Source organism: Falco rusticolus, chromosome 6 (genome assembly GCF_015220075.1).
Source record: "Falco rusticolus isolate bFalRus1 chromosome 6, bFalRus1.pri, whole genome shotgun sequence".
In the NCBI taxonomy this organism is placed as follows: domain Eukaryota; kingdom Metazoa; phylum Chordata; class Aves; order Falconiformes; family Falconidae; genus Falco; species Falco rusticolus.
The window spans coordinates 78162871-78282138 of NC_051192.1; the positions used below are offsets into that span (position 1 = coordinate 78162871).

Consider the following 119268-nt stretch of genomic DNA (forward strand, 5'->3'; position numbering starts at 1 on the left):
TTGTATTTGAACGTCGGGGGGGGTTTGCTTCTTTTGATTCATTACGTTTATGCATTACCTATGGAAAATAATATTTTCATTCTGTTATCAGGGTTTTTTTCTTTTTAACACTTTTACACACTTTATAGTCAAAATAAAAGTTTGCTGGTGAAACTACACTTTGTCATTACCACTAACTTTTTGTTTGCTGTCAGTAAACTAACTGACCTAATTCTAAAACTTTAGAGATCAGCTTTATATATATATATTATGTGAACAAGCTAATCACCTTGTATGCAGTTGTCTGGATTTGTTTGAGTGAAATCCTTTGCACTCATCTATTCTGATGGCTTCTTGTAATATTAACGTAGGGGATGTCGGTTACAAGAGTTCAGCCAAACTGGAGGTGCAGAAAAACCATTCTGTCTCGAGCTGTGCCCAGCATCTCTGGGCAGGATGGCACATTTCTTTATGCCTGTTTTATTCCTCCATCTTTTCCCTGATATCTCACCCAGTGCTGCTTCTGTGGAACCAATCAAGAGAGCGGTAGGCACCTGTAAGATAAAACTTAATTTGTAAAGATTCCACCTTTTGTATTTTATCATTTAAAATACTGGACTGTGCAAGGGGTATAAAAAGATTACCAAGATTAATCCATTTAACTCATTCTCAAAAGTTTCTAATAAATGTGCAAATATACTTTCTTTTAGCAGGCAGCTTTATCAGACATTTTTCTCCCAAGTGATCTCTATTTAGGCATTTTCTGTCAACACAGGAGGTGCTAGAGAAGTAGCTCTTTGGGTGCAGGTAGAGCATCAGGTTTAGTTTCAGGAAGGCTTATCTATTACTTCTTTCGATAATTCCTTTTAAAGCATGTATTATACCAGTACCTTTCCCTTTAGTGTTGTCTTGTACATTACATGTAAAATGCATAGCTCAACTAATCCTGTTATTTCTTTTATATTCTCACATGGCATGCAAGTCAACTATTTTGAACATAAGCAGACAACTGAGGGCTAGGGGAAAACTCGATGCTTAAAGCAGGCGTGCCAAAGTTTGTGTTTGAAAACTTGGATGACTAATAGCAAAATGAAAGGAAACATCACAGGATGGTTTCATTGTTGTCTTAGAGAGAGAATACACTTCAGAGAAGGTAAAGTCAAAACCACAAATAGTTTAATTTATACAGAGAGAAACAAAATATCCACATTGCACATTTTCCTCTAAAAATTGACTTTATCTATAAAAGACAACTTGGGATGTCTAATGGCTGTCTTCTAGCTGTTCTGTTTTACTGGTATTGAATGTAACCATACATACAAAAGCATATAGGGAGTTAAAACATTTATTGGGTTTTGTATAACCACAGACATTACTTCAAGATCTGTAATCTCTACTATAAAACTTCTGTATTTCTGGGACTTAAAATTCCCTTGACAGTGGCTACTAGCCTTTTATTTTAATTTCACATAGAAGGAGGCAAGCTGGAATAGGCTTTGTACGAAACTATGAATGCAACACAAATTGGAGTGGAAGGTGAAGAGGTTATTCCACATGGCTTATTCATTAGAACCCGGGGATCATACCTGTACAGAGATTTACAGCATAAAAGGCATCAGGGGTGGCAGGTTTTCATAAGAACAGCCTCCCAACTGTGGTTCTGCAACTGAAGAGCTGAAGGAGGCATAGCATATCCTGTACAGGACGTACATACAATGAAAAGACTGTGTATGAAGTGTGATTTGCTCAGGAGTGCCCTGGAATTTACTTTACAAGCGTAAAAGAATAGCTACAACTGACGTAAATAAACTCTTCCTTTTTTATTTGATGGCTGAAGACACGTTATTTCACTGTACATCATACGTAGGAATTAAGCAGGGGAGGAGGAGAAATCACAGAGACTCTTTATTAAAAAAAAGTAAACATAAAAATAGACAAGTGCCTTCCCCCGCCCCCCGCCCCCTTCCTCAAAAAGGAGAAAGAGCCAGAAGGCATCACCTGTGTATTTCTGTAAGCACCATTGTTCCAGCTTGTGTTGCTAAGTACATCTTTAGAAAGCATGTACAACACTGTGTTAAAAACGCTTTACCAAAACCTTGGTTGAAAGGTGTCTCCTTGTTTGTATTTCTTTTTCCTCAGCTGTCTGTGCAGGAAGTAAATTGATGCTGACACTTCGTGGCACTTGTGGTGCCCATTCACGGCCCTTTCATGTTCTTCCCAGCTCTCTGTCCAGCCTGCACTCTGCAAGATGAGGGCTCGCAGTACCCAGGAGGGCCAGGAGGCCCAGGAGGGCCAGGAACCCCAGGCTGACCAGCCATCCCAGGGGGACCTCGTTCACCATCGCGGCCTTCCCTGCCGTAACTGGCTTTGCCTGGTTCACCTGAAAAAGTGGATGCAGATCTAAAAATTGGCAGCGTGTGACTTGTTTAGTATACACGTAGCTTTACTGAACATCCTGTTCTTAAAAGCTGTGTGAAGGTGGCTTTTTACTGCTCTCAGTGGCTTCCCCAGAAACGTGCCTACTTAGAGGGGCAGTTCTTCTCTCCTAGACAACCAGGCTGTGTTTACACATCTACAGCAATGAAATTTCAATCCCAGTCCTGTCCAGCTGTACTGGTGCAGATCTGCTGCTATAAAAAGCTATGCAGTATAACTGGTTGCAGTACTGCAGACAACCCTGTTGGTGATGCATATGAAGGTGTAGATGCTACTTACTACTTCAGAGTTATGTTAGCGCTCTGGAAAGAGACATATCAATAATTTATTTTTATTCTCCATTCAGATGTGTTGAGGAAATAGATGTATAAAATGGAACTCCTGAGCACTAAAGGTTCTTTTTACTTCTAAATCTTCAACAAAGTGATGAAATATAGTGACTTTAGTAAGCCCCTTGCATTGATAAATTTCCAAAGACGACAGCTCTTGAGTTTCACAGACATCCTAGGTATCAGTATATACTACACTGATTTTTTTTTCTTTTTTACAAAGAGAACAAATTTTGGTGGTTTAATAGTTTCTGTATATATATATTTATACACACACACACAGAAACATGCATGTATGAGATAGCGATGGAAAGAACATGTTTATTTTCATTCACTGGCCACTAGAGGCCAGTTTTGCTGCATTTATCAGAATCTGTCCTGGACCCCTATGACATAACACTACAATTAACTACCATGAAAATAAAGAAGAATTGTATTTTGAACGTCCTAAATTATGAAGGCATTTTGAAGCCTTTTTTTTGTTTATTTTTAAATATATATAAACTCCCAAGGGTACTGATGGAGCTGGGGGAAGTGCTTACCAAGCCACTCTTCATCGTTTATCAGCAGCCCTGGCTAACCGGGGAGGTCCCCATTGCCTGGAAGTTGGCAAATATTTCACCCATCTACAACAAGGGCTGGAACAAGAACAAAGATCCCGGGAACTACAGGCCTGTCAGCCTGACCTTGGTGCCAGGAAAGGTTATGGAACAGGTCATGCTGAGCATCATCACACAGCACATGCAGCAGAACTGGCGGTTCAGGTGCAGTAAGCATGGGTTTATGAAAGGCAAGTCCTGCTTGACTCACCTGATCTGCTTCTATGACAAGGTAACCCGCCTAATAGATAAGTTAAGGCTGTGGATGTTGTCTACCTGGGCCTTAGTAAAGCCTTTTTACTTTTTATTGTCTCCCACAGCATTCTCCTGGAGAAACTGGCTGCTCATGGCTTGGATGGGTGTGCTCTTTGCTGGGTAAGAAGCTGGCTGGCTGAGCCCACAGAATGGTGGTGAATGGGGTTACATCCAGATGGCCCGGTGACAAGTGGCGTTCCACAGGGCTCAGTGTGGGGCCCAGCTCTGTCCAGTATCTTTATCAATGATGTGGATGAGGAGATCAAGTGCACCCCCAGTAAGTCTGCAGACACCACCAAGTTGCAGGGGAGAATGATCCCTGCAGGGGGGGCTGGGTCAATGGGCCAAGGCCAGCTGTATGAGGTTCAGTGAGGCTCAGGGCCGGCTCCTGCACTGGGGTCACAGCAACCCCACGCAACGCTACAGGCTTGGGGCAGAGTGGCTGGAAAGCTGCCTCGTGGAAAAGGACCTGGGGGTGCTGGTTGATGGCTGGCTGAGCGTGAGCCAGCAGTGTGCCCAGGTGGCCAAGGCCAACAGCATCCTGGCTCGTATCTGAAACGGTGAGGCCAGCAGGACTAGGGAAGCAATCATCCCCCTATACTCAGCACTGGAGAAGCTGCACCTCAAATCCTATATTCAGTTTTGGGCTGCTCGCTACAGGAGGGACACTGAGGTGCTGGAGCGTGTCTTATGAGACAAGTCTTATGAGGAGCAGTTTGTGGGAAGTGTGGTTGTGTAGCCTGGGGAAAAGGAGACTCGGGGGGCGGGGGGGAGGTCTCTTCTCCCACATAACTAGCAACAGGATAAGAGGAAACAGCCACAACTTGTGCCAGGGGAGGTTTAGATTGGATATTAGGAAAAATTTCTTCACAGAAAGGGTGGTCAAGCATTGGAACAGGCTGCCCAGGGAGCTGGTGGAATCATCATCCCTGAAGGTATTTAAAAAAATACATAGACATGGTGCTTGGTGACATGGTGCTTGGTGACATGGTTTAGTGGTGGACTTGGCAGTCCTGGGTTAACAGTTGGACTTGATGATCTCAAAGGTCTTTGCCAACCTAAATGATTCTAGAATTCTATGATTTATATGTATAAATATATATATTTATATAAAAAGAAGTCATTTATTTATATATGTGTTTGTGTGATTACCTCTTTTCTTTTTTAATTCTTTCTATAATTTTTTCCTAATCTTTCCACACTGAGATAAATAGGGTGGTAGCTCTGTAGTAAAAGAGCTTTTAATCATGATTTATGACTGTGTCATTATATATGAAGTAAGAATTATGAAGTACTGTTATTTGAAATTTTATTGCTTGATGAACACCTTTTATCTTTTCAAGGCTACCTGAGGTATCGGTTCTGAATAAATTTTTACTACATTTCTTCTTTATCCTCACCCTCTCATATTTACCTGGAAGACCTCTTGGTCCAGGGTAACCCTTCAGTCCTCTGCCTGGAAATCCTCTTTCTCCTCTTTCTCCTGGTTCACCTATAGCAAATTCACAAAACATTAGTTACAGGCTGCTTGGAGTATGTTTCAGTAAGCTCCCTCTCAGAGTTGAATGGTTAATAAGCAGAGAATTCGGGTGGCTGTATATATTCTTAGCATCTTTGAATGATGTCCTGACACATGTCCTTGTAAGATGTTTGGGATTTGTTTGGTTTTTTCCCTACATTTGAGTTATATTCAGAAATAAACATGCTGGAGGGTAAAAAAACCAAAACAAACAAAAAACCCCACCTGGAGCTGGACAGTAAGTGCCACATGAAATATGTCATAGCCTATATAACAGAAATAAACCAAACTCACAGAACTATACAGGCTTTTTTGGAATACAGACAGGTTACTGACCAAGGGCTTTTGCAAGACCATGTGAACTCAGCTAAGAAGTAAAACTTCTCAAGTGCTGGTCCTTGAGACAACTAGTGCAGAGAACAAAAGAGAAGCTGGCTTGCACAGATCACAGTATTCTGTTGACACCCATATTCATAAAAGTAAAAGGAAGAACTTTGTTCTTATATATTGGTATTATGGACACTTTTCTTCGGTGGGCATCCAGCTTTAATTCAAATTCGTATGTTGCTCCAACCAAGAAATATCTTACTAAGAGGAAGCTTTTTTTGTTGTTTTGGTTGTAAAGTTCAGATTCTGTTCACTGTACATATTCCATAAGAGTACGTATATTTACCACTTGTGAATGCCATACGTAAACTCTTGATCGTTTGGTTTTTTTTTTTTCCTGAAAGTCAAAAGTCAGAAGTATATGCCTAATAATATTTGAGTTAACTTTACTTTATACTTCCATACTTTCTTGTACTGCAGTGAGGAAGTTTAGAATAGACTGGTAGAATTTGTGGCTTGCCTGGAAATGGCACAGCAGGAAACAAGGAAGCTATGTAAAGGAGCACAAGAGTCAGTACAAAAGTCCAAATTTCAATAAAAGATAGATGCACACAGGGTACTAGAGGAGGAGTCTTATCTCTATGCTTCAGACTGCCTAGTTGACATGGAGATTCAGCCTGTCTTTTAAATACAGCTACTGGAGGCACTGATGTCAGGTTACCCATATATACTTCCAATATTGCCATCTACTGAACATTTTGGAATAGTGCTTACTGCTGGTTACTCCAAACTTCAACCGATTTCTGTTTCTGCCCTCCTTCACTATCCCAGATTGTTCATTAAAGTCGCTGTAATCTTCCTTGAGCCACCCCTTTTTGACTCTGCTGTTGTTGATGCTGTTAAATCACTGTACCTTTGTAACTTCTGCTTTCTCTCATGGTAACACGTTGTGTTTCTCTCTCTTTACCGTGACCTTCTAAACCATTCTCAACATCCTCCTCCTTTTCCCCTCTTATCATTTGTCCTAGGTACCCTTTTCCTCTTGCTCTGATATCAGACAGCTCCCAAATGGATGGAGAAAGTAAGTTCATCTCTGTGACCTCTGTGGAACTCTGGTAACTACCAGGTAACTCAGAGTGAAGCACTGAGATTGTTTTCAGGTTGCCTGCCATGTACCATCATGATCGCTCTTGCACGTGAAAGCATTTACCACTTCTCTTGTATCTGTAATTGTATTTCAAGGTTTACTGTAAGATAACTTGGAACTTGATGACAATTATGATAGGAAACAAAGCATCTTGTTTGTTGGGGTTTTCTTATGCTCTGTATATTTTTTTATTAATTTTTTTTAATATTAACACAGTGCAGTCTGCTGTGTGCTGAATCAAATTCAGAGTATCTGATCACCTTTGTATCTCCATTTTTTGTTGCTTCTGTGAATACAGATGACATTACATTAAGTGAAAACAGTAACAGAGCTCTAGCAACAATGCTGTTAAGGTTTGCTTTGTATTCTATTTCTTCTCTCAATGGTTTCCCCAATTTTACTTTCAAATAAAGCTTGAGACAAAAGTAAACACTCTAATCCAGCGACAGACCAGCTTTGTGCAGAAATACAATTTTAAAATAAAGCCTTCCTTCAAGAAAACAAATCGAAATCACTGCTGAATAGAAACTAATACATACATAGTGGTCATAAGACTTTGCAGAAAATTCTACTGTATAATCCTTTGGAGGAGTATAAAGCCTCTCAGGAACAAAAGAGATTATTTTAGATCAAAGATTTTTTGTAAAGTATAAGGTAAGTCCATTTTATTATGGATTTGTCCTTCCAAAGAATCAACAGATTGTGGTACATGGTCTAGTGATGTTAATGGGCTCTAGTGATGTTAACGGGCTCAAGTATTATAGTCAAGTAAGAGGCAAATTCTTTTCAGTCACTTGTGGATAGACTTTAGAAAAGTAGGCTAGAGATTAGTGAATGAATCTGTTTACATTGCCTTTTGGGACTGCTTGTCTTGCAGAAGTGAGGTCCACAACCAGATGGAGTGGAGGAAAGAGAATCACTGCTGGAACTTTTCATCATATGAAAAACAGAAACCTTGAAAGTCCATGAGAGGAAGAATTAATACTAGGAATCTGACTCAGCTGCTTGCTTCTAGTTGAAGGTAGACGCCTGTCCTTTCTCATATTGTGTAAGTGGTTTGATGACAAAAAAGATTTATAAACAAGTCTTGCTGAGGCCAGGCCAACGTGCCCTTTAATCACTGGGACAACCAAGGCAACAGTTAAAGGAAACAGCATAGGTTCCTAATTCCAGATCTTTTTGGATTTCACTATGTACAATGTATATCCACAACCTGTAATCCAAAGGAGGGGGAAAGTGGGCAGGGGTCACACACCACAAAAAACTGGGGCAGTCAACAACTGAAAAGTAGTTACAGAATTTCTTACCTTTAGGACCTTTACGACCAATCTCACCGGGGGGGCCTTTAAGGCCAGGCAAGCCACGGGGCCCAAGCTGTCCTGGGAAGCCATTTTCACCAGCAGGGCCTGGAGCACCTGGTGGCCCCGGTCGGCCAGGAAGACCTGGAGCACCAAATTCTGGCCTCCTAAGACTGGCTGCCAGCTGAGCCAGTTGTTCTGCAATGAACAGGGCAGAATTAAGCAGTAAGTGGACCTGAATGGAGAGATTCCTGTGTTCAGTGAAGAAGAACGTGTATTCTCTGCTAGAAATTGACAGCTTACAGTTCAGTGCCTTCTTTATGTGCAGTACTCTTTAGTCTGGTACATATATAAGACCACCTTAGTACTACCAGTGGCTAACTGCATAGGCACACTGTGAAGCTGGTCACTCTGAAGCCTGTATCTTAAAAATTTCATGTTTGCAGGCTGAAATGACTCAAATGTATAAGGCTTGTTTAGAAATTTTATATTATATATTATAATTTTCTATATAACTTAAATTTCAACCATCTAGTAAGAAAGCTTACTCATGCAATTGCCGCCTCTTAAAAGAGAAAATATCTCTTTTCATTACTACTTGTTAATCCCGTCAAGACCTGTCTTTGCAAGAAGAAACAGCAAAAAGCACGAGGGCAGTCATCTATGTTGGCCTGGTAAGTGCAAGCCTTCTTTTTGAGGAAAGAAACCCTCAAATTCGTGGTTGTGATCTCAAGTTTGATAAATAATTGAACACTTTATGTTGATCTCTTAAGCAGGAGCTTTGCTCTTTATTAGGCATAGGATCAGCTTGCCTTCCTTGGAATTATCAAAGCTAGCTATTCCCTTTTTCTTCTCCCCCTTTCAGGCCACTGCTGTAATAGCACGAGAGCAGTCCTCTCTATTTTTCTTTTCTAGACCTTAAATGCATCTTCTAAGCGTGTCTTAGAAATAACTTTCTCTGGATACAGCCACATACAGCTCCATATGACATTTGTTATGAAGTCTGCATGACTTGGCAAGACATAGTTATTTCGTGTCCACAACCAAGAAATATTAGAGGAGATGGGGGAAAGGGGAGGTGGAGCAGGATCCAAAATAAAATAGTAGCTATAGTGGGCAGGTATATAAGGAAGACTGGGGATAGCGCTCTGCAGGTCAAGCCTACTGAGGAGCTTCAGTTAGAATTGTCTTTAAGCTGACAAGATCCCAGGGACCCACTGGGACTGATTTTTTTTTAACATGACAGCGTTGACAATTTCAGGGCCTCTCAAGAAGGATGCAATGAAGACAGTCTACTTTTCCTATACCGTTCTCTTCATTGCTAATTCTGATGGTTATGCATAAATTCAAACACCATATCTGATTTCACCATAATCCTCCTCACTGCTGTCTTTCAAAAGGCCACTTTAAGAGGCCTTTAGGACTTTTTATCCTATTTATAGAAAGGTTTTTTAAAAAAAATAACCTGTTGGGCAGTATCAAGAAGAGTGATGACTACAGAGAATTTTTAGATTAAATCATGAGCAGCAATTTCATTCTGGTAAACTCTAAACATTACAAAGGCACCATATCCCAAAGGACATCTTTAATAGCAAGTACTGAAAAGTCTTGTGCTTACAGGGTAGCATAAATTTTTAAACTCAGTAAATCCCATGCACCCAACTGTCTTAGAAAAGCTCCACATCTCTGTGTGTGTTAAGAAGAACTAAGCAACTATAATTAGGGTTTAGAACATCTGCCTATTGCTTTCATTTTGTGATATGTTATCTCCAGGAAGCCTCTCTCTGCACCCTTCCTTTTTTTTTTTTTTTTTTTTTACCCATTTTGCACATAGTTTGTTGTAATCTCATAGTGTATGAATACAAATGGCAAAACAAGCTTTCAGTGAAGCCCTGTGCTTTTATATATGTAAACATAACAAGTGGTTTGTACATAAAATATATGTATTTCATAAAAGCACTTTGGTCTATGGCCTGGTTACTACAGTAATAGTGTGGAATCAACAGGTCAATGAGGCTGCAAAGTAAATATGAATAAGGGACTTCTTTCTCATATTCTCTCATATTGCGTCCACATTCACATGTGGAAAGACTTTCTGCCAGGTCCACTGCTGAGGTCACGCTATTTGTTCTTGATAAGACTTGGGGAATCTTTGTTGCTTCCACAGCAGCAGATAATTTTGATTTAAATGCACAAAAAACATCAAATACTTTTTAGCATATTTACCTTGCATAACTCTCATGCAAACCTGCTTAATGTGCTGATCAGTTGGTTCTTTTCCCTAGAATTAAAAAAACAATAGTTAAAAAAACAGTTAATAACACAGTGCATTTTAATAACACATTTATAAGTGTGCCTGATGCAAAAAATGCTGCCCAGTTGTGTCATGGTTTGACCCCAGTCGGTAACTAAGCACCACTCAGCCGCTCACTCACTCACCCCCCGGTGGGATGAGGGAGAGAATTAGAAGGGTAAAAGTGAGAAAACTAACGGGTTGAGATAAAAACAGTTTAATAAATTGAAACTAAGAAGAAGAAGAAGAAGAAATTGTAAGGAAAAGAGGGGGGAAAATAACAAAAAAAGTAAACCCCAAGGCAGATAAGTGATGAAAATTAAAGCAATTGCTCAGCACCAACCGACCAATGCCCAGTCAGGCCCCTAAGCAGTGGCCCCCTGCCAACCTCCCCCCTGGTTTTATTGCTGAGCACGATGTCATATGGTAGGGAATATTCCTTTGGTCACTTGGAGTCAGCTGTCCCAGCTGTGTCCCCTCCCAACTTTTTGTGCACTTCCAACCTACTCACTGTCAGTGAGAAAAGCAGAAAGGGCCTTGATGCTGCGTAAGCACTGTTTAGCAGTAAGCAAAACAGCAGTGTGTTAGCACACGGTTTCCAGGACAAATCCAAAACTTAGCCCCATACAAGCTACTATGAAGAAAATGAACTCTATCCCAGCCAAAACCAGTGCAGCAGTCAATAAAAGGTGTTCCAGTCCCTGCAAGCTGAAGTCAACTAGCAAGGCAAATACCATGTGTGATACACCAATATGTCAAACATGGTTTCATGTGCACTGCAGGAGTGGGGTGGGTGTAAGAAAAGGGAACTGAACTGAAAGCTGAGGGCCCAAGGACCTAATTGCACACAGCCCTGAGAAATCATTTCTCTGGTGTACAAATGTGTCTGTTGTGAGGTGCAGTGTATTTCAAACTCTACTGTGGCACGTGGGTATTGCATGTGTACGCATCTCCTGATGCAAAAAAAAAAAAAAAAAAAAAAAAAAAAGGAGTGGCGTGACAGCTAAGCATTCAAAAGATACCAATTACAGGAAAACAGTACTTACAGCTGGACCTTGGCTGCCAGGCAGACCTGGGGCACCCTGTTCACCCTGCAAGCCTCGTGGTCCAGGTGAGCCTCGTGGCCCTTCCATGCCCGGCAGTCCCCGACTTCCCTCAGGCCCACGGGAACCAGGGTCTCCAGGATTACCAACCTGATAATGAAAGAGAGGCATTTCAATGGACTGATGTACTAGAGTTAGACTCATTCTGGCATATCAGAATGGTGACAGGAGCTATTCATAAATGCAAAGTGATGAATGCTGGGATGTAGAGTTGAAAAGCTTATTTTTAAATAAGTGACTGGAGTCAGCCATTGTGTGAGTTATAAACTTAAAAAGAGGTCTGTATTCCTCACTTAAAGGGGAGAAGTGGAAAAATAAGGTATTCTGTCAAAAGAGGCAAACTGGTGTCCATAGTGACATGTGCAAAACATTGGTTTTTTGTCGACGAACAGATCTCCTATACTTGGTTTCTACATCTGCCCTCATGCATGTCACATGCAACTTTTCTAGACGTTTAAGTGCTGCTTAAGTTACAAAAATTCCAGCTTCCTGCTTGCTGCAAATGCCATTCATGCTCTTTCATAGAAAGTACCACAGTATGAGCCTGTATCATCTAGCCCCAGGCTGCTTGGGAACAGACAGTTTTGCTTTGTTTAATCTGTCAGAGTCAGAGCTCACTGCACGGAAGTTCTAGTTCCTTTGCCTGAGTGTGCCAGCATAAGGGAGGCAACGTCCTCACACAAGCTGATGTTGACAAACTGCCTGAACAGATCCAATGCCAGCTTATTTTACCTAGGAAAGTGGTAGAAGGAGCTATTTTACTGTTATAAGCATCCTGAGCCCTAGGGAGTTAAAGGATTGGCATGGCTACATCAGTATGTCCCCTTAAATACATTTAGTAAATAAAGCTATAGCTTCTGCTCCAGTAAATTTTCTAAAAGTGATTAAATACCATGCAGAGTGAGACCTACGTCAATAGACACCTCCGAGTTACTTTCAATACGATTTATTTTACTGCTATTAATCGGCAGTAGTACTAACAAAGAAAAAGAACACCCCAAAACCAAAGAAACCCCAAAAAACACAACTAAACCCAAAAGAAGCGGAAAAGAAAATCCTACGTACTTATGGCTTCCCCAGTCTATGGGGGGGGGGCAGGTGAGAAGGGAAGAACACCTGCCAAAAGAGATGCTCAAGAAATTACTCAACTGTGACATCAGTTAAAGCCAAAGATGGAGCCGTTTCAGTTCCATCTATGCTGCATCTCAGACAGCTTATTGCTGTCCCTGTCAGGAGAAAACCCAAAGAACATGCTTCAATAGATGAATTAAGAAGACAGCGAAACTCCCTTCATGGACTATACAGCCAGGAAGCCATCATTGCTTTCTTGCCCAGCCTGGTGAGATACCAGGTTCCCTGATGGATTACTCATCCCTGCATATGTACTCACTCACATGACAAGCACTCTAGGGTCCCACCAAGAGAAGATTTTAAAAATCAAGGGGGATAAAAACTATGGACTTCTCCTCTATTTCTTCCTCATGTCCTTCTTGTATGATCTTGATCGGCAGTAAACACTCTCTAGCTTGCATTTGCTTGGCCCCATGTCACACAGGGCACTGAGAACACAAGCATAATTTTTTCATTACGGTCAGCCTTGGTTCCCTGTAGGCAGAACTGTTGATATATTAGTATTGCAGCCCAAACTGTCAGCTGCTGTAACAATCCCACTCTTTAGTGGGAAATGAAAGAATGTGTTCAACTTTCAAATTCATTTTCTTATGTCACATACAAGCTTCTGCTCGCCTTCCACATCAAAGCTATCACTTTGTTATTTCTAAAAAATAAAGAAAACAACAAAAAAGGAATCTGGGCCATAAATACTTCTGCTTCCACAGATGTCACAGTCCTGCTTTTTCCATGTAAAGATTAAAGGCTGCATGCAGCCACTGTACTAAGCCCCCTTTCTATACAACACACTGTACAAAGAGTGTGTTCATGTCCTCCAAAAAAAAGTATATATAAAAAAAAATCAGTTGGCAAGAAAACTGCTGCTTAATGATGCTTCTCTTATGTAGCTTAGAATTCAGGACATTAATTCATTTCCAAAACTAATCCATTTTAATATTAAATGTATTCAAAATTTAAACAGAAGAAATGTTGTTGGAACTCATTCAATTTAACTGTGACAAAGAGATCAGCTCATTATTTGTATTTTCTTTCTTAAATCGGAAAGCCATCTATCTGATCTACTAGATGTCTGTATTTCTGCAACAGTACCGTTCATTATACTTACAGCTCCCTTTGCTCCTGGTAGTCCCATATCACCCTAAGCAAAAAAAAGACAAACTGTATTAGAAGAGAGTATCTGTTGTCACAGATTTTACAAATGCAGTAAACGACATTTTTTTCCACTATAAATAATAAAGTTTGCATATTTAGTTGATTTATGCAAAATTGCACCTTGATTTACAATTCATTTGGGAACAAAACTTAAATTTCAGATTCTTTTTTTAAAATTTCTTTCTCAAAAATATTTCTGTAAGGTACAAATAAGAAAGCATATTTATAATTTGTTTTGTATTGGTTATCTTAGAATTAGGCTCTAACCTCTCAAATCACAGTTACAGCAAAGGACAATCTTAGCAGATTGCTTGGAAACCTCTAAAGGAAGTATTATTTAATCAGGATTTCCTAGTTTGACAGAATTTATTGGTATTTATTTTACAGTGTTGTGTTAGCCCTGACAGAACTGCAGCAGAAACCAGGCAAGTGCCTAACCAATGTGCTGTGCAGAAGCCAAACCTCTAGAAGTTCCTGTTCCCAGCAACCTGGCTCCTGGCTTGAACAACTCCAAGACCCCTCTGTCAGTTGACTGAGAATACCAGTCCCACTATTCAGAAGTTTTTACTTTTCTCCTCTGAATTGGAAAAAATAAAGTTTCAAAGTCTTGTAACCACCTATGAAATAGATTAACTCCTCTTTGGCGTTTTCATATTACTCTTGGAGAGATTTCTGAAAATTGTATTTTCCCAGTTCCTAAATGTCATTGGTGAAATAATTGGTTTCTAAAGGTCAGAAAGGCCACTTCGTCTGTTAATGAATATGCCGTAAGTGAAATAGCAATAACAACTGTTATCAGTTTAAAAACAGACTAACTGGCAGCACACTTAAACCCGTATATTGCTTCCTGGGAATGTGTATATTGATGGTAAAGCTGAATTACTGGACCTCTAGCTCACTAGGGCTGTTAATTAACTTTAAAAACCTTTCAGAATTGCAGAGTGTAGGGAAAATAGTGCTCATTTCCAGCACACAACCTTTTATTTTTTTAGGGAGTACTTTATTTCCTTTTGAAAGATCAAGTCTGGCTTTGCTGGATGGGGTTCCATAGGAGCCACTGGACTAGTAGTGCATTTCTCTTTCTGTAGGAAAACAAATCCTCTTTACCCAAGGGCGCATGACCCAGGAATTACCCATGTGAGTTCACATCACACTCCTGCAGAATATACATATATATATTCCCCCAGCAATAGCACAGTGCCACAGCCTCTTCCCAGGCCATTCTCCCTCTCCCTAACAGCCAGTTGCTACAACTTACTTCCAAATACAAAGGCAATACAAAATATTTCCATCATATCTGATTTCTAAGGATATTTATTGTCAGTGTTCCTGTTTCACCTGAATTAAACTGCCCTCTCAGCCTCACTGCCTCAAACACCAAGAATTTATATGTGTGTATGCATATATATATTTAAACGCTTAGTGTATGCCTACATATGTATCTATATACACATACACACGCACACCCTTCAAGGCAGCCCATACTGTATTAAACACCTAAGAGAACAGGAGTATTTCAGAGTGCTTTCAAAACAGCAGGAATGACATGAACTAATGACATGAGCTAATAGAACTTCTGTGCTTTGCAATACCTAGTTAGTATAAAACTGAAATGTGACTTTCAATGATCAAAACGTATGCTTGAAGCACTCCAACAATACTTTAAAGTTTTAATTTATGACAACAAAATATTAGATCAGGTAAAGAGAAAATAATGTCTTACTAAGTCACCCTTTTCTCCTCCATCTCCTTCTGCTCCAGGTGCACCCTACATCAAAAAAAGACATACTGTCAGCCTTCAGATTTGGTCAACGTAATGTACTGCAGCATTTGGTAGTGTGACTTGAAAGTACCATGATCTCTAACAAAACTTACTTGTTCACCCTTAGGTCCCGGTTCACCCACCGAACCCTATAAGGTTAAAGAATAATAAAAAAATAATAAATAAATATTAAAAAATCAGGATTTGAATCTGCAGGTTCCAAAGCATACTAAGTTATTTTCAATCCTCCCTACCATCTAGCAGTAATGCAAGAGACCTTTAAAGCTGAAAATTTTTAAGAATGACAATGAAAGCACTTAAATCTCACTATATAATTAAGGTGACTGACTGAAGGCAAGTAATAGCATGGAACGTAAAATCCACTGCAATACACAGATTCTGACTATCAAACAGTCTATCTCCCCTTTACACGGCAGATGCTCTTGCAGCTGTCACAAGACTGCTCTGCAAATTGGTTAGGAGTTATCAGTAAAAAATCCAGTATCACTTTTTCTAGCTCTATTAAGTATTCTGTATGGCTGTAGGCCATACCAGACTTGTGAACGTGGGATAAGCTCAGAGACATCCACAGATTCAGTCACAATTTTGTCTTGCTTGCTCTTTTAATTCTCAACATTTTTTGTTTAGAATTTCGACCACTACAGTCAAACCTGAATGGCTTATGTCTTAAACTTGATTTTTTTTTTTAAACAAAACAATATTACCATGTTTAATCTTAGAATCCTGTAACTAAACGTACCTGTGTAGACAGGCAGGAACCAGAGGAATAAATTAATGACCTGATTCATTTCAAACATACATAATTTGTTTCTACAGTAAAAAGTATTTAATTTGTAGAACAGCATATTATTTAAGAAAATCTTGGTATTTTTGCTCTGTTAGAAAACAAATTGCACCATCCTTAAATGTTCTTTGTAGTCTGTGCATATTCAATCATATACATTCCAAAAGAACTAAAACCGTACATTTAAAAAAATTTCTAAAACAGAAATACAGCATTTTCTCTTCCATTTCAGAGATCCATTTAATTCACATAAGATAGAGGCACAAAAACTGGTGTAACATCTACAATTTAATGAATTCAGTTTTGTTGTCATGTTCATTAGAATCATTATTCATCATAGAATCATTCAATGAATGATCAATTATTCATCATTCATCATAGAATCATTATTCTATCCTCTGCAATAAGCAATAGAGCAAACCTTGCCATCAAACTTTGTTCAGCCTCACTTTAACAACATCGTTTTTCAATAAAACCACTTCTGCTGATACCTTTGGTGGTGGTTCTTTAAGCTCTCTAAATCTCCCCTGCAACAACTTGGCATAGTCAGCAGGATGGCAAGTATTATCAGTGATTACTTACAGAGGCATGGAGTAAGTCCAAGTCCCAAACTCTCACAGGAATGGACTTGCAAACATAGGCATGACTGGGGTGGCATTGAAGGACAATTAAAATTAGTGAGAGGAAATGCTAAAGATGGTAAAAGAAAGGGAATTATTTGTGAGATGTTAGGCACCTGCCAGTATAGGAAACATAATAACAGAGAGAAATAAGATCTAAGAGATTAAATAGAAGGCAGGAAGGCAGTTGAGATATTACTGTCCTTACAAATTGAGCAGCTACAGAAAGTTACAGGAAGAAAAGGAGAAAAGCAGAATTTGGAAGAAAAGGTTGATATGGTGCTCATGAAGGCTCTGCATCCTCCCATGCAAATGAGGAAACTAACAGTGTCCCCAGAGGACTAGGATGGTGGTATGTGGCATGATCCTGATAATTACAATGAGGGAAACTATGCCCCTCCCCATTCCCCTCAGAACCCCCTGAACGTGAGGCTAGACCCATCACTAAAACAGAACACTCTGAAAGACCTCGGGGTGGTGCTCCACGATATACTACACGAACCACTCCCTGGGATCCATTGCAATTAGCAAACTTAGAAGAGAAAACCGGCAGAAAGCCAGGTGAAACAAACTGAATATTCATGGCATGTCTGCTTGAGCAGTGGCAACCAAATAATGTTCAGTGGAGACAAAGCAAATGGTTATTGAGGTCCAGGAGTCTTCTTAAACCTAGGACCCGACCAAGCAAAGGAATCCCATTCTATCACCTATAGGATAGCTCATTGGGCAGGGGGAGTAATTGTCTTGGAATGAGATGAACCTTCTATAATTCCCATTTGTTCCCTAAGCAAGCTTTCCACTGCTGTCACAAAAGCTGCTCGCATGCAAACTATGCACAGACAGGGAGAGAAGCTGGTGATACCTCAGTATCTGCCACATTAGATTATGCAATATTAAAGCCACTAAATGAAGGAGGCACTTGTATTTTGATTCCAGTTGGTCCTTGACAACAACTGGTGAAATTCCCGTTAGATATGGGAGCACAAATTTCAATACTAACACAATAGGATGCCAAGAAGCTGGGCTGGCAAAGAATTAAAGTCACCACAGTGAACAGAGCATTGCAAAATTTAATTTATGGCTCCAGTCCGATCCCTATGTGGTTTAAAAGCACAGTCAAAATATTCTGGGTTTCAGTGTTTTGACCAGACAAAACTGGCACTTGCCAGATGGCAGTGTGTGGTCCTTTGGTTCAAGTACTGACCCCAAACCTGGCAGAAATAGGGAGGGTACAGTATGTGTATTCCACACAGCTCCTGCACTCCCCAATTCAAAAATATACCAGCATCCAATTTCTGCTGTGGCATGAAATGGAATTTCTGACATAATAGCAGACTTGGAAAAAAGGCATGTTATTTCCAGAACCCACTCCACATACAGTTCACCTGTCTGGCCACTCCGAAAGCCCGATGGGAGACGGCACCTGACAACAGATCATGCCAGCACGGCTTCACTAACGGCTGCAGCGCCCAGTATTGCAAGTTTAACAGCCATGCTACAAGCAACCACACGCCCATGGGTAGCGGTACAAGACATGAAAGGTATGTTCTTTATGGTCCCTTTACAGGAGAAGGACAAGGAGAAATTTGATTTCACTTGGGAAGGTATACAATATACCTTTAACAGACTCCCACAGGAGTATAAATATTCACTTATGATTGCTCATGCTGCATTTGCTGAACTTCTACAGTCAGTCTCACCTCCTTCAGGATGTAAAACTGTACCAATATATAGATGATACTCTGATCAGAGACACCTCCCCTCAAAGAGTGGGGGAGCAGCAGCAGCAAGGTAGCAAGCACTATATAAAGCAAAAGTTGAGATTTTACCTGAAAAATGTCAAGGACCAAGTAGAGAAGTAAAATGTGTAGGTACCTGGTAGATTGCAGATAGTACAGCAATTCCACTGGACACCCTAAGTAAAACGGAAAAATTGCAGATACCCCAATCTAGGAAAGAAGTGCAACAGCTTATGGATACTTTAGGGTACTGGAGGAAACACGTACCTGGATTTCCTATCATCGCTCACCCACAGCACTCACTCTTACAAAAAGGAAAACCATGGAAATGGAAGCCAGAACACGAAGAGGCAGCTTAATACAGGAATTAAAGACATATTAGTCACTGGGGCCAGTACACCCCCATGACCCTATTATAGCAGAATGGGGTTTTGCAGAACATGACACTTACTGCAATCTACTCTAAACTGGCTGAACAGGCCAAAAAGGCTTTTAATGTTTAGCTCAATCACATTTAAAGAGACAGAACAAAGAGATTCTGAGTGGGACAAAGAGACTTTTGTCCTTAGTCTGAGCAGTTCAACAAGTAGAGAGAATACACCAGGGACAACATTTCCAGACTAGAGGGCCGTTTAGTTTGCTACAAACACTTCTGAAAGGATCTGCTCCCCCAGAAGGAATTGCACAGAAACCCACCACCAGGAAATGGTATGCTACCTGATAGGAATAGCAGACAAAATACAATTGACTTAAGGACATACAAAATTACCCCCATTACAAATGCCTGTAAACACCAGCCTATAAGCACTAAACCAGCCATTCAAACCTTCTCTAATTCTAAATGCATCTCCCCTCACTGAGACAACATTGACTGAAGGCATTTGGTTTACCAGTACAGAAAATAAATGGTAGACAGTGGTCTAAGGCCACTGCATTAGAGATTACCACCAGCAAACAAGTTAATAGAAGAAAGTGAAGGTAGTGCACAAGTAAGAAAATTAAGGGCAGTTGTTTTAGCAGCACAAAATGGATCAAAAGTCATTTATGTCGACTCCTATGCCTTGTGGGCAGGCACTACACCATGACTTTGTCAATGGGAAGCATTAAATCGGGAAGTAAATAGATCTCCAGTTTGGAGAACTGAAGATTGGCAATTATTAGACACAGCTAGACAAGCTCCATTTAAACTAGGATGGGTAAAAGCCCATATTAAAAAATGACCAGGCAGCTACAAAATGGAATCAACAAGCAGATGAATTAGGGGAATGAAAACAGGAGACATGCCAGAAACCGAATGGTACCAGCTGGGAGAATGGTTGCATCAGAAATTAGGCCATTCAGGCTGAGAAGCACTTTGTTTTGCTGCTTAAAGCCGAGGTTGGCCTCTAGACAGGAAAACACATCAAATCATCAGTACAGAATGCCCCCAGTGTAAACTGAAATTGCAAATGGATCACCCTGTTAAAGCACCAACCCTACATCTCAATAAAGGAGTAAATAAATAAATAAACTGTCAACGAGGCAAACTGATTACACTGGACCCTTTAAACCCTCCTCAGGATATCAGTACATCCTCATGGGAATAGAAGTTGGCTTGGACTTAATTATGGCAACTAAGTGTTGGAAAGCTAATGGTCAGAACACCATCAGGGGATTATCCTCTTGGTTTTCAAGTCTACCACCCCCTGATGTCATCCAAAGTGACAACGGCTCACATTTTTCCAGCGAAGTAGTGCAGCAATGGACAAAGCAGGAAGACATTACATGGCTATTCCATACCTTCCACTATATCCTATCAAACAGGATAGTAGAAAGAGCAACTGGTCTATTAAAAAGGAGTCTTAAACCACACAAGCCCCACTGGGATACTTGATTGCCTGAAGTGATTCACCAATGGAATAACCAATACAGACTAACAGGGAGCCCATGCATTTTTTCTGTCAGCACCTTATGGAGCACTTCCATTGGATGTAATCCCATTGTGCTTCAGCTGGGGCAACCCATTATGGTAGACTTTCCACAAATTGGCACTGTCCCAGTGATGCTAACAAAACCCTGTGGACCTCTGGTCTGGGAAGCAGAAGACAGCAGTGGAGCTAAGCGTCCTATCCACTAACAAGAAGAGGTCCAGAAAAATCTTGCTGAGACTTGTATTGTGTTTTCTTTTCAGGAACAATACCATGAATGATACCAGCACCCCTCCCCTGGAGATCAGGTTAACTATCAGAGGATTGCTTGCCCTTCTCACAGGATTAATGTAGAGAAATGGATGAAATTCCATACCTACACCAACAAGCCCGGTGCACAGGATGGAAACCTCCAATTCTTTTGTTTATGTTAATCAATACTGTAACTACAGTATTCTTTACCATAGATGTTTAAAGTTGATGGGAATACAGGAATATCGGGAAAACCAAGACAAAACCTAACAATGACAATCACGGGTAATAACACCATGGTAAAAGCAAATGAAAGTCACCTTATTTTTGCTACACCAGGTGACAAAATCTCTATTGAATGTAACAAATTATTCAAAGGGAAGCACCCACATGGTCAGCAAAAGGACAAATCAAACTTCATCAAATGGTAAAGCAAACTGTTTCCCCCACCCCAACTGTATAGTTTCCTCTTTAATGACACCACTATTGAAGCAGTATGCCCGTGGACAAATACAGGGAAAGATAACAGAAATGGACTATCCTTAAAGGTCATGCTAACACCTACTCCCAGCCCTCACAGTACACCAACAGCTACCCCTACTACCTATTAAGCCACTCGCTATTTTATTACTCTCGTAACTGACCAAACTACATATTCACTGATTTCTGAAATTGGACCCTCTGCTATTAAATATACAGGCCAGCAACATGGGCTATTTAATCCATAATGGTCCCTCAAATGAGTGGAACTATCAAGGCAGGTTAATATCTCGGTGGTTAAACCTAACTGACCAGCGGTCCTAAGTTGCATGGGCAAACCTCTGTCTCCCCAAAACAAAAAGATGTGACTGGCATCCAGGGAAAAGAATTAGGAGTATTAAACAGCATAGACGCTGAAGTTTCAGCAAACAAATTAAGCTCAGCAACAAGTGAGTTGCATAAACTTGAACATCCATTTTATCTTCTTTGCTGGCACCGGGAACTAGTCAATGGCTCTTACCTGATATATTGCCTAAAGGGAAAAGAGTTAATGATAAGGACCACCAACTAATTGTATGCACTTAGCATTGTCCAGAATCATGTCTTTCTAGCTCTCAGCTGCATCCAAGCTCACTTAGGGGTGCAATGATGTTACCTCGCCCACTGAGACTCAAAAGGTGATTTGGGAAAATGCAACTCAATTCAAAAAGCATTTCTAGTCTTGGTGGTATCTAGTCAATCTCATTTACAACCCCACTGATAGTAAAGCCACAGCTTTTGTTTTAACAATACACAATGCTTCGGTATATGTCATATACCTAATCATTGCACTGGGATGAAATCACGATGGAACTGTCCTCTACCTGTTAGAACATAAAGTATGTGCCCAACAAAATGGGAAAAAGTGTCAAACTATGGATGTGATGTGTTGTATGGGAACAACAAGGATTCATTTGTGAAAGTAATACCATTAAGGCTCAAGACATTTGCCTTGACACTGAACAAAATGTCATTCATATTCAGCCCCTGTCACATCCCACTAATTGTTACAATCTAGCTACACATTATCCAAATTTATTACCTAACCCCAGTGGAGTAAATCTCATATTGGTAAGAAAACTGTTGCAACATGATTACTTGTGACAATTGCTAAAACTAATTCAAAACAACTGCCAAAGAATCCAAATTACTATCTATCATGATGCAGAGAAGATATACTACATCCTAGAAAGAGTGAAGAAAGACAGAGAACATTACTGGTGGGAAACTTTTCTTGGACGTTCACCAACAGCAACTGGAGCTTTGAATTTGATGTTATATATAGGTGTAGTTTTGTTAGTTCTGACTTTATTGTGTTTATTGCTTATAAGCACTCTATACAGCAAAGTTTGGCAAATAATGAAACAAATTGTGTTAATCCAATATGTAAAATATATGCAATCAACTGATTCTGTATGTGCAGTGTTAGATAATTTGCATTAATAGTAACACATAAACTAAGCAACTCATCACATAATTGTACCCTTACCACTGATCTGCAATATGCCACGTATTTATGACATAGAGACAAGAGGTAACTGCACTACCACCCTATGAGCTGATAGACTGGATTGACTGTAGTCACAGGGTGGAGTGTGACAGATGCATTTGACTCCTTGACCAAACTAGTTGCAGTGTGGTTCAGGCTGCAAAGGAGGTAAAGACCTAGGCCATAAACAGGCTAAGAACTTCTCCAGTTCCAACCTGTTCTCTGAAAATCCACACAGAAATAGGGTGACACGGTGACCATTGATGCATATGGGCTTGGGAACAGGAATACTGACCACGGGGTTAGCACATGACTAGCAGGTGATTCTTCTGAGACTCATTTGTCAGGGAACAAGGAAAGCTGTGGGTCCAAGGAGTCACATGCCTACCTTTTCCATCACATGTAATTTGACTGCTAGCCAGCCACTTTTTTCCATAAATATGACAGCCTGAGTGAGCCTTTTTTTCAGCTCTCCCTGCCAGGCAGTTGGCTGCATGGCAGTGACCTCCCCTTGAGATGGGACACATCTGAAGGTTCTGCCTCAAGGCTGAGAGACCCCTTGCTGACTGCAGATCTTCAGTAAGTGACCGATATCACGCATAAGCTTGCATTATAGTGCACTAAAACTTTGTATTGGTAACTTTGATTTTGTGTCAGTAAGTATGAATCATTATTATATCCTCTGCAATAAGCAACAGACTGAACTGTGCCATCAAACTGTTAAGTCGCACTTTTACAACATCTTACTTCAGTAAAACCACTTCTGCCAATATCTTTGGTGGTGGTTCTCTAAGCAGTCAAAATTGCCCACAAGTGTCTAGGTGCCAGCAGAGAGCACCTAATATCTAGCAGCTGTGGGATCAAGAATGGCTACTCAAATACGTTTTTTTGTAAATTCCACTTGGCTTCTGGTTGCTATTTGCATCAACACTTATCATGCATATATGGGCTTCACAACAGAACTTTATAGGATCCCTGCACACAAAACAATGAAGTTTTGAAATCAGGAAGGGAAGAAAGATTAATTCAGTCTGGAACTTATTGACAGCAGTAGTTGATCCAAAGACTAGGGTTAACAGGCTACAGAGATACCTGTTTCTAAACCCTGACAAGAATGCTTGGCTCTGCATAAGAAAGACGTAGTTGCAAGTTGAATATGGAAGAGAAAGGATAAAGCAGCTCCAGGCTTGTGACTTGGAATACATACTGCAAATCAGTGCTACTGGCAAAGCTGCAGCCATGTTAAGCCAGCCTCTATGCAACTAAAGAGAAAAAAAAAATGAATCAAGGGTACAGGCAGACATTTCAAACAGAAAAGCTAAAAAGCAATCACAGGATGAGGTAATTGCTAGCATAGCTCTTTGGACTTCAATATATTTGCACAGAGCATTAAACTGACCGTAGTATTTAAAAAAAACCTCCAGGCATAAGATACTGTCATCTGCCAGTTACATAAGCAGAGAACTCCTGGCTGTAACCTGAAACTCACTGGGTCTATTTACAGCATCTACATTCTGCTCTTACCCTAGAGGTCTAGACCCTTTATGCAGTAAATGAGGAAAATCAGGCACCTTCAGAGGGAGACTGTCAGCACTGCAACAAGTACTAGTTATTTTCCTTCCAGATTTGCTTCCTCAGGTACCTTCAGTCTCCTTCTGGAGAATTCTAAAGTATGAATCATTACCAATCTAACAAAAAGAGACCACTTTATGTCAGTACTTATATTTGACTGGAAACATACGATCCTGACCTATGCATTAAAAAAAACAAAACCCAAACATGTGAAAAAATACCTCAACGAAGACTTAGACACTTGTTTTTTGATACCTGAGCAGCTTTTAAAAATTGCCAAAAACAACTGCAAGCCCTGTCTAGCTAGCCTAAAATGTATACTAGGAGCACACCAGGGGTTGTTCAACTCCTCTGTTCAACTAAAGGCATCTACAGCAGCAGCATCCATGTCTGACTAACAGTCCTATACTTCCTTGATTGTCAATGGAAAGTAAGAGGCACTTCACAAGTGCAATTCATTTAATACTGAAGCAGACAGCTTAAGTAAGAAGGATGAAGCACAGTGCAGAACTGACTATTTCTATAACAAAGATATCTGACGTTTGGCAAGTGAATTCCATCCTCTGTAGCCTCTTCTAAGCAAGAGAAAATAATGTATAAAATCAAAAATGTTCCTTTGTCTTCACTGACATTTATTCAGCAAAGCAAGATATTTTCTGCAGGTATGCAAGATCCCCAGTGCACAGTTCTTCCCTCCTAACAAAATACTAGAAGAGGTATTTATATCCTGCAATTGTGTGTACATGCATAGGTGTCTCAATAACTGTATTAGCCTATGCATTTCCATAGCAGGTCCTAAGATGTATGCAAAAGGCATTATATCTACTGTAGACTAGGGCTGAAGTTCCAAAGCTTCCAGGCTGAAGTTCCAAAGTGACCAGAGACCCTGATTCACAGTTTTAGATCTAGTCACGTCAATGATTTGCAATATGATTTAGGCCTTTAAATGATTCAGACTCCAAAAAAAAGTTATTTACACCATTGATCTTCTTTCAGTCCCTTAAATAACAGAGTCAAGATTTTTCCTGTATTTTACATATATATGTATATCTTGTATATAAATATTTTATGACCTACAAGTAGTTAATGGGCACCTAGAGCACCGCTTTCAAGCAGCTAACAGATCTACACACAAAACAAGAAACCAGACATTAATTCATGTAAAAACTGAAAACAGTGCTCAAATTTTTGTATTTACTTCTGACAACTGACATATTTACTTCTGACATCAAACTGCAGTCTGCATGTATAAGTGCATTTCTTACCCGGTCACCCTTACTACCAGGTAGGCCTGGAGGACCTGGCAGTCCAGGAAGTCCAATATCACCCTGGGGACCCTGTGAAAATAAGTCAAGGATGTAAAGTTACCCAATTTGCTTTAGAATTAATGGCTAAGGGTCATACCCTGACAAGCAGATGGCACAGAATCTTATTCCCAGAACAGTCCTAACTTGCTGAAAGAGGATTATCTCATGAAAAGAGAGCTGATCCAAGATACAGCCCTTTAAACAGTGTCTTATTATGATTGACAAACACAACAGAAATGGCCTACAGGGCTTTACACCCTCCAGTCCCTCAACAGTCTGGTTCTCTTAAAAATACTTCTTGAGATCTTGCTCTCTACGATTTGTACATTCCACTGTAACAGCAGGCTCTTTCAGCCAAAACCTCCCCAGCTATGCTTCCGACTGTTACTGTGTAAATACTGCTGGAGCACTGGTAAAAGGTGGCATTCATAATCTGCTCCATTCATTAGTTTCACATAGCTGTTAGCAGAAAGCCAGTCTTTCACTGCTCCTGTTCCCCAAGTACACACAGCCCACACAGGAGTCTGGAGCCCAGCTTTGCACATCACAGGATTTATGGGTTTTGAAACAGAAAAAAAGGTCTCACACACTTCCACGTACTTTAAACCAACATTTTCTAACATTAGCACAGTCACAGAGGACTAAAAAAGAAACTCAGCAATCACTCGGTTCACCATTATTTTCAGTTCCCTGCATGGACAAATGAGTAAGTGTAGTTCCAGATGATACCATAGCTCCTTGAAAGTAAACGCAAGCATTGAATATGGAAATAAACTGCTTACCCATTTCCCTGGTAAACCTGGAGGACCTGCAGGACCTGGCTCCCCTCTGCTACCCTTATAGGAAACACAAAGACATCATTACTTCCTGAAATACTTCCTTTGAATAGAGAAAAAGGGTTATTTTCTTAATGTTTAGTGAATTACACTCTAGCAGCTGGTTTAATCAAGACTTCTGTTTATTAGTGCAAAAATATCACATGCATTAAAACCAATAAAACTTCCTGAGAAGTGTAAACATTTTTAGTTAACAATGGCATAAAATATTTAGTTGGCATTAAATGATTCAATTAATTCATTCTGATGAGTGATTATACAATCAAGCCCCCTTCATGGGACTGCACGTGAGTCACCTGTCACAAACACATTTACTTCACTAAGGCAATTCTGACAGGCTTGCTTAGCGGTAGTCTTGTACTTAGTTTCATCAACTCCAACATGACCACATACTTAAAAGCCCATGATCCCACATGAACAATGGACAAATGTGAAAAGCGTGTGCAGAAGTCATACTTAATAAACTCACTTAGGTTAAAAAAAAAAAAGAGAACTCTAGACTGTTATAGGGAAGGGTGACCTTTAAAAATCCCCATTCATAATGGTGATATTTATAAATACGCTTTTCACTGGATTTTTACTTTGTATCTTCACTTCAAATAAGTTTATCCATTCAGACCACCATATTCACATTAGTGGTATAACTCCCTCTCTTAATGCAGCCATTTGAATATATACTTGGGGTAAACCTGACATCAAGTCAAATTTTCAAAGATTTTAAACAATTTGCAAACTGAGGTATCTTTCTCAAAAGGGTTTTGTCTCTTATGACTAAACCTTTCAGAACAGCTCAAGAAGTTTCATACATTTACTCTCACCTGTACAGAGAGATACCTGCACAGTTAAATCACGGTCCTACCACCAGTCTTACTGGAAACACTTTTCTGACTTCCACTGTGTGAATACCTAAGAGGTACTTGCTATAAAAGACTGGTATAGCATTTAACATTGTAATATGTCAAGAATTTGAGTTATTAGGTATATAAGTAGATAACCTGTTATATATAACTTAGAAAATTTTGGATAAAAGCAGATCTAAGCATTCTAATGCTGTATACAACGCATAGTTTTAAATATAGATATTTTCTTCATAATAATAAAAATATTGTGAAATATTGTGACATTCTGAACAATAAAAGGAGATGGCAGACATGGCCTTTTATACCAGGTCATAAATGAATGACAACTTCTCACACAAGCTTAGGAAAACTAACTCTACAATTCAAGAAATAATTAGGTATCCTGGAGAGATCAGAGAACAAAACATAAATAGAGTTTTCCATTCATTTCCTTCAAAATATCCTATGGTGTTAAAATCACTATCCATTAAAAGCACTTTGTATAATTTCTAGAATTTAATGTTAAATAGAAAAAAGCTCCCCAAACCACCTTCATCTTACAACTCAGAAGATACATTAAACTTTTTGAAAAATTGTTAATCACGTAATTCTCTACTAGATGTCTGACCTGGAATGCTACTATATTTCTTTTGCAGGAAAGAGGAGGATTAAAATTATGATGAGTATTAGAAACTTATCTTCTTATATATGTCATAACATTCATGTCTGATCGCTGCACAGCTGTAAAACAATGTCACCTTCCATAGAGTGAAAATCACATCATAAACCTCTTAAGCTTACTGTGGCCAATTATAAAGGACAGAGGCCTTTCATACTGGCTGCATCTAGTGTTAACTGAAGTCTAGGACAGCTTTAGTATACTAACTCCATAACAAGTCCATTTTTGACCCAGGTTACTGCCTACACTGCTTAGGAGAAGCCAACACTGGGATATCTGCTGACATCCAGAGGTCTGGCATGGCCAAAAGTCAAAGGAAGCTGTTGTCAGAGGTGGAGGGGTAAAGAGCGAGGCAGCAGAAAGGAATCTGGCATGCAGTTTGGAAAGACAGGCGTGACTAGTACAAGAACTGGAGAGACTTGGAGATACTGATCAGGTTTGGCTGAGATGTATATTCTGTGAATGAGAGAGAAGAAAGGTTTAGCCTGTACAAACCATGCTGTAGAATTGTGCAAGGTCAGAAAGTTTAGTCATATCCACCTAGAGGCTTAGGTTTACTGGATAAAAAGCATACCTGGCAGGATGGAAATCCATTTTGTTCTTTTGACTCTGCTATAGACTGTGCAATGTTAACCCCTTTAGCTGCATCTTAAACTATGACTCACCATTTGTAGAACACCTTTTGGAGTGATATATACAAAACATATCCACTAATACCTAAATATATAAACCGAGGCAAGGACATTTCATCCTAGCACACCATCAATACCAACTATGGAAAATGACCCACTATTTCAGTTGGAGTCGTGTAAAAAGAACATGATAGAAAAGCTAGGGTTTAGTGATAATTTTTAGGGTAACCAAAGATAGATTTCAAGCTAAGTAAGACAAAAAATATCTTAAAAGACTCAGAAAATTATTTATATGAAAGTAATTTAAGATGCTGAAAACACTACTCATCAAGAGGCTGCCTAACGTTTTAGTACTAAATCCACAGTACTTTCCAGGCTCCCTTTCTATAATGAGTAGAGACACAAAGGCACCTCCAGAAAGCAACTCAGCCCAACCAACCAGGACCCCCCAGAAGTCTCTTAGAGGGGACTACAGCATCAAATCTTAGGCAGCTAGATACATAACCTCTGTTGCTAATGTTAGGAAAACATGTATTACATCCTAAATTCTTAACAACATATATATGCTGGCCTGCATATACAGTCAGGTTTGCTCAATTTGCTAGACAAGTACTGAACTTAAAGGTAAATGGTTATTTAAATGTTCCATGTTCTCTTTTCACTGCAAAACCACAGGGTGGGATACATGTTCTCCAAATGTTACCTATGTAAAGGTTAAATAGCTGAAGAAAAAAAAGGGATGAAAAAAAGCAGGGGCAGGGGTCAGTATTTTCTGCAGGCACAATATGAAAAATTAAATCTTACTAAAATCTCAGGAAATGTGAAAGAAAACAGTTAAGCAGCTTAGGGAGCATGGCTAAATTCCACTGATTAGGAATGACACTACAGTGTTCGAGAATTGCTTCCTTTGGGCCACCTGCCATGATGACTGGCTTAGAAAGGTTTAAATCACAAATGAGTTTGCTAATTAATTGGATTGGCTAGCATAACATGAAGCAAACATAAAGTTAACCAACAAAAAAATTGGAGTGGAATGGAGAATATGTTTGAATTAGAAACAAAAGACAATTTCCATTTTGGTCCAGTTGTTCTTCTGTTTTACTGAACAGATGAATAGTAAACTAAATAAACAAAAGTAAAACTCCCCCTGCCCCTGGCTCAGGTGCTAATTTAAGTTTTCTAAGGAAAAGGAATACTAGACTAGATGGTAATTTTGAAAGTAATTTTCTCCTAGGGATATTTGTCATCAGTGTGGTTAAGTCTCCCAACACATGAGTTTGTCTATTTTTATTTACAGCAAGTTATCTTATCTCATTTTCAACCATTTAATATCTCCCCTGTGAAACTGTAGATGTTTACAGACTCACAAAAGGCCCAAATTTGAATCCGCTGCTTCATAACAATACTGTTCCAACTACATTCCAACAGTTATTAAATAGTGACAATAACATTGAAGTAACATGGCTTACACCAAAGGATACTACAGGCTATTTGGTAAACAGTACAGAAGTATTAATTTGTCCCACAAAGTCACTGATGATTGCTTAATAGTACTCCATTGTGTAACTCCTCAAAAAACTACACACTAGTTGAAGTGAAAATTCTCTTTCAAAACCATGTCTTTCACAAGTAGCTAAAGCTGAAAAGTCAGTCAATTCTTTAATATAACACAATTGTAGGCCTGTTTTTTTTTTCCCTAGCACAGATGTCAGCCTGCTGTCTATATTAGCAGTCAGCCTTGTCATTCCCTCACAGACCTTCACTGGAGGTCCTTTCCTCTACAGTTCTGGCACTCTGGAGCTACCAGCCACACTGTCTTTCCACAGTAGTGATGTGAAGAACAGGGGTAAGTGAAATGAGAAAGTGAAAAGGACCTTTATGTGGGCTGCTGCCATACAGCAATATATTAAGGGACTGAAGTTCTCCATATCCTGCAAAATATCAAGGTTTTTTCCAGCTCCAAGGAAGAAGGCCAGCCCCTATTGACTTCTACCTGAGTCTTCTATAACAAGAGTGAAATGGAACAAAAGCTAAAGGAGAAAAAAAAAGAACTGAGGTGGGTGCTGAAGAAGATAATTTGAAACAGGAAGGAAAAGGACAAGAAAAATACCTGAATAGTAACCATAAAACTCTCAGGCTTTGAAAGTCCTTATAAAACTTGTTAGAAACTATCAAATGTTACAGTTGCAAGAAAATTCCAAATTCTGGAAAAAAATACAAAAATATTCAGAAGAAAAATTATCTTTAGAACAATTATAAAAGCCTTTCTCAACTTGTTTTCAAAATTTCTAGTTTAGAAATAGAGAAATTTGGCAATCATGGCATGTAGAATTATTTAACTAGCAGGTTACTTTTCTTTCCTGGAAATCTAAGGGCAGAGTCCTAAAATCTGAGACTCAACCATATCTACTACATGTAAGTGCTACAGAAGAAAGAGAAAACACTCTTTATTCTACCCTGAAAATAAATACAAATTCAACCTGGACAAAAGCTCACTGAGGTTCAATAATCCAACCGTGTGTTGTTCCTAAACAAAAAGTCCTGATCATTCCAATTTTTTGTGTGGAAGTAATGTTTTTTCCAGTGTTCCCAAGAAGAAAACAGAAAACCATTCCAGTCATACACTGCCTGTAGTCTTGACCAGAAGGAAGCTAAACATAGTTATTATTCAAGGCTCTTTACGGCTTCAAAATAAATAGAGATAAGTAGATTACTGTTTAATGTTCTACATGCAAACTTACTTTATTATCAATAATTTACTTCCTTTCTTCATTTTGTATCAACCAAATTTTTTTTTCTTTCTATGCTTTTGTTCTAATGTTCACATGTTTTCCAGAATGAATGCACTTTGTAAAGACAGAGAAAATAAAGGCAAGATATCCAGATGTCTTGCTGGTCTTTAGAGTGATAAACAGAAAAATCATTGTATTTAATCTTCATTAAGTATTTTTGACCAACTACAGGGTTACTAATAATTAACCTTGCATGTCAACTCGTGTTCTATGGACTGCTGATTTCGTAAATTCATGTTCACATTGAAAGGATTAAAAGCATAGTTTAGCAGATTACAGTGCATTATCAGAGTGGGCAATTACTTTAGTCTGATTCAATTATAATTCTTTTTCCTGTTACAAGTGTACAAAATATCAGCTCAATAAAAAAAAAGCTGAAAACGTTTTCTAGTGCACCCAACACTTTAAACACAACAAAAATAAAGGTTTACAAGTTGAGTATATGGGAGGCTGAAGATACCTGTATTCCATCCTAGTAAGTGTATGCTCATATAACGCCCTTTTTGTATCATTCATAGGCAGCTGTGAACATAGCATTCATACAAAGATTCAGCCTAAAATAAACTTGTTCTTATGAACGAATGCATCTCACACACGATAAAGCAAACGACAGAAGAAAACAAAATCTATTACTTGGCTGACTACTGCTGTATGTTTAAGTGTTAATTCAGAGAAGATATTTCTGACCCATGAAATACCCTTACAAATATATCCTTACCAGTAACTTTCCAAGCCCTGTATGAGGATAAACCTACAAGTGCATGAGTAAGACTGTTACATCATCGTATGGTAGCATAAGCTCAGAAAATTCCCGGAAAGTATCCCTAGTGTATCAGTGGCAAGAGAGAAGCTTGCAAAAGCAATTGGTTACAGAGCCTTGAGCCTTCTCAATGTCATCAGACTGAATTTTGGTATATGAATATTTTCTTCAAACCACTGACCTTCTCAGCCCTCATAGAAGGATTAACAGCAAAGGGAAATTAGATCAGCCTTATGTAACTTCAGTCCATGCCAGGTCTGCTCTAGGGAACCAGAAATCTGTACCCAGCAGAATCCCTAGCAGCCAGTTGTCCTTTGTCTTCAAGACTGAGCCTTAGCAAGTGCCATCAGATCACTTTCCTTAGCACATTTATTTCCTGCAGTGAGCTACCGGCCCAGCAACGTCTCCAGTGTTCCGCATCTTTCTAGCGTCAAGGAAAATCTCCAGTGAAAGAAACTACATCATCGGTGTTTCCAAGTAGAGATAAATGCTATACTTCACATCACTATAGCTACATTCGTAACGCCAAGCAGAACGGGCCAAGGCACAGGCCTGAGCAGCATCCCACCATCATCCATGATAAATGGTTAACATGCTTTTGCTTCAGGCAAACTGGACTTTCCCAGATAATGCCCAAGAACAGTTTAGGAACACCGGCAAGAGACTGTTCCCCATTTGCAACTTGATTGCACCCAGCCTGCTCTTAGACATGAGAGGGTGTTAAGGGAGTTTAGCACTATGAAGACAAATGCCACCATGCTAGTTGACCAAGGGGGCTCCAGATAGTCTCTAGTCATTTTCTGTACTAGGTAGGACAGACAACTACCTTTCCTTCATACCTTGCCTCACTGTTAACACTACGTGCATTATAAATAGGTCTTAGCCAAAAAAAAAAATCACGTTCTGAATACTTAGTCCAAATATGTTGTAATGCTTGTAATATACAGCACATGCTTCTTCAAGAGGCTGAAACAGTTAAAGAGCAAGTGATTTACTGAGAACTAGTAAATTCAAGCCTTTCAACACCAGTGGTGGGAGCTCACTGTTGCAGTGGAAGAACAGGAGTTTGGTTCCAGCTTTTTGTCACAAACCACCCTCATTCCCTCTGGGTTTTGACTCAGCATATTTAAAAACAAAGACCAGACAAACATAAACAAAGGTTTAAAATTTAATTTATTACCAAAGCCAGAAACACTCATAGGACATGTGCTTCTGGATTTGTCTATGCAATGGTGCACATCCACCTGGCACAAAAGGGCGTTAAAGAACACCTAGTATTTACCTTAAAATTTAGCATTTGTGCTGAACGGTTAATTCATGGTTAGCTACAGCAACCGTAACTTGAAACACTGCAATATTACATACACTAAGTTATAAATTTATTCAGTACTTACTGGTGGTCCACGAGGTCCTGTTGGACCCACTTCTCCCTCTGGGCCCCGTTCACCCTGTTTCGGGGATAGGAAGAACACAATAAATCTGAAAAGTGACTTTTTGCACAATGCAAAATTTTTCATTTTTCTAGATCTTTTGCGTAAGATTAACGACCTTACCTGTTTACCAGAATTTCCCATCAAACCTGGCACCCCAGGAGGACCTCTATTTCCCTGTTGGACAAAAAATGAAAAATATTAGCTATGCCAATGGTTTACTGTTTCATTTTAAAATAAAAAGTAAGGAAATTGTAAGGTCTAAAAAAATCCCAACAACTCAGCCTCTATTCATTTTTTAACTTCCACCTTTATCTTGGTTTTCATTTAACTTTCATCTAAGTCTTTCTAATTTTTCAAAAGTCAAATTTCAGTTCTTTTGGTTTTTTACGTACTGACAAATCCAGGCAGACTTGATTTCTGCTCTCAAATCACAGAAGGTAATACCATTCCATGTAATTTCAGAAGAAATTCATGTCTCAATCTAGTTTTCTTTAAAACTAAACTCAAACATTTGCATCTGAAACACTCCATAGCCTCAATCATACAACTTTCTAACTTAATTGGAATTGATGCTGCAATTCAGAGGTATGTAAATAGAGATTACAATCTCTTTGATTCAATCAGCTTAGGGCAGCTTTAAATATTATTCTTATTACAAGATCCCTCATTTCAAACTGTAGTGAGGTACTCATGTCTCATGCCTTCTCTAGCAATGACTTCCACAAGTTTAAAAGGAAATGGCCTTTTTTAGGTATTATCTAATGCCTGGAATCATGAAAACATGTGGCAAAAGAATCATGAAAAAGCACAGGACTAGAGTTGATAAAAGAATATATTTAACTCTTTCAACCAAAGGCTTGTATCTTACCACAACAGAAAGTTAATATAATTTCACTGCATATTTTCAAACCTGATAAACACAGATACAGTATTGTCAGAAAGTCAATTCTCAAGATGATTTACCTTTGGGCCAGGAATGCCTTTCACACCTGGAGAGCCTGGTAAACCCTGAAAGAAATAACATTTACAGTGTTTATTTCTCGTTAAGGGGATTGGAAATGGTGTTCAAAAACATCTTTCTCATGTTAAAGTATTTCTAGTCCTTTTTACTTGATATTGAAGCACTTCTGTCCAACAGTGGACCAAGCTTGAATTCCTTCTATTTACAAAGTAACAGATAAGCTATGAAGTAGGCTTCATAAACTGGCAAAAGGAACAGGAATAGTGAGGAGTTGTGGCTTTTTCTGGCTTAATCTAGAAACAGATTCTCAGTCCCAGTATTCTGAGACTGGAGGTAGAGAGTTTAACAGATACTATTTGTACACATTTCATGCCTCTCCTTACTTCTGTGCAACAGCTCATAGCAAGTTATAATTTTACCAAATTTTATTCCAAACTTAAAGGCTCACTTCATATTACAAATTTACTTCCAAGTTCTATTTTAATACATCTCCTTCAATATATCCTTACAGCAATTACTCCTATAGCATAGTTTCAAAGAACTTTCTATTTAGCTTTTGACAATGGACACAGTTTTCAAACTTATTCACCTAATTTATGAGGATTACCTTCTAAAAGAGTCTATAAAGCACTACTGATTCCCTACTTCACCACAGGTCATGCACTAGAAAACTTGTCCATCCCTGTTCCCACCCCCTGCACCCCACCCCACCCCCCAGAAAGAACCATGAACGTGATGCACTTCAGATGTTCTGAGCCTGCAGAATAACAAAAGGAGATGATTTTTCACCTAAGGTATGTTAAACTGGCAGGTCACCCCTTCCTCCTCACCCTGGGAATCAGTCTGGCCCTAGTCAGTAACAATAAAACCAGCACTAATTGTGGGGTCACACCATAATATCCACAGGGTTTCAAACACGAGAAAACCTAAAAGAATTGCATAGTGGCCACAAACAGTTTGTAAGACCAAGCTCCTCGCTACGGTACCGTGAGGAGATTTAGCCTTTTGTGCAGAAGTTTTGGATACACATAATAGAATTTCCCCTTGCATTACACAAACTCTTTCTGAGCCTTTTGCTTAGGTTTTCACTTCAATTACTCCAACACCAGCAGCAAACTAACCTACATAGGGCCTTTCTGTGGTTTGGACTGAGCCTAACTTTCAAAGGTAAAACACCAGATACTTACTGGCAGTCCCTGAAGCCCTGCATCACCTGGAGCTCCAGGTTTTCCTGGTTCACCCTGAAAAATAATTTAAGTTGTAATTTATGCAAATCAAACAAAAGGGAAAATTTTATTTCTGGAACACAGCTGGAGCACTTTTGGATCTGTAGGATGGGGAAGTTCATTCAATTACCCTAATAATGTGCATAAAGCCACACAGCAGCACAATAAAAAGCCAAAAATGAGTGAACAAATCTAGGGCACTATCAAACTCAGATATATGCCAACTGTGCCTTACTTTTGCTCCAGGCATTCCAGGGATCCCTTCCCGGCCATCGACTCCTGGTAAGCCCTTGAAAGGGGGGGGGGGAAATATTTAATGTATGGTTGGAGAGATTTTGCCAAAGCACTATGATATACAAATTAGCATGACATGAAGAAATGAAATATACATACAGGCTCTCCTTTTGGCCCAGGGAGACCATTTATTCCTCTTGTACCTTGAGGACCCTAAGAATAATTATAATTTTTAAAATTGAAAATAAACACATTGAAATGTCAGATGCAAAGAATGCCAACACATACTCATTCAGATATGCATTACTTTGAGAGTACCAATTATGTTGTATGTTCAGATGCTATAAGTAACCAACATTTGCAAGTCAACATGAGACAAAATTCGCCTGTGCTTACCCTTTCTCCCTTCGGACCTGCCTCTCCTAGTAAACCTCTCTGTCCTTGATCTCCCTATAGGAAAGGAAAAAAAAAAAAAAAAAAAGACTATTTTAATAATAAAACCAGAATAAACTTACTTGTACTTATTAGCTAAAACCTCTAGTAAATCAACAGCAGTACAGTTCACACATGGTTAGAGCAGACAACTCAAAATCATACTATATTTAAAATTGCAAGGTTTTTTAAACGTAACTGTCAGCTACATTTTAAAAAACACAGCTCAAGCTATCCCCTAGGAATCCACAAGTGTCTAAGTAAAAAGGACGCTGCCCTCGCTTCATCAACCCGTACAGATACTGGCTATTCCAAGCACAAATTCCAGCTGGGGGCAGGAAGCAGGGAAGAATTAAAAATAAAAATAAGAATCCACAAACAAAATTACACCAAACGAACAAAAAGGCACAAAAATTTCCCTCTACAGGTTTTGTAAAAATAAATGTTTTCCAGTTCAAAACCTGAAAAATTCCAAGCTACCCTAATGCACAGTAGCACTCAGAATAAAGAGGTAAAAATAACATACTAAGAGGGTACAATGTGTTCATCTACCCCATAATTCCTTGGGGACAGTAAGAGATTCTGGACTTGACATCATGTCATATCATTTATTCACCTGTAGGGAATCAATAGAATTGGGTTAATCAGAGGCTTTTCTGATTCACAGCCACAAAGTTTCAGAACTTAGCGTCTAGCGGGGTAGACTGTGGAAAGTGTTTGGCTAACATGCACTCAACTTACAGGTGCACCAGGAAGACCTTGGGGTCCAGGCTCACCATCAAGCCCACGAGCTCCCTACAAAAAAAGTAGATAACACAAGACATTAAAATGAAGTGCTGAAACACTACCAATGTGATTTAAATTGCTCTAATGAAAAAAAAGGGGAGGGGGGGATTTTGGCAAACTTTATTTATTTATTTATCGTGGTTTTATGTGGAGTTATGAAAGCAAATATTTTTAACTATGTGAAAATGTCATTAAAAAAAACACATTCAGTTCATTCTCTAAAAAAATACCAGACAGCGAGGAGGTAGACTCTTTCACACTACCTCAGAAAACGTGTGTCTTCCTTAATAATATTATATATATAACCTTCACCACATAACAGAATAGCATTAAAATGTGACGAGAAATGAAGTGCAGTGCAGCTCTTTTTATCACATGTGTTTCAAGGAAAGAATGCAATTGCTAACCTGTAAGTAATTTTAAATGGAGAGAACAAAACGTGTTTTGAAAAAGATTTGCAGAGAATAAGAAACTTCTTTGTCAAGCCGATGTAGTAAATATTTCAAACAGACAAACAGCACAAAAGTCCAGGCAAATAACCATGAAGAATTAGAACATACAAAGGCCAGAAAAGCAAAGTAAGATAGTAACAGGCTAGCAAATGTGTCCAAGAGGTTAACAAGAAACACTCACAAGAAGACTCATAAACAGGGTAAATTTAATGTTCTTTCTGAGCATAGATGATCAAAGAATAAGGTTTCCGTGGTTTCACTTCTGGAGAAGGAGACAATGGCATGATCGCTACATTTTAATCCTTCCAGAAATTTTTAACATAGAGAATTAGCTAGATCATAAGAATAGAAATACGTCAATTTTGATACAACAGTTAGAAATACTTTGATGAAAACAGTCAGAAATACTTTGATGAACAGCAGGAACATTACCCCAGCAAGGTCACAGACCATATAAACATGAATCCCACTGACAGCAATTTAAGACACAAAAGGTGCAAGAGACAAAAAGAATGTAAAAAACCCTAACTCTCAATAAGAAATCCTGACAAAAACTGGGACAGTGGAAGCAAAAGGCTTCAGGAAGATGCAATTCACAGGAGGGGTTACTTAATAAATTTTAGCTTTAAATAAAATATGCTGTAGTTTATAACTGTTACACCTTGCTATCTTGCTAACTACATACTTGCACACATGCCGAACTACTATAAATTCAAGGATCAGAGGGGAAAGGTGTGAAAAGTACATGCACTTCATTAAGGAGAAGGACCAGCCTGCCTTTCTTCCTAACCAGAAGTACAGAAGCTATGGAAATACAGCTGGCAGGAAAAAGAAAATGCAGAGGGGGGGAAAGAGAAATTTAAATAAGCTTTAAAAACATTCAGTGGTGTATTTCATTTTTTTTTATCCAGGCCATCTTATGGAAAGAAAGGTTAATACTCACTTTGGTACCTTTAGGTCCCATTATACCAGTTATACCTCGGACACCTAGGATGCCCTGAAAATGAAAAGTATATTCAAATTACCCTTAAATCTTTTCATCAGAACTGCCCTGGTTTTCAGGCAGAAGACTCAGAGTTCTGCATGCTTTCTTTATGTTTATTTTACTATTTTCTTCATATAGAAGGAGAAATCCAGCTACTTCTATATTAGAATATTTAATCTACATTTTCAGATTTCCATAATTTAAGACTTTTTAAAAGAATAACAAAAATACCAAGTTGAATTATACAACCACAAATGTGCCTTAAGAACTGAAAAAAAACCCCACTGATTTCTCCTCTTGGTTACCACAGAGCTGAAGCATCCCCCTTGTGCAGCCTGTGTGACAGGAATACATGAAGGCCAGATTTGCAAAAGTGCTAAATTGTCTTAAGTGGGGTATAGGACAGATGCAGGAGAAAGGTACCATGAAAGTTTATAGAACTGTAGAGGTAGACAAAACTGGGCAAGGTTTTTCAGAATACAAGCAGTAAATCTGTATGCTTGCCACACAGTGAGAGGCTGGACTGAGCAGACCTCCTAGTGCAGCAGGATGTATCATAGCTCTCATCACTTCTCTTCAAAATACAGTTTTGTGGGAAATTGGGCTTCAATTTTTTTTTCCCTTTTCCCGAGAGACCGAAACTACATGACATGCCTGACATGCCTCTTCTCTGCAGAAAGACCAAACCCTCAGCCATAACGTGTTTGTCCTGCAACAAGAACTACAACTGTTAATGAAACAGCCACAGGGACTTCAACACAGGATAGGCAAACCTACTCTCTGACCAGACTCTAGATGTGGTAGCCCTTTTATTTACTCCTAACGAAGTTAGATGGAATCTTGCACAGAACACTTAAAAGATTTGTCAGCCCAAAACATGAGAAAAATCATGATAATGCAACAGTGACTACAGCAGCCCAACAAGGGAGAGAGCCATAGTCTAATCCTTGTTCCAAAATCAGAGACAGAAGTAGGCGCGTGGTACCCCCTTCTTTCTATCAACAGCAACACTTCTCCCAGAGGTGGCTGTCCTTGTCAAGTCTTCTTGTCAATGCATTACGTAAAAGTGTTGCATTGCAGGTGCTGCTGAGAAGACCAGATTCCTAATCCCTTCTATGGACCTGAGCCTTACATTTGTTCATGTAAGAAACATACAAGAAAATACAACAGTCTACAGCCTCTCCATCTGTGCTCTAAAGCATTTTCTGTGCTCTTTTCCATAGGTTGTCTATCTGACATTGCTTTCTGCATATTAGGAATCCTACATTTTAATAAGAAACAATTATTGTAAAGCTTGTTTGTAAGGTCATCAACTGGTGAAACAGTGACGTGAAACGAGTAATGCATTAAAAAAAAAAAAAACCCACAAAACAAAAAGGTAAGTCAGGTTCTTCATTCTACTGTGTTATTTCATAAGAATTAAAGAACTTTGCCATAAACTGAGTTAAACCAATTTGTTCCCACAGGCCCTTCAGATAGCAAAAGCTGCATCTTACACAATTACTTTCTCTGCACCAGGGCACCAAGGATACTTTTATCAGTATCAGACATAAGGATTACACCCTTTCCTTTACTTAGTCTCTGTTCTTTCTTTATCTTTCTCTAGTCCTAATCCAGGGGTTTATGTTGTCTTATGTTCATAGAGAATTCTGTAATTTAGGACTGGGATGTCATGTATCTCAACATAAACCCCTGTATAATATCACATCTGGACACCAACAGCATTAAAGAAACAGGTTCACACCTAGGAAAAAAGCACAAGATCCCATCAAAAAATAAACTATAGAAATTACATGTGTCATGCCTATTTCTCTTACTTAGAATGACGCCTTTATTCTGTTCCCTATTGCCTGTTCAGCTGTGGTAACCGTAAGAGCTCCTCACAAGGAAACAAGCTGAGGAGGTATGTACCAGGACAAAGAAATCAAGAGGAACAGGACAAGAAAATTATTTTAAAATCATAGATGTGATTGAAGGATGCTTCTTTGGCATGCAAAAAGGTGAAAAACTTAAGAAAAAATAAAAATTAAAAAAATATGTTCTTCAGTGGCTGCTACTTCATCTGCAAGTCTTAGCTAAGCCTGAATTTCACAGATAACCATATTTTAAACAAACACTAGCTTTGCAAGGATGAAGTTGGAGTCATCAAAATTATGGAAAGGAAGGCCAAAAAAAAAAAAAGACAGACAAAACCCACCCAATTATTTGCACAATCTAAGCACAACACAAAGTTTAGGACATGAAACACGTTTTAAATTAAGCCTTTCCATATAACTATTTAGAGCTTTGTTCCAAGTGATAATGTAGCTTTTTGGAGGGACTTAAATCATTCTACTTTGACTCAGAGGTGATACAGCAGAGTAAAGAGAAAGGTGTGCGGAGGTTTTATAATATCTGTTTTCTTAAGTAACAAGAAAAAAAAGATATGACCTAATAAAGCAAATGGGTAGCACTATTTAAAAGGAAATGCTTTACTGGAAGGCCTTGAGCTCCCACTTCACCACTGGGTCCTTGGTCCCCTTCTTCACCCTGGGAAAGCAAAAGGAATACATCTGTAGCTAATCCATATCACGCATATTGCTCTGTCATTGTAGGAGGTACATTTACTACTTACTGGGTTTTGTCACTATATCCTGCCTGAAGGAAATCCAAATGAAGTCACACTACTTCCACAGAACAGACAGATACTCGTTTAGGTTCACATTCCGTTCAACTATCAGTCAAAAGGGTAATTTCAAAGCAACCCCAGTACAAAGAAGAATAATGATGATAACCAGTCATTCCTTTTTTCCTTTATGTTAATCTCTTTAGGCTTTCTTGCTCTTTTAGACTGGAAGTGTAATGAAGGTATACTCATATATGTGAATGGACTGGATATACTAGTAGCTCTGCATCACAATATTACACTGGTGGTCAGAATTTTTTGAAAATTAAAGTGATAAAACTCCTTAACTGATCAAACGCCTATTTGATTAGATGATAACCTCTCTCATACAATGACAGTGCACACTAACGGGCCAGTACTTGCTGCCCGTTTAATTTGCAAAAAGGGATGAGACAACGGTTCAACATCCAGGAAAAAATAGGCAAGTTGTTTCTAATAAATTATTTTCAAAATGCTTAGGAATAGAGAGCACGGGGGTTTTTTAGAAAACTTCTCTGATGTTTTTCCTTTAGCATTGAAATATGAACAAAGGCTGTGCAAATCTTCTCAACTTTTCTTACATATATTTCAATATTAACCAAGGTTAATTCAAATGAAACACCTTAAAAGAGTTTACATTTCAGTCTTCAAGCTGAATCAGACTTGGCCTCTTTACTATAGTTATAAATCTTTCTTTGCCTATGAACTTATACTGTGCCCTTTCCCTCACAAATACATTTTTCTTCCTTCTCATTCTTCCTGTTACTACTCATCTGTGCTACAGAACAATTTACTTGGTAAATCCATAGAAATCTGTATTTAAATGTTTGGAAGTTTTCCAATTAATACATTTTACTTCCAAAAAATAAAGTTTGCCACAAGTTCCATAATAATTACATTGAATGAGCAACATAAAAAGCAAGAAGAGTATGACTCCTGCATCATAGTAAATACAGAGCACAGATGACTGAAGAATAGGCATATGCCTTTGGTTACAATTAATCAATTTTTTGGTAATTATAATTAATTATTTGGTATTATTAATTGTTTGGTAAAACAATAGTTCTAACAAAACGTAATACTGTTTTTGAAGAAGAGGTTAAACTACTATTAGCTTGCTAAAAACAACAGCAGGTTTTCCTTTTATTTTTTTTTCTTTTTACCTTATAACCTTGTTTTCCTGGTTCACCAGACTCTCCTTTTGAACCTTTCTGTCCCTAAAATAAATGTAAAACACAAAATAAATAAATAAATATAAATTATTCAAAATTATAAAACTGAGTTTTGCAAAACAGACACAGACTCCTCAGAACTATCTTGCTGTTCCCTCTGCAATCCCCATTCAGCACTGCTTCCTCAGCTATCTAGTTAACACCATATATTAAGTACCATGTTCAAAAAAAACCTGCTCCCAGATCTAACAAGACTGTATTTCTAGGCATTTAGTATTCCTTCTTACGTTACCCTATAACGCTTTCCTCAAGCCAATGGTATTCCTAGAAACCAGCAAAGAACACATTAAAAAAAAAATCTTACCTGAAATGAGACTCAGAAAGTGTTAATTTGCATCTAATATGTTATAGGTCTCCCACGAAGAGAGAAAGAAGGAAAAAAGGCTAAGAATTTGGGGAAATATTTAGTTTCTGGAGTCAGACTACAAACAGTCCAGAAATTAAATGTAGCAATTCTTCACATACTCTAATCCTTTCAGGACCACACATAAATTTTATTCTGAAAATTACAGCAGCAGTAAAAGATTTCAACAACAGGAGGTTATTTTAGCAGTCAAGAGTTGAAATAACCCTAAGCATCGATGCTGATGCAATGTTTTCTTCAAATTAACAATGAACTGCCCTTTTGTCAAGTCTGCAATTACCTTCCCCAGTGCCCTGAGACAGTATCTTTGTAAGGGATGCCTGAACAAACAGATTCTCTTACCTTCATTCCCATTAAGCCAGCATGTCCTGGGCGGCCAGGTGGACATGCATTGGGACACTGGAAAAGCATCAACATCATTACTGTCACATATGGTGAATAAGGTTGTCTAAGACTACTTTAAAGAAATCACGGACAGCTATCTTACCAACAGGTCACCGTCTTGCAGGCCAATTGTTCCCTAAATTAAATGAAATTAATCCAAGTCAGTAAAAAAGAAATAACCAGACTGACTCATTAGTCATTAGATGAAACAGAAAATACTACTATCTAAAGCTGGAATCAGATGTATAATCTCCAACGTAAAAAGAACCTAAAGTATAGGATTTTATTCTAGGTTTGCATATAACTGCAGAATCCTGTCCTTTAACTTAGATCAGCTTTTCTGAAAAACAAAATATTTCGTTTGGATTTTAAGCTACCTAAAATATATTTCCTGTTAAATATAGAGCAAATATATCCAAATCCCGTGGATTTCCAACAGAACCCAAGACAATTTCATTAATAAGGATAATCTTTACTTTTCCAACTTACTACCATTCAGCAAAAGATGATCTATACAAAGAAAATAAACTTCCCACAACACAAGTGTTGGTAGATGAATGAGATATCTGGCAGTTAATGGAATTGCAATAAACTAGAGATCAGTGTACAACAAGATGGACTCAGTGGGGGCAAGGCCATTCCTCATATTAAATGAAATACTTGATGGAAGCTAACGGGATGCTTATGAAGCACAACAGGGAGAAATATGATTTCACAGCAGCAGCTGGCTTCTCTAAAGCCCAGTGGGAGGGAAAACATTGTTTCAGAGAGAAATACAGGGGAGTTTAAGGAATTATACAGAAGGATTATACAGATTATATTTATTATATACATTATATTATATACAGGACTATACAGAAGGATTTTTAAAAATCTGAGAGTATGTTTGGCTGAACAACGTCTTCAACTGGAGTGTGATTGTAGCACTTCAGAAATCTAAAGAGGACAAAACTTTCATGGAATAGAAGCAGCATAGGCCATTATTAAGAATTTGGTTTTACTTGTCTCCTAAATACTCTTCTCCACTTGACCATTCATGTGTTTCACAATGGCTTTGCCAATTCTCTGGCAATTTTCATGAAAACAAGAAACATGGCATAAATAAAGCATATGGATTTAGGATCTGTCCAGCAGAGGAACAGCACAGATTTTAAAAGACATTATGACGACACATATTTTGCAGCAGTTTGCCTTTGACAACACTGAGCCTCCGATATGTCTGCCAAACACTCCTTTTTATCTCTCTGGGCAGGTAAATAGTCACAAAACAAAGGCATAACACACATCCTTCTCCCAAGAGGCTCAAAGAAGATAACCATTCCCCTAGAGAGTCAAAGCACTGATGTAAAGCTTTCTTCTATCCCTTGCAAGTAGTAGGACTGATTGCAAGGGAGACATTAGATCTTAACTCACCTGGGAGTATATATTTCTGGCTCATGAGCCAAATATCATTTTTTTCTGCTCCTAACAGAGAAAAGTGTACCTCTGCTAAAGTACTACTGGTGAGGCCCAACAAAGTCTACAATTACAGTAATACTATGATTCACAGGGAAGTTTAAAACCTATAAAAAGTTACAGTTTAAGACCATTAGCAGAAATGGGAAGACATCATGGCACAAGTTACAGTTTGCATTTCAAACTATATTTTAAAACCATAAAGACTAGAAACTTGTTCACTGAACAGAAGATCGTATGTTGATATGACTAAATGAGTTTTATCTCAGGCTTTGAACACAAGCCTCTAGGTATTATGAATTAATACAGTCTGCTGAAATCCTAGTCAGTATTCACCTGTAGGACTTGAGAAGTTTTGTTCAATCAACAATACATAGTTTAGACATTAGCACATATTAAAGGAAATCACTTACCCGAGGACCTGGTGGTCCTGGTGGCCCTGGTGGCCCCCTTTTTCCTGGATCTCCCTAAAAAAGGGTAAAATAATTTTGTTGATTTAAAGCAATAATGACAACCATCAATTACATACTCATACCACACAACAACAGTGAGAAGTTAAGTAGCTACAGAAGGAAAGGCTAGGTATCCAATTAAAACCCATAACGCGGCTCCTACAGTAGAATGGGAAAACTGATCTTTTAGTAGAATAGAAGTCATGTTGTGGAATAAGACCTACAAAAGAACAACACATTTTCAGCTGCTTTAGACAGCTGAAACATCTGACCACAGGATCACCTATGCACACTTCTTTCTATCTTATAACTGCTAATTAAGTTCTGAATTTTAAAAAATTCTAGTAACTAGCATAAGTGCCCAAAGCACAGAAAGGAAAAAATCCCCTTTTTCAGAGCCCAAGATGAATTTACCAAGACAGAATCTTCAGCTGTTTGTGAAGTTATGACCACCAGTGCTTTCAGAAGTAAAGACAAGACAGAACCTCTGCAAATAATTTTTTCCTGAATGCTGAATAAATCTGATAATCTGACAGGGAGCACGTTTTTACTTAACACTGTCATTTCAAAATCATTTTTGATATCGTATTAAATTATAAATGAAATTAACAAGATTAATACAGAAAAAATATTCATTAATTTTCACAATACATGAGCTATAGAGCCATAAGTTTAGAAACACTAAAAAGGAGTATTTCTTTTCCACAAAGTGTATAATTACATTGTGGGACTCCTTATCACAGTGTGTTGTGGAGCTGTCTGGTATAAATGGATTCAAAAAGGGACCGACTACATTGATGGCGGATAGGCCCATATATAGCTTTTGAAAGACAGCACAAATGTAATTTCTGATTCAGGCAGTCTCTGACCTGCCAACTGCCAGAATGTGAGACAGTATGACCAAAAAAATTGTCATTTTACAAATATTCTGCACGCTTCCCTAGGTATCCATTATAGCCCTTACTACAGACAAGAAATGAGCTAGATGGATCATCTTCTGAAACAGATTGGCAGCTTTCAATGTTCTTTTTTATATTCATTTATATGACTAAACAAAACATATAGGGAGAGGTATGCATCAAAAAGTATGCTTCATTAAACAAAATTTTAAATGTTAGTTCAGATTTCAAGTAAAAAATTAACAATTGGTTTCAATTTGCATTTCAGTGGTAAAGTATGGAGTCAAAATATGACAGTGTGCTGAAACCGAATGCACAGTTTAGCAGTAAGGTCAGTAGATGGAGTCACACAAAATGAGACTAAGAAGAAATATTGAATTGCCATGTTCACTGATACACAAATGCAAAACAGAAATAGTATGTGGTCATGTACCGTAAGTATATGTAAGAAGACAGGAGAAAAACTAAAGGTCTGCATATAATGTTAAGTTTTACATTTCCTGTATTTCTGGCAGGTTTTCTTTTTTATTTTAGCTTTCCTTGAATAAGAGGCAAAGGAGAGTATGGAACGCTACATGAAACATTTAATTCTGATCTAATGGGTGGGCCTTACTTTGTGCCGTTCATTGTTCTTTATTTCTGATGAGCTTCAAACAGGATGTTAACTCTATCAGTGACCACTGTAGCAGAATACAATGTTTTCCAGTGCTGTTATAACCAAAAATGTTTAGATGGCATAATAATTATTCATTTATTTTCTATAATTACCTTGTAGCTATTGAATAAGCCTACATTTTTAGCATAGTAGTACTTACAGGTGGACCAGAACGACCTACTTCTCCAGGAAGTCCTGCTGCCCCAGCTGGACCCTATAACAACCAAGTTAAATAGTATTTTTAAACCATACAATACCTCTATAACAAGCATCCAAGAACAATCTATGCCTTCAGACACCAGTATTCTTGCTTCACATATCACAAACCTAAGCAACCTCATTAGTAGCTGAAGAAATCATACATAACAGACATAGAACATAAGGATTAAAAATCTCTTTTTTCACTTAATTACTTTTTATTACAGTATAATAGCTTTATTGAATATTTAAACAGATTTATTAAACTGTATATTTATGAATCATAAGAATGATACTTACAGGTGGTCCAAGGAGCCCCTTGCCCTGTGAAACATGGAAAAGATTAGAAATATGGGGAGAGTTACACACCTAGTCAAGCTGTTTGCCAAGAACAGAGTATTTGGGATAAAGAGGTACAAAAATCCTCATGTTTGATTCTGCAAAATAATTTTGAAAACTTGGGTTTAACTAATGTTAAATATCTATTTTATTATTAAGTAATCAATATTAGGAGAAAGATTAAATTACTGATTAAGTTGCCTTGCAGTATCATTTATTTCCACATTTTTTCCAACCCATATACTTCCACAAAGGAATGAAAACATTAGCCTTTGGGTTTAGCTAATGATTAATAGCATGATCAACACACCTATTCTATAATAATTTCCTTCTAAAAATGCATTTAAGTGGATAATAAAAGATACTACTTCTTTTTTTTGCCATTGCTTCCCTGAGGTCTAAATCCTTTAAGCTAGCGCATTTTGGTAATCACAAAGAACACCAAACTGCTCCTGTTTACGTTTTTCATCAGTATTGCTCTAAATCATTCTAATGAGAAGTGTCTAAGATACAAATCTGTTTATGCCTACTCAGACAATACACTCCCTCTAAGAAAACTGATCTTCAAGAGATCAGATTTAATAAAGCACCTAGGCTGAGTGGAGTTTCAAAGCCACAGAATATCATACCAGGATTGTATCTACAAGGTTGTCTTTAGAAAACTTGGTTTAACACAGGGAAAATTTCAAGCATTTATCAGAGTCATTCCATTTTGACCATTTAATACTCAGCAGAAAGTAAACTTTTTCACCTTGGATAACCTACATAATTCCTTTGCTACTACTTAAGGTCCCTTGCTGCAATTCATTATATTATACATGTCTATATTTCATTATACAGATCAAACTTTCACTGTATCACATATCTGATATTCTAGTATCACCTGCCTCTGAAAGAAGGAAACTGACTTGCTAACAAGCCCCCAACAGTGGCAGGGCAAGTCACTGATACCGAAAGCAGCAGCTACTGTGTCCAGCCCCTACACAGGGCCAGGAGAAGCCAGCCTCCCTCCTCTGCCCACTTCATTGCACCTCCTTACCCCCCTAATTAGGACTCCAAGAAGCAGGGGCTCTCCCCCAGCAACCCATGCCTCCTCCTCATCCAGCTACTCCACCCTTCTGACCATGAACTCCCTGCAAGCAAAGTTGCGGACTTGACAGCTCCAGAGAAATCAGCCAGGAAGGACCTACACAGAGCAGTTAATGATCCCAACCAGCTGCCCATGTTCCTGCCTCTGTCTGTGTCCTAAAGGGGAAGCCTTTCCAGGCAGCCTGGGACTACAGCCTTACATCCCCAGATGATGTCTGCTGCCAGCTTTGGAGGTGCTTAACCTGACCCACAGAGCACAAGGAATGCATGGACATGGGCAGTAATACACATTCTGTAATCACCTGGTTCAGAGACACTTATCCTATGGATTTGTTAAGTACCTCCCATTATCAGCACAGACCTGCTGCCATCCACCAGAATCACATGCCAGTATTTGTATGTGTACCCCATGGCAGAAGCTGTGCTTTAGTAGACTTTAAAATATTTTTAATTTCTCTGTCACTAAATCCACACAACTCTACTCATATGTCAGCTCTGTAAAACACTAGCAATGTATCAACTATTAGAAAACTTAGAGGAAACTTAACAGGGAGAATGGATTGAAGGGTGCAATACATGCACTGAATGTAGTAGTCCCAGGTCCATTTACCAGGGCCAGATCAGAGACATCAGCATATCTGGTGGTAAATTACTTAATCAGAAGTATTCTACTAATTTTGTAAATCTGCCATTTTAGAGACTATCCACAAAACAGATAAGAAAAGGTGAACAAATTAAAACTGAATAATAGAAGGAAAAAACAGAGGAAAGGGGGGGTAAAAGAACATAAATTAAGATTTCTGGGATACATTCTGGGCAAGAAAGGGAGACAGAAGCAGAAAAGCAAATGCTGCATGTAAAACGTTAGATACGTAATATCCTTTCTTTCAGTTACCCTGAAGTCCCAACCTGGCCAATAAATTCCAGTGGATGAGCTTGAAAAACAGTGATAATAATTTAAAGCTAATTAACATTGTAGCCAAAGCTTCTGACTTTCTATTTACACTGAGCATTTTAACAACTTAAGCAAGGGGTTTTTTTGTGAGAAATTAAGTCTTTGGGTAACCATCCAGAGACTACTCCACATGCAAAAGGTCACTGACTGAATTCAATGCAGTGCATAATTACACCTAAACACTCAATTAATCATGTAACTAGTATGCAGACTCATAAGTGTGCTCACTATGTTTCTAGAAACTAGGTCTCATGGATCAAGCCAAAGACCTGCAAAGGTTAAACAGCCCCATTACTTCACACTTGTTGTAACAACTTCTCAAAAAGTCTTTGAATCTGAGACTTGGAGCCATCATGCTCCAGCATTACCACATCTACCTTTTTTTTTTTTTTACTTTTTTTTTTTTTTAAATTAGGTTTCATTACTCTAAGTTTAATCTCACTAAAGGTGAGATGCCCGATGTTGGCCATTTTGAGAAACTTTAATGAACTGACTTCAGCAGCTTAATGGCATTCATCAAAAGGAAAGCCTGTGTAAATGGAATTTCCCCAAGAGAATTATTCTGAGCATTAATCTTTCCATATGAATTCAGCATGTACGGGTTAACAACCACAGAGCTAACAAATCAAACACTAGGCTTCTTCCTAAAAATGCAAGGTCTGAGGATTAACCTTAACCTTAATAATTACAAGGGTAATGACAGGAGGTGACTAAGTAAATCTACCTTTTCTGTACCTTTAAATAACTAAGAATTCTCATTTCCTCATTATAAATATTCCTGCAGATTCGCCTTTAAATACAAGGTCCAGTTGCTTATTAAGCAGAGGCAGAACAACTCCAAAGGCAATCCCTACTGAGGTTCACTGAAGCGTTACCAGCCTAAGCCTGAGTTAGAGGGCAAACAAAAACCACTGAAGTTTGAACAATGGTCCAAAATCTCATCAGATTTATTGCTTTTACAGTCTCAAAATATGGTCACGAAAGACCTGAATTAGGTAAGTGCTTCTCCAAATGGAATCAGCATTCCACCTTGACAAGTTGGTGTCATAGTAACTTCTCCACTTCTAAGCTGAGATCAACCCTCTTTATGTATATTTTATATACCCACTTTTTCTGAAGGCTTTTAAAACATTCATTCTCACATTAGTCTGTTAATGGTGAGGTGAAATCACGTATATTTTTCCCAGTCAGTTTTTATTTCACTTGACAGGCTGAAACACTACAGTATTTAACCTAGTATTTCAGTAATTCAGTTTTAATTCCCCATTTTTTCCTCTCCTATAGTAGTTCTTTTCATGTATATTTTTTCCATATCATCTAAGTAACATATCTGTCAGAGTTAAGCTAGCTCTTCATTCTAGCTAGCTAGCTACACATTTCAAATGCATTGCAAATTACTCAGAAATTATTTCCTTATCTACTTGAGAGCAAAAAAATGAAAACAAACTCAAACCTCTAACAGAAAAATGCAGAGCTTTCAGTCTACCTAGAAGTTACCTCAGTTCTGCTACTTTCTGTGACTAAATTTACCTCACATATTGAGTCTACAGATTGACAAGCCATTATAAAAGTATCACCTATTTTCCAGATTTTCAGGTAAGAAACAGCATCCATGAAAATTAAATGCAAGTGTTCACATAGAATGATTCATCTTAAGTTTGAACATGTCTATAATGTAATGTCTTCAAGAACAACATTATAAATTCCTCTCTGGCCAAATATCAAAATGATTGTTTAATATAAATTTAATGGAAGTTAATGAGATGGTCAAAAATATGAAGATACAGTTGAAGATGCAGAATTTCATAGCAAAGAGTGCTATTTCAGAATACAATGCCTCTTCTATCTAATTCCAATAATTTCTCCAAAATGAATCTAATTTTTAATTAAACTTTAATTATGTGCAGCCCTATTAAAATTTCATGTGTCATCTTGTTCGATAACTCATTTTCCTTGAGGTTTTTCCTGGTTTCCTATATAATCTTAAGTTTCTACAGACTGACCATCGTTCACTTCTTCAAACATGTAGAATTCCTAAAATTCACAACTATTTTCAGTTCCCAAAGTCAGATGTCAAATCCATCTGCACGCCAACTGCAACAATAGTCTGTACCCTTTCTCATATTTTGTGTTGTTTCCATATTGAACAGCACAGGAACTCCCATACAGCATTTACACTTCAGTGATCTCATTTACACACGTGGCAAGGAGCTGAAACAGGAATAACTGGAGATTAAAATATGCAAATAAAACATGGGCTATCCTGTGTCTACAGCATTTTCACAAAGAGATGGAAAACAACAGCACGCATCCAAAACTTGTGACCACATCACACATGCTCCTTTGTTTTCTACAGCATACAAACCTAATGTCCTTTCAGTAACATCTACCCACCGATATAAAGACAAAAAGATTCCTTAATATACTACTGTAATATTTTGAGTTCTCTGAAATCTCAGAAATAACATCTGGCTTTTCTTCATTACATTTAATGGTAAGAATCCTTCATATTGATACTTAAGGTCTAAAAAGCCTCTTCATATACTAAATATATTACTTACTGGAAGTCCACGAGCACCTGGCAGTCCTGGCTCACCCTTTAAAAGATAAAAATTCAGGTTTTCAAGAGGCATTAGCAGAGTTTTGTGAACAACATACAGTAAGATGCTCTAACCTTTTGGAGGGTATCCTTTAGTGGACATACTCTGCAAGTATTACTCAATTCATTAACGCTATGCTGGTTTCTGTGATACTTGATACAAAGGAATGACTTTCTCAATATTAAAAAGATACAGCCTCAGGCCTTTCCCCCCACCATCAAAAAAAATAATATCAACAGATACTAGTTACTCTGACTTCTGATGTATATTTCATTTGTCTGATTGCTGATGAAGTCAGGATTCACTGTTCCAGTTCCCACTGCATGTTATTACTATGACAAAATTGCAGTACAACAAGATGAAAAAAGCCTCACCTTTACTGAAAATGCTCAGCCTTAATGCCCTCAGTCTAATGCCGCCATTCCTTACTGCTGGCTGGGGGAATAGAACTTGCTTTGTACTGTGTGAAAAGGGCCCAATGTGTCTGTATTCTATAAATGTTTTAATATTGTAAGAAAGGCTACAACATCTCATTAGTTGCATAAAGAAAAACAAAAATCCTGCTAAAAAATAAAATCCCATAATTTTATGCATAACTGTCTTCTTACCTTCTGTCCCTTTGGCCCTGTGGCTCCACGTGAGCCATCAGGTCCTGTGAATCCCTTTGGAAGTAAGGTGTACAACGTTAATACAAAGGTTACATTTTTTTTAATCACAACAGAAAACATTCTAAAACATAGAATAATGAAGCTATTAAATGAGATAAGGAACTCCAGGAGACTTACAATTCAAATACATGTTTACATGTATAGATAGAACTGCCCAAGTTCAAAGTGCTAGCTTCTGGTGACAAACATCAGTGCCGGCGACAGGTGTCCTTCAAAAATTATGCAGTTAAGTCACAATTAAACTAAACACATGATTTCACATGATCTTATTTCTCTCAATGGAAAACTGAAGAATTTAGTTCATGGCTCAGGTTAAAAACAACTGTCAGTATTTTCCATTTCAAATAAACCATTCACTGACAAAAAAAAAAAAAAAAAAAAGAAAAAAAAAAAAATCAACAAAGCTGCCAGGCTGGATTTAAGGTTAGTCTTTGAACCACACTTATCTATCTGGATAAAATTCAAGAGCATGACATAACAACTACAAAGTCTTCTGGAGTTCTTTTATTTCCGATTTTTTAAGCAGCTTCTATTGCTTAGAAATTTCCAGATATCCATAAGAAAAGCCTTGGTTTTACATTTGTCAAATACTTTTCTTTTTGGTAAACTGTCAGCAATAAAATGTTCACCCAAAGGGATGTTTTCTCTGATAATTTGCTTTCAAATGCTTACATGATCACTACAAGCAATTACTGTACAGTATCTTTACTCAATCTATTAAATCTGATTCTGAAATAGTTTGTGAAAGAAAAATAAGATTTAAAAAGTCAGAACTGCTTCATCAATTAAACATGAAAGAAGGCATTATAAATCTAAAGCCCCAATTAAAAGTTGAATGCACAGTGGGTACAACAAGGTCCTGTGTTTTGTCTTCAAATGAAAATAAAAAAGGTTCACCATTTCAGAACACAGTACTCTAGTATTACAGTTTCACTGATCCACTAATATGAGCAATATACAAGTGCAAACAAATATCAACAGCTGTGTGGAATCTAAAACACACTGTTTCACCTGATTGTGTTACCACGACTTCTGGCAAGGAAAACAAAACCATGCCTTAAGTGAAAATTATGAGAGGCAATGATTTTTAAAGAGCTGCTTATGGGGTTTTGACATGTACAAATAGGTTGTGGTCCTGTATTGTTTTCAGGGAAAGATGAAGTGGTATAAGATACCACTCATGGCAAACCCATTTGAAATTTGAACAGTTTAACTGAACATTTCAGATCCACGTCCAATAAAACTCTTTTTAAAAACAAATTAAGAATTAACCTTTAACACTATTGCAATCTTTATAAATATCACGCTTTTTCATTTATATAATCTGCAATATTCTCTGATATACTTGATTGCTGTATATAAACTTTATCTTTGATGTTTTAAATTATAAAAGTATTCTACCACTTACATAAATTAAACATAAGCTTGCCTGCTTCCTGGCATAAGCTCTAAATACTAATGTAATAATCTTGCTTAACAGCAAGGAAAGCTTTCAAACACTGCTCTCAAGAGAAATACAAAGTTTCCCAAAAATGTATGGTGCTTTTATTGCCACTAATTTATTCAAAAGATACAACCTAACAAGCCATCAACACTAGATGATGTTGAAACTTTATTCTTCTGTATTATTTTCCACAGAGAAAGGAAGGTATATCAGCAGGTAGAGGCTCTGGGTGAAGTCTGGCAGGTTGGTTGTGGGTTCTTTTAATAACACTTTTACCGAAACATCAGGCCTACAGGGCTAATCTGTGGGGTCTGTTTTTTCCTTCCTATTGTCTCCGAGTTTTAGGGAACGAGACCTGAAACGACTATAACCAACCCACACACACCGCACCTCCAGGCACTGACCGCCAACCGCCCGCAAGGGGCCGGCCCGCCCCCGGACCCGCGCGGGTGGCCGACCGGGAGCAGCGACAGGCGCCCCCTGCCGGCGGCCCCGCGCCGGCGCAGTGGGCCTCCCCGGCGGTGGGTAGGCCCGGCCTCTCGGGAGCCCCCGGTGTCCTCGGGGCTGCGGACCCTCCTGCCCAGGCACGGATCCCCCTCCTCTTCCCCTTGCTGCCCTTCTCTTTGTCCCGCTAGGCGCGGGGCGTTCGCCTGAGGCTGCTTCCAGAGGGCGCAGCGTGGCCTCCTGCCCCTCCAACACACACTACTGGCACTCACTGGCAGTTGTAAGGAAGCCAGAGACCTCAAAAGGAGGTCATGCTTCCACAGAAATAGACCAAAGCCAAGTATTTTTCTTAAAAAAAAAAAAAAAAAGGAAATTCCAGAAAATCAAGTATACTCACATCAGCTCCTGGCTCTCCAGGCAGGCCAGGGGATCCTGGTTTGCCTGCATCCCCATCTGGACCCTTCAGGATTTAAATGGGACAGTTGAGCATGTTTCAGAGAGGGAAGCAGAAACAAAACTCAGAATCTCTTCTCTCACAGGAGCAAATGCAAAGTAGCTGAAATTACTTACTGGAGGACCGGGGGGGCCGTTCGGACCTCTCTCACCCTAACAAGATATGAAAAGGAAGTTATCAGTCAGAGCTACAGCGATCTTTCATGATCCTTCATGAAAAACATTGATTTACAGATTATCAAGAATAATCTCAAACTGATTCTTATTGTAGGAAATCAATACTAAATTCACGTGATCTCTATTATAAACTAACAGAAACTTCTGACAGGAATTTGTGCAAAATACATAGTAGCTCCTATCAGAAACAATGCCATAAATCCTTATCGTGATTTAGTATGAGTGATGCTATGTAATCCCTTTTGAGATTAGAATTATAAAATCCTTACACCCCGTTTAAAGCAAATAATCAAGCATATGATGCTGATTACACTAAAAAAAAAAATAATCCTGTATTTTCCATATCAGAGATAATCTGAAAGGCCACCTTCCCCCCAAACCCCAGCCCACTACTGAATATGAGACCCATCAATTCCTATGTGTATCTGCAGCCAAATTCAAACTCCTTGGGGTCAAATTGCAGGTACATCTCGAGGCATTTCCTATTTCCTAGGCAGGGCATGGGAAACACTTACATCAATGCCATCAATACCGGGAACTCCTGGCGGCCCGGGCGGACCTGGGGGGCCTGGTGGACCAGGGAGACCTCTCTGACAAGGAGTAAAAAAAAGGATCAATTAGAGCCTGGCAAACCTGCAACAGCCAGTCTGGGTGGATCAGCACAATGAGAGGTGACTTTCTGTGGGTTAGTCAGAGGGTCACAGCCGTGATGAGGAGCTGCATCCTCACTCCATGCATGTCAGGATGCACGGGCCCGATATCCCATGTTAGCTGCCACTGCAGTGACCAACAATGCTCCCTTTGTGGGCGGGAGACAGGTGAGGTGTTTAACCGCCCTCCCCAGGCCCAGCCACCCTCCTGCACCCCGCAACACTGCCAGGGACAGGGCAAGGTGGAGGGGGCTCGACTGCCTGACCCAGCAGGGTCTGAACACCATATGGCAATAACAGGGTGGCAGAAATAAAAAGAGTGATCCTTGCAAATCAAACAATGAAATTCACTAAGCTCCTCTAATTACTCATGCAGCCAACACAAAGGAGACAGTCTTCCTAGGAGTTCGTGCTGGCAAAGAAAATTTAAAACCACCCTTTCCCTACTTCTCTGACTGGCTCAGCATTTTCCCCTGGTTCCTCAAGATTACATTAGCATCTACAGAGGCGCTTTCTCAAAGCACCAGGCTCCCAAGGGGGAGGCGGGAGGCGCCACCAGCCTGTGGAAATCTAGAGAAAGGCTTTTTTACAGGTCTCCGTACCTATAATGGGGGGCTCTGTTCTCCTCAGAGCGAGCTCTGGCTGCAGCCCCACAACGGTGCTCTGTGAGCCAAAGGCTGGCCCGTGCCCTGCTGAGGCCCTGAGCTGGCCCCTTGCTCCACACAGTGCCGCTGCTCCGGACACTGTTCCTCCCCGTACCAGTCTTCACAGAAATATTCCATCCGGTGGTGGTTGTAGATGGAGCTCAAGCCCCACCATGTCACCCGGCGCCTGCCTGATGCCCACCAGGTAGCACCATGTAGGCAGACACACACGGCACCCACCACCCTGTGGTCAACTCGCCTTTGCCAGCACCACGTCAGGGTCGGCTACAGCTGCTGTAGGGAAGAAAAGGATCGAACACCCCGGGCGGGTCGGTGCCAGGGCATGTGGGCGGCCTTCAGCCTCTCTTCAGCGCCCACCCTCGCCCTGAGCTCGGAGCAGGTTCGCTCTCTCACACTTACCTCGATTACCGTCTGGCTTATCTGCGAGGGAGAAAAACAGAGTCAAAGTCAGAATAAAACTTACTTGAGCCAGGCAGAAGCAAAGAACCTGCAGGAAAAGCCCCAGAGGCAGGAGGCCCTGCGGAGCCCGAGCCATGGCGAGGGATGGAGCGGCCTGCGGCTGCCGGGGCGGACGGGCGGGCGAGGTGAGCCCCAGCAGCCCCTCACGGCGGCGGCAAACGCCGTGGGGAGGGTCTCGGGGATTGGAGGAAGGCTGAAGGCTGGGAAGGGGAGGACTGAGCGCCAGCACCGCCTTAACCCTTTGCCCTGCCGCTGTTCCCCTGGGCACCGGCCCGCGCCCTCCCCCGCCCCTGCCGCGGGTCTCCCGCCGTCGGGCTCCCCGGTAAGGCGAGGGCTGCGGGGAGGCGGCTGCCAAAATCCCCCTCGTCTGCAGGGCACAGCTCCCAGAGGTCTCCCACCCAAGCAGCGGGTGAGGAGCGGGGAGGAAAGTAGGTCACGGAAGGGTTAAAACAAGGCTGCGGCTGCTGCTGCTCTGGGGGGTTGGATTTCTAAAGGCACCAAATTCCGGGCAGGTACGGTAAAACCCGGCACCGCGGGGCGGGAAGCGGGGGGAGAAATGGGGCTCCGGCAGGCGGGGGCGGCAGGGCCGGGCCGGGCCAGCAGGGCAGGGCCGGGCCGGGCAGGGCAGCAGGGCCGGGCCAGCAGGGCCGGGCCGGGCAGGGCAGCCGGGCCGGGCAGGGCAGCGCCGGGCCGGGCAGGCCAGCAGGGCAGGGCAGCAGGGCAGGGCAGGGCCGGGCCAGCAGGGCAGGGCCGGGCAGGGCCGGGCAGCAGGGCAGGGCCGGGCAGCAGGGCAGCAGGGCAGGGCCGGGCAGCAGGGCAGGGCCGGGCCGGCAGGGCAGCAGGGCCGGGCAGAGCAGGGCAGGGCACTCACCCGGGCTGGCAGTTCACCACAGCCTTCACGCTGGGGTCGCAGTGGGTCGCAGTGAATCACCATCCACTGGATTTCGAACTGGCAAATGCGGTGAAGATCACGTTAATTTGGGTCAGGGGGTCACCCTGGCTGAGGGTGTAATAGGAGGAACACTGGGCAGCTAAGGGCATGTTTTAAAAGGTAGGTATTTAATGGGAATAGCTACGGGTGTGTCAGAGAGCTCGGTCCAGAGCAGCGCCTCACACTGCACCCACAGAATCACAGAATGGTCAGGGTTGGAAGGTGGAGATCTAGTCCAACCCTGCTGCTAAAGCAGGTTCACCTAGAGCAGGCTGCACAGAGTCACACCCAGGTGAGGTTTGAAGGCCTCCCTAGGAGACCCCACCGCCTCTCTGGGCAGCCTGTTCCAGTGCTCTGCCAACCCTCAAAGTAAAGAGGTTTTCCCCTCATATTTAGAAGGAACTTCCCCTGTTACAGTTTGTGCCCATTGCCCCTTGTCCTGTCACTGGGCACCATGTTCTACATTCCCCCACCTCTAACTGTGAAGGTCTTTTTAAAAGGAGGCATAAACTTGCCAAGGGATTTAAAAGAAGGCAATATTCCTCATGTGTCATTTCTTACATGTTCTCTCTAAGCACAGGCATTTTTCCTGATGCTATGTGACGGTTTTATTCAACACACAAAAGGACTTTCTGTCAGTGGATAGTTGTGCCTGTGAAGAATGGCAGGTCTGAGTACAGAAACATGGTCGAAGCATGCGAAGTTCAAGAAGCAGGAACATATGCACACTGGAAACAGTCTGCAACTGGGTACTATACATCTGTGAAATTTCACATCTTCTTTTAACATTTGTAATTACCACTAGAAAATAACAGAGGATTAAGGCAAACTTCCCCGCTGTTGCAACTGAAACTCTCTTGATGAGCTATATAGGTTAAAAAACATACCCTCTGCTGAGAGTTACCGAATAGCTCAAACATGTAGCTTCAGAGGTGTATCTGTAGATATATAATGCATCACATGGAATTCTAACTACCACAAGCACGTTAAGTTGTGCATATTTATTGTATCTAAGTTTTGAAGTCTTGGGTTGTTTTCTCTTCCCATCCCACATAGTATCAGCTTGACTTATGGACCACTAATGAGTAGTTTATCCAGAGATTTCTCAGTTTGATGATAAAATTTAGAGGCTCCTATTACTTTCTTTTCATTATGGATGGCTGAGGCTCTTTGGGGAAGGAAAGTTTTGGAATTTTTTTCTCGTTACAGCATTGAGCCTTGGTATGGAAAAGATTCTAATTTTTTTTTTTCTGAGAAGCTGAAAATAGAAGAGAATGTCTGGGGGCTTTCACTTCTTATTTCTTTGCTTCTTTGAGCCTTTCTTCTTGTTCTATTGAGCTAAAGTAGTTCCCCACCGTCCCTCCCACAACATAACGTATTGGTGCTTCCTGGCAGCCTTCTGTGCTTCCTCTAGGATACCTCATTCATTGCTCTCTTCAGTCCCAGCCCATAACTGATGTGGAAGGCAGATTGTCATTCTGAGATGCTTTTCTGTCCCATCACCATCCTTACATTGACTTAGTTCATGCTTACTGACAGAGCTAATTAATGCTTTGAGTCTAAAGTCCTTTAGGATCTCTGCAAGCCACCCACAAATCCCACAAGTTGCTTCTCTTTTTTTTGCTTTCACCTTTACCACTTCAGTGCTGCCACTCCTTAAATCCTTGCTATCATATCTCTAATTCTTTTTACTTAGCAGTCATCAGTCTCCAGAGTGCTGAGACTAAAGCACAAAAGAGGCAGTACCCTTGTTTCTTTTACCTGTTATCTGACACCACTATCTGTGAGTCATTTCTCTACCTTCTTTATCAAATTCTCGTTTTAAAACCTTTCCCAGTTCTTAGTAATAGACAACTAAATGTAATATACATGTAAAAGAATTGAATGTATACTGTAATTTAATACTACAAGGCAGCCATACAATAATAAAAACATGTGGGTATCTGGAGTCTGAAGATGAGGATTCATAAAAATGCATAAAAATAGGATCAAATGATACCTATATGATAAATTATTTCATACTGTACAACTAGATTATGAGTTCTGAGTCTCAGCGCTATCCATCTCTGAAGCTCACTTGCACAGGGAAAGAGGTACATAACTGGACCATAGTATTACTAAGGATGAAGTACAGGTACAAAGTTCTAAGAAATGAACCTCAGATAAATCAGGGGTAATCATGAAGCAAAGTTATCAAGATGTAATCTTTTAAGACTCATAGGTCAATATTTCTGTCATCTATTTTTCAAGATTCCTACAGGATTTTCGTGTCATCTTAATTTCTTAGTCTGCACAGATATAATTGGATTAGATGTACCTGTCTGTTCACTGTTTTGTCCTCTTAAGTTCTATGGAAATGCCTGCAAATGCCCACAGCTTTGCACATCAGAGTATCAGCTATGCAATTCAGCTGTCTTACTAGTGCTTTAGATGAGAGAGGTGAAGGTTAAGATGTAAATGAGTCCTAAATATCTATAGTATTTTCAGTATAGCATCAGTCACAGGGAAACATTTAGCAGTACTGTAGGCTTTAAGGAATACCATGACCCTCAGAGCACATTTGTAGGTCCCTTCTGGGAGAAATGGCTCCCTGTACCCCTCTGGGCTATTGCTGCCTTGAGGATGATTCAAGGTAAGACATCCCTTCAGGAGAAGTACAACTCAGCTAAGCAATTTTCGGGTGAAGGTTTTCTACAAATTTTTGTCAATGATACCTACATTTGTCCTAAGGCAAATCTGCTATTGACTTAAGTCATCAAGATTAAGCTACACATATTTAAACATATCTCATTCTAGAGCTATTTTAAACATGTTTTATCCATTTTCCTACATCTATGTAATAGGGGTTTAGAGCTTCACTTGCCTTGCATCTTTTTTCAAAGCCTTAGAGCAGTACAGCAAATTCTGGTGTTATTTGACTTTCCATAGCAAAGGTTCAGCCTTCTGAACGTGAGATTTTACAGGGTGAGGAAAAAAAACTGAGACATGACTTTTTACAGTACACAGACACAATCTGTTCTATGGTGTAGAATAATCCCTGTTCAGCAAATATTCATAAGCAGCTTCCTTTTAGATATTACAAGTGATGTAGCTGCCCTGAACTAGTTAGCATCATTAAATGTCAATTAAATAATGATCAAGGATAACTTCTAGTTAAGTGTTTAGTGTCTATTATGAGAAAATCAGGGTAATGCCTCTGAAATCGCAGAAAGTAAGGCAATTTATATCATCTCAGATCAGTTAATCTTTCAGCAGTAAGAAATGGATGCCTTTACCTTTCTATAATAAACACATAATTGAGGAAGTTCCTTTTCAGTTTTGAAATGATGCTCTATCTTGTATTGCTTAGAGATTATAGTGGATTATTTGAATTACTTTTAGATAAAAAGAGCTATCTTCTTTTTTATCTAAAAAAAAAAAAAAACCAGCTGTAAACCTGTATAAAAATTTGTCCTCCATAAAACATCCCAGAAATCCTGGAATACATCTTTTTAAAGACTCAAAGGCAAGCTGTAGTTTCTAATAGAACTCTATTGCTTTCCTAGGCAATCACAGTAACAACAAGCAATGAAGAATCTCTTTTAAAATGACATGTATTACAGCGCATTTATAAGAAGTTGACCTATTCTGGAAGATAAATAGAGCACTCAGACAATATTGCAAAAAAGAATAGGAAACACATAATTTATGCCCTTTAGAAATTATACCACTGGAAGTAATATACTTTAGCAACGCCTGGAAATAAATTAGAAATTGTGCCTGGGACATATTAAATAACCAAGACTGCTAAGATGTTTAAACCGAGTATAGTCAAGCAGGTTAAAGGATAAGCCTACAATATCCCCGAACTAGATTTATTTACTCTATTTAAAGAGAAACTAAATGTGTGGGCTAAACCAGAAAGTTGTTCAATATAAATAGTAATTTTAAATTATTAGTCCATCAGATTGTGTGATTTCTTTATCATAATTTCAGAGAATATTGTCTTCCTAAACCTACAGTGTTGTAGTATCAGGTTGGACCACTACCATTGTCATTTCAGGCTTCATAGCACAGGCCATGCAATTCGTTCCAGTGCGTTCTATGTCAAACCCACAGTTCTGTCTTAATTAAAGTGTATTTTTAGACATCCAAACTCGGTTTAAAAATGTGATGCGATGCTTATTTTCTTCCCTCATAATTTGTTCCATACTTCCTTATTCTTTTTGTCAAGAAACATGCATCATATTCCTGTTTTAAGACCTACCTTATGCAAAGATATTTTTTTCATAAAATACATTGAATAAGACTGAACCTTCCCAGAAGCATGCTAAAGGTGTAAACAAATATTTTGCATGATAAGTAGCGAATTGTAAAAATTACTTAATTCCATTTTGCCCTTTCATCCCTGAAGAAGGGTGTCCTATATTTAAAGTAAATTCACACTAGTGCCTAATGACGTATGTACTTAAACATAGATGAGACAGAACTTAATGCTAAATACTCTTCCCCTACCAGATGCCTGAAGAGCCTAGGGTAAGCAGTTTTCCTCTTTTGTATACCTTGCTGAAAAGAGCAAGTCGCTGCAAAACACAGGCTGCAGAGGAAGGAGGTTTCCTCTGCTGCTTTTCCCGTCTTCCTAATCCTAGCCAAAGGTCAGCCAGAGCACCAAAAGAGAAGGGGGAGAAGTCTGAGTTCTTGCCAAGGTGATCTTAGTACCACATCTCTCTCCTCATTTGTAGGCTGCCATTTCTAATCATTACTTCAACAGACAAAAGAAACCCTCCTTGTTTTTAAAGGAATGGTTCTGTGCCTAACTTGGGGGTGTATACTAACTGTGGCACTGTATACCAGGTGTTGTAATACTACTGCATTAATGCCTATAGCTCTCTGTGCATTTAATCTAAGTGTCTTTCCAAAAAGGAATACAGTACTAGGGTAGAATTTTTTTCATCATAGTAACATGCAGAGACTACGTAAAGTGTTCATCATCCCATTCGTGCACCAGTATCACTTAGACCAGTTAGCAAAGCTAAGGTATATATGCAGCTAATCATTACATTATCAGCTCCAGCTGACCACTTTTGAATTACATTTTCAAAGACTAACTTGTGTTTTCAACAGAATTAGTATAAATTTTCAGCTATAGGAATTTCCTAATCCACATCTATAGCAACATTAGATAGCCACTTTCAGACACCTGGGGCAGCTTTCTGTAAAACTGATTTCTGTCCAGTGCAATATAGTAACCAATACCTACAGAGGAGATGAAGCATGAGATTTTTCTTGTGTTGTAATGTTTCCCCTTTTCAAGTTTATACAATGCTGGTTATCCTTTGGCCATATTTTTTTGCAAACTGTGAAATATAGTTAAAAGATTATATCTCACTTCACACTGTTTATTTCAAAGTTGATGCAAAACTTCAGTGTAGGGATGTAGTATCTGATTCTCTTTTGCCATTCAACTTGTTCTGAAATAAGTACCTGATATACATATGAGTAACTTACCATTTGTATTATATATTCCTAACACACTTGAAGAGGATCCTTGGAAAAGGAACAGGATGATATTTGGAACTTATCAATGTTTTCTGCAATTTTTTCAACTGTGTTTTTGAAACTATTTCCTTTTAACCTACAAAGTGAATTGAGAAATAACCTTCCCAAAGTCTTAAATGAGATTTAGTGCCACATGGGACAAAATTATCACATTATTCAGCATAAAGTATAGTATAACTCATTAGCTGAGAAAACACTAGCTGAGCAAACGCTTTCATGGATGTCAAAAAGGCCAAATGCAGATGTGACAGCTACCAACTTGTTTCTGTCAGAAATTACAGATATGTCACTTTGTATGTATTTTATATTTATCGCTTGCCTCAGAAACTAAATCAGATAAATAATAAGACCCCTGAGGGATTTTTTATTGTTTTCTTTGTTGAAGGGCACAAAAGCATTCAATATTTACCATATGTCACCCTCGATGTTATATTTTCCAGCAAAAAAACTCTCCTTGCAATGTAGTAGCATGAGAAGGATATTTTCAACATTAAATCTAAACAGGATGCAGAGTAAGTATTTCACTGCCTGTTCTTGCTATACAGAATAAAGAAGCGCTCCATAGTGAGTTTAGGTGTCTACTACAATGCTCCAGGGAAAGTTCAATATCTAACAAAGGGATTCACAGCAGCCATGATATGGTGGTAGGATATCCTGAGTGAGCCAAGAGAAGGCACTGTGGAAAAGGATGGGCTTTATGTCTCAGCCCTGCTGGGCCCTTCGCTTGGATTGGATCTAGTCTCCGATGCTACACTTATCCCTCATAGGATTCATAAACAAGAACCTTTTTTAAGAGTTCAGCCTCTACTCCACGTCAAGTCTTTTTCAAAAAACTCAAACTAATTAAAGAGAAAAAGCAACTGTTACCATGATCATACCAAGTAGCACAATGATTAGAACAGTCTCCTGAGGTATAAGGTACTCATGATAATCTCTGATTTAGCACAGAGTTTTAAATATGGGTCTCATTTCCTGTGTGAACGTCAGAGTAGATCAAAAAAGACCTCCATCAATCTCTTTTACAGGAGATACTCCCTTTACATTAATGATCTAAAATATTTATTCTGCCAGTGACACATTTAATTGTCTCTAGGTGGTGGTCAGTGCATGCATATGAAAGAGGGGTCTCAGTTCTTGCTCGATTAATGTTTTGCTCTCTTTGGTGTGAGGTACAGCCCACAAATCCATGTCCTGAGAATTCCTTCTAGATCAAGCTCCCCATATGAGACAAGCAGAGGAACACCCAACTGATACTACATCCAGGCAGAGCAGAATCCAGTGACAGAATTGTGGATTTCTGAGAAATTTCACTATTGAAACTTAGACATAACCTGAGTCATCTCTTACTTTACACAATATGTGCAAAATTTAAAAAGCAAAGCTATTACTTACCTGCCAAGGAGTTGTTATTTTCTGCCATTTCTGCTTTCAGAAAACATTTGAAGATGCATTTCACAAAAAAGCATTAAGTGTAAAGATCCTATAAAACACTTTTTGCAGTAGGAAAATATTTTGGAACTTACCGGAACAGAAATTTGAGGATTATTTTTAAGTTTTCCAAGCACAGCAACGCCATCAATGCTGATTTTCCCTTTTGGTTTTATGTTTAAGGTTTCTATTTTAATACAGTCAATAAAAAGCGTGACACTGTTTGCTTCCACACTTATCATAAGCTTGTGCCACTGGGAGTCAAACAAGAAAGGCAAATGCAAAAATGACGCAGTTTGGAGATGTCCATCCACTCCTTTATAAGAAAACTCAACACTTTTCATTTGACCATTAAGATTCACTGCCACTTGTTCTTTTCCTGAAGAATCCTGAATTTGCCAAATAGTCCAGTATTTCTGAAGTGTGGCCCCAGTCATCCGAAAAGTAGTTAGAAAGGAATATTCGTCGGGAAGTCCATTGGAATATATGGCACTGTGTAGGATCAAAATACGGTATGTTTGTTGTGTTCTGCAAAGCTCTACATATCACCACAGAGAAATGAGAAACAGTGACTCAGCGGAACCATATTTCAACCATACTTTTATCAGTGCTCTTCTGCATGCAAGTGCCCCAAATGGGATGTCCTTTTGAGTCATTGGTGTTGCTAACAGCAAAAGGAACTGGTTCAGAAACGTGGGTTCTTCTAACATTGTACAATACTTACAACAACCTTTTCTATGTGGATGGGGCAGTGTAGGGAATTGTAAAGGAATGAAGGCAGGTTAATTAACACTGATAACATACAGCTGTGGGCTGGCTTCAGGGGCAGGGGGTTGGCTGACTTAGATAATGTGCAGCTGTGGCTGGTTCCTGCTAAGTGGTTAAATAGCTCTAAGGGGTGTGGAAGGGGAGCATCAGATGAAGAGCAATCTGGAGGAAATAGAGGGAGGGGAGAGAGTGTGCCCTGGATGTAGGAGAGACATGGAGGGGGCCCAGATGAGGAGAGGCTGGCTGGAAGAGGAGCCTGGAGAAGGAAGACTCTGGACACAGTAGAGGCAAGAAGCAGGGTGGACTGGCCTGAAGAGGTTGAAGAAAGGGCACAGACAGTAGATGAACTTTTGAAACCTTGTGGGGGATTTGTGGCTGTGCCGGGGCAAGGTGTGGGAACTACTTATTGATGTTAACCTGGTATGTGAGGGTAAAGGCCTTGTTATAGCTGCCTAGTTTTTGATAGTGCTGTGACAGGGCAGCAACAAACTCCTACTTCAGATTTAGGAAGTATATCCTACAACTATGCTGTTTCCTACTATTAGACTTACAAAATCGGTCAACATAGCGTAACACTATAACTAGGCAGGTAGATACTGCAGATCATTTGGTTTTGAAGACATAAGAATATCTTTTGCAAATGCACTTTCTTGTTCAGCCTGACAATAATAAGTTTGTTAATGTATTAGCTATCACTTCAGCAGAAAGTATTCCACAAATCATTCACTGAAAAATATACACGTAGTAGGAACCCACACTAAAAATGTATTATGTCCTGTGACGTTCAACTACAAGGCCACAAATAGCAGGGAGCAGATTTGCCACATATAAAAAATGTTTCATTGTTCTGTAACTCCCACAACAGGTGAGACTTGAAAGCACAAACAAGTACTGCTGGCTGTGTCACTGTGCAAAAGAGTAATGTCATTTTTTTTATCTTAAATGTGTCAGTTAATCCAGTAGAACATTTAAGATGTATGCCTTTCCATATTCTATGGATCATAAAATTGTAGGTCATAATCATCAATAAATTATTTGCCATCTATCCACCTTTAAGAATAAGTTGTGTTTGAATGAATTTTTTAGGTACAGAGACATGCAGAGCTATTTGTCACCGGCATTCATTAGAATAACGTCTCAGGCAAGTAGGCATTTTGAACAAAGATTATTTTTGAGTTGCATATCAATCCTATCTCAGTAGCAATTTAGCCAGCATTAGTGAACCTCAGGCTTTAGGCTGGGGGGGGGCGGGGACACACTACCAAAAAAAAAAATTAATTCTTATTCTCTGTGCTTGATGACTACTGATTTATTAAGAGAGTACTTCCAGATAAAGACTCTGTGGTTTGTAGTTCGGTGTTAGTGTCTAAAGCTGTAGTGCAATCATATTCCAGCAGGCGACGGCACAGCCTCAGCAAGATTTCCGTATGGACTAAGGCAAACCTGGCAGCCGCAGCAGCAGCTTCACCTTAGTAATAAGGCTGCCCAAAATGCTGGTATTTCTCTTTTTTTTTTTTTTTTTTTTTTTTTTTTCCTCCCCAAGAGCCTTTAAATACATCCAAAAGCTGGTGGGAATGATGAAGGGAAATGTTCATTTGGAAGATTATCTCATTGCACAAGGTGTGGAGATATACAAAGCTGGAAGAGGAGTTCCTTGCCAATATCTTTAAACTGTCTATGATTTGCTAGGACTTGTGTCTCTTTGACTGTGGATGCAGTAGTCTGTCTCAGCTGGCTTTGGCTGATAGGATTTCCTCTAGTTTATCGTGTTGTCTCGTTTTGTTTCGGTTTGTATCTTGCATTCTCAAATGCAAATGTTGCTGTGTGGATACTGTAGCTTTCCTCCTGTTCTGAGCACTTTTGGGTGTTTACTACTATCCCTATGCTTCCTTGTGTTAGGCTTCTAGCTTACACAACATGTTTATATATCCTTTCCTGCTCCAGGAAGATACACCCTCTCACCACCACCGACACACGTTCACTCTTTCTTAGCTCCTGATCCAGTTCAGCATGTCTTTTATGGCCTTCTGTGTCCTTCTTCCACTATAATCTCTTAAACAAGCATTTACATATCTACTGCTAAAAACTTAACTTCTCTGAGCCATTTATCACTTCACTTGCTGAATCCCACTGTTTGAAGAACAAACACGCAGCACAAGAACTGATTTTACTATGACCATACTGAAGGTGTTATTGTTAGGTAATTTTTTAACTAACCTCCTTGTGACATTCCAGTTTCTCTATCAAGTTCAGTGATTCCAGGGGATCTGATATGCTGAGCTCTATAGCTAAAGGAAGCAGTACTAACCCCAGATCCCCTGAGGAGAGGTTTCCATTCCTTCTCTGGACTGGTAAGTTTTGCTGTCATGACAATACTGGTTAAACTATCACATATGTTCTCACCCCACCTCAGCTGACATAACTATACTGGCAAAAAGCCCCCAGAACAAACCACAAACCAACCAACCGAACAAAAAAACCTAGTAAGTAAACATAGTTACACTTTTTGATAAGAAGATTGTTTGTAAAAGATTGGCAAGAGGATTCTTTGCACCATATTTGGCTATAGCATTAGTCTTTTACAAGCCATCATATGGGTCCTCCTTTTTCAAAAATTAAAAGAGAAAATAAAGTGATATACAAAGTGATATACAAAGAAGAGAAATTGGGTAGAGGCTTCTGCCATTGGTAAGAGACAAGTAAATTATAGGAAATGTATACAGAACAGCAAAGATAAAAAGTCAGTGAACAAAAATGGATAAGTATCCACATTTTAAAAAAACTTTTAATAAGCAATGAGAAGAACTGCTGCCTTTAGACTAAAGACTCGGTATCAGTAATGTGACTGAACATAACGAAGCACAGGATGACCCATCACTAAAAAGGTACTCTGCAGGGGACTGTTACTGTGTAAGATTTGTACCTATAATCTGTAAGTAAAGCATAGACTGATTCTCATCTCAGTTACTCCAACAGCAATGAAAAGCAGTTCCACTGGCTTTAGTGGTTTCAGTGTATTTCAATACACAGTTTTCCCCAAAGCCTGTAATCCTTACATAGGCAAAACCCTACTGAAGTCAGTAGATTAAAATGCTAAATATTTGGAAACCATGGCAAATTTATCATGGTATTTAAATAAACAATGGTTGAGAAGCTATTCCTCCATCTCACTGCAAAGTGAATACTGGATTCTGTCATCTTCTTGAATAGCTGATAACTATGTAAGCATTTAAATTATTTCCATAGATTATTTTTAACATACATGTTTCCAATTCCACTGATTTATGGAAGGAAATCAAACAATTTTAAATTTAGCATCAGGCAAATGAGCAAAGGAAGAATTAATATGAAAAAATATTTCAAGGACAAAGGCCAAATTCAGTCCTGACCCATTTCCTAGCCGCTTAAATTTGCCAGGGACATAAGCCATCAGAGCATTTATTTTATTTGGGTTTGTATCTCAACTTTGTAAGATAGCAGCCTGGTCCTGCTTTCCTTGTGTTCTCTGGCTATTATTAACTGCTTTAATTGTGTAATGAGTGCAAGGTCTGGTCAATATTTTATCAGATATTTGAATCCTTGCTTAATTTTTCTAAATACTGGGTGGGGGGGTGGGGAGAGTCTGAAATATTTGTAATGCATCTAAGGGAACTTCTGAAACACTACTGTTTTCTTTTATCTTTTTCATAAAAACTTAAGACTCTTATTAATCCTGTAGCATGAGTGCATACTGGGAAGATTTCTTTGAATTTTCAAGGCTGAGTGCTACTGATGCATCAGCATAACCAAGATAACTCATCTGAATAGGTGGTGGAAGCCCTGAGTAGTCCCACTGACTTCAGGATTCAAAGCAGCAGAGTATGTTAAAAGGTTGACTATGTACCAATTTGAATACTACAAAGCAACTGCTTATTTTATTAAACCTGTTTCTTTAAGAATTCATTTCTTAGGTGAGCTCCCTTGCCCACTGAGATAACTTACTCCTTGCTAAATTAAGATTTTAGAAATGTTAGTACAACCCACTGGAGGTGGGTGTAGAAATTCCTCTGGCCAACCTCGTGATAATGCAGTATCATATACCCAGCGGTGGGGGTTCCTTTGCTCAAGCTGAAGACACTTGTGTCTGCACCTCCTGAAGCCTCCTAGAATCATAGATGACCTGGCAGGCACTATCTGGCAGCCATCAAATAAGCTATAACAATAAAACCTAGCTAAGCATTTTTAAAAGCAATTGTCCAAAGTCATCAGCCAGATGTAATTTGTTAGGATTCATTACCCTCAGCTGATCTTTGTTTTTCAGAAACATCCAGTTCTTCTTAGCTGCATTTTTGTCTTTTTCATTACAGTGTCATCATTGATATCTATGTAAGATATCTTACTTGTAGTGCAGAAGGAAAAACACCTGAAGAACTTTGGTGGCTGGATGTAGAAAAGCCAGACCTTCAGGTATATTCATTTGAAGAGCATTACTTCACAGAAAAGCATTATTCCCAAAGGAAAAGCCAGGAAATCAGCCTATGAAATTCTCTGGATGCTCCAAGCCTACTGATAAAGCTTTATAAACTTCCTATTTTAATTTAATAATTTCTTATCTTAATGTTTGTCATGTCACCTGTTAAGGTGGTCTGCAGTACACTGCTACTCCAAATACAAACACTGTTCAAAAGGCAGCTTCAACCTTTACCTTGCTCTCCTTTCTGCTGAGATGAGGATGCAGCCAAAGAGGTATCACTTCTGGTTTCATAGGCTACCTTCATGCTACAACATGCAGTATGCCCAGGACTGTTCTCTGATACTGAGTTCAGCCGGCATGAAAAATTTTAAATCTGCTTACTTCTGAAATATGATGACTATATGCAAGCTGCACATTGGCGATGGACCATGACCTATGCTAGCTGTCAAGCTGTGCCCAGGAGCTGTTCAAAGAGTGCTAATTAGCCTGGACCTAAACCATGCTAAAGTCTTGTATAATATTTTAACAGTATAGATGATCAAGTGTGAATGCCTTGGAATGTTCCCTAGTGTTAACTTATCCATGTAGACACAAGGGCCTTGTGATGTGATAGGTGCATTTGCAAAGTCAAAGGATGAAGATTTCATCCAGTGCATAAAGATAGCTAGCCTTTTTCCCCCCACATAAAAACATTTAATGAACACGTTCCTTTGAACTAATATATTATTTAAAGCTTGCAATTAAAAATCAATGCAATTATTATCCAAATTACTAGTATTAATTTTGTACTTACTAACTGGTGGACACCTACAGAAGGTACATAGATTAAACTGAAAAATGACAGGTTCGCTATGTTAGAGAAAATGGGTATGAGTCATAGCAGTTTCATGGTCCCTTATTACACAAGGAACATTATATTGATTCTTCAGCAGATGTTATGCTGGAAGAAGCAATGGCCAATGGGAATTTATTTGGATGATGGGAGAAGCTCAAGTCAAGACTTGTGTGCAATCATCTCTGCTCATGTTGGGATATACTTCTGGACATGCCAAGTACACCAAGCAGCAAAAAGACCAAGCTACAATTCAGTAGCATTTTAAGGAAGCAGTGTAAGCTTTGCAAGGCATAAGCTATTGCTACAGCAAAGACTGAATGTATATGCTGAGCCATGCCCATCTAACTGAGCTCTCGTTGCCATGCCATAGCCACTGTAACATGGGCTTGTCTGCCTTGGTATAATAAGCACACGCTACTCTAAAAATTTGTTTTACTATTGCTGGTAAGTACTGACTGGACAGTGACAGTTGGGCAAGCCCTCTGTGCTGACACTAATTGGCTTGCTGCCGTTTCTACGTATGCGCCCACCTCCCCATCCCTTCCTCAAAATCCTTGAAAGTCTTGTGTCAGGGTACGGGCTTTCTTAGAGAGACCCCTCCCTATTTTATAAGGCAAGAGAAGACACTGCCCATGGCTGTCCGGTTACCTGGGGCTAACGTGGCTGCTCATTAACGAAGGTGTGAGAGGAGCTCTCTGCAGCAGGGCAGGCATGGAGCCTGCCGTGTTGATGGAGGGTCCCTCCCCAGTGCTCCAACAGCACTTGTGCCTTCGTGCCCACGCACCCAGCTGGGGAAAACGCTGCTGTGTATTTTTCCCAAGCCCATGCTAGTCCTGGCTGCCCCCTCTCCCGGGCCAGCAGGACTGGGGGCGCCGGGGCAGGTACCGCCGGGTTACACGCTCCGCCTGCGCCCCGCCGTGCCCGCCCTGCGCAGCCCGCGGCGGGGCGGGGTTTCAGCACCGCGGGCGCGGACAGCTCCGGGTGCCCCCGGGAACCGCGCGCTGTCCGTACGTACTGCGCGTGCGAGTGACGGGGCGCGGGGGGAAACGCAGCAGCGGCCCAGGGCTGCTGCAGTGCCTGGGTCTGAGAAAGGCAGAGCTACGCCCACGCCATTAAACACGCTCAGCTTTCCTTGAGGTGCTCTGCTTAACTTGCTAACTCCTGTAACATTCTCAGGCGTTCCGTCACCCCAAATTCATACCAGTAAAACCCACCTACCATGCCACATTATAAATATTATGTGGAGAGGTGTGGGGTTGTTTTTTAAATTATTGGAAATGGCTTAAAGCGTGCCTCTCCTGAGCTGTGAGCCCCAGCTGCTTGCTGCCAGCTTCACTCCCAAGACAGTTTGCTGGGAGGGGCACGCTGTGAAATGACTGGAGCAGAGCAGCCAGGTCAGGCTCAGTAACAGAGCAGCAGCACACCGATGGACTAGAGCACAGTCAGCACCGATTATTCCTAGCTGAAACAGTAGTCTCATTAAAGGTCTTGCCAGTTAATTGTGAAGTAAAGGCATTCTTAATTACATAAGGTGCTGGATGAGAATCAATTTGCCTAAGTTTGGCAAAGACATCTCTGCCTTGCTGTACCGTCTCTTTTCCTTCACTGGCAGCAAGTCTGGCCCATAAAGCACAAACACAATGACATTCCTAAATCCTGGCTCCTATTGTAACTTGTCTGCGACATGCTAAGAGTAGTTTTCATCTTTTATAGACCAAGTGACCATAAATCAGCCAGGAATATGCATGTACCTGTTATCCAAAAAGCAAAAAAAACCAACCCCAAAACAAACAAACAAAAAAAACCCTTACCATACAACCAATCCACTTTTATCCTACCTTGTTAATCCAAAAGATCCCTTTGTGTCAATGTTTTGAGAAAACTTTCCTCTCTCCTGTTATCTTTTCTTTGCTTCCCTATCCCTTTTCCAGTCATCATCAACTTTTGGCTTCACTTCTTAGGGATAATTCCCTTTCTATCAGCAAATCTTGAGGCACCCTGAGCAATATCATTGGTAGAAGAAAGTGGAAGTCCCTGAAACTGCTGTTATAGAATCAGTCTGGTCTTACTGGTGGCAATGGAAAAAAAGTTGAACTCCTCTTTCACCTTCCAAAAGCTTTGCAAATGAGATGATCTAGCTGGGGAGAGGATCTAGTCCTCAGACAACAATATTGCAAAACATGTAGTTTTTAAACCCAAACAACAAGAAGCATTACCTGGTTGGGATCCTGAAGTCTCCATTGGGTCCCAATTTATAAGCCACTTGTAAAGAAGTGGAGCCCACTACTCTCTGTATAATTCCTTGGGAAGCAGCTTTTTCTATTTGGAACTGAGAAATCAGGTCAAAGCCTACAAGAAAAAAATATAAGCGTCCAGTATTTAACTTTCATTTTAATTTAATTAAAAACTTGTGCAGTCACATGAATATAACCTGATAAAGTTTCTGAACAGCAGCTTTTCCTTGAAAAAGTCAGGACACTACTTGCCTGGTAAGTCGTCTTGACCAATCCTGATTGTTGGGCAGAGATCTGTTCTCTGACTGGCACCCAGAATGGCTGGTAGTCCTACAAAAAAGGATGAATTTATAAACCATGCCCCTGCACATTGCCTCAGATCACCTTAAAATAATAAGTGAAGCAACTGTATGAATATTATAAATGAAAGTTAATAATAATAATAATTAGATGTATATAATAATAAATTTAAACTGTACTCAGTGAAATCAGAGCTCTAAGAAAACGCTAATAAGCGTCTGTTTCTAAAGAACTCCAAATTTAAAATTATAACCTGAGTAATTAGTTGATTATTTTTTTTTTCCCCAAGCCTCCAAATGAGAGTGCTATAATAATTCTTCTCTTGCAGAGCTACGGAGAAGCAGTGGTAGCATAAGAAGGCCTGCTGTGTAAGGAGTTTTTTGGTTTGGAACTTTTGGTGGTTTAAGCAAACTTTGGGAAGAATGCCTGTTACCTAAATCAACAGTCTCTCTAGTCCCAAGGAAACTTAAACAAACCTCATGCCAACTAAAGGGACTGTTGAGAAACTGTTGGCATCTTTTCCATCCTTTCTGGTGTTCCAGGTGTTCCCATCTTCCTCTGTGCCACATTTCATCAGAGAATGATTATTCATGAAATATAGGGTGGCAGCAAGAGGAACATATAGGTCTTTTTTGTTGACCCAAACAAGAATGTAGAAGAAATTAATTTCAGGAAACCAAATTTTAAAATCCAATTTTTCAGAATATTATCTGTCAAAAAGCTTTGCAATCAGCATGAAAATCTACCAGATTCCCTTAATTTAAGGAAAGAGGAAGGAAAAATAAAAATTTATTTGAAGAGTTTAAGTGTCATGTGCAAGTCCAGTATCAGGTCAGTCTGGAAAATATTAGTAGAGTCTGGGTGGGGAAGAATGAAGAGTGCAAGTTAGAGGGAGATACATTTCTAACCTACAGAGAGCCTCTTGTGTGCTGCAAAGGCTCAGCCATAAATGTGGGTTTCCTTCTGACAACATAGACTTAAAGGGAACATTCAGGTTGACATGTTACACCTTAGAAATGGCCTCATTCTATATTATTTGATGGCTGACATCCAGCCATTCACATTTTATGCCCAGCAAATAAAGTAGAACCAGTTTGTTGCCACACATAGCAAATAACATCTTAACTAGAAGCAATGAAAGACAGGAGGAGGTTTGTGACCTGTCTACCACCTATAGCCAGATTTTAATCCTTACTTTAACAATACATCTAACAGACATCTAACAGACTTTAACACACAGCTCTTGCTTTTTCCCCTCATTCTTACATGCATGCATACATACATACACATAGACAGTTCTGTCTTTCTGTGATGGCTAGCTAGAGAGTATTTTAATTTTGAATAAGCTCAGAATAATTCTTTTGACAGTCAAAGTTGCAGAAAGATGAAATGCAGATAAATCTGTCTCCTTACTTGATTGTTGCTGGATCGTGGCTGAGATGAAAGACCACAGAAAACTACACATGCAAAAGAAAGCTGTAATTTTCCTGTAAACAGAAAGAAAACTTCAGTATGAATCTATAGTTTTTGACAGATTCTGTTATTGACTTTCTCCTCAGAGCTATGCATATTAAATGTATAAAAACCCCAGTTAAGGATTTACTAACAGATCTGACAAGATAATTTCTTTACGTGAGAACTTTTTATCTTTGCCTTATAATAAAACATGTCAATACAGCTCTTTCTATTACCATTTCCTTCACATAATGATGTCATAAAACCAAGCAACAAAGGCAGCAGCTGGCAAGGACAGCTTTAACTGCTTCTAATCTCTTATTTACAGATGTCTCTAAATCCCAAATGTTCTCTTACCAGTTGCTTTTCATCTTTGCTGCTGGCTCTCCTCACTCCGCTCATGTGAATACGTGGTGCATACAAGTCACACCGCCTGCTTCCCTCTCATTAGCCCTGTAGAAGAGAGAGGCAACGGGTGCAGCTGCCTCCTCCTGCCCCGCGCAGGACCCAGCTGGGAGGAGGGTGCAGGCTGCTGCCTCTGTTTTAATCTTGCAAAGGGAAGGAGGTGGAGGCTGGACAGACATGTGTCCTGGCAGGCTCCGAGGGCGGATCTCTGGAGCCAGTTGAGTATAAAGAATCCAAGAGAGCAAAGAAAAGGCTACTGCTTGTGCCAGCATCAGGGCAGGGAGATTAAGAAAATGCGAGTTCCATGATGCCAGTTACTGAATAGCAGGGTCTGCTGTTCAGCCAGGCAGGTGACAGAGTACTACGTACCAGGAAGTCTGAGGAAGTTGGTGGCCCTGGCGTGGTGTTAAGACTAAAAGCTCTGAGTACAAGGGAGCCCTGGTTCTGTAAGGCAGGCATTTCCATTTCTCACTGATTTGCTCATCAGGTGGACTCAGGTGAAGCCTGTCTGGTTGTGTCCCAGCTGGTTTTTCTGAAAAAAGCCAGTTATGTAAGAAGGTTTTCATTGCTTAAACTCAAACCTTTTCAAGGAATACACATCAGTTTCACTAAGCAGACTTTTGTTTTTCTGTTGCTTATTGATAAAGCACTCTCTTTCCATAGACTATTATACATTTGGACACACAAAGAGACTTAATCATATTTGCTCACATGGACATAAAAAGACAGAGACACACTAAAATCTGTATGCATGAAAAGACCAAGGGAAAGAGGTGAACAGCTGGAAGGTCCCAATAGTTACCACAGTCAAAATTCATGTACGTATGGAAAAGTATGCCAGGTTGTGCTAATACATCACATTTGTAAGGTTTCATCTCCTCTAGATTCTTAGTATTCTAAGGTAGCTTAAATTTCCAGATTTTTTTCCTTTTTAAGTGTGGAATATAGGAAATGCAGTGATCTCTGCTGTCTGCTGAGAGTCTGAAGCGATAACTGAGCAATGAACTACCCCATTTGTCCCAGTTTGCTGTAACTCTCATTCCCAGTATTGGTAATTCCAGTGTTAATGTTGTTCACCATTTTATGTCTGTTGTTAGAACGGCAGGGGCTGGATCATAGACACGAACAGTTTGCTGTGAATAATGTCTCATTTTAATGCCTAAGCAAGCACATCTTGGGTGACACCACATTTTCCCCTTTCAAGAAAGGTACACTCAGGGAGTCTTGCCATCCAGCATCACGATGGTGAACATATATCGGTGCCAGAATTGGCACATGAAACCACTGTCAACAAAGAAAATTAAAAATCATAAAATATTAATATGATTGATCAATATTACTACAATTTCACAATAAGTTTGCCCAAGTCACCACACACCCGAGTCACTCATCCCCCATGCAGATATTACCATTATGTCATGCAGTAATATCTGTAGGGCACAGAATGAATCTGTAAGGAGCAGGAAGGAGAGCGGGACATAGAAGTCACCTGAAGTTATTAAGAAGGGGAAGGGCTTGGGAGTGTGGCATGGGAAGGAAAAAAGTGAGAGCACCCAGGGCTTGGGAGTACCAGAAGGTTTGTGAAGGAGTGGAAAAGAGGCAGATGTCAAACCATCTTTTTTGTCATATATGGGTTGTGGCATTAAGTTTGCCTTTGAGACTGCTTATTATTGTCAAGTTATTTGTGGCAGCATGAAGGAAGATAAAGCCATCCCAGCAGTTAGATATGGAACTAAGTGGTGCCATCTTGAGTAAATTAGCAAGTCTTTTTTGGCACATGGCATGACGATGCCTGCCATTGCTTGTGTCTGGGGTTATTGACACACACCCTGTCCTCTCTGAAGAAGGGCAGCCTTGTTCAGAGAAATTTGGAGAACACGTACTCTGCTTCTGAACAATCTAGAATCTCTTTTCGTTTGCTTTTCATTGCAGCAATTCTCATGGGTGGAATTCTTCTATGCCTAGAGTATTTTCCCAATCCAGGGTCCTCAAAAGCCATGCTTAATGAAATAAAACATTGGAGACACTTTGTAACTAAAGCTTGGAAAACCCACTTAGTATTCTATTTTTGGGAAAAGGAAAAATTCTTTAGAAAACACTAATAGGCTCTGGTTGTACTGCATGAATTTTGATGTCTTCACCTTGAAACAAAACTCACAATCTATGACAGGATTCCTGTTTAGCTGTTCTACTAATAATTACCACATTAACTTAAAAAGCCAGAAAAATATTAGCAGACAAACTAGCGGTAGCTGATTTACTAGCCCCATGATCTAGTCAATGTTATTCCCATTTCATGCAAATGTAAACCGAGTTAGGTGGAGCACATATCTTACTACCTTGCTAAGGGTCACAGAGGTACTCCCCATCCACCTAGTGCTCACATTTAGATGATGTGACTATTTTGATGTGTCTTTATGTCACTTACTATTTTTCTCTTTTTATGAATTGGGCTAATGCAAATTTTTCTGGAAAATCCCAGTGCACAGTGATTGCTGTTTAGTCACTTGCCCAGGGATCCATCATCTAAGCACTGACTGCTCAGCTGTTGAAAGTAGATTAATTAAACAACATAGAACATGATTCTCCAAAAGAACTCTGTTCTTTAGCTAAGGTATGGTGACTTCGTTCACATACCATGTCTTGAAACAAAGCTATGTGAGAATGTCATCACCTCACTAGCGTTTTAAAGTGTGCTTAACCATCTGACTTCACATTCCTCTCCTCAGCTATCTGATTCCATATTCCTGTTCGTCTGTGTGGCTTGGGTTGGAGAACGTGTATTCATACAGCGGCCTGGTGAGACTGTGGCTTGATTGGAGGGAAATAGCAAATAAACCAGGTAGCCCCGGTTTCTCTTGTGAATATAAAGCTTGCTGTCTGTCATGAAAAAGGTTGCAGTGAGATGGCTGTAGTTATACTTTCAGAAGGTGCAATCCAGCACAAACCACAGAAACCAACATTTGGCTCAGAAGGATCTGTTAAATGTGGCAGAGAAGAAGGTTCCTCAGTTCAGGCTTGGGCTGACAGCAATTTAGGATGGCTAAATTAAGCCCTCTCCTGATATTTATTGTTTGACTGGGCTCAGAGAAGCTCAGTGTCACCGGCTGTACTTTCAAGCAGGATTTTTAGGAGAGACTAGGCAAGTTTGTTCTTTCTCTGAAAAGTATTTGCGACATATTTGCTGGCACTGAGGGCTCAAGAGCAGTCTTTGGGACTGGAGTAACAAAAATCCAGTTTGCTCTGCTGAAGTGAGGCCTCTGCTCACGTGAGTGGTGTCCCAGAGGTTGGTGCCCCCAGCCCTGCGCCTCCCTCCCACCCATGGCCAGAGGGGAATGGAGCAGCAGGGAAGACAGGAGGGAGGTCACTACTTATCTCCTATCTCCTGGAAAGTTATTTCTGTCTCACGTGGTTTTCTCTAAATACTGCTTTCAATCTTTGCATTTAACTTCAGCTTCTTATGGCCACATTCTCTGGTCAGTTTACAACCAAAGAAATCTACTTTATACATTTCACCCTCCTCTATTCTTACCGGTAGTACAGCGGTCACTGCTCTCTTTGTAGTTTAGCAGACCTAGGACAAGTGCTTACCGCTCACTTCTGTGTGTTTGGGGTTACACTGTGTTTGGCTCTGATAGCTCAAGTTAAACTGTGTGTGGCTGTGAGTGATGGCATTTCTTTATTAATCACTCAAAGAATTAAGGCAGCTTGGACCTGTGACTGATCTCATTGGCATCAGGGGTAAAAACTGTACTGATTTAAGTGCCTTTTCATTAAACCAGCAACAAATAATTAAACCAGTATCCACAAGTGTAAGGTAATTGAATTTACAGCTAAAATATAATCCTTGTCAGGCTCCAACATATCATGGGAATATAACAAATAATTTATTATCCAATAAATTCTTACCTTCATCATAAAAATGTACTGTTCTGTCCAAAATTTTATGAATTTTGGCATGGGAAGATAAACAGCTTTTCTTTCCAAGCTGTCATATGCCATTTTCTATACAGACCAAATGGCTTCTTTCTAGGAGACATCACTCAAAGAAAGCTGGTAATACATGGGGCCAGATTCTCATCTCCTTAGCACAACCCTCTTTCCAGGTGAACTTCACTGTGATGGCATTGCAGCCAGTTTATGAACAAAAGGCTGTCCCAATGTAGTCTCCAAAATCCAAGAAATCCCTCTGGAGTGTTCTTCAGCACAAACAGAGATGGTCTATACATGGGGCCAGACAAACTTGCACCACAGCTCCACATCCCCTTGCCATAATTCTTTCTGTGGGTGAGGTTTGCAGTTCCCACTGCCTCTGGATGAAAGTCTAGATTGTGGTGTCTTTCATATTTTCATTTCTTTCTACGTCAGAAGATTTGTACTTTGTCTCCAGGGGTGCCAGACAGTGCTTATCCCTGAATGTTACAGTCAGTGATTCCAATTACCTTAAATACAAGAGAAATAATTTTTCAGCAGAATGGCAAAGAAAATCAAAAGAAAACTTCAGCAGACTTCAAGCAGAACTAGGCTAATATTGCAATGAACACAGTTATGTTTCAGCAGAAATTAGGACTCTGATCTCACTTAACTTAGATCTGTGTCCACCTACTAATTGCACTGATTTTAAAGATTCTCAACAACTGAAATAAGTTCAGAAACAGGCTCTGGCTGTTTGTGTTAGTTATTTGTTGAGCATAAAATGTAATGAAGAATTTCTCATTTATAATAACAAATAATATTCCTAAGACCTGAGTCCAAAATTCACAATCACATCTAACTATATATGAAACAATCCCCAAAATTTGGAAGTATTTTCAGTCAAAGTTTAAAAAGTCATGATGATATTCTTTTATATTATTCTTTTTCTATCACGGCATATTGCTTAGATATTATCCAAATCCACTAGCACATCATTTAGATGATGAAAAACATGCTCTTTCATGTTTCAATAGAAGTGGGAAAATGTAATATAACTCTACATACATTCAGATTTTTTTGGAGCCAAAATTAGGTTACCTGAACACAAATTTCAGTTCTTAAAAACAGAACTTTGTAATTGCTGACCTGGTGGAATTTAGTTCCATTGTTATTTATCTCTAAATACTGCAGCAAGCATAATTTATTTTACTGTCATGAAATACCCCTTGAGAGAAATCACATCCTTGCAGACAGCAGTAACAAAACATCCATTGATTTAAATGGGATCAGGATTCCCCTTTCTTACACAAGTATATGTGCACCACAACACTGTTCACAAGTAAAAATACTCATGAGAATAAAATTAGTCTATGGTTACTTTACACAGTGACAGTTTTAAAGGCTGGGCTTTCTCCAGGGCTCCCTGCCTCACTGCCTGCCCTCCAGCCTCCGTCTGGCCCCAACCCAAGGGCAGGGCGGGTTTCCCTTAGTCCAGAGGGCAGAGGGTGAGAGATCCTGACAGGGCAGGGAAGGAAAGAAATATGCATATCTGTTTACTTGTTTCCACAAAAGAGCAAATTCTATGGCACAAATTCTGGTTTCTGTGGCAGCTGGGAAAAAAGCCAGATTTCACACTGCTGAAGACACGAGGTTTCTGTAACAGCTTTTTTTTTTTTTTTTTTTTTCTAAAATGGTGATCTCCAAAGGCCCCAGCTCTCCCCAGAGTCATTTCAGGCTTTCTGCAGACTTAGGGCTTTACTGTATAGACTCACGCCTACTCAAGGACTGCCTGAACAGCTCTGGGATGGGGAGAGTTAGGTGGTCGGTTTGTTTTATAATGAAAACTGGGTTTCAGTGAAGTGTGGCATTAGGGCAGATACCAGGACCACAGAAAGCTGGCACACACAGACCTCTATACAGAATTTATGACATTTAGAATATGTATTTTCATCTGTAAGACATGTTCTGTATTAAAAGAACCATGCCAGAATTTAAAACTTGTTATTTTCTCTCTTATGAGAAATACAAAGGACATAAATACATGAGAATAGAGCAATAATTAAATACTGTGAAGTATAATTCTAGCAGTTTGTAAGTATTGAATTCTTTATAACCAGGCCTACATTTCCATTGCACCGATTTTACACTTCCATTTACACCTGGTTATTGACCTCAGCAGAGCTACTGGGTTGCAAAAAACGTGCTGGCCAGAAGTTCATTCGGACAGAACTAAGGCAACAACATTTTGTTAATATTATTCTTCCCCTTTTCTCTCAGTGAACCCACTCTTACACCACAACCGGCAGCTTGTGAGCAGTGTGCTGCCAAAATGACAACCAAGGAATAGAAAACAAAGGGTAGGTTTAAGGATCATTTTCAAAGCAGAAGGTGGCTTATTAGTGAAGTCCCACACGGATTTGTACAAAGGCCTGTGCCATTCAAAATGTTCATGAATGTGATCTGGAAGGAGTGTGAATAACGGGGAGGTAACATCTGCAGATACGAGGAAGTTACCTGCGCAATAAAAATGAAAGCTGAGGGTGTGAATTGTGGGAAGATCTCAAAATACCTAGTAAGCATTTGATAAAATAGCAGTTGAAATTCTGTATAAATAAAGAGGAAATAATTGGCAATGAAAAAACAATGAACAATAAATTTATCGTAACTTCTACCATTCTAGAAAGGTACCTGTCAGCTATAATAGGAAGAGATATGAGAACATACCTCAGTGCTCAGCAGTGATCAAAAGGCAAACTACATGTTAGGAGCAATTAGGAAAACGATAGTGAACAAAGCAGAAACCATCTAACTGCTGCTGTGTAAACCATGGTCAGCAGGGATGATCAAAGTTTTGGACTGGTTTCAGTATGAAAATCATTAAATAAATGATGATTCTGCACTCCTGGAAAAAATGAGATCTAATGAAGTCTAAGCAGCATGGAAAAAGTGAATAAAGAACCATTGCTGCTCTTCTGCAAAACAAGAACTAGGTTATCAACTGAAGCTGGAAGCCAGAAGATTCAAAATAAGCAACAGACAGCACTTCCCCATACATCTTGTAGGTGAGCAGTGAGATTCTTCTCCACTACTTTTAGCATTCACCATTGTGAACGCTGAAAGTTGTATGGGATCAAAAAGAGAGGTGGCAGATTAATGGAGGAAAACCGCTGAAAGTTGTATGGGATCAAAAAGAGAGGTGGCAGATTAATGGAGGAAAAATCCACCAGGGACCACCTCCAATTCACAAAGTCCCCAGGCCACAATCACGGCAGGCTGGGAAAATACATAGAAGAAATGTTCCTACGTACTTGTTCTATTCCTACACACTTCTCTAGGCATCCACTATTAATACCTTGACCAGAGAAAGTATGCCGTACCAGATGGACCTTTGGTCTGACCTGATACAGCTGTCTTTATTCTAATATTTCAAAGACTTACCATACTGAAAATTCAAAAAGGAAAGACTGCCCTTGTAATACCAGGAGACATTTCAGAGGACAGAGACCTAGCAGCACTCCTAAAAACAAAGCCAGCTGTGATCTGAGAAGGAAGGGAGTTTCTGTCTGATGTTTCCAAATTTTTTTCAAAATACAAGCTACTGGGATGGAAGTTTTGTTCTTGTGTACGGAGAGGATTTTCAAAGATCACCTCTCAGAGACTGTATGTTACAAAAGAATCCAAAAAGCATAGAAGCAAAGGAAAATGTAGACCAGGGGGGACCTGTGAAGGTCCCCTGGTCCAACCTTTTCTCAAGGCAGATTCATTTCAGAGTCAGAGCAGGTTGCTTAGGTGCTTACCAGGCTGTGACCTGAGTATGTCCAAGGACACAGACTCCAGAGCTGCTCGGGGCCACTGCCCCAGGGCGTAGCTGCTGTCAGCTGTCATGGTGGCAACTTTTCCTGTTTGTTCAAGCAGAATTTCCAATGCTACAACTTATGAAGACTACAGTACCTGTGTTTGTTAGCGCTCAGAGCTTCTGGGCCTCATTCCTCAGTCTCTTGCCCTTGAGAATGAATGTGAGAAGGACTTTCACTACCAGGAACAAGTGGTTTGATAGTTACTTTCTATCTAGTTCGTATAGCTATGAGTAGCTATTTGTGCTGCAAGAATATGAAGAATGCAGTGCTTAGATATTTTAAGAGCAACATAGGGCAAGACTGCACGAATTCAGAAAAGAAAAATACCTTACAGTGATATCTGGGGGATATTTCTTCTCAAAAACTACAAAAAGAACTTTTCTTAAGAAACAAAACCACCAAAAAAGGGGATGAGCAGGAAAGTTGTTATTATTCTGATTTATTTTTTAACGTTGGCTTTACAAAAGATTGATAAATGTTTTACTGCAGCTCGCTTAGGAAGGAATGTAGCATATATGCCTATAAATAAATCCATGTTGATTATCTAGTGGCATAAGCTTCTCTGTCTCCCATGTTACTGATGCAATGCTCTGAAGTGTATCTCATCAGATATTAGATATTTCCTGTTGTCATGTGTAAATTAGTCACTCACTCCTGCAAATGTCACAGAACTTGTTTTGCTGCTTTCTCATCTATTTTTATACATCCTATAGTTGGATTGCCCGACAAATCCTTTGTTACTACCATTGTTTTAATTATTTTTATTTTTATTGTTTCTACCAGTGGGCTTCTTGAATAACAAACCTGGAAAGTCTTATTATCCAAAGAAGCTATATTTTCTGCATCTCTTTTAGTTAAATTTTTGTATTAGGGTTGAAGAACATATTTTTAACAATAAAACTTAATGTAATATACCTCAAGATTTCTCACCTTTGCTTACAGCTGAGATGCTACCTGTATTCGTATGCTTTCCTAAAACTTACAACATGTGGCCAACTATCATTTTTTTGAGGGAAGATCTTTCTGGAAAAGGTGACATCAATTAAAAAAAAAAATCTCCTGCAAAAGTATTAAGAAGTTGATCACAGATATTTGGCTGATATTGTGGCTGACAAATCAAAAGTCAAGTGACTCACCAGGAAAATCAAATAGGAATGTCTCCTATGTGTGGGATCTCATCTCCATCCATGGGAGCTACGCACAAAAGAGGAATACCAATAACTAAACTGCAGTGCTCTGAGATGTCAAACACATTTCTTCTCAAAATTTGTTCTCTCGCCTGGGTTATGCAGTTGTGTTGCATGCTGCGGCTGCTCTGGAAAGCAGCCAGTTGCTGCAAAGATTTACAGCGTCCTTTAAATAGTTACGAGAGAAAGTTGCATGTTCAAGGGGAAGGCAGTGCCGCACAGGATTAGCAGTGGGAGAAGAGTCAAGCTTTACTCAGAGCCACACAAAAGTTGTTACTATCTCATGTCTGCCAGTCCATGTGAAATGAGTTAATGAGGATAGGCCAACCCTTGGCAGGCAAGTATCCCACTGTAAAATCACTCTCCCTTCTGGAAACCTGATAAGAAAACCAAGGACTGATTGGGCACTGAAAATAAATACCTTGTCTCCTCTAACCAAGGTCTTTCCAGGCTAAGGATGAAACCAGGCAGCCGGGAAGGTTGAAATAAGCAGCTGCTTCCCTGGAACTAGCAATTTTGAGGATAATCAGAGGACTTTACAGAAGCACTAACCCAGTATCTTTCAAGCCCTTGTAAACCTGTCTAAAACCATCGGTACCTATGAGCAGCACTCTGATCAGTACTATACTCAGTATATGAGACAGATAGTTGTGTTTAAAAGTCTTAAGTCTATTATGAAAGACTTAATACTTTTCTTTTTTCTTAAGAAAGTCTTAAGACTATTTAGAATTTTTTTAAGAATGTAAAGGACCATTTGAGATGTGAGTTCTCTTAAGCCAAATTTTCAAACAATAAAGGTACTGGACTGAAAGGCAAAAACATCCTGCTTGTGTTGGGATGTACGGAATTTATCAAAAGTGTGACTGAGATTCATATATTACTTCTCCTGGCAGAGAATTTTTGATTTTTGGAGGTACTCCAGTGCACCCTCCTGCCCAGAGCAGGGCTAACCTCAGGCTGCAAAAGACCTGTCGAGTTTTGATTATCTCCAAGGACAGACAACTTTTTCCACAATTCAATTACTGTCTCCCATGGATACCTTTAAAATATGCTTATTTGCAGCATCCAAGCTGAACTAGTTAGCAGCCCTGGAGCACAGAAATGGCAGCAAGACTGCTTGGCACAATCAGCATATAAATATGAGAGATCCTTTTCTACATGCACCGTCACTCAGGCTGTCCCCTGTACCTCTAGGATATTTCTCAGAGTATTGCAGATGCTTTGATGTAATTGGGAAGAATATTCCAAGGCACTGAACACAATTTTCAAGGTAATGTAGCTCAAATTTGACACACAGCATTCTCTGGTTTTGTGAAATTTCAATACTTTTTTTCAGGAACATTCCTATTGTCAAGCTATCTGTGTCTTTAAGCCTCCTCGGTAATCCTGTCTAATGCTGCCTATGGGAAACTTTTTTGTAGGATGAATCCATGAGTCCACATTGGAGGAATCTCTCCTGGCATAATCATGACGGACTGCGAGATTTCTTGTAAGATTTTTATCCTGGAAAAGTCCTAGTATATATATACAATTATATCAGATAAATGGGCTTTCATCGGCATAGTATATTTCACTTGCTAACCTGGTGTAAGCCAGTCCTGAAAAAGCAGTTTCATTTGAAGGAAACAATCTAAATTGAGAAATCTTTTTCCAACTTGAAGAGAGCACAAATAAATTGTCTCTGGCAACATGATTAGTGAACTGACTTTTCCATCCAACAGGTGGAGTTTTACAATCACCAATGTTCAGGTTCTCACACTATGCTGTTCATTCATTATAAATTAAACTAGTCCTAACCACATATTAGTACTGTTTAATATTGATAATGCCAGATGGATAGATGCATAGATGAATTAATTATTGGCCTTTTTCATCTTTATGTACTATGCAGGTTGTTAAGACACCCAAAGTCAGCAGTGCTCTTTCTATCTTTAGTTATACTACTGAGATATTCAAGAAATGGGATTTTTTAATTTTTGCTTTCAAGCGCTCTAACATGACCTGCAAGGCATATATCTTTTTTAAGAAGGACTTTGCTGCAAAAATATCAGAACACTTTGTTCTATCAAATATTAATAAACTTTACATTCTTGTGTTACACTGCCTGTTACTCATCTGATGTAAATGACCTTTCAGTTTTCTCTCCACTCTGCACCTTTAGTAGAATTAGTAATACACATGTCAACGACTGTCCACCTTTTGATTACATAAGGACATTTTGGTAACTTCCCCTTTGTGATCCCATTTTTTCGATAAGCTGAAGTCTCATTTGCAGAATTACTTAACATGGAATTCTGCAGACTTTTCATTTACTTTGCAACACAATAATCCTCTTACTGCAGCTGTAAATACACCCAAAACCAAATGCAACAGCCAGGAGTCTGATCATGGACAAACTGGTGTGGATGGATGAAGAGCTGTGGACTGATGGCTGTTCCCCAGCCTTAACAGAAACTAGATCCATTCCTTTGAGGTTTAGTTCCAAATTCTCAAGTTTCAGTCATGCTCCTTTATTGTATGCTCTCCTTCAGACCTGATGAATCTTGCATTGCTCTCTGCACATAGTGTAGCCGGGAGCACACCGGGAACAGCTGGACTTCAATTAGTCCCAACAGATGGAAGAAGAAATTGAAGCTTGATCTCACATATGCTGGACGTGCGTGCAAGCTGGTTTGTTATTATACACAAAATAGGTGTGGCAGTACCATTATCTGTAATCATCTTGACTGTTATCAATTTGAAAAGGTTGTGCCCTGATTATTCTTTCCAAGATGATGTGCAAAGACCTGATGTCCACCATGGACTCCATGTTCTGGACCCAGAGGAAGGGAGGAAACTTCCTGAAGCCTTGAGTCAGGTACTTGGGCTCTAGGTAAGGATTTCAAGCATGTTCCTGTAACTATTAATTTCCTGATGGTTCCCCTTTTTGAGGGAGTAGGCTGTAAGATACACCTACCTCTCCTTGTATTCTGTGTAGAAAGTATAGGTGATTAATTCTATGACTTGGATTCTATTCCAGGAGGACAGCCCAAAAATTAAAATTTGGGTATGCATGCATTTAAATCTCTTGTTTAGTCAAGTCCATCTTTCTTCTTAAAAAACTTGTTGGGCATTTCAGGCATTATATAATCTTGGCACTTCCTCTGGGACTTGCTTGCAGAGTTATGCTCTGCTACATTTTGTACAAATACATTAAACTGGTGTGGAAAAAAGAAAACACACTGAGATGGCCTTGATGGAATACATCATTCAGGTGAGAGAGAGCTTCTAGGCTTTCCCAATGCTGTCTGTTGAATTAATCCTAAAACTTTATTCAACCAGCTATTACAAAGTGGTAAAAAAGCTAAAGAAAATAATTCATTGACTGGCATCATCCATTACTGACCATGTCCTTCCCTTTTGCATGTGAGGTTGAGAAATTGCAGCTTTAGCAGGCTTTCTTCTTTGTGTGTGTTCTCTTAAACCAGGTATATTGAACTGGATAGAAGTCCAAGGTAGAAACGTTTGTAAATTATCATGTGTTCCAAAGCAGTAATAATTTAGGAGTCTCTCTGACATTCAGAAGAAAATATGACTTGGCTACAAATTTGTATCTCATAGCAAAGAGGTCAAAAAATTACTGTAAACACTGCAGGCATGAGAAAATTAATAAGCACATATCATGCTGTATGCACATTCAAATTCTATAGTCTGACATGGTTACAAGCAGTAAAAAGGAGCTAGAATTAAGTTTCCTTCACTAAATTATAACTGCATTTATTAATGTTTATATAATCTCTCAACTCCAAATGTCAGGGTTATTTGGATGCTGGGTTCATTATTACTTACTCAGTGGAATAACGTGTTGATAACTGAAGGATGTCCAGCATTCTGAAATGGTGATCCATAATACTTTTCTTGCTGGGTAAATATGGATTTAACTGAACTAGTGAAATCAAATCACCCATAGGGCCATGGCTGTGAGAACTAGGCTGGCTGTAAACCAAGAATTACCTCCAAATGTACTTCAGGGTCATCGTATTTTTATGTTGGATCTCAGTAAAACCAAGACAGAAGACAGAGGAAACACACATACAATAATCCAAAAGCAGGGGATGCTCCAAAGGCATCGATCAGCCCTTTTCTTGCCCTAGGCTTGCTTATGGGGACAGGAGGTTGCTGCCTGTGTCTCTTAGTGTACAAGGCACTTAAGCGACCTGTGCCAGCTTTGTGCTCAGGCTGACCACAAAACCCACCTGATTTGCTGGTTGCCACAGGAAGACGCCACCTGCTGTTGTAGGAGAGACCTAGACCATCCTTTCAGCCCCACAGTAGGTGTCACAAGTGCAGGCAGGGTATATGGGGCAACCTAGCAAACCAGTGGTGCCTTGGCACAGTTACACTGTGGGTAAATATGCACTCAGGAGTAGTGTGGATAGAAGTTTTTTCCAGTATTTCCTGAAAGTCACTTTTCTGCCATTGAGAAAGATGGTGGATGTCTGGACAAAGTGGACAGCTGGCACAGAGGACTGGACATGAGTTTGTGTTCACAGCGCGTAGTGTGGGTATATCACACGACTGCCCCGAGCACTGGTGTACCTCCATCTTTCACCCGTGTAGCCGTACAAAAACATTGGACATTCTTCCTTACGTCATTGTTAGCCACCTTAAAAAAGATGTTCCAAAGAACACAGCATTACATGGTTCAGCTGAGATTTCCATTTCTCTGGACACACTTCAGGAAATGAAGCGAAACTGCTATGTGTTAAATGCCAGGCTGTGACCTTGGGCTGCGGTGCCCAGCTCACAGCACTGAATGCCAGACACAGATGGGAAGACTATGGTCTCCAGAGAGAGCAGTGCCCTTCCTCTAGGGAATCTGCCCATCTCTGTACCACCAGCAGGGAGGAAAGTTGTGTCTTCTCTTATGCTTATAAGCACTCAGGGCTAGAACAAATTTTACGCTTATCATTTAAGCTAAGTGCTTTGTAGAAACCATATAAAGTGAAACTCCTTTTCCCAAAAGCTAAGTTGAAAAAAGAAGCAAAAGGTTGATGGTGCTGAGTGTTTAGCGAGTTGCAGCTTAAGAGCCCTGGTTTGGAGCAGACAGCCACTTGGTGCTGTTTAGGGAGCATAGCCTTCAAAGCAGTCCGTCTGGAGTAGCAAGGGCTGGCACTCCCTGGAGGTCCCTCGGGGTAACAGTAGGGTCTGGCACTGCTGTGGCATCACTGGGGCAGGGACCGATAGCCTCAGGGGTCTAACATGGGGTCCTGGGCTGGGGGGGAGGGGAGAGGAAGGGCGGCAGAGTGTTAGGCCAGGCAAGGACAGTATGGCCCCCACTAGAGCCCCCAGGTTTTCAGATTATATATCCAGAGTCACCAGATCTCCCTGAAAACCTTGGTGTCAAAACTTAAATGACAATTGTAAGACTCAAAGCAAACTACCCACAGGGAACAGCTTAAATAGGATGGACTTCAGCTGTGGCTGCACCGACTCATTTTAACATGTGATACATTATCAGAGTCTGCAGTCTTCTTGATGTTTAAAGCCTGAAGAACAAGGAGGAGATGTAAGTCAACATGCAGTTCAATAAGCAGCCATGGGAAGTAACCCCAAAAGGGACTGGTGTTCTTGAAGCAAAACATGCAGCTTTAGTAACAGATGGTGACAAGAGGAGTAAATTCTGGTATCAAAAAATTCAGGAGATTGAAACAGTTGATTGCAAGAATGGTCAGATCAGGAGATGGTAGATTTAAAAGAAACACTTTTTTTCTAGAGAAAAATGCTAGATTTTTGCCAGACCAAAAATATGAGAGAAGTAAGAGAGACAGAAATTAAGGTGATCCCTAGGATGAGATTCATGCTACAGCGTGGAGCCCTGGAGAAAGGGTACTTACTCAGTGCGGAACACCTTGAGTTTAAGAAGTTTGTGTGCTACTTAGACTGTAATGGAGAATTCCCCTCCATATATTTTAGGGTCACTGTCTTAGAAGAGAGAGCATCTTGGGCAGTACAGTGATGTCCATGAGTTGCCTACAAAACAATGGGGACAAAAATGAAGCTCTGAGGGATGCCAAGACTGAAAGAGTATCTGAACCGTAGAAGGAGACCCAGGTGAACAGCCTGAAAACCATGGGAAGACAGATCATCAAGGAGCGGAAAACTATCCAGGGTATAGAAGTCAACAAGTATGAGAGGGAGACAGCATAAAGCACTTGAAACCCAGCCAGGAAACATGTATTCAGACTCTGCACTGTATCTACTGCAGTTGTTCTGTGAATAAAAACCACTTTCTGGCAAAACCAATCCAATTTACAACGTTTATATGGATTTATAAATGTCAAAGAATACAGCTAGACATTTCACCAGTGCTTTCTTTTTTCCTAAGTTAGTCCCCATGATATCCACAGAAATTAATGGAAGTATTCCCAGTTTTCAAAGATGTAGACAAAGCTGGGATCTGGCCCAGGAACTTATATTTCAATATAGCTGATTGACACCAGATATGAAAGCCCCCTGAATAAGTAATGGACTTTTTCAGTGTGCCTGCTTGGTCTGTGTGTCCCCTACCTGCTGCTTGCACAGCAGACGCTGTAAGAACTGCTAGAGGAAGGACAGAGACAGTAGACAGTTAGGCTGAACATAAGCAGCACTGCTAACAGGGCTTGGGAAGCACCTATTCAGCGAGCCTGTTAACTGCCAGAGGCACTCCACTGTGAGACAAGCTTGTGTCTGCCCAAATTTTTTCTTGCTGAACACAGAGATATTTTAGAATCTGTTACGGTGTTCCCATGGAAACTTTGCCTATGTCACGTTTTCCTTGCTACAGGTCACATCTTATTTCATCTTCAGTCATCGTTATTATTATTAATGTAGACAGTGGTTGCTTTATGACTGCCTTGCAGGTCTACGACTTGCGTGGTCCTAAGTCCACCCTTTAAGATAACTAATTGTCCTAATTGTTAGGAATTAGTCTGTCATTTGCTTCCTGTATATAATATGGCAAGGAAAAGATCCTTATGGGCTTTGGTTGCCAAAGCAAGCAGGTTGTATCAACTAAAATGTTCTAAAATAGCATCTGATGTGGTTTGCATAGGGTATTTTCATTCCTGTCTGTAATGTTCCGAAACCCTAACACAGCTAGTGAAGGGTCATTAACTGTAACTCCAATAGCCTGACCTATTACAGGGCAGTATCCACAAGACAATTCATTGTTTAGAGTTATGTTTGGGGAAAAAAAATGACCAGTTGTGCTTTTCTTCATTTTGACTAGTAACACTCTAGCTGTAGACATATCCTGTAGTGCTCCCATTATGATAATCCTTTTTCCATAAATTTCCAGAAATGTTTACCTGTTTGACCTAGGTCACTGCAGCCTAAGAAAAAGAAATCTTGTATCTTGGCTGAGTAAATAAGTAAATATATATACATATAAATATATCTATATACATATGTATGCTTTTAAATAGCTGCAGTTCTGCAATTGTTTGGCTAGAAAACTGGGTTTTAGCAAAACAGCCCTCAAAGAGGAAAAGTATATGAATGTGTTGATGAAAATCAGTTTAGATCTGGCCAAGTTACACCTTGCTGAAAATAAGACTTTGTGCAAAAGCAACCTTTTTTCAGAATGAGCACTTAAAATTGAAAAAATCCTGCATGTGAATGCACAGCTAATACAATCACATATTTTTTCCAATAACAGCTGTTTCTTAAACAACTCACTGCAACACACAGCTTTTTGCTGCAGCTCTTTCCAGGTCTTTCTAATAAATAGCATTCTGTGTTTCCATATGCCATATGCACAATGTGTAATAGGGTAGAGGAAAACACTATACCTTTAAATTTAAGATATAGAAACAATGTGTCAGCGCATAGCTGTGTGATCCTAAAGAGCTAATGAATCAGCTGGAGATTTGGCTGGAACTGATGCCGTTTCCTCCGTTTTATCCTGGCTCCTTTATAACTTTAAGAGGATGGAAAACTCTACCTAACCCTGTTGGCACGGCACTATTGTCAAGTGTCTGCCAGGTTACAATTCCTTATCATCCATAAAAGAGTACGAGAAACCTACAGGCAGGGAGTAAGAAGTTAGGCAGAGACTCGAGTGATGCTGCTTTCCCTTTGGTGTGCTGGAAAGGGGGGAACTGAATAGTGAATTTTCTAGTTGTTCTTTCACTATATTGCAATGAAAGAAGTCCTGACATACCTCCCTTTTACATGTGCTTTTAAAATATTTTTAATCTCTTCTTATTTGCATTTTTTCCTCCTGCATCTTAACACGGCTTTGGTTTTCTGTGCCTAGCTGCTTATGAGCGAGATACAGCTTTTGCTACAATTTGTTCTTTTCATGATGTGATACTGCTCTCTTTTGTTGGGTTAATAGGAAACGGCAGGCAAGCCTATGACTGCAGGCAACTTTTTCATATCCAGCCACAGAAGCGGGCATCCATATTGACAATGCCCCCTTAATTCTAGGTGGCTTTATTGTCAGTTGTATAATTCTAGTGTTCCCTGAATGCATTTTTGAAGCAATACAGAAGTCATCGCAGTGGAAGAAAAAAGCATTTCTGAAAGAACTCTACTATGTGGGAATTCACGCTTCACTGGAATTATCAGAATAATAAGATCAGGATGAGAAACATCTCTCCTCCCAGAATTTCATGTCTCTCCTCCTCTGCAATAATGTCAGCATCTTCAATCAGCTAGCTGATTTAGTGAAAGAGCATTTTCATTAACAGAAAGGAAGGATGACATGACCCACACTCTTTTTGAAACTGTAATAAAATAAAACATAATTTTTAAAAAATGTAGTTCAGATTAAAAGCAGGCAATCACGCATAACTGATTCCGTAGGTTTTAATCTCCTAAAGCAGTGGCCTGGCAAAACACAACACCTTTGCTTAGATCGAAGTCTCTTTCTGACTGCAGTAGAAGTAAAATTATGCCTTTAAAATTATTTTTATATCTCCTGAATTGTTTTAGAGAAACATCCAAACATACTATTTCTAATTTCCTTAGGATATAGTGTCCACAAAACATGAAGCTGTGTCCTGTGTTAGGATGCACAACCCATCATGCAAGATAAGACAAAGGCATATAATTACAAATTATTCTATTCAATAAATATAGGTTCACCATTGTGCTACTTTTAAATACTCATCTTTATTGGGATATAAGACAAGCTCAGACACAGATCAGACAAGTTAGCTACAGCATTATGCCAGCTGCCACAGATCCCACAGTATTATAAGAGGGATTCATTAAAATCATGCCTTCTGCTGTACTGCTGTATTGGTACTCTAAATGGAGACTGGGGGTACACAAACCTATGCCCTCCCCAAGGGCAAGCTTACAGTTTTGCAGCTATGGAGTCAGTCAACCTACATCAGGCCGTGAGTGAGAACAGTGCCCAAGCAAGAAAAAAATATTCAGAGATAAACCGAGATGATTCTAAGAATGATTTATCTTAATGAAAACAAAAAGGCCTGAGCCATTTAACTTCCATTAACCATAATTAATCAGAATGAATTTTCCCTCATTCTCTAATGTGTTTAAAAGTCAAGTTTTCTTTTGGAATGTATTTTAAATGCCACTCCATTTATCTTAGATGCCCAAAGCCTGCCAGCTTTCTGTATTCCCTCCAGATCCATTGTGGCTGTATCCATTGATTCGATTCATACCATACATTGGGTTTGGATTGTAACATCCCCCACTAAATTTCACAAAAACAATTTGCACAAACTTGCATAGCCCCAGGCCCTTATCATCTGTGCATGACCATCTAAGCTAATTTTAACCTGCAGAGTTTCTTGAATACTCTGCAAACCTCTAGTTGTCATGGAAACCCCTGCACCTCAGCATGCGCGTAGAAACCTTCTGCAAGGGACACCACAGAGGGAAATAGTGCCTGTTTTCAGGATAAAGGTTAGTTAGGGTTTACACTTCTCTAAATCATCAGTGTTTATGCATTTCAGAAAATGGCATGGTTTCACCCACAACAGAATGTGTGAAATGGTACTGGGTAAATGTCCCACAAAAGAGAAGGTAAAGTATGCTTTGCTAGTGTCAGACTGGACCGTACAAAATTTTTATTTAAAAATTACCAACCCTTGTATAAAAAGTCATCTTGTACATCCTTATCATGCTAAGGGTAAGAATTAAAAAGAATAATAAGGTTTTTACTTGTTTTTATAAAAAGTGTCTTCTCCCAGGCAAACAGGCAGCTGGAATTTTGAAATGTCTCAATAATAAATGCTTCAATAACCTTTATAACACTAATATGAACAAAAATCATCAGCTGAAATAAACAATGCACATAGAACCACATTAAAGCATTAGTCAGCGGCCATAAATGCATGCGAATTTTGGTGGGTTTTTTAGCAAGGGCAGACTAGCGACAAGCAAGAGAGACATACCACAGGGAAGTGGAAGAGAAGGAATATGAGCCAACTGAAATGCTCTTCCAGATGTAGATTATCATCATTAGTACTCACTTTTAGTGCATGTTTATCTTTTCTGTACTGATTGTATCAAATAGTTATGTCTGGGATGGGGAAAACATAGAAGATATATTCTAAAAGAATATAAGCAGAAAAAATTAGTTAACCAATTTAAAGGTCACTAAAGATATCCTATATGCTTCCACTCCACTGGTTGTAGCTAATGCCATCTAAATTGTTTTGCCTTTTACCACCCCTGTGGACTTTGCCATTATTGTAGCAGGTTAGATCTAGACCAGAATTGAGGCACACCTGACTTCTGCTTCTGCTACTGACACTTTCTGACTGGTTTGGACGGTTCATTTAACCCCTCTTTCCTTGGTTTCCACATTAGTATAATGGGAGGTCACGTTATCTATTTCCAGTGGGTACTTTTGGTTTAAATTAATTATATAGCATTGCAAACAGATAAAACAATGTCTATACTAATCATTATTGTTATACATATAAATATTATGGGTAGATTGATAAATGAAGAAAAAGAATGATATCAAATGAAGAAACCACATATAATTTATAGTTTGTATGGTTCTGATCCCAGCTTATGTTACTTTGTAAGCTAATGTATGAGTTTTAATCAGAATTTTTATATTTTTTACTATAAAATAAGGAAAGGGGTATCTGTGGTGCAGATCTCACTAAGGTCCATTAAGAAATAGCACGAGATAATCCTCTATCAATTTCAGTAGATTACTTCTTCCTGATAAAATACTTCTTTATTGATTTCTTGCCTATTAAACTCCCCATGGTCTTTCCAGAAGGGATGCTTACCAGCTTTTAACTAATAGCATTACAACATCACTTCCACCTTCTCTATCAACCATAAAATGTAAAAAAACAAATCATCTGCAAGGGAACATTGTTATGGAATATGAACCTGCTCTGTTCACCTTCATCTTAATGGACAAAGGTAATGAAAAATGGAAACCTAATCCAAAGTTTTTAACAATTTTCATATACGTCCCACCTGATTTGAAAATGGCTTTCAGAACAGGCTCGCTGTTCTGAAAGCATTTGGTATCTTTCATACAGGATGTGTTCATACAGCTGTTTTTCAGTCCATCAGCTGATGATGACATCAAATACAATGAAAACAGATCACACCATCAATAGCATCATCAGCCTCTTTCTTGTAACTAAAACTATTGTAATTCCACTCTGTACCCCAAACAGAGATGTCAGGAGAGCATTTTGAGTTGTTGAGCATAATACATGTTCATTTAAAAGTCAGACTAAATTAAAAGTCCTTCTTCAATTCAGGTGCCCTCTTTCCCATAATGCTACAAATTCAATCATCCAGCTGAAAAGACACAATGTGTACTAAATGTATAAACTTTATAAAGTTATTTTTTTTAAAAAAAGGATGACTAATATGTACAGGCCTGAATCCTGACTTGGTAAGGGTTACATTTGCTTTCTTTGCTATTAACCACCCAACGGAAGGGGGTGACTCAGTAAGTCCTTTGACAATGCAAGAGTTTAGAAAAGCAATGCTGTCTAGCGTGATTGCAAAAGATTCCATCTAAGACCCTGAAAGGATTTTACAAGCGATAAAAAACCTCAGTAGTATAATAATGTGTCAGGGAGGTGTATTTTATTTCCATTTTCAGGTGAAAAAACGGGGAAATTACTGTACCAAACATCAGGCAATGCATCAATGATAAAACAAATACAGAAGCCCAGAGTCCTGCCAACTTGAGTTAAGAGAACAGTAATTTGTGAATTCATAGCATAGCCATGTAGGTTGTGAAGAAACTGACTCGTTGAATAACACTATGAAGATGCAAATTACTACTTTTTTGAAACAAGGTGTTAGGACTCCTGGCTTCTGTGCTGAAGATGCTAACTTCCTGAACAGTTTGAAAGATCATTAAAGCCAGAAAAATACACTGAAGAACATGTCAGGAGATACCTTACTACCTTGTGGACATAAAACTATTTTTAAGGGGTGGGCACATTGTTCTTTTTCTTTTCTCATGTGCGTGTGCCTCAGACAGGATCCGGAATCATGTGGCAAAATTAAGGTGACAGATGAGGGAGGAACATGTTCTTTTCCTATAAGTGTTTGTTTGATCCAGTAGGATGAGGTTGAAAGTGGAAGTGCATACAGTATTCCCCCTATGAAGGCTATTTTATTCACTTTCCCCGTCTTTTTCTTAATGGTTTCTGCGTTTTGTCTGTTGGTCTTGGGATTTTTTATTCACTTTCCTCATCTTCTCCCATTCCTTCTTTGTCCCTTCCTTCATGATTCTGTCTTTTAATCCTCCCTCTCCATTCAAAAACAAAACTGTTTCTTATTTTCACATTATTAAATCCTCTACTCCCAGCTCAGGCCTCTATATGTTAAAATTTTCATTCCACAATGAGTACAAAAAAAATCCCCAAGCACCAGCATGACATTTTTTATTCATAGCCAGATCCCTCCATCTGTATCTTGTATAAGGTTTTCTCATCTTTTGTCCATCATGCCTACTTGAGGCTTAAGGACCCCGAGGCAGGTGTTGCTCATAGGTGTCCCAAGCCTAACTGGGAGGATCAGCACCACTCTACAACTGCTATTAGAAGTACATTTGTAACAGTGATACTTGAAGATTGTAATTGAGTACATTTGTTACTGATTTGCAAACATAATACTGAAAAACCAAGGCAAGAGCGGCAAAGCTTAAAAGCTTATAATTAGTTACTGAATGATATAGTGAAACATTACAATACACAAGAAAATTCATTAAAATCTTGGACAAATTTTACAACAAAAAAATAAAGCATAGATTTCAGTATTGGGCTGCTCAGTTACAATACATACTGATCTTTCTCATTAAAAAGTTTGGTAATCTTGTAATAAAATCTATATCAAGCAAAAGTCAGCCCAGCAAAAGCCTGTCTCTGAGAAGCAAAACCATTTCTGTCAGGTATAGTAAGGCTGATGAAGCTTAATTGTGCCTTCCCACAGTGAATAAACTCCACGAACTGAGATGTGGTGAGCTTGGAAGACAGCTGATTAAATGGATAAAGCAAATATTTTGTTTGTTGTGATGTGTACACTGCTTGAAAAAGACCAGGGCAGCTCCTTTTAAGCAACTCATCATTCCTGTAGCCTGTAAACCTGTTAAGTAGGGAAGAGAAACTGTGGGATGCTAAGCGTGGTTTACTTCTACTGCAGAAATTATTTTAGACCTTCACTGGTGTTTCTTATATAGCAGAAGCAAGTAAATGACATACAGATCAGTCAATTATGTGGGTTTAGATTAGCTTTAATCACAAGCATTTGTTTACACTTCATTTGTATTATACTTCAAACCACATTTTCAGTAGCTCTGATGTGTCACACAGCCTCACTTGATCATAGATGCTTAAAGACAAGCACCTCTTAATCCAGATTTTAACTTCATGTATTTTTTTCTACCTCTTCTCACTGCACAGCCACACTCCCTTGTCCTCATGATTCTCCCCTTCTTTCTATCACGGATTTTGTCCTTCCTCCAGCCTCAGTATGGGACCTGACCTGACAGTGCTGTGGGAGCAACTGGGTTGAGGCAGGAGCGGGCAGTCCCACCCAGCTGGCACTCCCCGCTCTGGGGCATGAGGTATGTCACATGGGCTTCTATTGGAAAAAAGGCAGAGTCCATGGGCTAGAGAAATTCCACTGCGTGTGAGCAAATATAAAGAGCAGCCTCCCATGTGACAGACACCAGGAATAGCGGTTGATATTTTTCATTTCCATTGTTTACATTTTCATTTATTCTGACTGTTCACTATAAAGCTTTCCAGCTACATTCTTCACATTTTCTTCAACTCCACCTCAGTTCAGCTCTCCTCAGCATGTATTCCTTCTTTCTTGCCTTTCTTTCCCCTGGACTATTGCTCCATCTTTTTTTCCTCCATACTTATCTTTCTGTATGCTAATTCTCTTTAAAAAAATTCAGCCCCAGGAACTAAAGCATCCTTCCGTTTACTTCATGGAGAAGGAAGTGAAAATCATGCAGACAGGAAGACATTTTCACACAGCCTCTCTGCTTGTAGGATTTATCCTTTCCTCAAATCCTTTCTCTCTCTTGACTATTCTGTTTGTAACAAGTTCAGAAAATGTGAGTTTCATTGTGGCCTCTTTTTTCCAAGGTGGTTTGCATGATGATGGTATTTTGTGACAAAAGGCCATCCAGGCTGGTCTTCCAGATGCAGCTTTTCAACAATGCAGTCCTTAGAATACAAGGACTGTATCGGGTATAACTAAGTGCAACCTCCTATCATAGAGACCACTCCAGCTAAGAGATGATGAAGGCATGAAGAAAACACAGCTTATTGCCCACCAGAGTGGGATATAAACTTTTAGCTATCTGATAATCATAGAACGTATTACTCATGAATACATGGTATATAATAAGGTGATAGTTTATTACCTGGTTTTGCTTTTTGTAGTATCTGATCAAGTCGTTTAAAGGATGCAAGTAGATGCTTTTGAAAAGGACCAAGAAAACGTGGATGTTGACATTGAACACCTGTACGTTTTGTATTAATTTCTGCATGTAGTTTCCAATGGCTTTCATTAGAAGTGTTCCTCCACGTCATTTTGTTGGTTTCCTTCTTATTTCAGCTTCTGTGAAGCCCAGGGAGAAAGTTTTATTCATCGGTACCAATAAATGAAATAAAACAATAAGAATGGGCAAGATCTTTCCTTATGTGAACAGATGATCATCAGAGACTTTAGTGAAAGGAGATCCAATACAAGAACTCTGAATCTGTCCAATTGCTCCACAGCTGAGCAGTTTTGCAATGCAGACAATTTCTCTTCTGTTACCTGCACACTCATGTGCAATACAACCTGTTGGAGTTTCAAATTGCTCAATGGGTACAGATTTGCATAAAAACAAAGAAAAAAAGCACAGTGACCATGGGATGCAGAATATACAGCATAGCTAGAAATGGGTATTTTAAGGGAAATCACAGTGCAAAAACCAACTCCTGCATGGTGCAGATGGCAGAGCCCAAGTCAGAATTCAGGTTGCTTTTGCGGCATCTCTCACACAAACCTCGGCAGTATTGTTTTCTACTCCAGCTTCTCACATTATCACTGACACTTTTGAAGACATGCTTGCATAGCCCAGCTGATAAATGTCTTCAGTATTATGGAAAAAATCAATTATTTGTTTACAAGATAAGGCATGTTTTGTAAGTCTGCATTCAGTATATTATGAAATACTGTAGTCCATTTTGTCATACTCTGGTTTTGTGGTTAGAAAGTAAGTTTTGTTAGTTAAAGAAGGAGTGTTACAAAACAGCCCTATTAAGCAATCATGTATTCAGATGACTGTACAGAGAGAGACCAGTTCCTGTTCAGATTAAGTATATATGGTGAAAGAATACCGTTAGCTTAAGTTCTCATGTTTTTCTTACTCTAGTAATGTCATAACTTCAGCCCATGGAAAAAATGGGTCACTATTTCTACCATGTCAGGAAAGCATGGCAAAGAAGTGGTTCATACAGTGCTCACAGGTTGCTTTATGAGATAATTTCATGCTCAGATCTGGTACAGAGCCAGAAATACCATCCTATACTAACTGCTTGGCTGATACAGCACACAGACCTAATCTTCTAACATGCTGAAGTTCCATATACACCCACGATGAGCACAGTTAGCTCCCATCCCTTCCATTGCACATGCAGTCTTTGGTGTGAAAGTCATTTTAGGAATAAGGGAGGTAAGTGGTGCACAAGGTGCTAGTTCCCATGTTGTCCAGATCAAGGACCTCAGCTGGGAATGCTGTTACTCCCTTCCAGATCTTATAGCTCAGTTTCCTCACAAAAAATGAGGTTTTCCATGACAAAATAAGGATTGGGTGAGATGAGGGAAGGTGTGTTGAAAAATGAGATCTCATTCTGACATGGAGGTGACCCATGAGCAATCAGGGGATGCAGCGGGAGTTATGAGCCTGGAAATGTTCCCAGGTCCCCCGGGATAGACAAAATCCTGACCTGTTAGATTTCAGTTCATCCCAGGGCTGGGGCCAGACTGGACTGATTCTGTTCTCAGCTGGTGCTGCAACAGTCCTTCGGATGAAATCCTGGTTTTACCAAAACCAGTTGAACTCCTCCAGTCCTCTGCAGGACTAGAGTTTTAGCCTTTATTTTACATATTTTTTTCCTCTTAAATATATGTATAAAAGAAAGAAATCAGAAATGTTGCTGTTCTGTGTCCATTGATTCAGTGAACACATTTCATAGATTTGCTTCCCTCAAACCAAGAATTAAGGGTGAATATTCCTTTTTATTTAAACTGCATATTGTGATTGTCAAAGAAGAATCACAATGCAATTTTTTTCATGATAAATTGCTATTAAATTTTAAAATATGTATTTGACAATCAGAACTTTTTATTTAGAGTTATTTACAGTTAATAATTTCTAAATGGTAATATTTATGTCTCAGTTGGGAAGGAGAACAATCACAGTAACAAATAGAGAATAAGATATGAATACTACACTTGCTATGACAACTGTACTAGCAATCTTTTGCAATGAGTAGATGTATAACTGTGTTTGGAGAAGGACCTCACCATCTGTACATCATATATATTCAATAATTATAAATGTCTAGTACCAGACTCGAAATAACAATTTGAGGTTTCAACCCCCTTTTTTTCCTACCTCTCTCAGTATCCTTGAATATATTAGTTTTCACATATCTCAACTGTAAAAATGCTTGTTATTTCTCGTTCTTCATGTTTGAATTAAAGATACCATCATCTGTCTTAGTAAAATCTAAGCTCAGTGTGTAACCTAAAGGAATAACCATAATTTTGAAAGACAAAGAATAAACTTATCATGTGAGGAATTTGCAAATGAATATCCCTTGTTCATATTGTTGATTAGAGACGATGTATGAATCACCAGATGTAGAATTCAAGAGAATACATTGTTTGTCTAAGATCACATGACATAAATGCACTAGAATTTAAAATAATATTATTTTCCAACCAGTACTCCTCTGTTTAACTGGAACAAGAATATATAGTAACCCCACTTAAAAAAAAATTGATGGTGCTGAAGGCAACAGTTTATATCTGATAGTTTAACTTTTTGCTGGGTGAATAAAACTGTAGTAGTGTAAACCCCTGTGTATAAATCTTATTCCTGGAGATTGCCCTTTTAATCAGCCAGATAAAGTCACATTTAGTATCAGTGCAGAAATTCTAAAACCTCTGATTTTTAACTTTATTTTTTAAACTATATACACAAGTCTATCAGCAAAAAATATATTATGGACCTTTGAATGTAATTTCTTTCTGTGTTTAAATAAATATTGAATTAATTCAAAATTCTTAAATAATATATTATTTAAAATACATTAAGAAGTATGTCACATTTCAGTAGTCCTGATTCTAATTTCTGATTTCCTCCCACTCATTTTAAATCTCATAAAATACTGAGACTTTTTAAAAGTCAAACCCTTCATGTACATAATAAGGAAACAGGATATCAGTATTGTAGATTCCATATACTGTATTCTTCTGAAGGCAATATGTATTTGCAGTGCTTGTTTTGCTATGCACACATGTATATAGCACTCTAATGCCAGGGAATGTCAACATGAAAATAGCTGCAAGTATGTAATAAACTCAGAATGTAGAATATGTCTGTGTATTACTAAAAAAATTAACAAAAAAATGATACATGCATCAGTTGTAAGATATTAAACAATACCTTTAGATATTAGAGATAATAGACATAAGCCTGGGGTGTAACACCAATGTTTGAGGGACAGCATGCTAGCAAGGTGCTTTGGTCTGCCATCTCAGTGGAGGCAGGGGATGGAGATCCATGTGGCAGCAAAGACGCAGGTGTTACTGGTCTGTTAGAAACCATGGAAGTGCCTGAGAATGGTCACGTAGGAATTAGGGCTTCTCCCCACAGAAAGGTGGTGGGACCAATAGCCCAGCTGAAGCAAATCTACACCACTGCACGCAGCATGGGCAACAAACAGGAGGAGCTGGAAGCCATTGTGCAGCAGGAAAACTGTGATATAGTTGCCATCACAGAAACATGGTGGCATGACTCAGACAACTGGAGTGCTTCAATGGGTGGCTATAAGCTCTTCAGAAGGGATAGGCAAGGAAGAAGGGGCGGTGGGGTAGCCCTATGTGTTAGGGAGTGTTATGATCATCTAGAGCTTGGCGATGGTGATGATAGCGTTGACTGTTTATGGGTAAGAATCAGGGGAATGCCAACAAGGCAGATATCGTTGTGGGAGTCTGTTATAAACCATCCAACTAGGATGAAGAAGCAGATGAAATATTCTGTAAGCAGCTGGGAGTCTGTCTCACAATTTATAGCCTCTCACAAGTCTCACAGTCACTAGCCCTTGTTCTTGTGACTTCAACTTACCAGATGTCTGCTGGAAATACAGTACAGCAGAGAGAAGACAGTTTAGGAGGTTCCTAGACTGTGTAGGAGACAACTTCCTGATACAGCTGGTGAGTCAGCCAACTAGGGAAGGCGACCTGCTGGATCTGTTGTTTTCCAACAGAGAAGGACTTGTGGGTGATGTGATGGCTGAAAGCCGTCTTGGGCATAGCAGTCATGAAATGATAATTTTCAGTTCTTGGAGAAGTAAAGAGGTGGGGGGAGGGCAGAGGAATTGCTACCTTGGACACCTGGACAGCAGACTTTGGCCTGTTAGGAGCTTGGCTGACAGAGCCCCGTGGGAGGCAGTCCTGAAGAGCAGAGGAGTTCATGAAGGTTGGACATTTGTCAAGGAGGAAATCTTAAAGGCACAGGAGCAGCCTGTTCCTACATGCTGAAAGACAAGCTGGTGGAGAAGAAGACCTGCCTGACCGAACAGAGAGCTTTGGCTGGAACTCAGGGAAAAAAAGGAGAGTTTGCCATCTTTCAAAGAAGGGACAGCAACTTAGGAGGACTACTAGGATGTTGTGAAGTTATGCAGGGACAAAATTAAGGGCCAAAACCCAACCAGAGTTTAATCTGGCTACTCCCTTAAAGAACAATAAAAAATGTTTCTGTAAATACATCAGCAACAAAAAGAGGTCTAAGGACACTCTCCATCCCTTACTGGATGCAGGGGGAAACATAGTGACAAAGTATGAGTAAAAAGCCTGAGGTACTTAATACTTTCTTTCCCATAGTAAGACCAGTTGTTCTGTAGGTACTCAGCCCCTTGAGCTAGAAGACAGGGACAAGGAGTAGTATGAAGTGCCCATATCAAGTTAGTGACCTGCTCCTCCACTTAGACATGCTCAGCTCTATGGGGCTGGATGGGATCCACCCAAGGGCAATGAGGAAGCTGGCAAAAGAGCTCACCCAGCCATCTCCATCATTTATCAACAGTCCTGGCTAAGCGGGGAGGTCCCAGTTGACTGGAAGTTAGCAAATCACAGAATCACGGAATGGTCAGGGTTGGAAGGGACCTCTGGACATCCAGCTAGGCCAACCCCATGCTAAAGCAGCTTCACCCAGATCAGATTGCACAGAGATGCATTCAGGCAGGTTTTGAATGTCTCCAGAGGAGACTCCACAGCCTCGCTGGGCAGCCTGTTCCAGTGCTCTGCCAGCCTCAAAGAACTTTTTCCTCATATTCAGCTGGAACTTCCTCCATTGCAGTTTGTGCCCGTTGCCCCTTGTCCTGTCACTGGGCACCACTGAAAGGAGCCTGACTCCATCCTCTTGACACTCACCCTTAAGGTATTTGTAGACATTGATCAGATCCCCTCTCAGTCCTCTCTTCTGCAGGCTAAACTGGCCCAGCTCTCTCAGCCTTTCCTCACAAGGGAGATGCCCCAGTCCCCTAATTATCTTCACAGCCCTCTGCTGGGCCCTCTCCAGCAGTTCCTTGTCTCTCTTGAACTGCAAGCTCAGAGCTGGACACAGCACTCCAGATGTGTCCTCATGAAGGCAGAGCAGAGGGAAACAATAACCTCCCTCCACCTGCTGGCCACACTTCTCCTAATGCACCCCAGGATACCATTGGCCTTCTTGGCCACCAGGGCACACTGCTGGCTCATGGTCACCTTGCTGTCCACCAGGACTCCCAGGTCCCCTCCTCAGAGCTGCTTTCCAGCAGGTCAGCCCCTAACCTGTACTGGTGTGTGGGGTTATTCCTCCCCAGGCGCAGAACCTTACTGTTGCCTTTGTTGAACTTCACTAGGTTCCTGTCTGCCCAGTTTTCGAGCCTGTCCAGGTCTTGCTGAACGGCAGCGCAGCCTTCTGGTGTATCAGCCACTGCTCCCAGTTTTGTGTCATCACACGCGAGTGCTGAGGGTAAACTCAGTCCCTTCATCCAGATCATTGATGAATGTGATGCTCATTTACAAGAAGGGCCAGAGCGAGGATATGTGGAACCACAGACCTGTCAGCCAGCATGGATTTATGAAAGGCAAGTCCTGCCTGACTCACCTGATCTCCCTTTATGACAAGGTGACCTGCCTAGTGGATGAGGGAAAGGCTGTGGACCTTAGTAAAGCCTTTGACACCGTCTCCCACAGCATTCTCCTGGAGAAACTGGCTGCTCATGGCTTGGACGGGTGTACTCTGCTGGGTAAAAAGTTGGCTGGCTGGCTGAGCCCAAAGAGTGGTGGTGAATGGAGTTACATCCAGATGGCAGCCACTCACAAGTGATGCTGCCCAGGGCTCAGCAATGAGGCCAGTCCTGTTTAATATTTTTATCAATGATTTGGTCAAGGGGGTTGAGTGCACCCTCAGTAAGTTTGCAGATGACACCAAGTTGGGTGGGACTGTTGATCTGCTTGAGGGCAGGAAGGCTCTGCAGGGGGATCTGAACAGGCTGGGTCAACGGACCAAGGCCAAATTGTATGAGGTTCAACACGGAGAAGTGCTGGATCCTGCACTTGGGTCAAAACAACCCCACACAATGCTACAGGCTTGGGGAAGAGTGTCTGGAAAGCTGCATGGCAGAAAAGGACCTGGGGATGTTGGCTGATGGCACACTGAACATGAGCCAGCAGTGTGTCCAGGTGGCCAAGAAGGCCAATAACACCCTGGCTTCTATCTGAAATAGTGTGGCCAGCAGGACTAGGGAAGTGATCATCCTCCTGTACTCGGCACTGGTGAGGCTGTACCTTGAATCCTGTGATCAGGTTTGGACCCCTCACTAAAAGGGGGACATTGAGGTGCTGGAGCGTGTCCAGAGAAGGGCAGCGGGGCTGGTGAAGGGTCTGGAGCACAAGTCTTATGAGGAGCGGCTGTGGGAGCTGGGGTTGTTTGGCCTGGAGAAAAGGAGGCTCAGGGGGGACCTTATCGCTCCCTTCAACTACCTGAAAAGAGGTTGGAGGCAGGTGGGTGTCCATCTCTTCTCCCAAGTAAAAAGTGACAGAACAAGAGGAAACATCCTCAAGTTGCACCAGGGGAGGAACAATTTCTTCACAGAAAGGGTGGCCAAGCACTTGAACAGGCTGCCCAGGGAAGTGATTGAGTCACCATCCCTGGAGGTATTTAAAAGATGTGTACTTGTGGTGCTTAGGGACACGGTTTAGTGGTGAACTTGGCAGTGCTGGGCTAACGGTTGGACTCGATGATCTTATGGCTCTTTTCCAACCTAAACTGTTCTATGATTCTATGGTTCTGCGTTGGTGGCTGCACTTATTCTGCAGGCTATCAGAAGATCACATTTAATGCCTTTGCTAGCTCAAGCAGAGCTTGATATCAGTTCAATCCTGTTTGCCTTTCAGGCACTTCTAGAGATGCTTATGGTGTCTGCACATATATAATGCTTTCTGTCTGAAAATGAAACCATTATCACAGTGAGTTTTCAGAACTGCTGAAGTCTTAGGCATCTGTGCAGCCTGCCGTATGTTGAGGAAAAGTCATACTATACTTGTCCTGCGTTTTTGTTTTTATAAGAGTTGTGAACAGGTCAACGGTGTTTTTGTGATCACTGAGTTCACAAAATGTACATACCTGTAATACTCAAAAGACTATGGAAGATAGGCTAAGGACCATATGCTATTTCCTCATTGTTTATATGGTATAGAATGGTATTTAGGATTTTTGTTAGTAGCACTGCAGTTAACTTATAAAGTCTTTGAATCAATGTGACAAAATAGCACAGACATACCTTGTGTTGTAAATCCCCCCACTGTGCCTCATATTCTGTTGGTTTATCGGAGGCATAAAGGAGCTGAACTTTTAAATTCATGATGTAAAAAGAAAGTCTTCAGAGTATGTCAGATATCCTGACTTTTATAGTTCTCTGAAAACCACCCTTCAAACCTTAGGTTGTTACTGCTATGTTGTATTCTTTCTGTATTACTAAAACCATAGTTCTGCTATAAAACCTAATTTTTTGCATTAAGTACAGTTATTTTTTTAAGGCATGATGCACATAAATGAGAGGGTTTTAGATCCAAGTCTCCTTTTTACACAGTGTAATATTCAAACATACAGGGTCTGTGCTAAAGATTGCCCACCAGTCTAGCCTTGCCAGATCCTCTTTCAAATTTGCAATTCAGTTACACTGCAAAGCTTCCTATAGCATACTGACATTTTATGTACACAACTCATGGCACTGATATTTTTCTCCTTTCCTTTAAGGTAGGCTATCACATGATGCTGTTGATATACCATGGTAGGCATCCATCAGAACTGTCTTCCTCTTATCTTTGGAAAAACGTTTCTCCCCATTTTTAGAATTGAGATGTGGTTGACACTCCAGATCCCATACAATATCTTTCAGAAATGTTAAGGAAATTATGTGATTCATCAGGGAAAAGTCATGCCAAACACATGCCAAACATGAGTTACTAATTTTTGACAAACTTATCCTTTTATCTGTCAGCTCATTGCACATCCTGAGAATTCACTATAAAGAAGGAGCCACTATTGACTGGGGACTTGAACTTTAGAGTCTGTGCAAAGCATGATGGCTGGTTTATTGGAAGGAACTTGGAGTGATTTTCCATTATTACCAATCTCACTGTCTGTGAGGCTGGCATTTATAATCTTGATGTTGGAATTTATATCAGACTGTTAAGGGTTTTGAAAGTTCTGTTGTCATGTTTGCTCATATTCCATTATATGCTCTAGATAAATGATTCCCACATGCCTAATCCATTCTTCTTGCTCAAAGAAAGGGCAGGTTTACCTGCTTGAGCCAAAAAAGATACACAGCACAAAGATTTTGGAAAACAAGTGATTAGAGAGCTGATGATCCTGTTAGTGTTGTAATGAATTTAGCATCACTGTTTTTACCTAAGCGAAGAGGCTGAGATTGTTTTCTGTAAACCGAGATGAAAAAATTCACAGCCTACACTTATGTTCCAAAAATAGATAACTTTTCCAAGTTTTTAAGCATATAATTGCTAAGTTCATCCATAATAACCTCAGATTGGTTAATTTGAGTAGAAACATTGAGACAGTGGTTTTGGAGCTAATTTATTGATATTGCTGCCCCAGTTGTTACAGAATTTATAGCTGACATGTTCAGCATGTCTTTTGCAGTGGTAAAATACCATTTTCCTTGGCAATGTATTGAAATCAATCTACTACACAGAGAAGCCTGTCTTCTCATGTAAATAATTATTGATGTACTTTTTTTTTTTTTTTACTGAACCTGATGACAAAACCTGCACACTGTCAGTAACACAGAGTTATCTTTCTGCATAAAATGACTGACTGCATTTTAATCAGGCAGAAATGAAAAGGGTTCAGAGGTAAGTGTCAAAAATAGACTCGAAGAAATACTTCCATATGACTAAAAACTGAAAAGTTTAAGTTTTAAAGAAAATTAATAAGAAAAGACATGAAGAAGTAGACTGTTAATGATAGGATGTTTTCCAACTGCAAGCTGTGTGGATTTTCTCACCTTCTTCCCTCTTAAGTATCTTTATGGGAACCCAGAAATTGGAAAAACAAAATTTCAGTCACTTGTCTAACTGTGTGGTGTCAGTCCAAAATTTACCTAAGTCCTCCTTAGCTTAAATGCTTACACATGCTGCACCTTTTACCCCACAAAATCTGGAAGCACTTTGTTACCCCCTTCATAAACATTTCCCATGTTTTAAGCATTTCATCATTGAAGTTTGTCAGGGAGAAAGAATGAGTCCCCTTGGAAGTGTTGGACAGAGCCCACAGGCTACAATAAAACCTGCCTGACAAGTGCTGACCCAAGCCTTTATAAATGCTGCCCACACCTCCATCTCCTTCAACTGGACTAAAAAGATGATGCCATCAAGAAAACAGGAGCAGAGGAAGGGAGAAGTGGGTCCCAGCTTGCCCAGTTTGGAAAGAGCCCAGGGACCTGATGTATGGGCACAGACACTGCTCCCTCTGCCAGGAAAAAATTTCCACTGCCTCTCCCCAAGTGCTGCGGAGTACTATCACATGGCTAGTAGATACCAGGGATGGTGTATTGACCCTTCTTCTTGTGAGAGTTTCATAGTGTATATGGCAAGCGATGACTGAAGATGTATGCAGCTGAGCTAAAGCTTTCTGCATCACACATGTCAAATATATTGCTCTTCTTAAGAGATACTACAGACATAACCGCTGTCTGTTTTTTATTGCTATTGTGATATTTCCATGCAGTTAGTTTTTATTTTCTGAAAACTATTGCACAAGTCTTCTTTCACTTGGATTATACAAATGGCATGTAAGGACATATTCCATATGAAAAGCTGAGGCAATAACATGCCAGAACACGGTTTCAATGTACTGTGAGAGCCAGAACGTGAGCTTTGTTTTACCAAGAGAAATGACCTTTGTGGCCTGAACTGTTCCTTTTAGAACTACCTCAATATGGATGTTCATATTCAGTCATTCCATTGGTGCAGAGAAAGTACAGGAATCTCTTTATATCAGCGTTTTACTCATCTCTTTAAAACATTGTGTGCTGTGCAACAGACTGTTTAAGAAAATGTAACATGGAAAAGCAGGTGTGCAAAGATATGTCTGTGAAGGAGGTGAGCATAACTCCTCATCCCTATAACATCAGCATTCAGAGGTTCTCCATGTGTCCGTACCTCCTCTGCCTCTATCAGGGTGCCGTGCCACACTGCACCATGCATATATGCATATGTATGAATAGTTGTGCCTGCGTGGATGTGCAGGAAGCAACAAATATGAGGACAGTTGTGTTGATAGTAATGGCAGGCTTGTGTGGGTGAAGGTAGATGTACTGTGTCTTATAAACCTAGGGCAACAGGAAACAATGGCTCATTAAAACTGTATGTATGAAACAGACAACTCATCTATTAAGTCATGATTGATTCATGTGCCAAAGTCCTCATATCCAAACTCAGAGTAATTACAGTTGAGTCACGCAGAAAAGAAGACAAACTCAGAGCTGGCGTAGGTGTTTCCAAGACATGATACGGCAGCAATCACCCAGGGTGGGGAGAAGGGAGGTGACATTTCAAAACCTTGGGCAGGGCCCAGGCCCACATGATGAGATCAAAGTATCAGTGTTTATTGTGAAAGAAAACTTTTGTTCTGTCAGGATATGAAGGCGGCCTTAACAATGTAACAGGCTACCTGCTGCTTAGGGTATAGCCTCAAATACTAGCTTCATTAGGAGTAAACTGTCCTGCTCTCTCTCTCTCTCTTTGAAACCTGTCCCAGCTCAAGGGGGAATGTGTACTGTATGGGCCAGGAGGAGCCTAAACAAGAAGGTCAGACAGTGTAGCTATATGCAAAGCTTGGCCTTCCTTTGGCTCTGAAAGGGCCCTGTCCATCCTGGGTTGTAATCATCTTAATGAAAAAACTATCTTTTCACATGTTCTTGCTCCTTTTTTCATGATGACTTTGTGAAACTACAAAAGGATGATTTATGCATGAAGTACAAGTGGGCTATGAGTCACAGTCAAGCTGTACAAGTTCATTCAATGAAATGTTCCACGCTAGACCAGCTATTATTTGAAATCACTGCCTTGGTTGAAGATTCCTCCACTGCTTTGCACAGCAAACAAATAAAGTGCATAGTTAACTAAGCTACCTACTGGGAACACAGCCATGCATCTTCAGGAGAGTTGTCCTGACACAGCAAGGGATCAAATAAAGTGCACTCTGGGGAGCTGGCAGCCCTCAGGAGAGTTCAAAATGTCAGTGTTCTGTCAGCAATGCCTAATGAATCAAGTATTTCCAGGCATCTAGTCCCTGCACAGCGGAGGTGCAATGCTGATGTAGCTGCAAGGGAGAGAAGCCTCACTCTCAAGCTGCAGAATGCCATGCTTCTTCCTTGGCCTGTTGCCGCTCTTGTAATGTCCCTGTGTGCCAGGATGGAGTTTATCACTGCAAACTAGGTTTTTGTGGGTCTTCAGCCTCTGTTATTTTCTCCAGTAGAAGTGGTCCTCTCCTGTTGGCTATTTAAACCAACACTGATAGACAGCCAAGTTTCTCCCACATGTGTTTATTGTGGCAGCTCCCCACTTTCTTATTTAAAATGTACAGAAATTTACAGAAATACATACACCTTGACACAATCAATAAAAAATCTTAATACTCACCAAATATACAATGTATGTGAAATGCAACAGGTTTAGCAATATTTTGCCTTATTAGTATCTAAGTGATTAAATGTATCTTTAGGTAATAATTTTTCATTATTACTTTGAAATAAAAATTGATTATCTCAGTCACTATCTAAAATAAAAGTGGTATTGTTATTTCCAGAGTAATTCTAACTCTGTGATCTTTGCTTAGGAAGTATTGATTTGAGATTTTGAGAATCTGGAAATGAAAAAAATTACAAAATAAAGCAATGCATTGAGAAAAGTTTATTATTAGCGCTTCTTTAGTTAACACAAAAATAAATACAAATTCAAAAAATAACATTGCTAACTTAGTATCTACGCTGTGTATCATTCTGTGCATGTTGCCTCTTTGGATGTATGTGAATACAGGTATAATGACCATTGATGAAAAAAACTGAAGAGATGTCTTTTTGCACTTGGACTAGAACTAAGTTCACATGCTGGGATGAATGTGAGGTAAAATGGGCTGTTTTGTAAGAACAAAAATTATCTAAAAAAGAGTATAGTATAGAGTAACAAAAGCAATAGACCAAAATGGAATAGCTGTTGCTGTTGGAGGCTGTTATGTCAAGCTGGAGACAGGTTAGGTCATGTTGGTCTGCTCATTGGACATTAGGAACTGCTGTGACTGGAATTAAGCAAAATGTTTACTGTTACTAATAATGACTATTTTATTATTAATGAAAGGAAACAATAATTCAGAAGGAACAGCAGCATGAGGAACCTGTATAGATTGTTCCTTCTTCTCTGTACCCTCTGTAGACATGGTACCTTTGAGAGTGCGTCTGTTCTTGGAGGGGTGTAACAAATCTTGGTCTCACAGGGAGACAGGGGAATAAAAGCTGTAAAGCTGAGGGGGAAACAGAAATCCAATATTGGTTCCTCCAGAGGGCACTTGTAATCTCTTTGTTCCCCTAATAAAAAGAAAAGTCTCATCTGAACATATCACAAATACCTGAAACAAAGTGTAGGAGGACTGATAACTTCTTCTGTGGAAAGGCAGATCCTGTTTGCTATATTACAGATAATCTGTGCAGTTTGTTACCTGTCTACTATTTATTAACTGTATAAGTTATCTATGATATTGGTGAGAGAAATCACGAGGATCAACTTTTCAGTAACCCCCCTTCATTAAAATTGCATTCAAAGGAGCAAGTTTTTATATTTTCAAAGCTGGAAATCTGCTTCAAATAAATCCAAATAGCATTTCTCATGCAAATCTTTCAACTCACAAAATTAATGGATTCTGACTTTTAAGCAGCTATTCAAGAATGCATTATCTTGTTTTCATGACCTTTTTTCTCTTAAAAGAGTGGGTGTCATGTGAGTCACTTTTTTTTTTGAGTTCCATAAACCAAAGGCTTGTGTATGACAGCTGGCCAAATTAACTCCCTAATTAATATAAATATTCTAATACAAATAGCTACTTTTCTTAGTAACCAGTATAGCACCTTGCTATACTGTACATAATACGCATTCAGACAATAAGGGTACCACAAAATCACTACCTGGTGTGTGTTAAGATATACAGCATTTGCATCTGTAATCTGAAAAGAGAGATGCTGTCTCTTTTTAATAAAACATTTAAATAAACAATGTTTTCAGAAAGAGAAAACAAATCATAAGAATGACCTTGGTAGAAAATTTTGAATGGTCAAAGCTTGTTCTGAGATGAAAGCATTCAAAACATTCCCAGCAGAGAATGTTTCCAGCAAGAAAAACTTCAGCATCTTTTGAGTATATTTAAATGGAAAATCGGTGCTGTGAAAGTGTCATGGCCCTGAGGGCACTAATGGGCCTGACTATCCCTGCCCACCTCCCTGGGGCTGCCCCCACCTGGCCCAGGACCCCGTGTCAGCCCCCCAGGGCCATCAGTCCTCCCCCAGGGATGCTGTGGCAGGGCTGGTCTCCAGCTCCCCAGCACCCTGCCCTGCCCGGACATGGGCTCCACCAAGCCAGGCCCGCACACGGGCCTACATCCCAGCCTGGGCTGGCCTCAGCCTGTCCCTGTCCCCAGGGATGTGCCCAGTGCCCGGGGCTGGGCCTGCCCCAGTGCTCCCAGCTGCCCCGCTCCTGGCCGGAGCCCCTGCTGCTCCAGACCCCATGGAGCTGCCCTGACAGGGTGGCTGCATCACAGGGCTGCTTTCAGTTCTGCAGAAAGACACCTACATCCCTCAGCCAAATTTCTTTGCGGTGTTTCTTTTAATCCGCAGATTTCTGTTTAAAACATAAATATACTATAAAGCCTGCCTTGAGATGAAGAGCATATGCATGCCGCAGCTTGACAGGCAGAGGCTTCCCCTTCTTCCCCTCAATCAGAGGAACACCGGTTGTCAGATTTTATGGACTTCTTCTCGACCAAGTAGCAGATACCTTCAAAAATTTGCATTTCTAATACATTTTTGACTTCCAACTGAAGACTTTCAGTAAGTGTACCATATGAGTCACAATGTCCAGGGCTTACTAAGAGTTTCTAACAGAGATTAGAGAGAACTATACGGAAAGCTGAAGCAAGTAAAAACTGTAAAACACAACAACACATGGTACCCCAGAGGCAGCCTCAGAACTGAGTGGCAGGATCCAGTGTGCCGTTGGCCTTCACCACGTGGGTTAACTTCTGACGCTTGCCTGTGAGGTCCCCATCCGCAAATCTGCTTTCTACCAAGTCAGTGCCCAGGCTGCATGGCTGCATGATATTTTCCCATACCAGGTGTAAGCCACTGCATTTGTCTTTGGTGAACTTCATGAGGTTTCTGTTCATGAAGATTTCTCCAGACTGTCAATGTCCCTCTCAAAGACAACCCTGTCCTCCAGCCTGCTGACTCTTCCTCCCACCTTGGTGTTATCTGCAAACTTGCTGAGGGTGTGTTCCACCATATCAATGAACCCATGTCATCAATAAACATGTTAAACAGCTTTGATTCCCATATCAGTCCCTGAGGAACATCGTTCATGACTAGGCACCACTTGTACTACAAACTCCTTGAGCCCAGTTTTCCACTCATCTTACAGTCTACCTATCTGGAATAAACCTCCTCAATTTGGCTATTAAGATGCTGTGTGTGCCAAAAATCTTGCTAAAGCCAAGGTCAATGACATCTGCTAGTCTCCTGTTGTCTACAGGGCCAGCCATTTCATCACAGAAGACAGTCACGCTGATCAGGCATGATTTGTGGTTGGTAAATCCATGCTGGCCATTCCAAATCCCTTTCTTGGCCTTCCTGCACTTGGAAATGGCTTCCAAGATAATTTGCTCCGTAACTTTTCCAGGAATGGACTTGGGGCCAACTGTCCTGTCTTATAGATAGATCTTCTGAAGATGCCTTTTTCTGGTCACTAGGGACCTCCCCTGACCATCATGACCTTTCAAAGGTGGTAGAGCCTGGTTTTCCAAGACAGTTGGCCAGCTCCTTCAGCATGGCGTCTGGACCTGTGGATTTCTTTATGTCCGGTGTGCTTAAGTAGTCCATAACTTGATCCTCCTCTACTACAGGTGGTACTTCTCTCCCTCAAACTCAGTCAGCACAGAGACCTGGAAATACCTACTCAGTAAAGACTAAGGCAAAGAATGTACTTCTCTGTGTTTTCCATTTTCTTTTTCAACCACCTCATTCAGCAGCTGGCCTCATTTTTGCTGATCTTCATTTTGCTGACAAGGTACCTATAGAAGACCTTTCTACCTTTTTTTACATTTCTCACCAGCTATAAATCCAGCTGAGCTTTGGCTTTTCCCTGCATGCCTGGGCAATACCTCTGCACACCTTCAGGGCAACCTGGCCCCACTTCCACCTGCTGTGCACTTCTTCTTTGTCTTTTGGCTCAATGACTGCCCTCCTTTTAACCAAGCTGGCTCCCAGTCATGCCTGCTAGATTGCCTGCTTAAACATATTCAGGATTTTCAGACAAAAACTACAAACTTGTTATATATGCCAAACATCTTCGTTATAAAATGTGTAGGTATTATTAATAGCTATTTTGAATAGCTTTGACGTGCGTGACTCAAGAATATATCTCCTTTGACATCTAGATCCATCAATAAAAAATAATTTTAAAAATTAAAAATATCTATCTAAAATTTGTCATCTTCCTAGGTTCCTTATACTTATTTCTTGCAACCGAGTCTGTAAGATTCTTTCCTGCTTCCCTTCTGTACAGATATATGGATAAAGTAACATGATATCAGCCTGTATATTTATTGTGTGAGTAAAAGAACATGGTAAATCATCCAATAATTAACACTCCTGTACAGTGGTCATCTTAATTATTTTATTGACTATTAGAAATGCAGCTTGCTTAATTGTTGATTAACTTTATTAGTCACCTATTTAATTTATTCTAGTATGTCTTCTATTCTGATGCATCTTGTATTCTAATACACCTAATGACCTAATGCCTCTTAATATATTTAATATATTCTAATACACCTCAGTACAGATACAAGAGTTGTGCTCATAAAACCTATGGAATCACAGATTGGTAGAATCATGCACATGGAAAAATCCTTAGAATCTAAAACATATAAATCATGAGATAACATAATTATCTTTTGGCTTGTTATTGTCTGCATTTATGGCACAAAAGTTATTTACCCCATGAACTGTAAAACTCTTTAACCATGCATTCTGCCTCTCCTCACATCTCACAGACTGAGCAGGAGGAGGACGTGTCACTGTCCAAGATATCCAGGTAGTACTTAGGTAAGAACAGCAACTGGGAGGGTTAATTGTTCATACATGATGTGTGGTGACTCAGTGCCTCTGGTTGGAAGTGCTCCACCTTTAAGATGAGAGAACGACAGGGAAATCTCTTCCATCTGAGTGTCCATGGCACGTACCTTCATAATTATGGTCAGGCTTGCATTTTGCTTTTGGTTCTGCTGTGTCACATTGGCCTCTAACCCCAACAGTCCCTAAAGAGTAAAGGAAGATATTTAGCCTGACCACGCTGTTCCCACGCCTGACAGCAATTTATTGTGTCATATATGATTTCTTTAAAAGGTACTTATGATATATGAGTTGCAATATGTTACAAACCCCAGATACTTTCACAAGGTAAGCTCGTAGCCGCAAGTCAACCCAATGTGTGAGCTAAAAGACATGGATAAAAGTCAGTCTTCTGAATCCCCTCCTCTTACATCAAGGGAGAGACATTTCCAATCAGCCTAAAGATGCCTTGTTTGGATTCCCATTGTAAGTCCTGAGGCATTAACGTAAACTGGTAAATGAGTATTAGTAGATCCAGCCTTTCACCCCTGGGTGTGCCTTGGTAAAGATAAAAGTGTAAAATGCAGAGATAAAATGGATTATCATCAGGTATATGAATGGCTGACTTTTTGAAATCAAAAGTAAAAAAAATAACCAAGAAGATGTATGTGTTTGTGAGATGCAGTGGGCATCTGAGACCCACCAGTAAGAACAAGATTTTTTCACACGCAGTCGAAAGAAATTTATGAAGAAATTATATCTAGAGTGTCAGTTATGGGTTTGTAATGTATTTATGATTATAGCTGAAACATTCTGAAATGTATTAATATATTTTCCAGATCATACAACAGAAAATCATATATATTAGGATAAACACTGATAAGGAATCATACAAAATGATTGAAGCCACCAAACGTGTAGGCTATGTTCACCTGTATCTTTGTCCACTTGCTCACAGTGATGCATCCCAGATCTCATCACCCAGCACACAGCTGGGGTACCTTAGCCTGAGCTGTGCATTCTCCTGGAGGAGTCAAGGACCTGAAAGTGAAATGTTGCACTTATTTCCCAGAAATCATGATCCTAGAAAGTGCCAAAATGTATGTATTGCTTTCAGGAGCAGAGGGTAGATCTGTATTCATGTTACGAAATCTCAGAGAAAATATGCATATATATGTATATATACTCCAGCAGGAAGCTGGATTTCTTGATGTGTGAGGTAGAAGTAAGGTAGATTTCTAGTCAGTCCCCTCCTTGCAGGATTAATACTCTATTTGTTCTTTCAAGTATTGAAGTAGGATAAATTGTTGACAGCAGAGAAAATTACTACACTCTTGAGCCTTTTATCAGTAACTACACAGGGTTTGATCTGCAGAGCTTATGCTGGTGTAGTTCATTGCAGGTTGACAATGGAACACTGGCACCTTGTCTGTGTCACCTGGTAAGGAGCTGGTGCAGGTGGGGAGCAGCTGTCAGGATGGCACACAGAGCCCAAATGCCTGGAGCCTTAACCTGCACCAGCACATGCTGGGCATTTGCTCCTGCTGCTACTCTGCAGTGGGACAATCCTTGAATTCCTAAAATTGGCGTCTGATTTCCATTCTGGACTCAGTGGTGCTCCTCATTGCTCAGAGAGCCTAATACTTCCAGGGAAGGCTGATCCTGCTGTGTCTGTGCAGGACCAAGAACACACGTGAACAGTAAAGCTGCTGATCCCAGAAAGTGCCAGAATGATAACATGTGCACAATTAGCTCATCTGGTTGAAAGAGTGACGATGGTGTGAAGCATCTTGGCTGGGATGGTGCTCTTGCCCTGTGACAGTAGGGCCAGGGGCCAAGTTTACCCTGCAGACTGACTTGCACAGTGGTGGAATGCCCCCAGGGACATAATCTTGGTACTCATCTGGAAATAAATTTATAAAGAATTCCATAAAATTATAATCTTCAAGACAATAGTCAATTATTAACCAAAAGAAGAAAATAAGAATAATCCCTGGCTACTGGGTTTTAGGGTGCTGCATAAAGCTTTTAAATTCTGCTGCAGTTTTAGTGTGTGCCATTTGCTAACATTGTCTGAGGTATAAAGGAGGTAGGAACCAGAGTCTAAACCCAATGCTAGGTGCAAATAGCAGTAGTTTCTAGAATCCAGGCTGTTTAAGCAAGTTACGGACTCAAAATGTGCTCAAAGTCTACTGAAAGGGGTTTTTTGTTAGGATGCCTTAAATTCCCAGTAGAGCCAGTTTATGTTATCTGGCTGTATGCATTATTCGTCAGGGTCCATTTTCCTTACTCTGATTCTTTTTTGCAGGAGAGTTCCACTGATTTGGAGCTTCCAAACCACTTTATCATCTCCCACAGTTCTGATACTAACTTAGTTTTAAGGGTAAGCCTTGTGCAAATAAAAGTATTTCATTGTAGAAATAGATAAGATAGAAAGTTGCTGATATGGTTCAATAATATTTTAGAACAATCATTGCTTTTGGTCTGTCCTAGTGGACAAATACCTTTTTAAAGTGTTCATACGCTTATACTCACCTCAGATGCTCCTTGTGCTTACCTCATGATTGTAGTGGTTGTTTCCATCTACGTCACAATTTCAGAGATTACTGGGGTTTGACTTAACCATTCAGATGTGGTCAATAATGATAAACAGCATGTGGTAACCTCAGAAAAATATCTAAATTGTCCTTGGTGCCTGAGAGGAATACCTTAGAGAGCTCTGGAAATTCTATGTATTTCTTCCACAGGGCCATGAAAGTCTTCGTGACAAATGCAGATATTCTTTTGATAGGTGTTACATGCGCTCTTTTAAAAGAAACTGAACACATAATCTTTGGTAATCAGAATGCATCTTTTAAGCTGATAAATACAAGAAAAGGCATTAGTGATCTTGAAAATTGCACCTGAAACATTTGTACATACAGTTGTTATAAATACTATGCAAGATTTCTGACAGTAAGATGAGAGAAAGCAGTTTCTTTTTTGTTTCTTTTTTTTTTTTTTTTTCATTTACTTCATGCAGTTGACAGTATTTAGCTGACTGCTTTTCCCCAGTGAGGCCAGATCAAGCAGATACTTGCTTAATTTTACAAACATGAGTAACTCTAGTTGCTTCAGCACCACCAAGCATTACAAAACCAGGGTTCTCACCAGGCTGTGGACAGTAACGTGGATCACCTTTGCAGCAGGTCACGAATGACAGTATAAAATCAGAGAACTGCTTAAGCACACAGCTTGTATTTTTCACGCCAGTTTAAATGACCATCAGCCACAGCTGCTGAGGGCTTTCCTCCCAGCCCACGCACGCTCCGCTGCACTGGTAAACCACTCATTGGACGTACTCACTTTGTATCAAGAACCAGCATAAAACTATTTGCTTTGTATTTTTAGTAAGAGTCATTCTCTGATCATTGATTTCCTGGGACAAGCTGCCCGCGGAGGCAGGAGGAGCCAGCACTGTGGATGATGTGAGGTGA

At 39.8% G+C, this 119268-nt stretch overlaps 1 protein-coding gene across 2 annotated transcripts; it reads right to left on the reverse strand.

The window, feature by feature from the left end:
• Positions 1–286: 286 nt before the first annotated feature.
• On the reverse strand, positions 287–75290 carry COL9A1 (collagen type IX alpha 1 chain). 2 transcript variants are annotated; one of them, XM_037392294.1, is made up of 38 exons: positions 75113–75290; positions 74714–74787; positions 73253–73330; positions 72983–73115; positions 64806–65202; positions 57685–57762; positions 56754–56774; positions 55555–55629; positions 54980–55015; positions 54807–54869; positions 52462–52515; positions 51815–51850; positions 47171–47194; positions 46833–46886; positions 45080–45133; positions 43315–43347; positions 43170–43226; positions 42395–42448; positions 41063–41116; positions 38546–38599; positions 37106–37159; positions 36329–36382; positions 36092–36145; positions 35934–35987; positions 35660–35713; positions 34475–34519; positions 33632–33685; positions 33473–33526; positions 26323–26376; positions 25499–25570; positions 15444–15479; positions 15292–15336; positions 13522–13554; positions 11229–11375; positions 10116–10170; positions 7899–8087; positions 5013–5090; positions 287–2359 (listed from the first exon to the last, which is right to left on the reverse strand). In XM_037392294.1, the coding sequence occupies exons 1-38, from the start codon at positions 75124–75126 to the stop codon at positions 2175–2177; spliced, it is 2760 nt and encodes a 919-aa protein (XP_037248191.1). In that variant the 5' UTR covers positions 75127–75290; the 3' UTR covers positions 287–2174. The 2 variants fall into 2 exon arrangements, with proteins under 2 accessions (XP_037248191.1, XP_037248192.1); XM_037392295.1 differs by lacking the exons at positions 56754–56774; positions 57685–57762; positions 64806–65202; ... (2 more) ...; positions 74714–74787; positions 75113–75290 and adding an exon at positions 56818–57008.
• Positions 75291–119268: the final 43978 nt, after the last annotated feature.

Coding starts and splice junctions, on each gene's coding strand:
- COL9A1 (XM_037392294.1), bottom strand. Junction 73,116..73,252: donor TGGTCAAGACGACTTACCAG/GCAAGTAGTGTC, acceptor TTTTTCTTGTAG/GCTTTGACCTGATTTCTCAG. Junction 36,146..36,328: donor CAGGTCCGAAGGGAGAAAGG/GTAAGCACAGGC, acceptor AATTATTCTTAG/GGTCCTCAAGGTACAAGAGG.